The sequence below is a fragment of the Enhydra lutris genome, unplaced genomic scaffold, assembly GCF_002288905.1.
Source record: "Enhydra lutris kenyoni isolate GAN:26980312 unplaced genomic scaffold, ASM228890v2 scaffoldscaffold2, whole genome shotgun sequence".
Classification (NCBI taxonomy): domain Eukaryota; kingdom Metazoa; phylum Chordata; class Mammalia; order Carnivora; family Mustelidae; genus Enhydra; species Enhydra lutris.
The window spans coordinates 34,127,863-34,272,041 of record NW_019154086.1 but is presented as its reverse complement, the minus strand read 5'-3'; the positions used below and the strand labels follow the sequence as shown (position 1 = coordinate 34,272,041).

General features: G+C 39.5%; 1 protein-coding gene across 1 annotated transcript; it reads left to right on the top strand.

Moving 5' to 3' along the window:
- Positions 1-38,906: 38,906 nt before the first annotated feature.
- Positions 38,907-139,872, top strand: LOC111148232 (membrane metalloendopeptidase). The gene is made up of 23 exons (XM_022504700.1): positions 38,907-38,973; positions 39,331-39,497; positions 40,232-40,267; positions 68,804-68,965; positions 69,900-69,980; positions 70,067-70,162; positions 70,280-70,398; positions 72,097-72,162; positions 83,971-84,105; positions 86,261-86,362; positions 88,202-88,338; positions 88,448-88,541; positions 89,685-89,813; positions 90,566-90,664; positions 92,989-93,069; positions 94,578-94,681; positions 112,071-112,129; positions 118,264-118,383; positions 126,210-126,343; positions 127,170-127,235; positions 130,219-130,314; positions 130,627-130,703; positions 138,494-139,872. Exons 2-23 carry the CDS (start codon positions 39,341-39,343, stop codon positions 138,591-138,593), a joined length of 2,250 nt encoding a protein of 749 aa, XP_022360408.1. The 5' UTR covers positions 38,907-38,973; positions 39,331-39,340; the 3' UTR covers positions 138,594-139,872.
- The last annotated feature ends 4,307 nt before the right edge of the window (positions 139,873-144,179 follow it).

Below are 144,179 nucleotides of genomic sequence, written 5' to 3'. Positions count from 1 at the left end.
AAGCATTTGCTGACTCAGATGAAGACATTCAGGCAACGATGGAGACAGATGATTGTTTCAGGGAATTATGATGGAGGAAAAATAAAACTTCCACAGCAAGAAGGGAGAAAACATAAAATATGTATGTGCGTATAACACCTCAAGAGTAAATCCATTCATTCATTCATTCAATATTTGTGTGCTTATTAATATTAATAATATAATAATTTATATAGTACATATAATATCAACATATTTAATGTTTAAGATATTATTGCAGTAAGCATAAATTACAAAAATAATGTATATTTTATGTTTTATATGACTAATAAATTAATAAGCATTTATTGAGTGCATCATTCCAGGTGTAGTGATAGAGGAAACAAATCAAATTTCCAACTCTCATATTCCACATGAGGAAAAGACCTAAAGAAAAACTCAGAAAGATGAGGAAGAACCAACAAAGGAGACTGAAAAGAAGCAATGAGAGAGAGAGGAAAACCACAAGAAAGGAGTAACAAACATATAAGCCAAGCAAGGAAAGTGTCTCAAGGAGGGAGTGATCAACTGTGTCAAATGCTGCAGTAGATCAAATGAGGTGAGCACTGGAAAATGATCATTGACTCTGGCAACGTAAGTCACTAATGATCTTGGTAAGAATGACTGTGGTGGAAATGTAGGGGAGAATTAGCCCAACTGGAGTGGGCTCAAATTCCCATGGGAGGAGAGGAAGTGGAGGCAGTGAGTGTATACAACTCTTTAGCAGTGTTTATTGTAAGGGGAATGGGTGGGAGCTGGGAATGATGGTGGTAGGGAGAGATGAAGGTTTGAGTGGTCAAGGGATGATCTAACGAAGACTATACTGATGACTCAAAAGTGGGAGAGAAAACCACAGAACCCAAAGGCTGGAGGAGACACTTGAGGATGGGGACCAGACCCAGTGCCAAGAGGAAGGGGGGAGGGCATGAGTTGGAGGAAAAATAACCCTTTCATAGTGGTTGGAAAATAAGGCAGAGGATGTGAGTACAAGATGGTTTGATAGGCTTTGTGGGGAGAACGTGTGAAAGTCCTCTTCTGGTGGCTGCTCTTTTCTCAGTGAAATAAAAAGCTAGATCATCAGCTGAGAGTAAAGAGAAGCAAGAAAATTGTAGCAATGCAACAAAAATGGAAATGAGAGAGTGAGAATTAAATAGATCAGGGAGATAGAATAGAATTGCCAAGCGGTAGTGCCAGGGGTCCTCTTGAGGGTAATAATCATAAATTTAAAATGAGATTCAGTCAGCTGATACTGAATAAGTACCTCTCATTTTTAAAATGCCCACTTGTCTTCCAATAACGTTGTTGGGAAAAGATACTAAGCTAGATTTTTAAATTTAAAAGTAATGGCCAGAGGAATATCTATAAACTTGATTGATTAAATTATAGTATTATATTAAAGATAATTTCCTTATTTTGATTTTACAGTGGTTGTGGAAAAGAATTGCTTGGTTTTTAGAAAATTCACAGTGACATATTTGGGGGGAAAGGGACATCATGTCTGTAACGTACTCTCAAGTGGTTCAAAAAAAGAATAATGTATAAGCATAATATTAAACATACATATAAATATGTGTATATATACATGATATATGTGTATATTTACATGATATATATCATGTATATATATGCATATAAACTTAGAAGACAGGGAGAGTAAGAGCAAGACAGAGAGAGACAGATTAGAGCAAATACAGCAAATGTTGATAATTTGGGGGAACCTGAATAAAAAATATCTAAGATTTCCTTAGAGTATTCTTACAACTTTCCTGTAAGTTCCAAATTATCTCAAAAGAAGAAAGACTGGCCAACCATTTTTCAGATCTGTATTGAAATGAAATACATTTGAAAAATTACGAAAATTTTTAATTTTATCTTGATTCCTCCATATAGTCTTCTAATGTCATGATTTAGAAATTTTGAATAACTGTTTAGAATTTGTATTTGAGGAAAACGTGAAGGCAAGGCTGATGCTAGTTTATTTTGCATCTGTGTCTCAAAGCCTTAGGGAAATCCGCCATTGAGTTGTAAATTTCCATTATAAAGAAAGCACATGGTTACACTAGGTGTGTAGACCTCTCTATATTTACATTTCCCCCTTCACTGTGCAACATATGAGCATCTTACTCAATACAAAAGTCCATGAAACATTGTTTCTTTCTCCTACTCCCTTTCCACATTAAGTCCACCAGAAAATACTGTTGCTTTGATCTCCCATATCCATCCCGAATTCCTTACCTCAGTCTTCCTCTCTGATTGTCACTCTGGTCTGTGTCCCCACCATCAGTCCCCTGCAGACCTGCTCTCACTATTGCTTCTCCCTGCAATTCATTTTTGACGCAGCAACCAAGGGCATGTATTTAAAGTCAGTCTTGTCTAAAGATAGCTCTGTATGTTAGCCACACGGGAACCGGAAAAGAAAAAAAAGATGTTCATGTCATTAAAAAAATAATAATATGAGGTCAGTCATGTCTAAATGTTTAAAATATTGCAATGTTCCTAGAATTTTCTGGACTTTGCATATGCCTCCAACATCTCTCTCTCTCTCTTCCCTGTCATTCCACAGGCTCCAACCACACTAAACTTTCCACAGCTCCGAAATAAGCCATATCTGTTCCTAGATCAGCAATCTTGGACTGCTCTTCTGGAGCTCTCTCATCTCAATATTTTTTCAGCAAAGATTTATGAAGCATCTCCTATGTGCCAAGCACTGTTGTAGGCCTTGGGAGTTACCACAATGAAAGCAGCAATGTGGCCTTTTCGCAGGCTTAGCTTCGAGTCATGACAGACTCAGGATTTGTAGAACCTTAAGTGAATATAATTTGGCAGACCCTCTCTAAGAAAAATAACCTACAAGTCATGGAAGCAAAATTAGCTACAGTAGTCAATACTTATTTGGAATAAGAGGAAAAATTTCAACCACTTTCTGGGCGTTGGAAATTCAGGCCCCTTTTTTCTAAGATATCTGTTAGCAGATTGCTACATATGCCTACATGCTAAGGCTTCCGGATGGCAGTGGCTTTCCCCTCTTCACCCTGAATACTCCATAGCTTCTAGAAACTTCCTGCATTTACAAGGGCTCCAGGCAAGACAGGGGCTCTGAAGCTCAACCTTCATTGACATCATGGGAAATTCGCCTCTAATCTATGAACAAGACAGATAACATACAATTATACCAAAAAATATTCCCAGACAGTCTAAGTAATAAAACAATTTAAAAGCAGGCAATGTGATACAAAACGAATGGGCAGGCAGTATTGAATATAGCGGCAGTGAAGTCCTTAAAGTTGATTCCAGAGTAAAGATCATACAAAGCCAAACACCTGTCAAACACCTGACAAAGGTCAGTTTCTTTGGTTTCTTGACTACTTCTCTTGCAGAGAATTTCCAGAAGGGATTATATGGAAGGGTAGCAGAAGGCTATGTTGCACTTATAATACAAAACTGTTTTATATCTTAAAAAAGAGCCATTAATTTAGTTTTCAGAGAAAAGAAGGATTTTGCCATGAGAGAAATAAAACTAATAAGGGAAAGTAATCAAGACCAGCAACAGTGACTTTTCCTTTGAAATGGTGGCGCAGATCATCTTGTAGAGTATGTAAGGCATATGAACCTACCCCAAGCCCTTTTGGAAGTTGTCTTCAAAGTCCAGGGTCTCTATTTAAATAGAAGTGTCTAGTGTGGTATCTTAGAGAAATGAATGAAAACAATGAAGAGGGAGTTCAATTTTAACAGAAGACAAAGAGCTAAAGAAAATGAAAAAAATTAAATTCTCAAGTACCACATCTTAAATGCCAAAGACCCATAGGCCATGTATCAAGTTACTAAAAGGTACGGTCATTCAGAATCAGAGAGAAAAAAAGATGGTCAGTAGCATCGTACTGTCTCAATCTGGGATAAGGAAAGAGGTAAACACTCTAAATGTTTCTAAACTTTTATTGAACCACTTCTTTTAATCTTCTTGAAATTGAATTTTGTCATTTTACAAGAACTCTACTTAGCTCAAAAAGATTATTTTAACAAAAGAGTATTTCAATTCAGGAGTTTAGAGAAATTAGTCAGATGGAGTTGGCTGTCTTAATGACCAGGCTGGCTTTCATCTTCACTGAGATAATGTGCACAGACTCTCAGGAACAGAGAGCTTTTCCCCACTGCTCTTTCAAATGCTTCTGTTAGAGAAACTCAGAGAAAAGGACGCAGTCTGGCTGCTGAGAATTTCTGTAATGGAATTCCTTCCATCAGACCAGTCATCTTTTGTGAGGGTGTGAAGGGTAGGGGCCTGGTTAATTTCCTTTTATTTTAAGATATAGACAAACTGAGGGTTGCTAGAGGGGCGGTGGGGAGGGAGGGATTACTGGGCGAAGGACATCAAGGAGGGCAATGATATGATGAGCACTGGGTGTCATATGCAACTGATGAATCACTGAAGTCCACCTCTGAGACTAATAATATACTATGTGTTAATTAAGTTGAATTTAAATTAAAAAAAGTTTTTAAGATTTTGTTTATTCATTTGACAGACAGAGATCACAAGTGGGCAGAGAAGCAGGCGGGGTGGGGGTGGGGAAGCAGGCTCCCTGCTGAGCAGAGAACCTGATGCGGGGCTCACCCCAGGACCCTGAGATCATGACCTGAGCCAAAGGCAGAGGCTTAACCTACTGAGCCACCCAGGTGCCCAATAAAAAATTTTTTAAAAGATATAGAGCTATGGTCTAAAAAGAAAAAGAAAAATCTGTAAACAAATCTGTGTATGATATAAAGAGTATGTCTCTCTTCCCATTTCATGCACAGTCCTTCTCTCCAAAGGTAACTGATGAGAACAGTTTCTTACAGATCCTTCAGGGAGAAGGGGAAAGATACACACGCACACAAATTTATACACATATATGTGTTTAATGTTTTACACAAATTATATTATATACCAAAAAGAGTTTGAAACTTCACATTTTTTAACTGTTGCCAAATTACCTTTCAAAGAAGTCGTATATTTTGTTTTCCCACCAGTAGTGTATGAGTGTGTCTATTTCTTCGTACCCTCCCCAACATTGGATAGCAACCTTTTTAATTTTGTCAATCTGAAAGGTGAAAAAGATCACCATTTTTGGCTTTTGTTGACTTTAATTAGGAATGAAAGTGAGTATGTTTTCATGTTTTTGGCTATTTACATTTCTTTTTCCATTAAGTATTTATCACCTTCGTGTGTTTTTCTACATATATTTGTATGTTTTTCTGCATTCATTTCCTTTCATGTGGTCATTTGCATAAACCATTTGGAAATTTAGAAAAATCACCATTTGTAAATTTATCTGTTACAAATACTTTCCCAAATTAGTCTTTTTAAATTTATTTTTTTTTTATAAAATTATGCTTAGAATCTTCCTGCAAGTATAATTTTTTTTAACTTTTATGGCTTTGGTGTTTGGTGTCCTGCTGGAAAGCTTCCCCGTAACAAGATGGTATATAAATTTATTCAACTTTTCTTTTAGTAATTTTATTATGTTTTTAAATCTTTGATGTACTTAGAAACAATTTTGTATTATTTATTCCAAATTTATTCATATTATTTTTTCCAAACTGTTAGCAAAATTTTCCAGTGTTATTTATGAATCTTTCCCCCTTCCACTGATATGATATGGCACCTTCATAATATGTTAATTTCCCATAAATTGTTGCACCAATCACTGGATCCTTTATTATGTTTCCTAGGTGTATTTCTTTGCTGGTACTAAACTCTTTTAGGGTTTTTTTTTTAAGATTTTATTTATTTATTTGACAGACAGAGATCACAAGTAGGCAGAGAGGCAGGCAGAGAGAGAGAGAGAGAAGCAGGCTCCCTGCTGAGCAGAGAACCTGATGCGGGGCTCGATCCCAGGACCCTGAGATCATGACCTGAGCCGAATGCAGAGGCTTTGAGCCACCCAGGTGTCCCACTCTTTAGGTATTTTAACTTAATTACACATTTTATTATCTGGTAGTCCAGTTTTCTTTTATTACTTTCCTTTTCCAGGATTGTCCTTTTTCTATTTATATGTTTACTTTCACAAATTTACTCTGTAACATTTTGTCTAATCCCGCCACCAACCTTTCCGTGTTTTAATGAGACTGAATGGCTTAATTATTAACAATAAATTAACATTAATTGATCAGTTTTCTTATCTACCCATAAATGAGGTATCATTTCCTTTATCAATGTCAATAGTTTCAAAAATGTACTCATAAAAGTCTTACAAATTCTATACATTTCTCATTCTGTATTGGTCTTTCTGTAACCATTGTGATGGGATCTTTTCTTTCTTTTTATCTAACATGTTACTGTTTCTGTTAGAAAATGTCCTGACTTTTGTACATTAATTTGAAATCAAACATCTTGCTAAAATTTATTAATTCTAAGAAGGTTATTTTTATGTGGTTCTTTTTTTTTAAGATTTTTTATTTATTCATTTGAGAGAGAGAGAGAGACAGAGGGAGCACAAGCAGGGGCAGAGGCAGAGGCAGAGGGAGAGGCAGAGGCAGAGGGAGAAGCAGACTCCCCACTGAACTGGGAACCCGATGTGGGACTCCGTTCCAGGACCTGGAGATCATGACCTGAGCTGAAAGCAGATGCTTAAACATCTGAGCCACCCAGGCGCCCCTTGTGTGTGGTTCTTTAAAATTTGCAAGGTAGACAATCATCTCACCTACAAATGATAGGTTTTTTCCCCTGTTTTCTCTTTTCTTTTTTCCTTCCAGTGTTTATGCTTCTTATTTGTTTCTCTTGTTTAATTTGTATTCACTATTACTTCCTGAAAAATATTAATAATATTGTTAATCCTGGGAATCCTTGGGCTTCATCCTGATTTTATTTTGAATGTTTATAGGGTTTCTCCATTAAGTACTTTCGTTATGCTGGGTGTTTGTCAAGTATCTTTGTTTGAATAGGATAAAATTGATAATCAGTTCTCCTCTTTTTAGGCCAATGAGTAATTATATTAATTAATTTTCTAATGTGTAAGCATCTTTGCATTCTTGGGATGAACCTCACCAGGTCAAGAAGTAAGCATTCCTTAATTGACTACTTAATGATATTTGCAAAATGTTAGAAGATATTTGTATCTTGTATTTTAGGGCAGCGTGTGCATTTTGATATCATTTTTCTTCTGAACTCATCATGAAAGTTTTTTCTTTCTTTCACTATTCACTGAAATATATATTTTTTTTATTTTACTTAAGTAAGCTCCACACCCAATGCACGGTTTGAACTCACAACCCTGAGATCAAGAGTTACATGCTCTAACAACTGAACCAGCCAAGTACCTGCCACTGAAATACTTTTAAATCAGGTTGCAATTATCTATGAAACTATTTGAACTGATTTTTCAGAGTGTACTGTTGTTATGTTTTGCATAAATTTAGTGTGACATTTTATTTACCAGAAGATCTCAGTAAAAGTGTAAATTTTCAGGAAGTTGTAGTTTGAGATTTTTTAAAAAATCATCATTTTAATATCTGTGGGCTCTGTGTTAATCTCTTTGTCATTCTTTTTTTTTTTTTAAGAGTTTATTTATTTGAGAGAGAGAGAGTGAGAAAGAGAGAGCATGAGCTGGGTGAGGGGCAGAAGGAGAAGCAGACTCCCCACTGAGCAGAATTCAGGCAGCCTGACATGGGGCTTGATCCTAGGACCCTGAGATCATGACCTGAGCCGAAGGCAGATGTTTAACCAACTAAGCCACCGAAGTGCCCCTCTTTTTCATTCCCGATCATGACAATTTAACTTCTTTTTCCTTTTTCTTGGTTACTTTACCTAAGAATGTGTTCATTTTTTTGGTCTTTTCCATGAACCAACTTTTGATTTTGTTAATTTTCTTTATTTCCTCTCTTCTATGGGATCTATTTTGCTTTTCCTTTAGGTTCTTAATGCGGAATATTAGGCATTGATTCCAGATTTCTTCTTTTCAAATATCAAGCATTTAAAAGTGTAAGTTTCCTTCTTAGCACAGCTTTATCTCATAAATTCTGCTTTGTTGTCTTTTAAATATAATTCATTCTATTGTTCCAATTTTTGTATATGTGCTGCTGAAGTGAGCACAATATAATTCATTCTAAAGTATTTTCTTATTTCCCTTATTTTCCCTAGTATTCTTTGAGTTTATCCTGTTTGGGATTTGCTGATCTTGAATCTATAAATTTATGACTTTCAACACATTGGAGAAGTTTCAGCCATTTTTTCCTCAGCCACTTTTTTCATGCCTCTTTAACTCTTGTACTGACTCTCTGGGACTCTACTTAGGTGCTAGGTCTTTCGCTATTGTCTCACTCGTTCGTGAGAGCTGAAACGATTGGTTTGTTTTTTCTCCCCAATCTTTTTTCTCTCTATTCTTCAGGTTGGATAATTGCTATTGATTTACCTTCAAGTTTACAGAATTGCTCCTCTTTCTTCTCAACTCAACTTGTGAGTCTATCAGTAAGTTTCCTCTTTAATTAATTTATTATATTATCCTTTCAAATTTTCCTTTTATTTCCTTTTTATAGACTCTACTTATTTGATGAGACTTCCTCTCATTCCATTCTTTTTAGGAGTGTGTCTCTACATCACGTTGCATAGTTAGAATATATAATAGTTGCATGAAAGTCCCTGAGTGTTTCACTACCTAGGAACATCTTGAGGATGACAGTGGTTCATTCTCTTTTTCCCTGAGAGTTAGACACATATTCTTGGCTCTGTGTATATGGAATAATTTTCTATTGCATCCTGGTCATTGCGAAAGTTATGTTGTGTAGACTATAGGCCCTGTTGTAATTCTCCAGAGAAAGATATATGACTTAAACAGTAAGTTCGGTCTCATTTCTGTGAGTGGGGAATTCCAATCTCAGTTCAGTATTTTGAGATTCTGCTAATCATTTTAAGGTCTGGCCCATGCATTCATGGGTTGGTATGAGAATTTTTCGAGTGGTCCAGTTTTCAGATCAGATCTTTTAAAACCTTTGTTTGGGTCTTTCCTGTGTAGACATTGTTCCAGGGAGGCATTATTCCAGGGTGAAGGTGAGACTTGTGCATATGGCTCAAAGCTCAGCTCCATTCTTGAAGGCTTTGCTATGTGCAGGTTGATCAGCAGTGAGGCTGATACCTGTGTAGGATCGTGAACCCGGGCGGAAAAACTCTTCTCCTTGCCAGGACTTGCCTTCACACGACACCCTTCAGCTTGTGGCGGCCCCTTCCCCTGATTTCCGTGGGGCCTATTCTTAGAGCAGGGACACAAAGGAAAGGTAAGTTCATAAATAAATGAGAAACTCATGCCCTGTGGCACATTTCACTCAGTTTTTGCTCTTTGACCATGTATCTGCTTCTGTTTCTTTTGCTCTTCAGAGGTTTTTCATTGTGATGGGTGGGAGAGATGGGCTATCGTGAGATTATTTCTTGAGATTTTTGCATTTGTTCAAAGATAACCTTTGCCTCAGTGACTCCTGGTTGGCTCAGTCGGTAGAGCCTAGGATTCTTGATCTCAGGGTTGTGAGTTAAGCCCCACATTGAGTATAAAGCTTAGTTAAAAATAAAAAAAAATAGAAAGATACCTTTACCTTTGTGTTTATATAACAAGGCTTGCATAAAATTTTTTATTAACTCTTCCTTCAGAACTCAGTAAAGATCGTGTCACTGTAAAATCTGAGGAAATCTGAAATTTCCTGAATATAACCTTTAAAAAAAAAAGATTTTATTTATTTATTTGAGAGAGAGAGAGCACAAGCATAGGGAGCAGCAGGCAGAGGGAGAGGCAGGATCCCTGCTGAGCAAGGAGCCCGATGTGGGACTGGATCCCAGGACCCTGGGATCATGACCTGAGCCGAAGGCAGATGCCTAACTGACTGACTATATTCAGGTGCCCCTGAATATAGCCTTTTTATATTTATACTTTTTTGTCCTTTATAATTTTTTGTCCTTTAAAGTTCAGTAAGTTCTTCAGAATATCCCTTGCCAATGAACACCCTGTATCAGTTTTTCCAAGAATTTAAAGGTCCACCCTGTGGGTCTTTTAATTCATAGTTTCAGTTCTTTATTTTTCTCATAAAAATACTCATTATTCTACCTTGGAATACTTTTTTGTACTCTACAGTTTAGTTTATCTTATTTGCAGATACTGAAGATCTTCATATGGGATTGACTTTTGTTCTCCACATCGTGACCTGTCCTCTAACTGCTTTAATCTTTGTTGCTTTTATATAAAATCACTGTGACAATCTCAAACCTTTCCTCCATTTCAGAAACTCTATGTTTGACATGCCTATCCTAATCTTTACTCATTCTAATTTGTTCATTACTTCTGTATTAAGCACCTTGCTTGTTTCCTTAGCCCTGAAGTCTCCCATTTCATCTTTCTGTTATTTTGTTATTTTATTTTGTATCTCTCTCTCTCTCTCTTTTTTCCCCCAAAATCATGTTCTGCTTAATTCTTTTAGGTCAGATCTTTCCTGGTGTATGCATTGGGTTGAATTGTGTCCTGCCAAAATTCATGACAACCTGGAACCTCAGAATATGACCTTATTTGGAAATAGGGTGTTTGAAGATATAATTAAGCCAAGAATTGGGATAAAATAATGCTGGCTTAGAGAGGGTCTTGAATCCCATGAGACTGCCTTATTCAAGACAGAAAAAGATGGACACAGGGAAAAAGGAAGAAGGCCATGTAAAGATGATTGCAGAGGTTGGAGTAGTTGTTCTATGAGCTAAGGAATGCCAAGGATTGCTGGCAACCACCAGAAGCTAGGAGAAAGACATGGGAGAGTTTCTCCCTCAAATTCCAGAAAGAATCAACCCTGATGACACTTGATTTTGAACTCCTGGCCTCCTTCAGTATGAGAGAATAAATTTGTTTGTTTTTTTTTTTAAAGCCACCAGTTTATAGTAATTTGTTATAACAGTACTAGGAATTGGCATTTTTGGTGGTGGAGATAAGATGCTTCAGTAACAAAGTCTAAAAATGTGGAAGTGACCTTGGAATTGGGAAATGGGTAGAGTCTGGAAGAATTTTCATAGACAAATCTAGGTGCCCAGCAGTACCTGGGTGGCTCATGTGATTGAGCATCCGACTCTTGGTTTTAGCTCTGGTCATGATCTTGCAGTCATGAGATCGAACCCTATATTGGCTCCATGCTTAGCATGGAGTCCACTTCAGATTCCCTCTCCCTCTCCTTCCTGCTCTCTCTCACTCTCAAATAAATAAGTAAATAAATCAATAAATAAAATCTTTTTAAAAAAGAAAAACCTAGACCTTGAAGACATATAGAAGTATGAATGTTAAAGACGATCCAAGGAAGGCTCAGATGGAAGTAAAGAGCATGGTAGACAAAGCTTCTATCATCTTAGAGAATACATCTATCGCCATGAACAGAATATTGGGTAGAAACATGAACATCAAAGTTGCTTCTGGTGAGGTCCCAGGAGGAAATGAGGGCTATGTAATTGTCAAATGGGAGAAAGATCGTTCTTGTTATGGAACACCAGAAACTTTGGCTGAGTTATGTTCTATAGTTTGCTGAAAAGCAGAATTTATAAGTGATGAACTTGGATATTTAGCTGAGGATAATTCTAGGCAAAGTGTGTTAGGTTCACCCTAGTGTCTCCTTGCTCAAGCTGATAGTCAAATGTGAAAGGAAAGAGATAAATCGAGAAAGAAACCATTCAGCAAAAAAGAACCAGAATTTGAGGATTTGGAAAATTCTCAGGCTACCTAGAGATTATACTCTAAAGGCAGTACCAAGGATTCTGGAAAACCTTTTCTTGAATGGATTAGGTATGTAACTCATGGATCAAATCAACCATCCCAACCAAAACTTGGAAAGATCTGTGGAGGACTGTCTTGTATGACGGCATAGACTGCTGTGAATTATGTGGGAGACTAACAAGGCTTCTGAGAATGTTATACCTGCAGAAACTCTACCAACCTTGACTAAAAAGGGACAGAGATGGGGCAAAATGAAGGAAGGAAGGCTGTCATAACTGATAAGCAGCTTGGCTGCAAATATACGCTAACCTTCAAGAAAACAAACTGGTTCCAAGGGCAGAGCTACAGATACAAAGACAGAAGCCAGAGAGGCTAAGGCCACTGCTATAGGCCCAGAAGGCAAGCATCAAGCCATAGATGATTATTCCCAGGCCTTGAATCTAATGGAATTTGCTCTGCTGGGTTTCAGACTTGCTTGGAACTACTGGCCTGTTTTTTTTTTTTCCTTCCAATTTCTCCCTTGGGAATGGTAATGTCTATCCCATGCTTGACCTATCATTATATTTTGAAAGCAGGTAACTTGTCTGGTTTCATTGGTTCACAGATAGAGAAGATGGCCCAGGATTGCCAGCAATCACCAAAAGCTCATTCTCACTGTGAGAGAATAAATTTCTGTTGTTTCAAATCTCCTAGTTTCTGGTAATTTGTTATGGCAGCCCTAGAATAACCCTAATGCAGTGTGCAATTTACTGTTATCTCCTTGGCCTTGGTGGGTTTTTTTTAATGATGTATTTCATCCATTAGAATTTTTTTTATACTAATTCCTTTTTAAATGATTATTATTTTGTGGTCCTAAACAATTTTGGTATGTTCTTCTTGTCTTCCTTCCATGTTACTGAGACCAAATTTTTTATTCCATAGAGTTTCGGTACAAATACCCTCAATTCCCTCATTATGCACGAATGGGAAGAATTAAGTCCAGCTATGAACAATCTCAGATAGATGACCTTGCCTATGTGCTCTCTTATATCATTGTTAGAAATCCACTACACATGAAAATGGGCTAAAGGCTTCAGTGAGTATCTTTTGACTGATAAACAGATGGCTAAAATAAAAATGACTAAGTTGGCAAGGATCTAAAATAATCAGAAATCTCATAAATTGCTAATATAAACTAGTTCGACCATCTTGAGAAATTGTTTGGCAGTATCCACCCGCCAAACCTGAATCATGCATATATTCCATGACCCAGCAAGTCAACTTCTAGATATATACCCAACATGGGTATTATACTCATGTGCTCTCCAAATGTATTCAGGTGTTCATTAAAAGACATGTATAAAATATGCTCATAGTACTTCCACACTGGAAACTCTTCAAATACCTCAACTATAAATTGGGGGAAAATGTGATATGCTAGCATAATGAAATACAGTATAGTAAAAAGAATGAACAAACCGAAACTACAAACAATGTTGAGCAAAAAATAGATAATATGTTATGGACTAAATGTGTTCACCCAAAATTCATACATTGAAGTCCTAACTCCCATTGTGACTGAATTTTGGTCTTCTGAGTCAATTAACTTTAGAAGAGGTTATAAGCCTGGAACCACAACCTGACAGGATCAGTGTCCTTCTATGAGGACACACTAGAGAACTTGCTTTCTCTCTGCCATGTGAGAGCACAGCAAGAAGACAGCCATCTGCAAGCTCAGAAGAGAGCTTCCCCCAGAAACTGAGTTGGCTGGAACCCTGATCTAGGACTGCCAGACTCCAGCACTGTAAGAAAGTACATTTCTCATTTCTGTTGTTTAAGCCAGCAAGTCTACTGTACTTTTTTTTTTTTTCCTAGCGGCCCAAACAGATTAACAGAGAATCAACTGCTTGAATTCTCCATTTATATGAAGTTCAAAAACAGGCAAAACTAATCTATGGAATTTGAAGTTAGAATAATGATGCTTCTGGGATGAGTAGGACATGACTAGAAGGGGGGCCCTGGGAGACCTCAGAGGCACTAGCAACATTCCATTTCTTGACGCAATTGTGCAGATGTCTTAACTTTGCGAAAATTCATTGAGACGAACACTTACAACTTACAAATTTTTCTAAATGTGCGTTACATAAAAAATATTAGAAAAAATTGGTTTGCTTTTTTTTTTTCTTTTTTTTTTTTTTAAGACTTCAGGGCCTTAGTTCACTCCCAGTCAGGCCGCAGAGTTGGGGGGTTTGTTTCTTGTTGCTTTTTTTCTTTTTTAACATGGAACTACTCTTAGATACAGCTTCTTCTTCCCCACTCAGCAACTTCAAATAGAGATTCCGAGACCTTCAATTCCCTTACCCTATTTTACCAGCTGTAATTCGCAGTCTCCTCCCACTCAGGTTTTTTTGTTTGTTTGTTTGTGTTTAACTGTAAGACATTGGTTCATAGTAAAGAAAACTGATTGGTTTCACCTGCAGTTCTCCAAGGGTCTCTTCCCTCAGAGGATTTTATCTCATTTTTCTCATTCAGCATCCTTGATACTAGGTCCCTAAACACTTTCGAGAGACCAATTAGTTTGGATGATTATTATAAATTTTTCGGACTTTACCAAGCTCACCTCCCGGGGTGAGCCCTGGGGAACTTGCCTAACTCTGGCGTGCTGGGGCATAGCAGTTCAGATTTCGGACTCTCAAAGGATTTACGAGCTGCCATTTTTTTCGTTCATTTTTCTTCAAATTGTAATGACTATGTAGGAGTGGAGGAGGGAGGGAAGAGTTGAAGATCAGTGATATTTTTTAGGGTAGAATTCATGTTCTCTTCCCCTGCAGCTCATGGGATGGATGGAGGAAGGAATCTTCACAACGCCTGTTACATTCTACCTCTCTTTCTCTGGCTTGGTTATGTATCTATTTATTTGACTCCTGCTGCCATACTGAAATGTTCTTTCATTCATATTTGCAGTTGCTGTTTCAAACTTATTTTTAATTTTTTAATTAATTAAAAAATTAGATTCATTGTTTATGCACCACACCCAGTGCTCCATACAGTTCATGCCCTCCTTAATACCACAACCACTTTGTCAAAGTTGTCGAAATTTTTAATAAAAACTCCTGATCAGAATTGACCCCAAGTGTTAGGTAGTGGAATTCTACCAGTTCGGATCCAAGAGAGAGTAAGAGTGTCTCCCTTTCCTCAAAGCTCATTTAACCACTGCATTTTAAATTCTTGAAGACAATGCCCTTTTCATTTACTCTTCATTGCCCTATACCCACTGCCAGCACCCTGGACAATGTCTAGTTCTAAATAAACATTTGTGAATGAATAAAGTAATTAATTAATGATAATGGAATCATAACAAATAACATGTAAATATAGTATGCTCGTGTTAGACAAAGAGAAAGAGAAGAAACATCTCTCAACCATTTCTTCACACTTTGAAATTGTACCAAAGAGCAAACTAAAGCATTTAATGCAAGTTAGAAAAACCCAAGAAGAGAAAATAATTTTAAAGGATGACACCAGAGGGGTGCCTGCGTGGCTCAGTAGGTTAAGCCTCTGCCTTCGGCCCAGGTCATGATCTCAAAGTCCTGGGATGGAGCCCTGCATTGGGCTCTCTGCTCAGCAGGGAGCCTGCTTCCCCCTGCACCTCTGCCTACCTCTCTGCCTACTTGTGATCTCTCTCTCTCTCTGTCAAATAAATAAATAAAATCTTTAAAAAAAAAAAAAGGATGACACCAGAATTAAATGGAAAAGGACAAATAAAGAATAAGTTGATAAAAAAAAAACAACAACAACATAACCTGACTCTTTAAAAAGGCCACAAATGAAAAAACACATTTATGCCTCATTAGGAGAAGATTAAAAACAATAACCCTATATTAATACATTTTTTAAAATCTTAGTATTTTTCAAATATTAGGATACTTTTCCAGTAAATCACCCATGTCCAAAACTACTCCAGGAAGATAAAGAAAACGTGAACTTGTCACACTATCCCCACCCCCTGCCAAAGGATATAGATTTCAGGTGATTTCATAACTGAGTTATTTCAAGTCCTCAAGGAATAAATAATTGTTCTGCCTTTTAAGTGTTTCCAGATCATAGAACAAGAAGTATCATTTCCAAGTGTATTTTATGAGGTTAGCATATTGATACCAAAACTTGGCCAGAAAGACATTAAAATAGCTAATGCTTATAAAGAGCTTTTTGTATAATGAGCTCAATTGCAAATATTCTAAGAATATACATTCATTGGATTCTCACAAAATGCTTATGAAATAGATACTATTATTATTGCCTTTTACAGATAAGAAAATTTACACACAGAGAGGTTAAGTAACTTCCCTAAGATCCTGCAATTAGTAAATGGTGGAACTGCGATGGAACCCAAGTGAGTTGGTTCTAGAAGAAAAGTTATTGACTATATGCCTGCCTCTCACAGAGAACAGAAACTACAGGTCTTACCTCACTTATGAATGAAGATGCCACCATCTGAGATAAATTACTAGTATGTTAAATGATAAAATGTAGGATTTATTCAAAAAAATCAAAGCTAGGGTGCCTGGGTGACTTAGTCAGTTAAGCGTCTGCCTTTGGTTCAGGTCATGATCCCAGGGTTCTGGGATCGAGTCCTGCATCAGGCTCCCTGCTCAGCTGGGAGCCTTCTTCTCCCTCTCCCTCTGCCTGCTGCTCTGCCTACTTGTGATCTCTCTCTTTCTCTCTATCAAATAAATAAATAAAATATTTAAGAAAAAAATCAAAGCTAGATCAATAGTGTAAAAATTCTTCAATTCTTAAATTCTAGGTAAATGAAAATTTATAGGCAATAAATTCAATTAAAAAAGGACAAAAAAATCATGCATATACATATGTAGGAAAGAAGCAAAAATTCTCATTACTCATAGTATAGTACACACAAGAAAATAAAATGAAAAAAAAATAATGTAAGAATTTAGTAAAAAGGTCATTGAATAGATTTGGGTCCTGGGGACATGAGACCCAGGGTTTCAAAGCAGGAGTCCTTAATCTGTTGACTGCTCTCTTGAGTGATAAGGGTAAGGGCAGAATGTGGCCACAGATACTTTCTGTGCCACCTAAAATTACATTGGGCCATGAGATCATAGGTTACTGACTCCAAGAATAGACCTTTATACCTGCCCTTTGGGAGGCTGGGGACAAAAAATGATGTTCTGAGAAGTTGCAACAAAATTATATAATTTCATCTATGTGAGACAGCCTCTTTGATCTGCAAATGTCCCTTTGGCTGGCTGGAAGCTAAATCCCATTATTAAAGGTCCTTTCCTTTTGTTAGAAGCTTCTTGAAGGTGTTAGTGAAATACTTATGGTTATGACAGTTTACTAATTCTCAACAGGCATTTCTACCTTACTGCAAGTAATTTAGGGCAAGTATGTTGGCCTCTCTGGTCCTTAGTGTGCTTTTTTATAAAATGAGGAGGTCTGAATAAGAGAATCTAAGATTTTCTTCCAGCTCTAACATCTCATTCTAGACTCCTCAGATCCTTCCCATAGAGCCAGCACCAATGGCTGCCCTGGAGGGGAGGTCCTAAGGAGCAAAATGGTGGTGGGTTGGGGAGGAGACCTGACGCAAGGAGAGCTAAAGACAAACTACAAATCTTTCACAACTTTGTCTGAGATATGCCTTATAAAAGTATCTTTGCATATAATATATGAAACATATGTGCCAAGGTGGAAAACAGCTACATAAATAAAAAGTATGGGATGCCTGAGTGGCTCAGTCAGTTGGGCATCTGCCTTTGGCCAGGTCATGATCCCAGGATACTGGGATCAAGTCCCACACTGGGCTCCTTGCTCAGCAGGGAGTCTGCTTCTCCCAGTGCCTACTGCTCCCCCTACTTGTGTACTCGCTCTCTCTCTCTCTGACAGATAAATAATACCTCAAAAAAAAAAAAAAAGTATGCTAGAAGGCACTGATGGTCTTCAGTAAACCCTACTCCTTAAGGTATATCCTTTTGGCGTTCCAACCCAAAGCACTGAGGAATTTACTAGTTTCCTTCTTTTGGTAGGCTCTAGCCACTTCTATTTTTTTTTCTTGCTGTAGTAATTGTAGAAACACTGCCCATCTCAGGCTCTCAGACCTCATCAAGAACTGATACGTGATCCTAGGGGAAAAGTGCCCCAAACTGAGGGCTCCCTTCCTAAGTTACCTTTCTCCTGGATCTTGGCCCCATGGTTCCTCACCATTTTATCACATTCTCTTCCTTTGTTTTTCTGTTGTCACGGTGGAAATTTTGTTCCAAATCGTACAGAATGCTCTTTTTGATGGCCACTTTTTAATTCAAACTCCTAAGGTCTCTCCATCATTTAAAAAAAAATTTTCTCAACAATGATATAGGTGGATAAAATCTGCTGAGTGATCACAGAAGTCCCTTATAAATTTTATCTTAAAAGAGGTAAAAGGATTTTAAAATTACATTTCTAGTTCTCCCAGGTATAAATCAGGCAGAAACGTTTATTTTTCGGTCAGGATAACATGATCCTGTGTTCATTATATGATTGATTTTGTTCTGCCAACTAAAATTGATCTCCATAAATTTTATACCACATCATTGTCTTATAAAGGATACAATAGTTATTGTCAGGCAAAGGCAACCAAAGCATAAAATAATCCTTAACAGAAAGTTATTTAGAATCCCATTTTATCATGTGATGACCTTCCTGTCAGTGAGATAGTTAGAATGCACTGTTAAAAGTAAACCCTTTAGCAACAAATACCTGTGTTTGAGTTTTAGCCCTTCCACTGTCTGAGGCAAATTAATCTCTCCCTTTTAGTTTCCTCATTGGTTAGATGAGAATTACTATGTACTTAATCAGGGATATTTCAAGGGTAAATAAAACACTGCTTAGGAATAATTATTTCTTAGCATAGTAGTAATCATATTCATTATTAGTCATTAGGCTTAATCACAATTTTCTAACCCTGGTTCTACTGACATTTTGGACTAGATAACTCTTTTTCAGAAGGGATGTCCTGTATATTGTAAGATGTTCAGATCTTGGCCTCTGTCCCCCAGATGCCACCTGTACCCTCTCAAATAAAATATCTTCAGACATTGTCAAATGTTGCCTGGAAAGCAAAATTTTCCCTGGAGAGGAACTCTGTGCTGGCAAATCACATATATATAGGACAGTCATAATACTCAAGTTGGAAAAATGATAAATTCGAAGTTAGAATATATGAATTCATATCCTGGTTTTCCTTTTATTAGTTCTATGACTTCAGAGAATTCCTTGATTTCTCCTTATCTCAGTTTCCCCACTCTAGGTATACAGACACACACACACACACACAAACACACACATATGCACACACACACACAGGTACATGTTATATGATATGAGTGAATATATGTAGCTATTTAATACATGTGACAGTTCTTTTTATACTTAAAAGTACCGTACATGAATAAACTGTTAAAAAAAAAAAAAAAGCTCTGTTAAGCTGTAATCAGAATTACACTGGCATGGTAAAAAAATAAAAATTGCTGGTCTGTTGATGACCTACACCCTCCCCTCCAACTCTGAGGCCTTTTTTTCTTTTTTTTAAATTCCATACATCATCCAGTGTTCATCACAGCAAGAGCCCTCCTTAATCCCCGTCACCTAATTCACCCATCCCCTCACCCACCTACCCTCTGCAGTTAAAAACCTGGTTTCTCTCTCCCTCTCTTTTTTCCTCTTTGCTCATTTGTTTTGTTTCTTAAATTCTACAATGAGTCAAATCATATGTTATTTGTCTTTCTCTGACTAATTCTTTTTCATTTAACATTATACTCTGCTCCATCCCTGTTTTTGCAAATGGCAAGATTTCATTAATTTTTATGGATGAATAATATCCTATTGTAGATATATACCACCTGTTCTTTATCCATTCATTACCGATGGATACCTTGGCTGCTTTCATAATTTGGCTATTATAAATAATGTTGCAATAAATATATATTAATTAACTATATATAATTATATTAATTAATAAGTATACAAATTAATAATAATTTGATTAATAAATTAAATACATTAAAATATATCCAGTGTTTTGTCCATATTGGAATAGATTCCTGTTTCTTTTTTTTTTTAAATATTTTATTTATTTATTTGACAGACAGAGATCACAAGTAGGCAGAGAAGCAGACAGAGAGAGAGGAGGAAGCAGGCATCCCGCTGAGCAGAGATCCCAGGACCCTGAGATCATGACCTGAGCTGAAGGCAGAGGCTTTAACCCACTGAGCCACCCAGGTGCCCCTAGATTCCTGTTTCTTTAGTTGAGAACCAGATAAGGTGTTCAGTTCGTGTATAGAGGCTATGTTGTTTTTTGTTGGTTTTTTTTTTTTTGAAAGTACGCTTCATAACTGTATTAACCCTCCAGTTGGCAAAACACTCAATGAGGAGAGGCACAGGAGACAGGCTCAGGAAAAGTAAGAAAGAGGCTAAGCTTTGTGTTTCATTTCTTTTGTTCATTCTCAGGCACATACTCATTGTGTGGAACAATAAGGAACAGCACACACTGTTTATTTGTGTATTTATTATTCATTGACCTACACAGATCCTGTAAGCAACTCAATTGCTTTGATAGGATGCCTCTGGGTACTTCTCCACTTCCCTATGTTTTTGAACACACTGTTACTTATATCTGGATAATTTTTTCCCCCAATGTACTTAATGAGCTCCTAGATATCAGTATTAGTTTCCTAGGACTGCTTTAACAAAATACCACCTCTGGTCCCTTAAAACAACAGAAATTTCTTGTCCCACAGCTCCAGGCCTGAAGTCCAAAAGCAAGGTGTCAGAAAGGCCATGCTTCTTCTTAAACTTGTAGGGGAGAATTCTTCCTTGTTTCATCTAGTGATCAACCAGGGACAATAGTAAACAATGAATTGATACAACGAAAAGATGAAATTGTGGGGGTTTTTTGGTAAGGATAATAGTTAAAATATTGATATAATAATCCTGGAAAAATAAGAGAAAAGAATTCATGCTGGCTAATGTTGGCTTTGGGAATGGAATGTAGGGAAAGAATGCAAGAGATCCTGTACAGAAAAAAACGTTAGGACGTGAGAACTTACTATATGGACAGTAATAAAGAAGTCATTAAAGACCATTTGGATGTGGCAAGCCTAGATGAACTTGGGCAATGCTGATTCCATAAAATTTGTTGGGTCCCAGTAGCATGAGGATGTGAAGTGTCCCACAAATGGAGGGAAAAGTGGGTCTGCCACTGAAGAAACACACTGGACTAATTGATGAAGATTTGTTAGTTGTGTGCCATGAGACTAGAAGCCTCATGAAATTATAAAGAAGGATGGGTAAGCACAATCAAGGAAGAAATGGTAGGGAGATGAAAAGAGGAGAAAAGATGCTTTGTTCGGTAGATACACGGAGGAGAAAAAAGGATGGGAGAGACCAGTATTAGCACAGTGCTGTGGAACTGAGAAGTGAAAGTTCAGGAAATACACGTATTAGAAATTTTTTAAAAATCACAGGGCTAGAAATAATGGCTAAAATTCAAGAGGGTTTTCCGTAACAAGGGAAGAGGATTAGAGTGGGACAGCTCAGAGGTGAGAGGCTTGTCCACGTCCAGGATAAGGCTGAACCAGCAAGTGAGTGATTTGGATGGCCTATGAGCATCCTTGTCATTGAGGAGTACTAACCTGACCCTTTTTCTTTGAGACTTTAGCGTAATATTAATCACTCCCTGCTAGATGTGAAATTGTGCCTTAGCAATTTATCCGAGCTATTAAAGGGGGAGAAAAATTGTACTTTATGGAGAAACCTATTTTAATTTTATTAACACCTACTTCAAAGAGTTACTGGAGAAATTAATCTGACCCTGAATTCCTTAGCAGAAAGAAATTCATTGAGTTTCAAATGAGTAAAAAGCTATACTGTCCGTTTAACAGACTAGGGATAGGTTCCATTACCTTTAGCTATTTTAATACCCTGATAGTGGCTCAGTTTACACAAAATGTGACTAAACCTATCCCTTATCTTTGTGATGTCAGACAGTCCCAGCAGAAATACCTTATTGGGACCAGCCTCCCTCCCTAGCTCCAGAAGCAGCAGGAAATGGGCATAACCAGAGGGAACAGGAAGAGATAAGTTTCCCCCGGGAATGTAATTGCTGCCTCCACCAATAACCATAGATATCACAGGTGGGCTAGGGGAACGGACAATAACTCTCCTGTAATAATACAACTAGTTTGATAGGAGCACAAACAAGACAGAGCACAATGTTCAATATTTTTGGAGCTTTCAATGACATAAATTTTGCCCTAGTCAAATGGATCCTATTAACACTTTCATTTCTTTCATTTTTCTGGCCTAATTTCGAAAGTTATAATGTATCAATGCACACTGAACAAACTTGTGAAACAGTATTCCCAAATCACTGTACTGGAAAAGATTTTATAACAATTACTGACAGCAGTGAGTTTTGCTTAGGCTTTCACATTCAGTAATTTTAAACATTATACTAAAAATGGACACTAAAAGCCACTCTGTGCATACATCTGCCTGTACAGATCAGGGTGAATTTTAAAACCTTTTCATTTGGACTTAAAGAATGTAGGTAAATGCGATAATGTGGACTGGTAAGAATGTCTGCTGGAAAGGATTAAGAATGACGGCGGTTAAAGATAAGCTTTATCTTTGCAAATGAATTGCTAGGGGGCATAAAGTAGAAACCGTCACAGTCTAAAATCAAGATACTTCTATTTCATTTGGCTCTTTTCCTGGAAACTACAGATCCAAGAGCAGTTGGGAATTGATTATGTTTACCATGTAATTATATCAAGGTAAGATGCAAACCTTTCCACTCAGAGGTTGCTTGGAAGCCACATCTCTTTTCATCTTGTTTGTCCTAGTTTCGACTATTTGTAATCAGCACCCGCCCCACACAGACACCCGTTCAAGGTCAGAGTCAGAAAGAACCAGAAATTTAAAGGTAGACTGTGCCAAGGATGAACAGCTGTCCCCAATCTGGGTTCTTCCTGTCGCCGCTGTTGTGTAGTACTCAACTCCTCGCTCTTGCCACAGATGTCCACAGGAAATGCATCAGAGAGGTCTAATGGGAGGGAATCAGATGCACATGTTCCTTAGTATGTGGTGATGGGCATCCTCAAAGTGCCCGCCACAGACAACCCTCCCTCCCAGCTAGAACTGGTTCCGGGCTTGAGAATGCGGAGCCTGTCCACACAAGCCGTGCTGCGGAATCCCCACTCTTCCCCTTTCTCTATACGTTGTCAATAAAGGAATTCCAGAGCTGCTTAGGAATGTGGGGGGATGAACGCAGCTCTGTAATTGAGCTTAGTCACGTCCTCATGTGAGGGGAAAGTGCAACGTGTCCCTGGAGGGACTTTCCTGCCCTGCAGAATCAGAGCACATGGAACAGTTTAGGCAGGGAATAGGCTCAATTCCATGTTTTGAAATTTAATTTTCAGTCCATCAGTTATGATCAATCCGAAAACTGTTTGGTGACTGAGACTTGAAGTTACAGTGTTTCTGGGTCCCATCGTCACAGTTAATTATTGCACTCGGCCCATAACAAATATATAGACATTTTGCTGACCTGCCAGAAGCAATAAACATCCCATTGTTATATCCTAGCACATGATAGAAGTGCTACGATTTCAACAAGATGTCTAACATCCTGTCATTGCTCACTACTCATTGTCCCTATCTCAGGACATGGCAGGTTCACCTCACTGCCCCAAACTGCAGGAGTCAATCCAGATTCCTGCTTCTTTACCTTCAATATTAAAAAAACACGAATCCTGTGGATTCCACCTCCTTGAATATCTTTCATCGCCTTAGATCATTCAGTTATCTCAAAATCATTTCTTTTTTTTTTTTTTAAGGTTTTATTTATTTATCTGAGAAAGACAGAGATCATGAGGGGGAGTGGTAGGGGTAGAGAGAGGAGAGGCAGACTCCCCACAGAGCAGGGAGGGGGGTCCCCTCTCCCCCCAAATGGGATACTCCATCCCAGGACCCTGGGATCATGACCCTAGCCAAAGGCAGACACTTGACCATCTGAGCCACCCAGGTGCCCTCAAAAACATTTTATATAAGAATCATTGCACTAGCTTTTTAATAGATGTCTCTGCCTACATTTTTGCTTCCTATGTCCATGTTTTCCATGCCCAGCAATGCAGCCTGGGCATTCTCATGTACAATTTTGACCTTCCTGATCCCTTGCTCAAATTCCACTATGGTTTTCTATCATCTACAACAAAGTGTACACAGTTTGCTGCACGTACAAACTTCTTCATTATCTGGTCCCTACCTCTTCAGCCTTCTGTCTAGATACACCCCCGCCCCCAATCTGTTCTCCCTCCCCATGCCTTTTGTGATGATCTGAAATCATCAAAATACTACAATGTATCTCATATAATATTCAAGACAGAAAGAATGTTCTCTATGTTCCCTCTGTCTTGAATGTGTTTATCCTCTCTTCTATCTAGCAAATTCCTCAAATCAAATAAAAAATGTGTTAAGTGATGAAGTATTCTGATATGCCCAGTGGTAAAAGGTTGCCTATCACATATCAGATGAACTTTGTATGTAACTCAATTATGAAAATTTCCATGTTCTGTTGTAAACGCTTGTTTGCATTTCTCTTACCCACTAATCCGGCTTCCCTGATGACAAAATCATCATATCTTTTGTTTTCTTTGTATCTATACAATCCTGCACAGGATTCGCTTGCTTTTTCACTCAACATTGTTTTTCTGAACCATCCGTACTGATTTGTTTGGCTGCAGTTGCTCATTTCGCATTCTGTATAATATTCTAGTATTCCATTTTATGAATGTATTACAATATTTTACCCACTCTCCCATCAATGGGCTTTTGTGTTGTTTCTAGGGGTTATTATTATTATTATTATTATAAATGATGCTGTGATGAAGTCTTGTTCATATCTCCAGGTACACATGTGCAGGCTTTTTTCTGGAATATGTATCTGCAGGTAGAATTGCTGGATTGTAAATCATGTGCTTTTTCGACTTTCCAGATAATGCGAATGTTTTCCAAAATTCTTTGCTAAAGTGTGTGTTGTTGTTTTTTTTTTCCCAGATCTATATTGACCTGTCAAACTTGTATTGGCCTAAGCCAATAAAATGTAATGTTTGGGGTTATCTTTTCAATGGAAATCATTAGTGTCTTTGCCAGAAAATATTTATTGGCATTGTTTTAAACAAGAATCACTTCCATTGCTATTATTTTCCTACAAATTCCTAAACAAATGCATTTGTGTTACTATTGGTTTCCACTAAAGGCCACCTTTTTACAGTTGCAAAATAGCAAGGTCAGTAGAAAGCCACCCAAGGTATACACCCCAATAAATCAGATTTATCCTGGGGGATCTGTTAGCCGGGGATCCCCAAAGTGCAGTTGCCTGGCCAGATCCAATAGTGGTCAGTAGCCTGTTTTTATGGAGTCCACAAACTATGATACATTTTTTTTTACATTTTTAAGAAGTTCTAAAGGGGGAAAAAAAGGATATGCTACAGAAATGTATGTGGACAAAGTCTAAAACATTAACTATCTGGCCCTTTACAGAGTAAGTTTTCCTATTTCTGTGCTAGGCAATGCCCAAAATCCCATTGAAAAGACAGCCAATAATATCATTTGCTCTTTATAAGAACAACTTTTTTTCTTTAAGATTTTATGTATTTATTTGAGAGAGAGAGAGAGAATGAGTAGGAAGGTTAGAGGGAAAGGGAGAGAGAGAATCTTTAGCAGACTCCACACTCAGTGTGGAAGCCCAATGTGGGGCAGGATCCCAGGATCCTGACATCACAGCCTGAGCTGAAACCAAGAGTCAGATTCTTAACCAACTGTGCCCCCCAGGTGCCTCAAGGACAAGTTTTCATTTTTTTTTTCCTTCTGGCAGATTGTACAAAGTAATACTCTTCCCAGTGATGTGTAAGAAGTCAGGTTGAATAAAACTTGGGTTTATTTTGGAGTTTTAATTGATATTTGCCTATTAATGAGATTGTGTACCTTCTTATAGGCTATGGTCATTTTTACTTAGCTTTTGTTTTCATGTCTGTGTTTTATCCATTTGGGGGGATTGTCTGGCTTTAATATTCCAATAATTTTCCACTTTAATATGTTGTAGATCTTTCCTTAGTGCACTGTTTTTTTTTATTTTCTTTACAAAGTTTTTTGGCAAACAGAATTTAATTTGTAATTAAACATATCCAACTCTTAATGTTTTGAGCCTTTGGGGTTTGAAATCATTCCTTATTGCAAGGTCATAAAGACATTCTCTTATATATACTGCTAAAAAAAAGAAGAAGAAGAAGAAATAGGTCCCCAAATCGAGTCACTTGTGCTAAGCCCCACTTCAGCAAACCAAGACTTAATACTTAATGTAATTACAATTTCAACCTCCCCCAGGTATGTAATCTTAAACCAGTCAATCTGGTTTAAGCAGTCGTGAAGTAATCCACCTGATAGATCCTTCCAGTCCCCAAAGGAAGATGTCATAACCCACTCTTCCATTGTCCCTGCCCCCTTTGCCTATAAAGATCTCCCATTTTGTACTGCTCTTTGAAGCTCCTCTCCCTTTGCTAGCTGGGATGCTGCCTGATTCATGACTCGTCTAAGAAAGCCAGTTAGATCTTCAACTTTCCACAGCTGACTTTTTAAAAACAGATTTGGCGGCAGCAGTGGCAAACATCAGAACCAAACTCCCGATAGCTTCAGAGACAACAAGAAAAACAGGAGTGGTAACCTGAGAGCCCTTTGAGTTCAGTTTTTCTCACCATTTCTGTGGTTTCTGAGGCCTGTGGGTAAGTTCCTCTCAGTTCTGGGCTCCACTGTCTTTATGTGAAACTCCCTATCTGATTAACTTTCCAGTTAGTTCCCTATTTGACTAGAAACCCCAGCCCTTGGTTCTGTCCCCAGATTCTACATTGGGAACTGCTGGTGGCTTAGTTGGCGGTTCTACATTTGTTTGGAATCCTGCCCCAGATGCCATATTGGGAACTGCTAGTGGCAGCTAGATTTCCCCATTTGTTTGCAATCGGTCTGCAATCCCCATTCTTTGGTGTCCATTGGTTCAGTCCCCTCCCCAACCCCTAGATCCACATTGGGAAATCCTGGTAGTTGGACTGCGTTCAACTTAAACACTGGACTGTGTCCAAGATCAGACTGGTCCAACTTAAGAACTGGACTGGATCTGTGATCAGATTGGGTCCACTAAGTAAAGGCTAGTAGTGTTCATGGGACTCTTGGAAGATAAAAAGCCACAAATTTGATGGGTATGGGTTGAGCACTTAAAAGCTCTTAGAGTGGTTGCCCCTTAACACTAAAGACTCCCAGGTTAGGATAAGTCGGTCCCAGGACAGGTTAGAGTGACCCTAGGTCATCTGCCAACCTTAAGAAAATCTTTGAGCAATGGGGCTCACTCTGAAACACCACCCAATCTCCATCCCAGTGGCACATCCTCATTAACATTAGTTTGGCTCCAAGAGACCCAAAGGCTTAGCCGAAGAAGAATGGGAGCCTTATACTCTAAGGAGGTTAAGTGTGCCACCTTCCAGCACACCTGCTTATTTGATGTTTAATTGCTGTGGTCCTGGAGCTTAGAAATATCTACAATAATGACAGAATCTTGCCAAAAAACCTTTTGTCTCCTGAGAACATAGTAACTTGTCAGGTTGGGATTTCCAAAATATGGCTGGACAAAAGTGGGGGTTGAATTCCATTTGTGGTCAGGGTCCTACAAACTTGCGGCCAGCCCTCAGGGAGGGAAATTACAATGGCCATTATGAGAAATGTTCCAATTAGATAAGATCATTTAAGAAGCACACTTAAAAATAGTGTTCCCAAATTAAACAAACAGAATGAGATACCTATTTTAATTGGTATGCAGAAGGCTCCAAAAGGCTTCGAGATTCCAAAATAGCTGCGTTGAAAAAAAAAAAAAATCACCCACACAAAAATGACACAAGAAGTACCTAAAACGAAAGATGGACTTCACTCCTTCTGCTCCCCTCCCTCCTCCTTTATAGCACTTTTTCTATTATTTATCCTCTAAGTCGTCCTTCCACTCTAAAGATGCTCTAAGACTGTAAACGGAAGTTCACCAAGCCAGAGGTCTCACAGATGCCCCTGCGCGTACTGTCAAAGGAGGAGCTCCGTATGGACCCCTCCCAGAGTTGATGACACTCTTTCGAATTATCCAGTAAACTGCTATGTTATCCCCTTAAACAGCTCAGGGAAACTAAAATTAAAATTAATGAAAACCTTGCCAAATTCTGGTAGATACCAGAGCTACACCCTCTGCTTTAAAACCCCACATGTAGCCTGCAGATGAAATCCTAGGAAAACTGGCAGAAGCCCGCTAAGGGTGAGGATTCTCACCAGAGTTAGCTCTCCCCCATCGCTAGCAGTAGTACCTGAAAAAGAGAGAAAAATAAAATAGCTTTTGCACTCAATTTGTGGATGTTTCTGAAGCCTAAGGTGCTGTTTAGTACTGCCAGAAATACTTACTATTTCCCAGCTGAAACTGAAAGATATTTAAAACAATTTTTTTGATGGGACACCTGGGTGGCTCAGTCCGTTAAGCCAATGCCTTCCACTCAGGTCATGATCCCAGGGTCCTGGGAAGGAGTCCCACATCAGGCTCCTTGCTCAGCAGGGAGTCTGCTTCTCTCTCCGCCTCTGCCTGCTTGTGTGCACTTCTCTCTCTCTGACAAATAAGAAAAAAAACAAAACAAAACAAAAAAAAAAGCGATTTTTTTTGAATTGTTGGTCAAACTAGAAGTTGATATTCAGAACCTGATAGGATTTTTTGGGGGGTGGGGCTTCTCCCCTAAGCTAAACTAACTCTAACCTTCTTATCTAGGCCATCTTCCTTGAAATGCAAACTTCAGGGAGGTAATTCTCAACAGGAAAAAAAAGGCAAAGAGGCCTTAAGATACAAACTGCTGTAGAAACTCCCTTGCCCAAAATCTAGCCCACAGCTTCCATAAGATTACTTATCAAGGACAAGTGGGTATTCTCCACAATTCTTGGGTGAAATGATCAAAGCATTTCTATTAGACACGTTGTTAGTATTGTTATTCAGATCTTCTATGTCCTTTCTGATTTGTGCACGTGATTTATCAAATATTGAGAAAAGTATATTAAAATCATCCTTATCATGGTGAATAATTAGTTTTCATTTGTAGTTCTGTAATTTTTGTTTTTTTAAAAAAATGCATGCTCCCCGATGTAATCAAGTTTAGAGTTGTACTACCCTGCTGAACTGATTATTCTTTTTTGGGAGGGGTCAAATTTAAGTCTATTTTGTCTGATTACAATATTTCTACACTAGTTCTCATTTGGTTAATATTTGTTGTATCTTTATCCATCATTTTGCTTTTAACCATTCTATAGTCTTATGTTTTAGGTTTCTTTTCTTTTTTTTTTTTTTTTTTTAAGATTTCATTTATTTATTTGAGAGAGAAAGAGAGCATGAGAGGAGAGAGGTCAGTGGGAGAACCAGAATCCTTGCTGAGCCGGGAACCCGATGTGAGACTCCATCCCAGGACTCCAGGATCACGACCTGAGCTGAAGGCAGACGCTTAACCAACTGAGCCACCCAGGCACCCCTTTAGGTATCTCTTTCTTTTTTATGGCTGAGTAATTTTCCACTGTATACATCTATCACATCTTCTTTATCCATTCATCAATCGATGGACATTTGGGTTCTTTTCATATTGGGACAATGCTGCTATAAACATTGGGGTGCATAAATCCCTTTGAATTAGTATTTTTGTAATCTTTGGGTAAATACCTAGTAGTGCAATGGCTGAATTAGAGGGTAGTTCTATTTTTAACTTTTTAAGGAAAAACTCCATACTTTTTCCCAGAGTATGGCTCTGCATCAGTTTTCATTTCCCCAACAGCGCACTATTGTTCCTTTTTCTCCACATCCTCGCCAACACCTGTAGTTTCTTGTGTTGTTGATTTTAGCCATTCTGACAGGACTGAGGTGATATCTCACCGTAGGGTTTTTTTTTTTTTTCCATTTTTTAAAAATTTAAATTCAATTAATTAACATATAATGTATTATTTGTTTCAGGGGTACAGGTCTGTGATTCATCAGTCTTATATAATACTCAGTGCTCATTACAACACATACCCTGCCCACTATCCATCACCCAGTTACCCCTGTCTCCCTCTCTGGTTTCATCTTGTTTCGATTTCTCTTTCTTCCCCTATGATCCTATGCTTTGTTTCTCAAATTCCACATATCAGTGAGGCCATATGATAATTGTCTTTCTCCGATTAACTTATTTCACATAGCATAACACCCTCTAGTTCCATCCATGTCATTGCAATTGCCAAGATTTCATTTTTGATGGCTGCATAGTATTCCAGTGTGTGTGTGTTTGTGTGTGTGTGTGTGTGTGTGTACACTATACCTTCTTTATCCATTCATCTGTCAATGGACATCTGGGCTCTTTCCATAGTGTGGCTATTTTGGACGTTGCTGCTACAAACACTGGGGTGCAGGTGCCCCTTCAGATCACTACCTTTGTAGCTTTAGGAGTAAATACCCCAAAAGGGAGCTCTCCTACACTGTTGGTGGGAATGCAAGCGGGTGCAGCCACTCTGGAAAACAGTTATGGAGGTTCCTCAAAAAGTTGAAAATAGAGTTCTCTTTCACCCAGCAATTGCACTAGTGGGTATTTTTCTCATTGTAGTTTTGATTTGTGTTTCCCTGATGAGTGAGGCTGAGCATCTTCTCATGTGTCTGTTGGCCACCTGTATGCCCAAATATTTTGTTAGTCAAATGTTTGCTTAGATTTACCTATGTTGCTACTATATTCTTTGCTTACCACTCCTTCTTTAATATCTGATCTATCTAGTATTAACTCAGGCAGGCGGAGTTGACAAACCCAGGGGAGGGTCCCACAGGACCTATCAAGAAGATTCTCGGCTTCACACAGAATAGAAATCAAATGTGCACCCAAGAAAGTGAAAACAGTTTACTGAATAGGGTGACTGCCAGAGAATAGCAGATGGAACACCCGGGAGACTCAGAAAGGAAAGGAGAATGAGTCTCATCGCTGCTTGGGACTAGGGGTTTATATTGGAAAAGGGTCTAGGGTATGTGTTTCTTCAGGAATCCGTGGTTGGCTCCCATCAAAGGTGAGTGTCAGGTGAACAGTAGGTGTCATTCCATAAATTACTGAAGATAGGGGTATTGATGCCAGCGTGAGCTGAGATTTGTTTGGAAAATGTTTGGGATCTGGCTCCTCTTAGGTGTTATCAGGTGTTTGGGGCCTAGGACAAAATTCAGAGAATGGTTCACATTCTTGCTTCCCCCTTGAAGTGGGAATATAGCTTCTTTGCCTGATTCAGAGGCAAAATATGGAACATGAGTAAATGGGGACTAGCAGACCAACAGCAGAGACGGATGGGGCCGTTCTAAAATGGAGACCCTTCAGCTTCCCTACGTCAGTATAATTTTGTTTTATAAACTCATTCTCAGTAGGTTCCTTTAGTGAAGTTAAGTAATAATAATTCTCTCAGTTTTTGCTTGGCATAGTCTCGCTGGAACGACTTTATTATAGATGTTTAACTTGGAAATTTTCATGCCACATAATTAGTTTAAATCCTAGCCCTACTGTCCGTCTGAAGTCTGGTTATGAATTTTCACCAGAAGTTTTTGGCCTAAATACACCTACCTAAGTCAAGCTGAAAAAAGCAAACATTTATGTTTGGCGTGGGGAGGCAAGGGAGGAAGTGGGAATGGAGTTCGAGTCCTGTTTTTTCTGTTTTCTAGTTCACCTTTGCACTACAGATGTTTCTCTTCAGTGGGCTCAGCTTTATGTAGGAGTCTCTGACCTGACTTTTCACCTGCTCCCTACGAAGTCCCTGGCACTTCTAAGTCCTGTTAAAACTGTAGCTCTAGGTTTGGTGAGGCCTACAGAGATAGGTTGATGCCCCTGGGCAGCACCATTTTTAGTGCTTACAAGCCTTGCTGAATTCCTGGCTGAATTCTATGATTTTGGCTTTTCCTTCACTTTCTTGCTGGCTCAGTGGTGCATTTAGAGGGCCTTTAAAAGAAAAACTTTTATCAAGCATTTATAAGTGTTGCATATAAAATCAGCTTTTAAGGATCTATTCTGCAACTTACCTGAACCAAAGCATTCCACGCTTAATAACTTAGGCGTGGTAGCCGGGCAGACTTCTTTCTCCTCCATTTTTATAACTTCCCAAATTGCATGACCTTGGACAACCTCTGTAAATCTCAGTTTTTTGAGTTTCATCAAACCTGGGGGCTTTTCATTAGATCCCTTAGAAGAGAAATCTTCTCAGACTTGCATAACCTCCTTCTGGGAAGGGATTTAGCATATTTGATAAAACCCTTAAATTTCTGGTAAACTTTAATGAGATTAGATTTCTTGTGAGAAACACACTTGACTATCAGCTGAAAGACTGTCTAAAGATAACTAACCATGCCATTTTTCCTTTGCTGTGTACTCTGTATCCACTCTTTTTTTCTTATAAAATATCCTTACCAAGAGTGGATCTTTGAATTGGCTTCCTGTAGGGTTTTTCTTCGAGCCACAAGACAGGACTAAAACTATGATATATGCTATAACAGAACAGTCTGAAAAGTTCTCATTAACAAATCTTTAATTTTTAAAAGAATTTAAATGAATCACCTTTATTTTCAACTTTCAGCTATAAGTTTAGAGGCACTATACACAAATCAGACTGCCTTATTTTCTACTGGTAATAAGATATTCATGAACTACAAGGATATTCTATTACCTTACAAAAGAACTTTTTCTGTTTAAAATTTTTGTGCAAATTGGAAAACAATATGTAGCCTGAAAAGTTTAAATAGAAATCTTAAGATCGGGCATGAGTTTGACTTGCATTTCCTGTTGATATGCAAATTTAGGGATTATTCTGGCCATGGCACCCCCCCAACATTCATTATTATGTTAATCAGAAGAAATGTATTACATTTTTAATACATGGGGATCCCTATGAAGGAACTGAGGACTGGCTACCTGGGAAAAAAAAAAGAGAGGACTTTTTGAACTCCTTTTAGTTCACTGTTGATTATGTAAGGTTGAAATAACATTTTGGTAATTATACTGAACAGTAATAAAAATTAAGCACTGGAGTGTTAGAAGATCTAGGTTTTCACACAGTGAATTTTAGTAGCTCACCTATCTATGCTTCAGGACTTTCTGTATAATGAGGATACCAAGAACTCAGCATTTGAATCAAAATAAACAAGGTTTAGGGGTATGTGGCTGGCTCAGTGGGTAGAGCACGGGACTCTTGATCTTGGGATTTGTAAATTCAAGCCCCACGTTGGGTATAGAGATTACTTAAAAATAAAATCTTAAAAAAAAAAAAAAAAAAGAATGAACTGAGTTCACATTTCCAGTTGAAACAGTTCTGGGTGGTTTTTACTTAGCCAAGCTCCTTATGCTCATTTGTAGGGCGATTATATCTGTATTTTAGGATTGCGTGTGGATTAAGTGGCATCTAACACATGCACCAAGAAAGAGTAAAGCATAGAGATATGGAGAGAGTACTCTTGAAGCCTATATATTAGATTAACCTAGATTAATCCAATTATTTAATGATTGCTTTAACTTTTTGAAAAAAATGTCTCTCCATTGTATTCCATTTACTATTAGCAAGTACCGCTTTTTCTCCCTGCCTTTCAGCTCTACCATATAAAAAATGTAAAATCTGTCAGTCACTTGATGTTAAAAACATATAATTGCAAGTTCACGAAAAGTCACCTGTATTTCAGTAGGACTTTCCCAGGGGTGTGTGTGTGTGTGTGTGTGTGTGTGTGTGTGTGTATGTGTTTCTCTGTGTTTGCAATTAGACATGATTCAAAAAAGGAAAGGGATCACTGTTAAAGCTACTCATATGTGCTTGGCATTGAATGACTAAACTAAAAAGCATGTAAGCAAAACAACAACAAAACCAATAGGGGAGGTCTAGTTCTTCTGAGCTCCTTGACACTTAAAACTGCTAAAGGCAGCTTTTATAAAGGAATCGCCTCTGTGCAAAAAGTATTTTCTTTTTCTTAAAACTTCCTTGAGAAGGAATTGCATGTCTTACATGAAAATGGTGTGCTGCTTGGCTCCACTAAAATGACAAGGGTCCAGGCACATAACTAATTTTAGTAGGTAGAGCAGACACACTGTAGCCTATTTTTCCTGTGACTTTCCCACTCCCCATCCCCAAGCCTTCAGGTATACACATCACTGGATTCCCAAGAGTCAGGAGGTGGGAGTGGGGAGTTTCAGTACATAATATAGCTCTTGACATCATTTTGGGCTGACCGAAAAAAAAAAAGAAAAGAAAAGAAAAGAAAGAAAGAAAGAGAGAGAGAGAGAGAGAAGGAAAAGGAGAGAAAGCAAAGAGACGAGGAGAAAGAAAAACGACAAGGGAGAGCGGGGGTAACGAAAGAAAGGGAAGAAAGAAAGAAAACAAAAAAGAGGAAGGGAGAGAACCTAAAAAATGAGAAAGGAAGGAAGCTTGGATAGAGGCAGGAGAAGGAGCGAGAAAGAGAGCGAAAGAAGACTGCGAGAAGAGAATCATTTTTGTCTCAGGTTGACCAGGGAGAGCAACAGAATCTTCATCAGCACTACACAATCTCGTAGAGGCTATGTATTGTTTTCTTGAAAGCCCCGAAGCTGAGCAATTCCAAGAATATTTGGCAAAGCCCTTTTGGGAAGGGTGAGGTGTGTGTGGGGGGTGCTTTCTCGCACACTCGCACGCCCGGCCCCCACACAAGATGTGAGAGGGTTCGGGAGACCTAGCGGAAACCTTCAGGTCACCCAGGGAACTGCTCCTCTCGCTCGTCCTGCGGCGGTGAGGCGGAGGGGGGGTGAGAGCGCCGAGACGCGCGGGGCGCGGAGATGTGCAAGTGGCGAAGCTGGACCGAGCGCAGGCGGGAGCAGCCGCCCAACTCCCGGCGCGGGATCTGCTGAGAGGCCACGGTGAGTCTCTCTGGGCGCGGGTCCGAGGGATGCCCGGTTCCCCCTCGCTCCCCCGAGTCCGGGCCGCCGCGGGGCCCGGAACCTCCCCGGAGTCCGGCTTTGGCTCGGCGCCGCCGCCGCCCGCAGCCCGAAGCCCGCGCCGCTCGGGGCGCGCTGGGGCGGACGCACGGACCGACCGGCGCTCGGCGGGGCTCCCCACGCCCGGCCCCGCGCGCTCATTGGTCGGGATGTGTCTTGCTCAGCCGCCTCCAACTTCTCCCGAATCCCACTGGTGAGTCCCGGGAGAGCGAGCCAGCACCGGGGAGCTGGGGAGAAGGGTCCGAAGGGCGCGAGAGTGCGCGGGCGGTGGGAGCCTGCAGGACGGGCGCGGGGCGGGCACAGCCGACCCAGGGGAGCGGCTGCCCGGGAGGCGCGTGGAGCAGGGTCGGCGGCTCCGGTCGGGTGCCACCGAGCGCCTGGGACCCTGCGGCCGTGGGCGAGGGAGGCGTGCCCTGGGAAGGAGCCGCAACTAGGACCTGAAGAGTGAGGCAAAGGGGCAGAGAGGGTGACCTGGGAGGAGGGCTCTGCGAGTGATGTCGGGGCGACTCCTCAGGTTCGTTGCGGTAGCTCCCTGCAGCCTCTGCCTCGGGGAGTTCCGTTCGCTTGTCGAGATCAGCGCTGCCGAATTGCAGGGGGACGGATTTGGGGGCTGGGAATTTGCCATTCGGCTGCACAGACACTGATTTCTTTTTCTTTTTCTTTTCTTCTTCTTCTTTTTTTTTTTTTTACTTTAAGGGAAGGTTTGTTTTCATTTTGGTTTCTATGGGATTCTCTTCTCATTTGTAACTCACTTTTCTATTTTTACTTTTCCTAACCTGAAGATCCTTTCGTTATCCTACCTCTTCATCTTGCCTTAACCTTAGTTTGCTCTTATATAATTTATGCTGATAGCGTGCTTGTGTCAGCGAGGGTTGGTTGGCGGGAGCAGAGGGGAGTTCTTTTGTAGATGAAAGTTTCCGCACCTGATCGGTCTCATGCTATTTGTATTTGAAAACGAGGGTAATTGCAACCAAACATTCCTCTTTAGCCACTTGATCGAGCCTGTTCCTCCCCCATAGGTGATGCAAATGGTAATTTTATTAAACTGAAAAGTAGTTAACCTGACTTGCGGTGTCAGCGTTTAGAACCTGCTAATCGGCAGATCGGCTTGGAAAGCTTGCAGCGTCTTCACTCTCTTGCGTTCTTTCTGGGTTCCAGCGCAGACAGAAATTTGTCCGAGACTTTCTTGAACTCCAAGCGGTGACTTCTGTTGAATAGCTACACTGCATATGGGAGTGATGTGCTTGGTACTTGGTGTCCGGAACTCCGTACCCCAGGCCCTGGGAACACCTACAAATTAATGTCCTGGCAAAAAAAGGAAATGATTTCTCTTGAGCCTGCTCAGCTTCTGCAGCCACAGCCTAAATATGGAACCTGTTTCTCCTGCTTCCTGTGCCTCAGTTTCCATTATACAAACTGTTTCAGTAGTGTACCCTCAGGGGCTTGCAGAAAGGCTAGCGTGGTAAAGTGCTGTGAAGAGGAAAATCACTGGTTTATAGGCTTCCCTTTAACAAAACTATTATCCTGTAGGGTCTTTGATTGGACTCTGTCATGAAGTGTTGCCTGTTCTCAATTGATAAAGGAATTGCTGTGTTATATCGCTTTGAAATGCAGTTTCTACTTAAGCAAAATAATCATTTATTCTTTGGGGGATGTGATTAAGCTGAAGTTCACAGATTTCTTTTTGGGTTAGATCTCCTAGATCTCTATCCTTTCCTGGGGATGTGTCTACTTTTTGGTTTAAGTTTTTCTGACCATATCACTACATTGAGATGCAGTGTTTTAAACGTGTTAGGTATTTTTTGGCATATCCTACTTTATATGGAACTGTAAGTGTCAACTTTATAATTTTTTTTTTTTTTTATTCTTTTGTGCAATTGCCCCCAACCCTCCCTCCCCTAAAATGCGGTTGGGTCTGGTTGAGGTGGCTCTTCCGTGACTGGGAGTTGGTGATATCTTCCATCCTGATATTTGAGATTCTGACCCCTGTTTTCTTACAAGAAAATAATGAATCCACCGCAGATATCTGAACATGAGTGACAAGGTTAACTAGGCAGTTACACTGGCCTCATTTCTGTTTTTGCTCAGTGCTGTTCAGAAGTGTTACTTAGGAGCAAAAAACACTTCGCAGAGCGTTTACAAGAGGGGCAGATGGAGAGTTTGCAGGTAATTCAAAGATGATACCTTTTTGATGCCAGCAAAAGGACTAGCAGTTTTGGTCACTGCCTCTATTTCCCTATAACAGTTTCTGTGGGCTTAGGTGCACAATCATTGGGAGCCCAGCTGCCTCTTACCCCAATCTCCATGGTAAGGAGGAGATGTGAAGAAAAAGTCACACAGCAGGGAGAAAGACAGACATGCCTGCCTACTAGTTTTCTTGCTAGTTGGAAGCCTGGTGGTGCCAAAGAGCAGCTTTAATTTAACCCTGTGGCTGCCCTTGTTCTTAGCCCTAGAGAAACTGATTATTGTTTCTAAGAATCAAAAGGAGAAGTGGATCGTATTATTTGAGAAATACTCTTCCGTAGATTGTCTCTGAAATATTAGAACAGGAAGACACATGCTCCAGAAAGGGAAATGTGATTAATACTCAGATGCTCTTTGGGTTGCTCTTGAATTCTTCTGGGGAAACTGGGAAAATTGTTCTTTTTATTATGAATCTCTCTGTATGGTGTCCAAGTACTAAATTTGGTCCCATCTTTTCTTTCCCAGTCACCATCCCTATTAAAACTCCAAGGACCACGATCAATGCAATTCCATATCATAACCCCAGGCGCTGTGAGACTAAGCCAACATGAGTTACATAACCATTAAGCAAGACATTTTAACATTCAGGTACATTACATTCCACTTTTATTGAGCAGACACAGTTTTCATGATCTAATAAAATATTTTTATTTGATAGTCTGTCCTTGGTTATAGCCTCATGTAATCAAGAGAACAGCATGCTTAAGACTTTGTATCCAGAACTCTAAAGTCCATTTGTTGTTCACTTATTAATAACTCACTGGGGAGATTAAATTCCTAGTTATCAGCGGGATCTTCCAGGCCACACTTCAAATATAGACTCCATTTCAACTATATCCTGTGCCTCAGTTTCCACAAAACACACTCACAGGAGATTGTGGGTATTCAACAAAGCTCTTTAATTCTAGGGGTATTTCTGAGCAGTCACTTCATCTAGGAACTCAATTATATGCTTAATTTGTATCAAACTATAAACAGCTAGTCTGTTAGTTTATGAATCTCTTTTCTACAGTCATGCAGAAAAATTGAAGTCTGGGCTTTGGTGGATGGTCAGTAAAAAATCACACGGCCTCTAAGAGAAACATAATGAAATTTAGTATTTCGGCTTACATGCCTTTGATTTCCCTTCCCCTCCCCCCCAAAACTTCTGCACTAAGATCTAAAATAGCTTTTATTGTGTGATGATATATTTCTATTTCAAGCAGTGACCAAATGTGTTGTATGTAAAGGACATTTACTAGTTGTGTAGTTGGGCCAATTACCTGAATTTTCTGTGCTTCAGTTTCCTAAGTACAAAACTGGAATATTAGTGGCCACCTTACGAAGATGAAATCAGTGAGTACGTATAAAGCACTAAGAACTAGTGACTGACACATGGGATGTACTCGATAAATGTCAGCTCTTAGTAGAAGTATTCATATGAATTTAAATACAAATTAAATAAGTATTTTAACAACAGTTACCCTGGCCTCCAGGGTAGAATTTTTAAAAGTTATATATATATTTTTTCTTCTTCCGTCGCACAAAGAAACATTGATTAAGGGTAACATCTTTCATCCCTGGGTGTAAACCACTGACTTTGGGCTTAACGAGTGACCATTTTCAGAATGTTGCCTCACCAGTTAATAGAGACCCACATCAGCAGTAGCTATAATTTTGAACTGTAAAAATAAAAGTTGTTTTTAAGACTAAAAATTAACTATCACAAGGGTTTGTTCCTTTTTTGTTTTTATCTGTATTCATGTTTCAAATTATTGCTTAGTCAAAACCTCAAAGTATTAGTCATTGATTTCCATGCTTATAAAGAAGCCACTGGCACAAGATACAAAATTCACCTTTGATGTTGTCCAAAGTTCAGAAGGGTGAGTTTAAAACTTTGCTTTATGATGGTGCAGCAGTTATTTGCTTATGAACTGCCAAAGGAGTCGTATGTGAGTATTTAGCCGAGACTTCTTGTCTAATTTTGCTTGGATCATCAGTGATACATATACATATATATATATATATATATATATGTATTTAAAAAAAAGAAAAAGAAAGAGAGAAAGATGGATTGATTATGACCTGTCATGTCAGATTCATTGGCTCTGTACTCTTTGTTTTCAGAATCAAAATTCTGACTTTCTACAACAACAACAACAATTTATTTCTATTTAAAATGAATTAACCCTTTATTTTTATTTAGCCGCATTAAGCCTATGGAAAATTGTACATACATTTCCTCTTCTTTTTCTCTATTTATTAATTTGTTATTAGTGGTATTCAAAGGCTTTTTTTTTTATTTACAGATTTTAGGTGATGGGCAGATCAGAAAGTCAGATGGATATAACAGATATCAGTACACCAAGGCCAAAGAAACAACGATGGACCTCCCTGGAGATCACTCTTGTGGTCCTTGTCCTGCTCCTTACTGTCATTGCTGCAACGATGATCGCACTCTATGCAACCTATGATGGTGAGTTTTTACCACACTCGTGTGCACGTACCTGCACACAAGAGTGGGATCTTCATCTGATGCTTTTTTCATCTGCCAAATGAATGTGTTAAGGAGAGGGACACTGAAGGATGGTGGTATAAAGATTCCTTTATAAAATGTCACATCGATATGTCTAAACAATTAACTCGGACTAAAGTACAATGTCTGTCATGTTTGAGCTAAGTTATTAATTGCCAAGTATATTTAGTGTACTCATGCTTATGTTAGAAGGATTCTAATGTATAATTTTATTTAATTAAGGTGTGCACAATTTTATGGCCAACTTCAATTAGTGAAATTTGTTGTGTCATTGAAAGTGTAAAGGAGCTCACAGGAATCTAAGAGGTCTAATTTGAGTCTTAGAAGTTTTTCACAATAAGGGTTAGAAAAGATTGGTTCCTTAATAGGAAGAAAAAAAAAGATTACCAGACTAAAAGGGCTGATTATTTCAATCTGATAGACCTAGGTCTTAGTGGGTGGAGATGATATGAATGCACTGTTTTCATCATTATCAAAATTTTAAATTTAGGATTTGCCTATTTTATTTCTGTATATTTATTTGTAGCTATTGACAATGATGTAAATACTCGGGTTTCTTAGCTCTTGCTTGATGGAATTGATTTTTTAGTTGGCAATTTTTAAAAGAACAAAAGGTAGTGAGAAATTAGAAAACCGTATTGGAAATATTTATGCATGTTTCCTTCTTTTTCTAGATGGTATTTGTAAGTCATCAGACTGCATAAAATCAGGTAAGAAGATGGCTTTAAAAGTTTTGCAAGTAATGTTTGGCATTTAAAAATCAAATGCTAATAGGCAAGCATCCCTACACTTTCTTTGTTTATACTTTTATTCCTTATACCTCATTTATTTATAGTCAAGGAGAATCTAAATATAAGTAGTAGATTAATTAGCTAGTTTATTCCAAAAAAGAATTTACTCTTTTCATACCTGGAGTGTTTGGTAGGGTGATAGAGAACTGTATCTCTAGCTTAATGGAGCTTGCCCCGTGGTTGGAGAAAGAAAATCAACACATTGAACTGGTGAGCGTGGTCATATCGTTAATGTTGATTTCTCGATGCAGGTCGTGAGTGGGTGAGAACCAAGAAGGGAGTGAAATGTAGTCTGTAAAGCTAGGTGGAGAAGTGGAGATTTGGGAGGGCCTTTGAAACAGGGCTGGGTTTGGAAGTGGAGGTACGGAAGAGGGATTGCCATACAGGGAGAACGAACAACAGAAATAAATCATGTTGTTGAGAAGCAGTGCATGTGTAGGCTTGATAAATAGGGACACGTGATGGAGAGCTTTGAAAATCCACATGTTAGCCTTGATGCTGTAATGAAGGAGAAATGACTATTTTACAGGACCGATGGTTCAGTAAGGCAGAAGCTGAAAGATGATTCCAGGAATGCCAGGTTGGGTGTGTTGAGTGAGAAGCCATGTGCCAGAGAGGGTGGGCATGTGGGGGCTGCTGCTCTCATGCTGCTCTGCGTGGAAGAGCCAGCCTGTGCTGGGATGAGAGCTATGTGACAACGTGAAGGGAGATTGGGATGGCTCAGAGGAATGGACTTGCTCAATGAAGGACGTGAAGGACTTGAAAATGAGGCCAAGTTTTAAAACCGAAGGACTCGAGATAATGGTGGCAGTGGGCACAGAGACAGAGACATTAGGAGGTTAAGTGTGTCTTAGGGAGAGATGTGATTAATATGGATTTGGACATGTGGGGGCTGACTCAGGGGTTACACCCAAGAGGAGAGAGACAGCAGAGAGGCAGGGATGGAGTGGAAGATCTCTCAGGTGGTGCATTTAGGATCTGTCCAGGGGGTGATGGGTGAAGCCCTGGGAATACTTGAGTTCCCAAAATGGAGATGAGCTATAAGGGCCAGACATCAAGAACTAGAGGGGAGGGAAAAGAAGAGTCAGAGAAGGGAACAGAGAAAGCATGTGGAGTTATGAGATATCACATCAGTTAGACTGTGGTGCAAAAAAGAAAAACATTTTGACAAGGAGAAGAAAGGTCGCAGCTGAGCACCACACCCTGGGATATGAACACGGCATTTACCTCTTGTCTCCTTTGGCAGGAGAGTCTAAACCTCCTTTCTAATGTTTACATTTCCTCCAAGAAATAACCTGTCCCAAATGATTTTGAACCATTTGCTGTTAGATGGTTTTATCTGGGTTTTTGATCTTCATTGTCCTTTGCAAAATAATGATGAGAAACTGTCTCAGGATTTTAGGTGATAGTTTCATGTTCTGAATATTTGCCCTTTGCTTTTCTGTATTGTTTTTTGAGATTTTCATTGCTGTAGTCGTTCTGGAACTCATGTGCGCTGGCAGGACACCTAAGATGTGGTTGCATGACTGGAGGGAGGCCTGATTGGGACATTAGCCACTGGCTGCTCAACATACTAATAGGGACTTGCCCATCCAAGGGCTTTCCCGGAAACCAAAGAAGTTTCTTTATTCCCCAGGAAATGGCTGCACAGATACCCTGGCTGGGAGATGTCCAGGGTTACTGTTCCAGAGTTGGTGTGTGCTCAACTTGTCAATGTTACCATTTGCTCCTCCTCCAAACCCTGCCCCACTTTTCTCTTTACCTGCTGCTTTTACTGTAAGCTCATTACCTTCCTGTTTCGAGAACCTCCTGCTTACCTGTCACTCTCTGTCTCCTGTGAACCTCTGTCTCCAAGTTTCTCTGTCCTTAATACACTTGACATGTCTTTTAAGTCTCTTAAGCTATAGATTCTCTCACACTTTCTCTCTTTCTTACTCTATTTTTCTCTTTCTTTTTTGTTTTTGAAGAAATGGAGTCCTTTCACTAGGGAGGCATAGAGATCTGGGCAGATTCCCCTCGGGGTACCTACCCCAATTAGCAATGTGGTATCTGGAATCTGGACTCTTAGATGTGACTTACTGCTTAGGGGTGGGGCTTCGGCTTTTTAAAATAGTGTTTCGCAAACTTCCATTCATTAAGACATATTTGACATGTATCCTTTAATGGGAGGTTAGAAATCATACCAGATGTAAAACAGCTCCAAAACTGTTTCTTGGCAGAGAAACATATACAGTAGACATAGCGTCAGTTGCTGAATAACTCTGTTTTTATTCAGCTCTGTTTGTTTATAAACTGTTAGAATACTTCCAGGTTTATAGTTACTATTATTCCTGAGAGAAGAAATGAAGATAAAACACACTTTCATGGATACAATATTCACACTCATGCCTGCTCACACGCCCACAGTCCCCTGCTAGTTAGTAAACCTTTTCTGCCACAGAAGATACAACTACTGTTTTTAGAAGTTGCTGCAAATTAACAAAATTCTACGGGAATTCTTGGGCAGAAGAAAGTATTAAAGGGAATGAGCAGAGTCCAGTGGATGGAAAGGAAGAGAAAGATGGGGGAAAAAAGATGTTGAAAAGAATATAAAGGCTCCTCTTGACAGTTCTAGATGACTTTAAAAGACTGGGAGAATTCAAACGCAAGCATGGCATTCTAGAGAATTGGAAAAATAGGTATTGCTAGGCAAGGTGCTCACTTTCAGTGAAAGTTTGTTCTAGCTTAAATCTTTCTCCAGGTGGATGAGGGTGTCAGGGCAAGTGATCAGTGTGCTGCACGGGCTCCCAGAGCCCCCGCTGCCCTCAAAGAGCTGATGCGGCCCTAATTGGAAACATTGGTTATGAGGCCCAGGCTTTGACTGAAATGTCGCATTTGAGAGAAACATGCATAGACTCAGATATGACCAGACATCTTTAAAGGAGCTAAGGTTGACTTTACGAAGCCAATAAAGCTCTTGGAAGACAGCTGATACTTTGCCTATAAGATTCCTCACAGGCTAACCAGCTCTATAAACTGAATAGGAATGACCTGATGGGACATCACCACAACAGCTCACATGTAGACAGACAGTGGCTGTGCCTGTTGCTCTCTGGGTCACTCAGAAGGATCACTGGACACTTTTAAATTACAAACCAGAGGATGCCTGGCTGCTCAGTTGGTACGGTGTGCGACTCTTGATCTCAGGGTTGTTTGAGCTCCACACTGGGCATAGAGTTGACTTAAAAAAAAAAATTAATAAATAAATGACAAGCCAGGGGGAAAACAAAACAAAACAAAACAAAAAACCAAACTCTTTGATCCTTTGAAGTCAATACACAGAAATCAAGTCATACTAAGGCAAAAATGAAATATTGCAGGCCATGGATAACTTGAAATGTATTTGGTGTTAGGTATGTTAAATCTGAACATCTGCAAATTTAAATATCTATAATAGACACAAATGATGTTTATAACACATACCTAAAGATAATTTGTGTGTGTATGAAATGTATCAGTATGAAAGATTGCACCAAACCCAAAATAAAACAAACACTACTTAACAAATAACAAGTTAAGGCAGTGTTCAAAACCCTACTATTAAAGCATGAGTAATATTATTCATCTCTTATTTACCATCTAAGATGGTCAAAAACATGGAGTTATGAGTTTACTTGTGATCTCTCAAACTTCTCCATGTGATTCTAAGTCCTGAAACTGGCTTGCTTTGAGCTGAAGCCTTACTGACTCAGAAGATTTCAAGGAATCACATGCTTTAAATTAAGGCTTCTCAGCTTCATCACTGTTGACATTTTGGCCTGGATAATTCTTGTTGTTGGGGGAGGGGGCTGTCCCGTGCATTATAGGATGTTTAGCAGCACCCCTGGCCTTTTATCCGCTAGATGTCTCATACCATTCCCCTCTCAGCCAAAAATTTGAGACAGCCAAAAAATGTCTCCAGACATTGCCATGGTCCCCTTGGGACGGTAGAGTCACCTCTGAGTAGGTCCCATTGGCTCGAATGGTCTCCAGAGATATCCAGTGCTTTTCCCTTTGTGGTAGGTGGAGTAATGCCTCCCTAAAGATAGCCACTTCCTGTCCCCAGATCATGTGAATATGTTACCTTATTTGGAAAAAAGGGACTTTGCAGATTGGATTCAGGATCTCAAAGTAGGGAGATTAACCTGAGTTATTTGGGTGGCCTTGTGTAATCACAAGCATTCTTTTAAGGGGAAGGGAGCAGGAGGAGCATTAGAAACAAAGAAGGAGATAGAAGCCCAGAAGTGCAGGAAGCAGAGGTTGGAGTGAAGCAGCCACAAGCCAAAGGATGTGTGCCACCTTGAGAAGCCGGAAAGGGAAAGGAATGGTTCTCCCTTACAGCATCCAGAAGGAATGCTGCATTTTTACCCCTTTTTAGAACTGCAGGATAGTAAATTTGTGCTGTTTTAAGCCATTAGGTTTGTGGTAATTTGTTATAGCGGTCAGAGGGAACCAAGACATCCTCCATAGCTACTTACTTTAAGGCTGTCTCTGAATAATTCAGACACGTGCCCACCTACACACATGGATGTTTCCCACCAAGCTGCCTCTTCATTACTAAATTGAGGAATATAGAGGCGCCCGGGTGGCTCAATGGGTTAAGCCTCTGCCTTCGGCTCAGGTCATGGTCTCAGGGTCCTGGGATCGACCCCCGCATCAGGCTCTCTGCTAAGCAGGGAGCCTGCTTCCCCCTCTCCCTCTGCCTGCCTCTCTGCCTACTTGTGATCTCCATCTGTCAAATAAATAAATAAAATCTTTAAAAAATAAAAAAAAATAAATTGAGAAATGTAATACAGAGATGTAGGGAAGGAATGTTATGTTACATGGATTTGTAGAGGAATATAATAATAGAATACAGATGAATAATACTAGAATATAATATAATAAAATAATAATAGCTACCACTGATTATTTATGTGTCTAGCACTACTGTAAGCGGTTTTTATGTATTAACACCTTTGATTCTCATAATGACCCTGTGAGGTAGGTACCATTACATCTTATTTTTACAGATGATCGAACCTGGGCTAGGATTCCAACCCAGGCACCTGGTTCCAGAACTCATACTCATGACCATTTCTCCATGTTGTCTCTAAGGAGACTTTGGAGTCTCTCCAACATTTAATACCCTATGTCTGTACATATGAAAGCAGATTGCCTCCCCTCCTGCTAGAACCTAATGCTCAGAGGCATAAGAAGACTCTCTGAGCATTGAAATAATTAAATCCACACTGAGAAGGAGGAGAATAAATAAATCTCTCTTCAATCCAGAAACCAACTATTTTACTGAGAACATTGAGCATCTTCATCAGTGATTTTTAGCACATCGAATACAATCTGGAATTGAGGGGTCTAAAGAAGCAAATAAGACAAAAAGTTGTCTTAGACTCTCCAGCGGATAGAGAAGCCAAGTTAAGATACATGAGCAATATGATGCACAAGAGAGAGAAAAAGACTGTCCATACAGTTGTGCAGGTTATATACTGCATAATTATGGTAGACCCGAGAGATTGGTTCACAGAGCATGGAGACCTGGATGAAACCTCTCAGAATTGTTCATTTCCTTTCCTCTTTAATTCTCTACTCACCAGGCAAACTTTTTTTTTTCCTACCAAACTTTTGATGAATGTTTAATTATTAATAGAAAGAAAAGAGGCATTCTGTTCACTTGAAAGATAGATTCAGCATGGTGAGATAATGGGTTCATATTCTGAATATGAACCTTCAAATTCCTGATAATTTTTACAAGGATCAGATTCTGGTAATGCCCTAGGTGAGGTATCTTGGCACCAGCTGGCCTTTTCCTGGAAGCAACAGGGACTCCCTGGCTCACCATTGGCCATGGTCTCTCTCTCCTTTCTTGCCTGTTAACAGCCCGGAAGTCTCCATGAAGAAACATGGCACAACTAGATCAGTCCAGGAAAGACCTCAGACGGACTCTGGAGGGCTACCTGGTGCGTGGCAGCCTTTCAGAGTAGGAGATGAGGCTATTTCATTATGTAATTAAGGTGGAAAAAAATCCTCTGGGCAGTAAGAACACAGCAGGTATCCACAGCAGGTATCTTAGTGGAAAGCCAGCTGAAGCTGCATTGTTAATTTAAATGTGGCATGTGACAGTTTGCTTTGGGCAGCTTTCCTGACACCATTCTCCTGACAATTGTGTAGCAATACTCGCTTTAAAAATTCTCTGGTTATAATTAGCATCTGTCAATCAAATCCTTTCCATGAAGGGAATCAATTATGTGATAAATACGAACATACGTAACATATTTTTCTTACCTGCTGGGTAGAATTTAAGCAGGAGTGCACTGCCATTTTTTCCCCCCTTAATGCATGGCCAAGGCATGGAAAACATAGGTAAGTTGAATGAAATGGCTAAAAGGAAAGAAAATTAGCAATGCCTGGTAAGCTTATTTGGAATCCTAAGGTTTGTTTTACAGCTGTGAAAATTACCTATATGGGAAGGAGAGTGGCTGTAAACGGTAGCTTAGGCTGGGATGAGGACCCTAGCTTTACACTTAACACTGTAGAGTGAGAGGTGTGGGAAGACCCCTCTGTGGCTCGAGGGTCTTCCTTTGTTCTGTTCATTACCACATCCATAGGCTAGCAAGGTGCTTTCCAGTAACCCTTTGATATAATAGGAAGATCAAATTGGTAATATTCATAGATTATTCAAGGGAAATTTAAAAATAGAGAATTAAAAAATCATGAGGGGAAAATTTCCCAAACCTTTGAATCCTGAAAGATTTCATTTCCTCTGATCATTTAGGAAAGGAGATACAGTGTAGTGGTGGAGTGGAGGAGACTGCTCTTGAGCCTATTTCTGACTGACTGAAAACTGGAATATAGTTTCTCAATTCAATGCAACCTCACCTCATACCCACTAGAAAGGCTTAATAAAAACAAAAACAACAACAAAAAAAAAACAGTATGAAGTGTTAGTGAGGATGTAGAGAGAGACTGGAGCTATCATACATGTTGGTGTGGAATGGAAAATACCTCAGGACATCACAGCTAAATATGTAAAAATCATTTTTGGGAAACATTTGGTGATTTTCAAAAAAACTTAAACACACTCTTTGTATACGACCTAGCAATAACACACCTAGGTGTTTACCTAAGAGAAATGAAAACACATGTCCTCACAAGAACTTTTATGTGATTGTTCATTATGGTGTTATTCATAATAGCCCAAACTGGAAACGACCCAAATGTCTATCAACAGGTGAATAAACAAAATATGGTACAGCCATAAATGGGAATACCACACAACAATAAAAAGTTGACACATACAACAGTACGTGTGAACCTCAGAGTCATTATGTTAAGTGAAATAAGTCAGACACAGAAGCTGGCATATTATACATTTCCTTTTATTTTTATTTTTTTTTAAAGATTTTATTTATTTATTTGTCAGAGAGAGAGAGAGAGAGAGAGAGAGTGAGCACAGGCAGATAGAGTGGCAGGCAGAGGCAGAGGGAGAAGCAGGCTCCCTGCCGAGCAAGGAGCCTGATGTGGGACTCCATCCCAGGACTCTGGGATCATGACCTGAGCCGAAGGCAGCCGCTTAACCAACTGAGCCACCCAGGCGTCCCATACATTTCCTTTTATATGAAATTTCCAGAGAAGGCAAAATTACAAAAGGCACAAGGCAAGGATAGCTATTACTTGGGGCTGGGAGTGGGGCAGGGATTGCTGCAAATGAGTCAAGGGAGCCTTTTGGGAGGTGGAAGTGTTCTAAAGTTGGATTGTGGTGATGGTTTTGTACAACTGTATAAATTTATTTAAAAGTCTTGGTTGAATTTTATGGTATGCAAGTTGTAACTTAATACAATCATTAAGAAACAAAACCAAGGGTGCCTGGGTGGCTCAGTGGGTTAAGCCTCTGCCTTCAGCTCAGGTCATGATCTCAGGGTCCTGGAATCGAGCCCCACATCAGGCTTCCTGCTGACGGGGAGCCTGCTTCCTTCTCTCTCTCTCTCTCTCTCTCTCTGCCTGCTGCTCTGCCTACTTGTCATCTCTCTCTCTGTCAAATAAATAAATAAAATCTTAAAAAAAAAAAAAAGAAACAAAACCAAACTACCCTCATCCCTTTTTGTCATCTCCCCAGTGTCCATCTATAGGTAATTTTATTTTGATCTCCTGATTGCTATTAAATGTTTAGTCCCATTTCTGCAATTCAGAATGATTATGGGTCATTTTCAGGGGCTACCAAATTTTTCTAAATAACCTAACTCAAGCTTCTCTGTTTGAGCGAGTGTCTATTCTTGGATTTTATGAGGGTAATGTTGATGAAAGTCTTGGGAAACAGAAAATCAAGTAGGAAATTAAAATTACTTCAGCATTGGACTTTGGAAGCGTTGTTTGCATGAGCCGGGGTTTCGCTTTCAGAGGGAGTCAGGGATGCATGTGGGATTAGAGGGCTTGGTGGACCAGCCATTTCTGAATCAAGGTCAGAATACGGGGTCTGCTGTGGAGCAGTAGTCCTGCTTTCAAATGTATTGGTTTCACATACGGGGTTCTATGAAATGTTTCCATTTTCCCCTCCACTGCTACTAAGAGTCAAATTTGTTTTTACCCTGTAATTATAGGACTTCTTTGTATGCCATCTGATACATTAGCATTATTCTTATCCTCCTTTTTCTTTTTCATCCGTTGTATAGGAATTAATTTATGTGGCCTTCTAAGGCCACTTTGTATTCATTTCAATATGTTAATAATTAGATGAATAGAAAATAGACAAATTCCAGCCATAGATATGTATAGAAGAAAGGCTGTTAAATAGTAAGCTTTATTTCAAAGAGATGCAAGTGTTATGAATAATTAAGGCACAATCTCTTGAAATATTACTGCCTCTTTTTCCATTAAAGCCAACGTAGCGTGGGGGAACTAGGATGCAAGTTTTGGCCACATCCTGTGTTGTTAGCATGTGATCTTAATTAAATAAGTTTAGCTTTCTGCGTTTTATTTTCCTTATCTACAAAATTGGAATTATAGTGTCTCATTTCACAGAGAAACAGCAAAGACTAATGACACCCCATCTCACATTACACATCCTTTGGGGAGGTGCCCCTTAGGTATAAGGCACAGATATATTCCATTTAATGTGTTTTTTTCATGCAAGTTACAGATACACTGTTTAAAGCTACTTATTGAGAGTCAAAAAGCAGTCAGTATTTTTTTTTTTTAAAGATTTTATTTATTTATTTGACAGAGATCACAAGTAGGCCGGGAGACAGGCGGGGGGTAGGGTGGGAAGCAGCAGACTCCCCACTCAGCAGAGAGCCCTACGCGGGGCTTGATCCCAGGACCCTGAGATCATGACCCGAGCCGAAGGCAGAGACTTAACCCACTGAGCCACCCATGTGCCCCTGCAGTCAATATATTTTAAAGATGAAAGTGTGGTCAAGAGAGAGGGAAGGAGAGGGAGTTAGAGAACAGAGTAGTACATTGTATATATTCTCAGGTAAAATTTGTCATCCCTTATTAACACTTTCCTTGACTTCTGTGCTCTGTCTTAGCTCAGTGGTTGACAGGTCAGCCTGTAAAGAAGTTAAAACGAGCGCCGTCAGAAATGGGAGCTTAGATCCAAGTTTCCTATAAAGCAAGACCTACCTGCAGGTACACTGATTTGAATACATAGTTACTCTATGCTTGCCTTGGCACACTCTCACCATTAGCCCTTCCCTTGCCATGGATCGACCCCCTAAAAGTAAATAAGCCAGAGACATGCTGCAGCAGGAGAATAACCAGATCCTTGCTCTTCAAAGTCTGGTCCATAGACCATCAATATCGTCATCAGCCGGGAAACTTGCAAAAGGGCACATTCTCAAGTTCCCACCTCATACCTACTGAGTCTGCAGCTTCAATTTTAATATATGTGGCAAAGTTAGGGTTGGATATGAGGATTCAGGAACCATCAGGAACCAGCAGAAAAGTGTGTGCAGTAAAGTCCGAGACATGCTGAAAAATATCGATTCTCAACTCGGGGTGCTTATTAGGATAATTTGGGAAACTTTTAAAATAATACCCAGGCCAAACCATCTGTGACATACAAAGTTCCTGTTCCTTCAATGGAGTGGTCTCTGTTAGGTGTCAGGAAGAAAAACACTTTAACATTTTAAATCAGTTGACATTAAGGTACATAAGAATTACACAAATGTTCGTGTTTTTAAAAGGAGGGGTATGTTAACCAACGAAATCCTTTAACAGGTGCATTTCAATCTGCACAACCCTGTGAAAACCAAATTAGAGTGGCTGAGGCACTGGGCCTGTTCACTAGTAATGTTGAAGTTGAACCAGCACATCCTTCCGTGTGTCCTGGGAATGATGTGGGTGGGAATGTTTTCACAGAGACATCAGAACCACATCTTTCCTCATCTGCTCATTCATTTACTCATTCATCAGTCATTCATTTGTTGATTTTTTTTCCCCAAAACATTAAGCGAACACCTTCTAAATGTTGCACCCTTTTCTAGACACCCAGAAACATTAACTCAGATACACCCTGTCCTTAGGAAAGTGGTAGTCCACTCAGTATGACAGACCAAGAAACAAAATGACCATATGGTTTGGATAAGCGCTATGGCAGAGGCAAGCAGAGAGGGGAGCACCTGAACCAGATTAGTCATGGGAGTGGGCAGCTAGAGTGATTGTAATGGGCCAGGAAAGCGTTCTCAGGAAGAAATGTCACCCACAAAGTACTGAAGGTTAGTCAGAGATTGGCAGACCCGTGGAGCATGAACACAGGCTAGATGCAGCACACCAGGGAAGGCTTGGTGAGTTTAGGTCCTGAATGTGGTTCATGATGGCTGGAAGGATGCACTAGGCTAGCAAGTCATGGTACTAGAAAAGTAAATGGGGGCTTGATCATGTACCACATGGGTTATGATTCCTCCTAAAGTCTATGGAAAATAAAGAAATATCTCACGGAGAATCTGGAGGATTTTAAGCGGAGGTGTAGCATTCTCAAGCTTGCCTGCTGGCTAGCTCACACCTGCAAAAGTGGAGGCGAAGACTTGCCCATATGAGGGAATATCATTTCTGTGTCCCAAGTGTGAGGGGGAGACTGGCAAGATGGAGGAACCGAAGGGATAGCTGTAGGGCTATGTCATAGAGGATGTGTATGGGGATGGGAAAGTGGGGATGGGAAGGGGGAGTGTTGAGTGTTGGCATGGAGATGAGCAGGTGTAGGATCTCGTAGTGCATGTTAAAGTTTTTGGATCTTCTACTAATAGCTCCAAGAAGTTACAGAAGGAAGGGTTTTTTTTTTGTTTTTTGTTTTTGTTTTTTTTTTTAAAGATTTTATTTATTTATTTGACAGAGATCACAAGTAGGCGGAGAGGCAGGCAGAGAGAGAGGAGGAAGCAGGCTCCCCGCTGAGCAGAGAGCCCGATGCGGGGCTCGATCCCAGGACCCTGGGATCATGACCTGAGCCGAAGGCAGAGGCTTTAACCCACTGAGCCACCCAGGCGCCCCAGAAGGAAGGGTTTTAAATGAAGCATGTCTTGATCAGAACTGTTGGGAAGGATCACTGACTATAACTTAGGAACGTCTGTGGGCAGGAAATTATTCCACTGCCCACTTTTTGGGGTGAGAGCTAACGGTTTCCTGGGTTTGAATGGTAACAGGGTGGAGAAAATGGACAGATTTTAACATTCAGTAAAAAGTCCCCTTTGAGACAGTGTAGACTTGAGATACTAGTCTTCCATGTGGCAAAGTTAGGGCTGGATATGAGGATTCAGGAACCATCAGCATATACATAATGTGGTTGAGATTTACCAGGAAGGAAATGAAGATTTCCAAAAAGGATGGAGGAGGAGGAGTCAGGGAGGTAGGAGGAAAAGCAGTGGAGCGTAAAATCACCAAGGCAAAAGGAAGAGAGTATGTTAAAAATCAGATCGCTGGAGTTAAGTGCAGCTGCAAGGTTGATAAGATGAGAAATGAAAGCAGAGAGGAAGAAGTTGGAGTTTCAGGTGGAAGGTGGGAAACTTGGTATGTCTTGTTCCTGGGAACATAAGAGAGGACATATCCAGGGGAAAGATGGCAGGACTCCTCTTAGACAAAGGAGGGCCCCCTCTTCCTCTCTTGCCAGGGGGAAAGGGGCAGTCGTGGTCTGAATGCAAATAGATCTGGAAGCTGGGAAGGATAGGAAGGCATGTCACCCACCATCCCGTTACTTCACTTTCCTCTGTGAAGTAAGAAGCAAAAGCTGGCGGAGAAAGCGGGAATATTGAAAGCTGGAAAGGGGCAGTGTATAGAGGGGAAGGGAAGGCTAACCAGGGCCAAGTATGTAGCAAGGCTGTGCACAGGACTGATAACCCTATTGAAGCTGAAGGCCATTATTTGAAATGGCATGAAACCAGGCAGTTATGGGATTTTCCCAGCATCACTGATAATATCTCCAACAGATATTTATTGAGCACTGCTCTAGTTGCTGAGGATGTAGAAGTGAATAACACAAAATCCCTGCTCACAAGGAGACAGTCAATCCATCAATATATAAAATACATTATTAAATATCTCAGCCTAGAGTTGGAGGGGTAAGGAGGGCAGCTGGATGGATTCCGGGTTGGCTTCCCTGCAGAGGGCAGGGGATTGAAATACTTTGATGAGATGATGGTTTAAATGATGGCACTACAGGATGTGGGCTGGATAGAAGATGAAGGCAAAGGGAAAATAGAGTGGGATGCGAGTTCTCAGTGAAGTTCAAGGGCAGGTATAGAGGGAATAAAGAAAGGGAAGCAGTTCTACAGATCAGAAGGTCAGAGCATAGGTTACTCAAGTTGAAGATCTCGAAGGCAGAACTATTCTGGGTGATGGCAGCATCAGAATGGTACCATAAAAAATGCATGTACTGATGTGGAGTGGAGGGGAAGGTCGTGGCAATTCAGAAGGTTAAGAAGTTCTCTAGCTGAAGAGGAGTGGAGGTGGTCTCCATAGGCCTGATGTTACCTGGGAAGATGGCCGAAGTTTCATGGAGGGAAAGACGGAGTGAGGTGTCCGTCTTTCTAATGTTTAGAAAGTTAAAGAAATACAGTAGCTGAGGCTGGAATGGTCCAACTGGCAGGAGCCTAAATAAAGCCCGTGAAGAGTGATAATTTGGATGCCACTCGGAGTGACAGTAGAAGGCTCGTTGTGCCTTTCCAGGTCTTAAAATGCTGGGGGGCCTGGGAGCTTCAGGAGGAGGGGTTTTGGTTAAAGCAGAGAGTTGGTGGCAGCACTCAGTGAGTGGGCTTGGAGCTGAATACTTAAATACTTCATTTAATACTTATTTATTACTTAAACACTTAAAATTCTCCCTTAATCCCATTTCCTCTCACATCCCAGACCTGTATCTTTCCTATTCCAGAGAAGAGTTTGCAGGAGGTTTCCTTTTGAATGGAGGTAAATGTTTGCTGACAAGAGGAAGATTCTAGAGTCTTAGGACGTGCCAGGTGATCTAGAAGTTAGTTCGCACAGGTTAGGGCTTTGGGCTCACGTGTTGTCATATGTAATTACGTAATTCAAGTGGCTAAGTAGCAACCAGCAAGAGGAAATGCTGGAGGCCACCTGTCTGGCCTGATGCTGTTGAGCTCCACTTGACAGAATTATTAATGAATTCACGTTTACTTATCTTTTCACTCCAAGTGAATCTGTGAGTTCTTATCTTAAGACAGAATGTTTGTTTAAACTTTCTCACAGGCACGGCCTTCTTTCCAAATTAAAAAAAAAAAAGAAAACAACCCAAAACAGATTTGTCACATTTTAGAAATCAATATATCTTTTTAAAATCTTATTTATTTTATTTAGTTTTAAAGATTTAATTTACTTATTTATTTGAAAGAGAGCACAAGCAGAGGGAGTGGCAGAGGGAAGTCTGACATGGGGCTCAATTTCAAGACCCTGGAATCCTAGGATCATGACCTGAGCCCAATGCAGATGCTTAACTGACTGAACCACCTAGATACCCCTTATCTACTTACTTAAAAATTTTATATTTAAGTAATCTCTACACCCAGTGTGGGGCTCAAGCTTGCAACCTTGAGTTCAAGAGTCACATTCTCTACTAAATGAGCCAACCAGGCACCCCAAAAATATCTTTTTAAAAAAAACTTTAGTCCTGGGATGCCTGGGTGGTTCAATTGGTTAAGCACCTGCCTTTGGCTCAGGTCATGATCCCAGGGTCCTGGGATGGATTCCCACATCAGGCTCCCTGCTCAGCAGGAAGCTGCTGCTCCCCCTGCTTGTTCTCTCTCTCTCTCTCTCTCTCTGACAAATAAATGAATAAAACAAAAACAAAAACAAAAACGAAGACCCTACTTTAGTCCAGAGGAGTCTAACAGTAGTAGGACCTTAGCTGTGAAGCTAAAAAAAGTGGGGAGGAGGTTTAGTCCACAGGACAGAGTAGATCATTGTTCAGTCAAATTGAAATCAATAAACAGGCAACCGATGGCCAGCCCTGCATCTGTTTCTCTGTGCTTGATTCTTAAAGCAGAAACAAGCAAGTCAACTATAAAATGATGGATATGGCCCAAGCCATATCTTTAAATGGTTTCTTGGGTTAATCAAGGCTTTCCTGAACTTCAAAGAAATTCTTATTTAAAGAACTCCCGAATCGTTATAGACTTATAATAAGATGTGCTTGAGGATCCAGTAGTTACTTAAAAATACTTCCAGAAAAGAAAGCTTTTGTTAAATCCATGGACTTAATTTTCTGGTATAATGAAATTACCTGACTGAAATTAGGATGTTTTGATACCTCTGCTAGTCTGAAACCAGATGAATTCATTATCCCCAAACATATGTATATAGCAATTAATGGTCTCATTAACTTGGAAGCCAAGGAGCAAAATATTAATAGTTGCATTTGTTCAGAGAAATAATATTTAATTATATTTGAATGGATCAAGTAAAGGAAGCCATATATAAAAAGTCATTAAATGAACAGAAAATTTCTCAGAGCACTATCTATATTATTCTGTAGCAAGGATATAACAATATGTTGAGAAGAAATGGCACACGTGATACCTTGAAAGCCCCCATAAACTCATATCCATGCAAATATGAATCTTTTAAAAGGGACTATAAGATAGTAGAAATGGACACGATGAAACTTGACACGATATATTTTAACTGTGGTAGTAAAATTAAAACCAGGAAAAGAAGTGAGAACATTTGCAAGGTTTACCAACTGGTTGTGTTCCACGCAGGGCCCATGTGGCAGTGTCAGACCTATTTCAGGCCCAGGCACTCACTAAGGTCACAGTCAGTGGCTCTGACTCCAAATTTGCTCTGTCTCATGCCTCCTAAGCTGCCTCTGACCCCAGCTCCAGTTACATGGGTTTTTAACTTTGTCCCTTGGGACCTCACTTCTGGTTCATTCCCCACCTCTGGACGCAGAGTTTCTGCTTTTCCTTCCCTGTCTTCTGTGACTGAAACATAGTTTAGCTCTTAACCTCATTACCTTTTGCCAGAACTTGCCGGACTTTCTTGGATCACACTGCTGGTTATGGCTCCTTTGTCACAACTGGCTGTGGGTTTCCATCCCTCTGTTGCACTTTGCTGGGAATTCCCTCTGTGGCTGACCCTTGTAGTCTACCTAAAATAAGACTCAGTCTCAGTGGACTGGCCCAGACTTCTCTACCTGAGCCCACATTATGTACATGACTAACAGTTAGAAGAAACTAAATGTTTCTTCATTTACCGAGGGAGGAACAGCTCACTAATCTTGGATGTCAGCACAGAAATCCAAGGATCCTCCTTTTCCCTCAACCATCAACTACCACACCTATTAATTTTAAAACCTTGACGGAATCAGGTTTTTATCTTGTTTTATTTAATAGAAGAAAAACTAATTTATGTGTGAAAAGTTAAAAAATTTTTTCAGATATTGCCTGACTTTAAATGAACAATAAAAGTCATTTTTACTTCCAGCTTAGTAACAGAAAAAAGAAGCCATATCAAAATGTTTTAAGATGCTGATAGAGTACATGTGTGCTTTTCAAAGCTTTTAAATAACAGACGGATAATTTACTACGAGAAGACTTACTTAACTGAGAAGGAAGGATTCTTTTGGAATGTCCATTATCTACTCATCATGCAAAATATTGGGATTAGATCCCTTGCTTTGGGTGGGGAGTGTACCTACAATTATTATTGCTTTTATATTCTGTGAAATAGACTTTGAGTTATCTTGTCATCACTGATGATCTGAGGCTCCCTCTCTCACCTCACCATGTGTCGTACCAATGATGTCGTGATGTATGAAACACAGAGGAGGCCAGCCAGCAGCCTAATGTCTATGGTCCACAAGATCTCTGGATTCATGGAGAAGATCCATCCAAGCGAGGGCTCAGAGAAGCATGAGCTGATTTGGCAGGGCATGTGTCCAAGAGATGCTTTAGAACTTTGTGACCAGCCATGGAGATTAAAAATAAAAGGAAAGCTCTCTCCATGACATGCCCATGATGAGGACTTACAGGGCAAGGCTGGCTATTTCCTGCAGGCTCCACACAAGTCAATGCTTTCTCGCAATCACATCCCTCTCCCTCTCAGGACAAGATGACAAAGGCCAAGCTCCTGCTTATTAGTTCCCACCCATCTGCTTCCACTAGTCAAAGATAGGCAGGGCTCCTCGGGGTGCTGAAGTTCTTCGTCTTTATCCATCCTACACCCTTTTTTCAGAAGTTGATCTACCTTTCCACACCCATAGCCTCTACACTCCAGCCCTCATGTCAAGGCCATCACCCACCTTTTCAACCTGGAAAACAGCTTGGTACCTGACTCAGGTATTTGTTGAATGACCAATGAATGAATGGATGAAATGCCTTTCTCTCCTCCTTTGCCCAGCTAATCCTTCCTTCACTCCCAGCACTCCCTATACACCCGTAATTCACATCTCACTGGTAGTTAGTTGACCAATGTCTAGTTTTGCCCACTGCAATAAAAGCTTTGACTCCAACTTACTTATCATTCTGTTTACAGCACCTAGCATGGTGCGGGGCACATAGTAAGTTATCCATACATATTGGTTGAATAAATAAATAAATAAATAATTATTATCCACACATATTGGTTGAATAAATAAATAAATAATTTATTTATTTTCTTATACTTATTCTCGGGTTCCTTATCTTTAAGTCACAAAACCTCTGTTCTCCACACAAAGTGATTTGTCAGGGAACCCGATACACAAATACGGCGGCAAAGATGTGTCCTTATTCAGGCTTTGTCCTGCTGACAGAAGTCTGATTTCTTGGCTCTGTGTTTTCTCTGCCAAGGGTCCTGAGTTCAGCCCTTCTCCGCTCATCTGTCTCCTCTGCTGGCAGCAAAGACAGTCACTCTCTTCCCATTTGTTTCATTTACCTTGCTAAATCTATGCTCCTAAGCTAGAATCAGGTCAGCACAGATACAGTTTCTGGAGGTATTTCCCTTTCCCACTATTTTCCTGTTTCAGGGAGAATTTCCAACTCGATTCCTACTAAGGGAAGCATTTCCAGCTCTCTAGGACCCACATTACCACTGGCCCGTCTCTCCTTGTCCGCCTCTAGTCTGGCATGGCTAGATACAGTTCCACTAGAGGAGTTCATGTACATTATGAAAGAAACAGTGTTGTTTCAGAAGAAAATCTGCAAGCTCTGAGGGCGGGGATTACACCTGCTTATTCACCGTGGTGTATTTAGTTCCAAATAGTGTTCGATATATAGGGGGACTCAAAAATATTTGTGAAGATGAAATGAAGAGTTTCTGAATCTTTTCGTGCTCCACAAGGAGAATTTTTTTTTTTTTGAGAAGGCAAATGATTGAGCCTTATCCTCTGTGTCTTCTATAATATAAAAGGGTTATTTATTCATTAAAAAACAGATGTGGAGTCAAACACAACCTAACGTCACCTGAGCGCTGTTTGTTACATATACTGAATTGAATAGTGCTTACTAGAGAAGAGCCTTCGTAACTGATTTTGACTTCAGTATTTTTTCCTTTCTTTTTCTTTTTTTTTTTAATTTTATCTGTTTGGCAGAGAAAGACACAGCCAGAGAAGGAACACAAGCAGGGGGAGTGGGAGAGGGAGAAACAGGCTTCCCACTGAGCAGGGAGACTGATGCGGGACTCGATCCCAGGATCATGACCTAAGCTGAAGGCAGATGCTTACTTAATAACTGAGCCAGTCAGGCATCCCCTGACTTCATTATTCTAAAAGCACTGATGACCCAGCTTATCCTGCTGCTGCGATTTTTTGCACCACTGTCTAATCAAATTTGGTGGCAAAAGCAGAATGTTTTGAGTTGTTCTTAGTAATTACCTATTAGTGAAGTTGCTCTGATCATTCTTGTTCAATAACATGACCTGAAATAACAAAATGCTTACATAGGAGAAACCCGGGTATGTAAACTCCCTGCTTCCTCTTCGGACAAACCTGCCAACGTCCAGGGAGCTATCTGCCTGACGGGAGTTACTGAGGGAACAGCTTAGCCTTTCTCATCACCTTCAATATGTTTCTTCAAAAAGGAGCATTTTTATTCATTATCATTATAATCAACATGCAGCCCTGATAACTTATTTTAAGTGATATATTGTATTTAAATTGCAGTAGAATCGCTAATAGCTTTTTGCTAGCAAAGAATCTTTTAGGATTCAAAATGCAAATTGGACCTGGAAGAGAAAAATTATTTTTAGACATATGGCACTTTAACTTAACTGTAACACAGTTTCAGGGCTTTCTGTTATTAACAGAATATGCTTTGGGTTGTGAATTTTGAAGGAATCTCTATTGGCAAATTATTGACTGTCATCTCTTGGCTGTGAGCCATTCATTGAAATGGGCTATAAGATAAGGCTGAAGAATTTCACTAATTTGAGGAGAGCCAAAAAAGGATTATTATTGTGGGTCCATTAGACTTGAGATTTCTGTGATTATCTCAACAAATTCTAAAATTCAGGGCCAAATGAGGTAAAAAGAATTCATGTAGCTATACTCATGTTATAGAGCAATTAAAGCCTTAATTGGTCATCAGACCCCACCCCCTAAAACTGGTTGCCATATAATTTAATTTGGCTTCTCTTCAGCTCTCTGTGTAGCTTCTGAAATTTCTTTAATGTTATTTGGGCATGGAAGAATGATACTGTATTAAAAACGTCAGCTTAAGTTTAGACCTATGCTCTATTTAAAGTCGTATTGGTGATCTTGAACACGTAACCGCTCTGTGCCTAGATTTCCTTGAAATAGGGGTATTACATCTTACTGTGCAGAGCAATTAATAAGGAAAAACAATTTAAAGCCAGAGACATAATTTAACATCACAGAAGAACTCAGACTCTGTCCACCACTGCTTGAGGTCAAAACCTTGGTTTTGTTGCTCAACAACAGTCCTCAATTTCTACAGCTCTAAAATGGGAACAAAATTAGAGTTACCATATACAGTTTAAGGAAAACAAATTTTAAGGATTTTAGAAAAGTGCCTCCAGAGCAGTAAGTGCTTGGTGCCTAACACATGTCAAGCATTAACTATTATTAGTAATAGTAGTAGTAGTATTACCTGAGCATCTTTGGCTGAACCCAAAAGAAGATCCTATATTTTACACTCTATATATGAATCCGATAGTGAGGTTGTCCCTGTAAATCTGATACAGACGGATTCCAGGTTAACCGTTTAGAAGTGTACACATGCACACCTGTGTGTTTTTGTCTATATATTTAAGGTAAATCAGTCACATGCATACATAAAATAGTTATATACTAATTATTCCTCAAGCTAAAACACAAAATAATAGGTCTCCTTTCTTTTCTTTCTTTTTTTTTTTTTTAAAGTAATCTCTCCACCCAACATGGGGCTTGAACTCACAACCCCGAGATCAAGAGTTGAATGCTCTATCAACTGAACCAACCATGTGCTCCAGTTGGTCTCCTTTCTTGAGAGTTGCAGCTCAGCTCTCAGTAAATTCACTGTGATTCCCTCTACCTGTATAAATCCACAGACAGTTTCTGAACAAATGTATAGTGAGGGCTTTTCTTGGTGCTGACCGTTTAGACTGGTGGAAGACTTGACCTTGGCTTAGCTGGAACTCAGCTAGTGGTTGATAGGGAGTGGTTGATGCAGTCTAGATTACATTCAGCCTGAGGTACTCACCCACCCCACCCCCAACCTTTCTTTAACCAAGGTATCACAAAAGCAATTTGGGGACAAGGATTTCATTTAAAAGTGAGGAGTGGACCGTGGAAGAATCTAGAATGTTTGTAATGAAAACCATTTGGTTTTTATTAGTGTTACTCTGTGTGCTTGCTAATTTTCAGTCATTTTCCCTTCAGGAATGGTCCCCTAGATTCTAGTTTCCACATTACTGCCTTTTGAATGGAGTCCTTTGTGACCCGTTGTGATTACATTGCATTTTCCTTGTGTTCTTTCAAAACGTTCTGACTTTGCCTTAGTTTTGGCTGGGGGATAGTGGGAGGAGGATAGCAAGCAGGGGAATGAGGTCAGCAATACTTTCAGCATGTTGTCAAAAGAGATTTTTAACTTGTCAAATTTGCCTAGTAAGTAATATCAGGCATAGTGTCTATTAATAAAGCAAACATTTAGGACAGAAGGTTGGGTCAGAAATGGGTGTCCTAAGGTCTTTATAAGAGCATTTGTTCCTGGGTACCCCAACATTTCTCTGACCTCTTCTGGACACTTCCAGGACAGTTATAAGCCAGGCTGATTATAGTCATTTTAAGGTAATGAAATGAAAACGTTAATGTGGTTGGAGTCAACAAGCCAAGAGTTTGGGCTGATTTGGAGAGAACAAGCTGAAAACAGTTTTGTTCATGTACCATTTCCTAAACCTTAGCCCCACGCAGAGTAAGAGGGCCATGAAAGAAATCTTTTCGTAGAATCAGATGTGTGTCACTTACGTTGTAAATAGATGCCTAACCTATTTAAAATGTTTGACCCTAAAATATAACTTTAATAATTGAGGATGAAGTTCATTGAATCCATTCCCACTTAATATTGTTGCCTGTTTTGTACATTTCCTGGATAGTTCAAAAGCCTCAAAGAAAAAAAAGAAGTATAGTTGGTCCTAATTTTTTGCAAATTCCCTGTTTGCTAACTCACCTACTGGCTAAAATTTATTTGTAACCCAGAATCAATACTTGTGGTGTTTTTGAGGTCGTTTGCAGACCTGAGCAGGTTGGTGAAAGATGTGAGTCATCCTCCACGTGTGTCCCCAACAAGGACTGTAAGCAAGGGTCCTTCTCTCAGTCTATGTAGTGCCGTATTTTTCGTATTTGTTGTGCTTTTTGTTGGTAATTTCCTGGTTTAAAATGGCTCCCAGACATAGTGGTGAAGGACTGTTAGTGTTTCCAAGTACCAGAAAGATGTGTTATGCCTTACAAGGAAAAAACCTGTGTTAGATAAGCTTTGTTCCATCATGAGTTATAGCGTTATTGGCTGTGAGTTCAGTATTAATGAGCCAATGATATATATTAAATAACATGTCTTTCAATTAAATAAAAACACACATAAAATAAGATTATGTATTGATCAGTTGATGAAAATGCTGTATAATCCAAGGCTCTTAAGAACCTAACCCTGTATTTCCCCAAGGGTCAATGACTCTGTACTTGCTTATTCAGTGTTGGTTGTGACTTTACAACAAACTGCATTAAATAAAAAGAATTGACCATATTCATAATTCCCATGAATTCATTCTCATGGGAAAGCATCTGTGATCTATTAAGTAGGAACCAACATTAAATAAGGTTAAGTCCATAATAAAGTTTCATAGCACAAAGCTATGTTATCCAGTTTATTTATTTGCTACTTGTGACAATTGTACTTATTTTAGATTTTTCCTTTATTTTACTGATGGTTTCCCCAGGAGCACCTGACACATGCAGAAATTTCTTTAAAACACACACACGTTAAAAAGGAAAATAAAATAAAATAAAACACACACACAGGACCAGAAAACTAGCCTCTAGGGTATGTATGTGTATAAACATTGAAATATTTCTTGTGCATAGTGCCAAAAATCCTGTTTTCAGTTAGCAAACTATTGATGTTATTGGAAAGCAGGTTCTTGGGCACTGGGCAGCTCAGTCAGTTAAACGTCTGCCTTCTGCTCAGGTCATGTTCCCAGGGCCTGCTACTCCATTTCCTTCTGCCCCTTCCTGCCCACCCCCCAATGTGTGCATGGGCATGTTCTCTCTCTCTCTCTCTCTCTCTCTCTCTCTCTCTTAAATAAATAAATAAATAAATAATAAAATCTTTAAATAAAAAAAAGCAGGGTATATAGGTAGGGAAGGGGGACCGTATGGCATGGAAGCCACTGGCATCCAAAGGCAGACCAAGGATCTCCTCTTCTTGAGGTAACAGGTAGAGATCCAGTGTAACTGGCGTTTCATCATTTCTAATCATGTCTGGCCACTGGTGGAGTGGTTGTGTCCAGGTCTGTCACCTGAGAGGCCCAAGAGCGTCCTGAGATAAGTGAGAACTCATCGTAGAGGAATAAAGTCAAACTCAGCAAAAAGGTCCCTTGAACAAAGCCTTGTCCATCAGCGAAGAGAAATAGTTCTGAATGGAGTGCAGGCTTTGCTAGTATAGTCTCCTCTAAGCCAGGCCTATCGGTCCTTGTGGTTCTTGGGAGAGGGCGGCATGGAGGTAAAATGTAAGTCAGCTATTTACCTGGAGGCACCAGGAGTCTCTTTGGGACTCCTCCAGGACAATGACAGATGGAGGGCAGTTTCACAGAGCCCCTACACCCCGAGCTCGGTCATGGATGGGGTCTGGGGTGAAAGGTTGTGCAGGCCAAAGGCAATAGGATAGAGTGGAGGCCTGGAGGGTAGGAGCAGTGGGCTTGTACACAGGAGACTCATGTGTGGCTTCCTGCACTACTGGGCCAGGGATTTATAAGGGACTGAAGTGTACTTAGAATAGGTTGTCATGATGGGAGCCCGTTCACACAGACTGGAAAAGCAAGAAGAGATATGCCTGGTTCATCCAAGTATGAGACCATCTTTACTTTCAGATGTTGCATTGGATACTGGATTGGATATTGAATCCAGTATTGGATATTGGATTCTCTTGTCCTCATTTTCCATGTGTCTCTGTTCTCTAATCTGATGATTTTCCCCTGGCTGCTTATTAGAACCACTCGGAAGCCTTTAAAAAAATGCCTAGACCACCCAGAAGGTTCTGAGTTAATTGATCGGGGTGAATCCTAGGCATTTGGAAGTTGGTGATTCACATGATTAGCCAGGGTTGAAAAGAACTGCTCTGAAACTTACATCCCTGAGAATTTTTACTCTCCAGAGCCTGGTGGATTATATCCATAGATAAGTAAGGCAGGAATCCTGCAACATGCCCACTTCAAGATGTACAGATGGGCTCCACACCACTCGCCTGTCTGCTTGCCCTGCTGTGAAGAATTCATCTGTTGTTGTTATTACTGTTGTTGTTGTTTTTTTTAACCTCTTCCTTCTTCCTGGGTACTACAGACCCTCCCAGTCCTGATGCTTTCTCCTACCTTAGACCCAGGGCTAGGTGCTGGTGATAAGGCTGACTTTAGGGAAAGAGGGAAGCCATGCTTACTGAGTGTCAGGGAGGGGAGGAACTAGGGGGCAAGAGGGAAATAAAGGGCAACTGAGAAAGAGTGGAAAAGAAGAAAGGGAGAGAAGGCAAATCACTGCTTCTCACACAGCCCCATCTGGTCTACCCAAAATATGGAGGGAAGTAGGTGGGGCACTCAGAGCCATGGGAGCCTAAGTGCAAGGCCTGGGGCTCCATCATTTACTGGTTTCTTGACCTTGGGGAAATTACTTAATCTTGTATAACTGAAAACTGGTGAAGCTCGGGGAGCCAGAACAGGTCTGCCTGATTTAAGGACCCCAAACATTTTCCCAGCTTGTACAGCATCTTCTAATCCATACCCACACAATGGACTCTTGGTAATGAATACAGTAATTAATAACTTCCCAGATGGTAGTTGAGCTGGTTTTAAAAATTCTATAGTCAAGGAAGTTGGGAGAATGTAACAAGAAGATTACTTAGGAAAAAAAAATGGTGTGTCATATATTATCAGCCTAGAACATTTGGAATTGTCATTCATAAGAAATAAGCTCATTATTAATAGAAGATTACTTCTCTTGTCTTTATGTGACTATTTTCTTAAATTAAAAATGCTTTTCTTTTTCTTATTGCAAAAGCAATGCGTGTTCATCTAATACAAATTGGAAAATAAAGATAAGCAACTAAGACAAAATTAAACACACACATAATCCGCCAACCCAGATATAACTGCTGCAAATGTCTTTTAGACTTTTCTGTGCTTTTATACAGACATCTGGTCAGCACCATTCCGTGTCCATACACTTGCCTTTACTACATCATTTTCTATGTCTGATGAGGAAGGTGAATAATTTTATTTGTTTTTAAACCCCATTTGTTTACTCAGAAGTCAGAAACACACAGATAAGGAAACATCTGAAGAGCCCAGGTGTGGCTCTGGGGAGAGGCTGAGTAATTCAAAACAAAGTGCAAAATCTAGAAACAATTACAACCAGTTTGACAGTTGTGTGTCTGTTTCCTACAGCCCTTCTACCCACAGGTCTGTCACTGACTTCAAAGAAAAGTCAGCCCAGAGGAGGTCCGGAGGATACGGTGCAAACTGAGAATCAAACCCATGATAAGAGATTAAAGGAAGCTTGATCAAAGCCCCGGCATAAAAGTGCTAGCCCATGACTTGCCTTGGCCCACAGCCCCCAAATATTCGCCAGAACAGAGAGCGCTCTTTGAAGTGATTGGAAGCGCCCATGCCCAGATGAGCTCTCTGGTCAAAGGGAGATTTAAAAAGTGCCACAGGAAGGAGTTGGCATAGTTGCCCCTTCCTACCTCTGGCCTGCACCAGCCCTCACAAATTGTCAGAACACTGCTTCTTTGGTTTGTTTTCCAGATATGAGTTGTTTCACTGAGTGTCAAGTACGAATTCCCCCTAAGCGGGGAAGGAGCACTTGTTTCCCTTGTGGGAGACAGGAGACGTGTAGAGACTTTTCACAGGGCAGCGGGTCAGGCTCAGGAGCCCAGGGCAGCCCCACGGCTCCTCCTATTAAACACCTTCAAGGTGTTTAAAAGAGCGTGAGGTATTTCCAAACAGGCAGGAAGACTTGCTCGTTACTGTACGTGTTCATTCTGCTCGCTCATTACCCGTTCACGGCTCTCCTGCCCTCCCAGTTCGTTGCTCCTGGTGGTGTTAGGACATAAACCAGCCATTTCTCCGGCCAGGAAGAGATGGAAGTGCTCGCAAAATGGCAGTTGCCTCTCCAACATTCAGTTTAAATATTTAAAAGTATTTTAAAAGATAAAATTGCTAAAAATGTATGCTTAGAACACCCCTGGTTAACACTTCTTTCAGGCTCCAGTTTTCTGGTTTTTTCACTTTTTAACAGGATAATTCGCCCAGTGTTTAGGGCCTTTATTTTCACTTCACCTGTTGTCATCTCTTCATTTCCTTCAACGTTTAAGGGAATTACTTTTTCTACCTTTTTAACATCAATTTTCTAATCTCTACCTGACGTTTCAGGTTAGATTTTTTTTTTTTTACTGACAGATCTTGACTGAATGGGACCTGAGGCTCTGTGAGAGACCTGGAAAGTGCTTTCCCTTCTTTCCCAGAACACACAGTCTAGGGGAGGGGATCGTGGTTTTTCTGACAACAAAAATGAATACTATGGCAGCTGATACGGATTTTGTAAGGACAGTCCTTGGTGAAGAAGGATAGTTTGAACCGAGCCTTGAAAACGCCTCAAATCTCTAAACATGAAAAAATTTAAAAGGATGTTTTAATAGGGGTGGAAGCACCACAGTCAAAGTTGCAAAAGCAGAAAACTGTGAGGTGTTCACAGCAGAAACCAAACAGGGTCATTTAATTGGGGCAGGTGGCGCATGTGAGGAAGTGGAGAGAGAGAAGCCTCACTGGATGGGTCAGAGTGATAATATGCTGTGGGATCTGGATTTTTTTCTTTTTTAAAATTTCTCTGAGTCATTTATTCCATCTGTGATTTTACTTGTTTTCTTTTTATTCATGTGTAATTAACATACAGCGTTACATTAGTTTCAGGTGTGGATTTTATTATATATTTGTATATATTTGTATGTTTCTCTGGATTTTATTATAAATGCAGACAGGACATATTGAAAACCTCAGAGTGGAAATGGCATGCGAAAATCTTATGGCAATAATCGGACTGGCACACGGGATGGATTGGAGTGGGGAGAGGCCTGAGGCCGTAACTTGGTTGAAAGGGCCTCGGTAGAGCCTAGGAGAAGGAGGGCCTGAAACAGAGCAGAAACAGTGGACATTGCAAGGATAGGGTGGACTGGAGGCCATGAGATGAGAACTGGTCTGACCCGCAGGGGCAGGGGGGGAGGTGTGTAGGAGGAGGGAGTGGGGCTCACAATGACTCAGTAGGGTGGTCACACACAACCATTTGTGCACGTCTTTTATGAGGTTCCAGGTGATGGGAATACAAAGAGGCTAAGTTCATCAACTTGGTCAGGAAGACGGAGTCGGTGTCCACAGTGAGAAACCTCATGTGAGCATTCAGGACTGAGTGAGGCCATGAGCTTTCAGGAGTCCTGAGAGAGAAATAATCCCTCAAGTGTGGAGTCATGGGAACTCCAGGGAAAAGATGAGACATACGCTGAACCCTGAATAGTGGGTAGCGTTTGGGAAGAAAGGGAAGAGAAGTCAGAGGGGGCCAGTGCGGGAGAAACAATAGCACCAGGTGGAGAAACACAGGAGTGTTTTTGGCACACGGAGCAAGCCTGTCTGGCTAGAGCAGAGAGTTTGTGTGAAAACACAGAGAGGGGGAGGAAAAGAGAGAAGGCAGAGAGAGAATTTTGATGAGTCTCCGTAAGATTTAGAGGTCAACTTAAAGAGTTTCGTGATTTAACCTGGACAGTGTCAAACCACTGACATTTTCCAGTGAGAGAGTGACTAGCGAAAGTGTATTTGGGGAAGTTTCATCTGTGAAGGACATGGGGAATATATCCAAGGAGGGACAGGGTACTAGCACCATGAGTAGTTGGGGGACTTCGAGTGAAAATAGAAACTGATCATGGCAAGAGTACAGAAAAGAGACAAAGGGGTTACCAAGAAGCCTAAAGGGCTGGGGGAAATAACAGAGTTTTACCCAAGGCTCCAGCCTGGGAGGCCGCGATGGGGGTCGTGTCGTATAGCAGAGCGCAGGAGTCCAGGAGAGGACTGGTCTGAAGATGACCCAGGGCTTGGCGTCAGAGACATGGAGCCCAAGGGGGCCGCCAAGCAAACACACCCAGAAGGTGGAGAGAACGGGAGGGGGGTGGGCTTGACGTTCAGCTGGAAGATAAACTGAACCATTCCCAGTTGGAAAGAATCCGCACACCTCAGCGATTGTTGGAGGTTTTTAATTAATTAATTAATTTCTTCAGAAAGCACAGTATTTTCAAAAGCTCTGTGGAGAACTTAACACTCTCTCGATACCACTGTGTTCTCAATTGCTCTTTTGTTTTCACCGCAGAACAGTTCAACTTGTAGGAGAAGGAACGTGGGGAGGACCGTGGGAAGGTTTTCTCACTATTCAGGTGTTAGACACTGTGGGCGTTGTACATAATACCCTCCTCAAGCCGTAATTTGTATTTTATACATCCTTCTAACTGGGGCACCGAGCACAGTCAGTGTTTTGTACACTGTTGATACTCGCTGTTGGCTCATTTGCATTTTCATCGAGGTTCTCCAAGATGAAAGAGTGGACATAAGAAAAGCTAACAAGCTTAGTTAAAAACCAATTTTATAATGACAGACTGTACATAAACAAATGCAAATCAGATGTCAAATTTGAATTGCAAAAATTTTGTAAGCAAGGTCCAAGAAGTAATAACAGCAGATTTACATCCTCACTGAAATGATGAAATCCATGAGCAGTCCCACATGGGCACCTGACTCCTGCTGTTGGAGTTGTGCATTCGAGCCCCACGTGGGGTGTTGGTATTACTTAAAAACAAAAAACAATCCCACATCCCTTGGAGTCTCAGAGACATAGCAACCTGAGGAGTAGAGGCAAGAGCTTCAGTTATTAGAGTGAAGAACCACCTTGTGTCAGCCCCAGGCTTGGGTTGGCTAAGGCAGACTGGTATTCTTTTTTTCATCTGAGATAGGAACTAGCAAGAACCTCAATTATTTGGAGGTGGGGGTGAGATGTAGGATGGGAGGACTGAGACCTCTCAGAAAGAAACCCAAGCAACTATATTAAAGGAAAAGAGGACTCTACATAGATAGTCACCATTCCTCTTCAAGTGACAGTTACGTTAAGTAAGATAAAGGATCATCAGTCCAGTTGACTTGACGATGAAGGAGAAACAACAGGGCTCTTATTCCCCCTTCCAAAACACTTAAGAAATACACCCTTCATTTTATCTCGTTCTTTCTCTGGTCTTCCAGCCGCTCGACTGATCCAGAACATGGATGCCACTGCTGAGCCTTGTACAGACTTTTTTAAATATGCCTGTGGAGGCTGGTTGAAACGCAACGTCATTCCTGAGACCAGCTCCCGTTACAGTAACTTTGACATTTTAAGAGATGAACTAGAAGTCGTTTTGAAAGGTTAGTGGAGTTTGTGTCTATGCATCAAAGATTTCTCTCTTAATATATCCATATTTTAAAGCTACGGCTCTTAGCCATTACGGAGAATGTCACAGAAGATTAAAGTCGATAATCCCTCCAAGTTCTGTGGCTCACCACTAAGTCGCTCTGAGGGTGGTAATGTTGGCAGCTCCACATTCCTGCTTTCATGTGTGGGTACGCGTACACGTACGATGTAGCTCTGTCATCCCTAGAGATGGTATCTTACGCCACTTCACATTTTAAGAAGTAGATTGCCACTAAATGCCATCTCCATTGTTTTTCCATGCTGGCCCTGGCTGAAGTCAATATTGAGTCATTATTGTGTTTGCATCCCAGAGTAGGTATATTTATTCTAACCCAGCTAAGACCTTCTCCCCAGTAAGCTGAGGAAGTCTCGTCTGGTCTTCTGCTCTCCTCCTTCTCCTGTTCCCCTCTTCTAGAAGTTACTCCATAGAAACACAATTCTTGCTATTTCAAACATCCAAACAAGTAGAGTAATTCAGTCAGTTTATTTGGAGCATGAACAGTACAATCACACAAAGATAATTATTTCCAGCCATCAGGAAGACTATTGTATTAAATTCCACATTCCTCTGCATTATTATTTCTTTTTAATCTCAGTTTCAAAAAAAGTAACTTATGTATGGCAGAGCAGTACACATCACTGTTCACAAAAAAAGATAATCTCATCAAAAAGACTTTCATCTAACTTGGCTAATGAAATCAACTCCCAGTTCTGCACTAGGAATAATGATCTGGTAAGGGGTTTAGCTTTTCCTATAGGGTTTAGAATGGGGAAGGAGGGAACATACACAAAAGCAAGCTTCTTTCCTATACCTTTGCACTGCAAATGTTAATTACAGCTGCAAATGAACAATTATATTAATGTGGTTTATTAAATGCTCTATTTCAGATGTTCTTCAGGAACCCAAAACTGAAGATATAGTAGCAGTACAGAAAGCAAAAACATTGTACAGATCTTGTATAAATGAATGTAAGTGCTCTCCATTTTATCACCTTAACAGTGTGCCCCAAAATGCAAAGATTTCATAATGAATTTATTTTCATTGTTTTCAAAAGCTGCCATTGATAGTAGAGGCGGAAAACCTCTACTCAGTCTGTTACCAGATATATATGATTGGCCAGTAGCAACAGAAAACTGGGAGCAAACATATGGTAAGGCAATTTTCCTTCTTTTTAAAAAAAATAATTTCCATGTCAAATCTGTGTTATTATAGTATCATATTAATGCACTAAAGCTTCTAAAATATACTTCACCTTTCATTGCTTTAGGTACTTCTTGGACAGCTGAGAAAGCTATTGCACAACTAAATTCTAAATATGGGAAAAAAGTCATTCTTAATTTTTTTGTTGGCACTGATGATAAGAACTCTGTGAACCACATAATTCATGTAAGTTTGTGTGGCAGACAGCCAAAGTTATCTCTAAATTGTAACAAAACATCTACATACATTGTTACTGATATTTAGGAATAATGACTATTCTCATTTGATCTTCATGAACAAGATAGTAATAAATTTGTGCCCTGTCCCCAATACCTGGATTCCCAATTTTGAAAGTATTTTCTCAGTGCTGTGTTTCAGACATTCATCTCTCCCTTCTGCTACTCTAGGTCTAGACACTGCTTTCTTCATAAAATAAAGAAATGAAAGGGGTCCTATTTAGAAAAAACATCCGATTTCTTTGTGTGTTCACGAAAGGAGCGTAGTTTGGCTTACATAAGTAATGCAAGTCTAGAAACCAAAAATTTCTAATTGCTTCCAAAAAGAACATAGAAAAGGGTTTTTGAATACAATTTTAGTTGTTACTAAAGAGTATCTGAACTTTCTTTCAGTGAAGGTAAATAAAATATTCTTTTAAAATGGATTTATTAATTTTTTTTTCTCATGTAAGCCGTTCATTTACATTTACTTAAGGTACCACCCAAGATGAAATTAATGCTTAATGAGCATGTTTGGAATGGACTGAAACATTTACAGAACTTTTATTTGGTTTCCTTTAAAAGAAAGTACCCCAAAAGTTGCAAGTATGAAAAGATTCATATTTATGTCGCTATTGCATAAATCTTTATGACCATTTTTATCAAAATCATAAAAGGGATTGAACCCAACTCTCTTCTACAGTGGACCCCTTTCTCCTTCCAGAATTCACTCCTTTGACTCTTAAATGCCAACATCCCCCAAGATCACCATGAAGAGATTCCCTAGGGGGAGTTTGGAGTTTGGAAAAGGGGCTGAGCCCTCTGTGTGGAAAGAACCTGCTAGTTCTTTCCATACCAATCCTCTGGGTTCTGTTTCTTTCGTATTGTCCTGGACTCTTTCAGCTGCTGTCTTCCTCACTATAGTCCATCTATGCTCTCACTTGTCCCGCCGTCATCTAACCATGTAGTGCGTTGGAAGCAATCCCACAGAACTGCGAGTGTGTTCCAGTGGCTCTTACTGGAAGACAGTGGACCAGGCACACCAGAGCCGAGCCTTGTTTTCTCTTTCACACACAGAGCTGCCTGGATTTGAGCAGAGCAGGAGAGAACTGAGGACGAGTCTTCTCTATCCTCCTAGGGTGGGGAGTGTCAAAAAAAAGAAATCTCTGGCAAGATTTCCCCAGCCAAACCGTTCTAGGATTACTATAGAGGTTTCCACTTTTTGATTTTTTTCCATCCCCATTAAGGGTGAGAGTAGAAGAGAATGTCCCCCAGGAGAGCATATTAGGATCTCAGGAAGCCAAATGTCCTGTAAATCTGTAATTTGGAAATTGCAAGTCCTAAATTGTAACATTTTTTTGTCCACCTGCCCCATCCGTTTTGCATTAAAAAAAAATCCTTCCCGGTGTATTTTCATTCAAGTTTTCTTTGGTTTTCCTCAGATACCTGCAGCATAATCTTCCAGATGACCTAACTGCCCATCAGAGTAACACTTCCAGGTGGTGTGGAAACCATTGCCTAATTTGTAGTCACTCATTGTCTGATTATTACCCCTATAAAGAGCAAGAACACTAGGATCTTGTTCATACATAGATAGACATGCTTATGTTGTCCCAACTGTCCGACACCAACTAAATGGCTTATTTTCTTCCTTGTCTATTTTTTATAGATTGACCAGCCTCGACTTGGCCTCCCCTCCAGAGACTACTATGAGTGTACGGGGATATATGAAGAGGTAAACAAACAAACACAGAAAACTACAGAAACAGTTGGTGTAAACTTACAAATAATACAAAGACTTAAGGCCAGATGGGAGCTTCACCCTCTGTGTTCCTCACTCCGAACAGACAATATTACACAGAATAGCGAGCTTCCTTTGACCGAATGAATATTCTCAGCAGACTGAATGAACGTCTCTTGAGAAATAAGGAAACTTACAATTCCAGATTTGTGTCTCGATTCTTGCTATTGAAGTCAGATGACCCATTTTGAAAAGTGAATTTTAAGTGTTTCATTTCCTCTGTAAATTGAGTTGTTTGAGAACTGAGCAGATGAATCATGATCTAGGGTGGTACCAAGCCAGGATTGGGGAGTGGTCCGTGGTGAGACACGTTTTGCAACCGAGTACCCGTTCAGATCTCTTGGATGGGATTTTTAGGGAACTGCTTAGATCGGTCACTTTGGGTTCAGACAAACCTTCGCAGCTTTCTGACTCTAATGCTGGTCAGTGAGTCAAGGGGCTTCCTACGCCATAGAATCCTGCTGGACACCTGGGGTGTTTTGTATTGTCTCCAAGCCTTGCTGTGCTCCCACTACACCCGTGTGCCTATTCTTACTGGTGTAAAAAACAACACAAGATACACTCAGCTGTGTGATGCATTATCAGATACTTGTGAAAGATCTTAGTTCTCTAAATGTTTTCCTCGTGATTATTTTGTAACTCAGAAGTAAGGTAAGTCTGTATTTGATGATCCTGATAGGTTACAATGTATGGGTTATGTCTGAACTTACCCCTTAGCTAAAACGATTAGCTGAATATGTTTATGCCAAAATTTAGTTTGCCTTATTATTAAGTTCAAATGGCAGGGACTAAATTCACTGTAAAGTATCTTCTTGAGTGGCTAACCAACACTGAAATGAAGAAGAAGGTGTATTATAAAAGGCCACAATTAGTAGCACAGTCAAAGGGAGGTGGGGTGTTAGAGTTTATGATAATCTAGTTACTGTGTGGGTTGCAGCTATTATAGGCTTTTCAAGCTACTTCCTATTCCAGAGTTGAGGGTGATTGAGACATTTTTGACTCATTATATTACATTGTCATCATCATCAACTGGGATGTTTTTCATATTTAAGATTGTGCCCTAAAAACATTCAGATTTTTCCAGTCCTAAAATTATGTGTTTTTTGGTACTTTAACGTCTCTGATATCAGTGTGATAAAGTTTCCTACTTCCGCCCCCCCAAAGAAACAAGCTCTCTTGAGATGAGGGGTGTCTTTGTGCATTTTATTTATTTTAAGATTTTATTTATTTATTTGACAGAGAGAGAGTGAGCACAAGCGGAAGGAGCAGCAGAGAGAGAGGGAGAAGCAGACTCCCTGCTGAGCAGGGAGCCTGATGTGGGGCTCCATCCCAGGACTCTGGGATCATTACTTGAGTTGAAGGCAGAGGCTTAACTGACTGAGCCACCCAGGTGCTCCTCTCTTTATGCATTTTAAATTCAGTGCTATCTCATCATCTAGAACAGGTCACACACTGGCCATCAGAGGTTTGAGTCTATATAGAGGCATTTTTATTTAACCTGAAGTTTTGTTGCATTTTTTTTCTTTTTAAAGATTTTATTTATTTATTTATTTATTTTGTCAGAGAGAGAGTGCAAAAGCAGGGGGAGCAGCTGGCAGAGGGAGAAGCAGGGTCCCTGCTGAGCAGGGAGCCAGATGTGGGGCTTGATCCCAGGACGCTGGCATCATGATCTGAGCTGAAGGCAGATGCTTAACCGGCTGAGCCACCCAGGCGTCCCTCTTTGTGTTTTTAAATTTTGGATTAGTTGCCAATTTTTTTAACCTTGTAAGATTTTACTCGAGAATCCAGATTTCTTGATAAATTAGTAGGATTGGAAACCCTCGGCCTGCATTCCCATGTGGTAGCAGTTGGACAGGGCTGTTTGCTTCTTGCCACTGGGCATTTGTTCTCCAGATTTGAGGAGTCTTTATTTAGATGACCACTAACTTGTATTGCCTTCCTGGTCCCTGTATGCCCTTGAGTTTGTAAGTTAGTTGGGTTCTGGGCAATCTACGGTAACAGAGACCTAAAAACAGTGAAGCTGCAACCAGAGAGAAGCTTATTTCTGTCTCCTATAGCATAGTAGGAGGCAGGCAGTCAGGTGAGGAAGGAAGCTCTGCTCCATGAGATGGCTGGGCCACAGCTTCCTTGACCATCTTATTGCTCGAACATCGATCTCTTCTCGTGTTTGATAGTAGTCTACTTGTGCAGAGTTGGTTCACCTATGCTGTGCTCACATTTCATGCCACAGGAAAGAGAAGAGATTTCTCTTTGTGTAAGTGATGCAGAAGTTGCATCATTCCATTGCTTAGCACACTGTCGTGTGGCTACAACTAAGTGTCAAGGAGGCTGGGAAAGGTAGTCTTCAGCTGGGAGGCCCTGTATGTGCCTCTTTAAAATTTGGTCAAAGAGGAGCCAAGTTCTGTTACTAAAAGGAAGAAGGAGATCTTGGGCACCAAAGGCATTTAGCAGTCCTGCCACTGTTTGAATCTGCTGGGCCGGGAGATAACTATAACTATAGTCAAACAACACATTGGTGATCAAACCTGGAATGAGTCATATATTTATAAAGTTCATGGGAGAGAAATCTGAGGCTCCGAGGTTTGCCCTAGAACACTCAGAAAAACAGTAGTAGAACCAGAGCTAGAACTTTGGTCCCTGTCTATCGCTCCTTCCATTACGTCATTCCAACTTTGTAAATAGTAATTTATGCTGGTAGGGTTCTTTAAATGAGCAAGTGATAGAGAAAACCCAGCAGCACTGGCATTTACAGCCTGGAAGTCATCGGTTCAAATTAGGTGCCCTTTGATGATCTGGATTAGGCTCATAAACACATAGCATGCTTGCTGCCTTGTCCTGCTTCCATAAATAGGGCTATTGGTCACTGTGCCTGTTTCTGCTAACCTCAGTCCCCAGAATACTTCTGAACTCGGTGCTCTAGCTCAAGCAACCAGTTGAGGGAAGTGGGCATATTAGGAAAAACTCTGTCATCCTGGAAATGAGTAATTACTAGAATATTTTTGGACCTCCCCTTTCTTTAAAATCTGATATTTTTAAATATCAGCCTGGGTAGTTCAGTGGGTTCAGTCTCTGCCTTTGGCTCAGGTCATGATCTCAGGGTCCTGGGATTGAGCGCCCTGTCAGTGGGGGTGGGGGGGGGGTGTCTCTGATCAGCAGGGAGCCTGTCCCCCCCACACCTGCCTCTCTGCCTACTTGTGATCTCTCTCTCTCTCTCTCTCTGTCAAATAAATAAATAAAATCTTTTTTTTTTTTTTAATCTGATATTTGGGGAAGAGGGTTGCAGGGAGAGGAGGGAGAGTATGTGTGGCCATGGGAGAAATTCCACTTTTTTCCTTACTGCCCCCATGATATTTGCTCCTGTCTCCCAGTCACTTCCACCTGTCATCCCTCACTTAGTTTCTGTTCTGCATCCCTAGCCAGCTATCAGGTAAAAGTTAATTCTAGTTCTCCCACTACCTTGCTATCTTTGGAAAAAAGTCAACCCCTTTAAAGACTTTTTCCTCAGGGCTGTATTGCTTCATGAAAAAAAAAATGGTGAAAAGGATAGGCTAACCAAATAACTTCTAGTGGAAAAGTCATAAAGCTGGAAGAAGTCTTAATATCATTGTATCAGTGTATCACTGGTCTGCATTGATTTTCTCCCTTACAGACTTTTATGTATGCTGTTTCCCTTTGCCTGGAATATTCCATACACACCTACCGCTTGCTCAGCCTCCTTCCTTTCTCCTCACCTTTTAAATTGACATTTAAACTGTACTTACTCATGAAGGCCTTCCCTGAAACTTCTAAGTAGATGAAGATACCTTGATGTTCCTGTACTACATGGGTTTCTGGATACTTCTTTATTTAAAGTCATTTTTCCCCCTGGGAAACTGTAAAAGTAATGAACAGTGGCATGTCTTGATGATTCTTTACTCTATTTCCAGTATCCAGGTCAGATTCTGACCCTTAAGAATTATCGAGTGACTACTAAATGAATCGGGATGAATCAGGGGATGAACAGTTGAAGGGGAAGATGGCAGGGAAGAGAGGAAAGAAAAGGAAGGCAGAAGCACCCAATCCTTCAGGGTCCTGCCTAGTTCTTCACCTTGATTTGGGAGCAGGTGTGAGCTCTAGAACATCAGTAGCTGAGGGACTGTATTTTCTAAGCATCTTACACACATCTCACAAACCGTGCATCCCTTTTCCTCAAGTTCTCCAGTTTTTACTCTCCAGTTCTTTCTCTGCTACATTCAGCTTGCCCGAGATGTGTTCACACACTCTGTGGGTCCCGTATTTTTGCATACCACGTCATTTTAGTGGCATAACTTTATTGGCAATAATTTATTTTGGCAATTTATTTTATTGGCAATAATAATTTGAGGATTAACATGAGGTGACCAAACTTTTACCAAGAAAGGTGTTGCATTTTTGACTAGAGAAGCCTGGCTTCTTTGCCTGTGCCTCTAGCCAATGATTTTCACACTCTACTGTGGCGTCTGGCTCTGCAGATACGCTTCAGGCGCTGGGGATGAGGGAGGGTCACACCTCCTCTGATCAAAAGGACCCTAGTCATAGATTTTGATCAAATCATTACCTAAGCCCATTTCCTTAGGTCCTCCTTGACCCCTCCTCTTTCAGGGATATCCAGATCCTTCAGGGCGTCTGCCTCCATATGAAGCCAAACTTATTATGAACAATGGAAACAGTACAATTACTAAGAAAGCCCACCCATTCTGTCTCATAGAAGCATGGGTTTTTTTGATTTTTGTTTTTTGTTTTTTTCATGTTTTTGGTGTTTTTTGTTTGGTTGGTTTTGTCTTTTGTTTTTTTGTTAGTTGTTTTTGGTTTTGTTTTGTTTTTCTTACTTTTGATACTCTCCAAATAGAATTTTTGTGTTGTGATAATCATGTGGCATTGAAAACAGTAAAATGCCTTGTCTTTTTATACAACTGAGTAATGAAAATAGATGATACATTTTTATTTTCAAGAACTATTTCTTACCTTCTTCCTCAAAGACAAAACCTATTTTTCTCTTGTTAAAAGACCTTCCTGGGGACGCCTGGGTGGCTCAGTTGGTTAAGCAGCTGCCTTCGGCTCAGGTCATGATCCCAGCGTCCTGGGATCGAGTCCCACATCGGGCTCCTTGCTCATCGGGGAGCCTGCTTCTCCCTCTGCCTCTGCCTGCCATTCTGTCTGCCTGTGCTTGCTCTCTCTCCCTCTCTCTCTCTGACAAATAAATAAATAAATAAATAAATAAATCTAAAAAAAAAAAAGACCTTCCTGCCTTTCAAACTTACTGTGTGCTTTTATTCTGACAGTTTTAAGTGTTATATTTTGAAAAATGCATATTGTATTTCTCTTGTTGTTTTAAACTTTTAAAACTCTGTTCCTTTTCATTTTCTGTACTTTCCCTCTTACTTAAAGAGGTAATGTGCTCTCAGGCAATAGAAACCAGAGATATATATTCTTTTATTTTTTACATGACAGGATCATATGTTTTCTTTCTTTCTTTCTTTCTTTTTTTTTTAGATTTATTTATTTATTTGAGAGAGAAAGAGCAAGCAGAGGGGAGGAACAAAAGGAAAGAGAAACTCGAGCAGAGTCAGCACTGAGCACAGAGCCTGACACTGGGCTCAGTCTCATGACCTTGAGATCATGACCTGAGCCAAAACCAAGAGTCAGATGCTTAACTGACTGCACTACTCAGGGACCCCAGGATCCTGTATTTTCTTAATAATTAAGGTTACTCATGCACAGACTTGAAGAGCTAAATGGGACATTAGAGGATTTGGTCCAAACCCTTATCTTAGAAATGAGGAAACAGAGACCCAAAGAAGTAAAATGACTTGCTTAAACTCACAGATTAAAAGATCCATGCATCAGTTAAGAACATTAATTGTAAGCAGTAGAAACCTACTGTGATTAATTTGAATGACACACTACTATGTCAAAGGATAGAAGTAGCAAGATTTGAAACAGTTTGATCCCTTCCAAGGGTATAAATTTCATGCAAGGAAAACAATATGAAAGATACACACTACCTATAAAAAATAATTATGCCCTCCACGGAATTTTTCAATGAAATCAGCCTTATATGAGAAAGCTCTTTTGTACACTGATTGATTCACTGAAAGGAATGATGGCCTGAATTTTCTTAAGTAATCACTCACCTTCAGAAGAGTCTCTGAACTCTGTATTTGGGGATAAATTGGAATTGTTTTCAAAGCTTGCCTTTCGTTCCCTCTTTAGATTATCAAGGCTAATTGTTTCCTTGTCTTCTTTTGTAAAGAAATCTGTAGGTTAGCAACCCTAAATATCGGAGTGTAACTGGGCTATAGATATGTTTATGCTCTGTGTTTGTCTGAGAAAGTAGAATCAGCCAGAGTAGCGGTTTCCTAACCTCTTTATGTGTGTCCATGGCAGGGCTCTGTGGGGCCACACCTTCATGTCTACATACTTCAAGATTATCCACCACAATTTATGTTACTTGCTTGTACATCAATAAGGTATTTATTTGAACAGAGCATTTCAGGGCTAAAAGAAAAGTGAGGGAACCCCTGGTCTAGTGGATGGGAGCCAGAGAAGGTGGAGCAGGAAGATAGTGAGTGCTATGAGGTATGGCGGAGAAGAAGTTGTTCAGAGGCATGAAGAAATTGAACATTCTTAGAAAAACTGAGGGTTTATAAAGAATGGAGGTGTTTGAAGGTCAAGGATAGAGGACTTGGAACATGGCCAGGATGGCTAGAAGCCAAAAAGAGATGATCCAGGGTCTGTGTGTCTGATAAGAGAAAATGCAGAGCAGGAAAGAAAGAAGGAGCACAGGTTGAGGTTTGCAGACCTTTAGATGAGCGGGTGCAAGCCAGAGAGGAGTTTGTTTGCCTGCTCATCCAAAACACACTGAGAGAAACTGTTCCAGCCTTGGGCCGAGAATCTGATGAGGGAAGTGAGGGAAGCTTACTTAATATACTTAAAATTTAACTTCATTTTTTAAATCAGTAGGTATTTATTGAGCTTCTACTATGTGACAGATAGTTTTCTAGGCAGGAGAGATGCTGAGGAAACAAGGCAGAAAAGGTCCTTGTTCACCTGGAACTCACCTTCTGATGAGAGGAGATAGAAAACAAAGAAGTAAATAATTTAAGGAAATAAGATGAATGCAGATAGTAGTGTGATAAAGGAAAGAGAACAAGTGATATGATATAAGGTCAATGACTAGGGATGGGGTGGGTTGATAATTTAGATGTACTTTGATTTGATTTTTAAAAAGATCACCGGCTGCTGCTTGGCTGACTTGATAACGCAGATCCTACAAGGGAAACTGCTGACCTCATTTTGTCCCTTCTGGGCACCAGGTGACTAACAGTCAGGAGGTTTTACCTAGCCCAGGTGTCTGTATTTAACAAAACATAAAGGAGCTTTTCTTTTTATTTTATTTTATTTCATTTCATTTCAAAGATTTTATTTATTGATTTGACAGAGAGAGATACAGCAAGAGAGGGAACACAAACAGGGGGAGTGGGAGAGGGGGAAGCAGGCTTCCTAGCAATCAGGGAGCCCAATGGGGGACTTGATCCCACGACCCCAGAATCATGACCTGAGCTGAAGGCAGACACTTAATGACTGAGCCACACAGGCACCCCTATTTTTTATTTTAATATAATTTATTAAATTATAAGTTTATACTCAGTAATTTTTCATAATGATTGTGTTTAGAAGAAAGCATTTTTGTTCTAAGTCACTGAGTTTTGGAGTGATTTCATTTTTCTGCAATAGCAAACTGGAACAGCAGTAGAAATGAGATGTTAAGCGAGTGCATGGAAAGGATTTCTAGCCCAGATCTGAGTGAGGGAAGATAAAAACTCCTGATTCCCACCAGCTCTGAGTCAGGGCACCCATCCTCTGAGAATGCCCACTACTTCATCATTTGCACAGGAAGCTGAGACTTTTAAACCTGAGCTTTTAAACTCGAGATTTGGTGAATATGACGAGACTCATTTTGGCTATGTGGCATTGACAAGAGAATTTTTTGAGATGGATTAAATCTGTATTATGAAAGGAACTACATACCTCTTCCCAAGAATGTGCAATAAACCTCAGAAGTTACACAATAAGGTTCTCCTCATGAATAATCTGATGAAAGCTCCAAGGAGTCCCCGGGCTGGTCCGTCACAGATCTTCTTGATCCTGTGTTTCGCCTGCTCAGATCAGGGGTTCTTTATGCATTCTGGTCCCCAGAAATGGCTGTGTGATTCTGGATCTCTGCCGTCCCTCTTTGGGGAGCAAGTCTCCACGTGCTGGCCGATGCGTGCTCCCTGAAAATGATGTTTAAACGGGGAAAAAAAAAAAAAACAATAGACCTTTTTGGTAGGAAACCTATCTTTCCTGCTTGATGTCCCCTGTGTGTTCCTTTAGGAAACTTTCTGTGTAACATTGTTAAAAATCCCCGGGCATCAGTGCTAAGAAGAGCACAGTTCTGTGACTTTTTCAGGCACCTTACGCTCCATATGTCTTCCCTAGAAAGGGGAAGGCAGAAAATCGGGAAGAGCAGGGTGTCCTGGAACAGGATCTTTAGAAGTGAAGCTCCTGGTCCTTAGGTGGTTATCATACCAAAGTACCCAAATATCAGCCAGTCGAACTGGAAAGCTTTCTGTTCATCCCTGGATCTTGCTGTTATTCATAAACAAAGATATTGAAGTTTAAAGGACAGGAGTCAAATATCATTGCTGTCTTTCTCTTTGGCAACCAACAAATACACCTTTTTTCCAAGCAGGAGAAGCCCAATTTCTGAACAGAGCCAATTTATAAATATCAGTGCTTGGTCCTGCAAAGCGAAGATAGTTCTACTTAGAGTGACAGTCGATGGTCTTGGGTATTAGTAAATATCATCTCATTGATAGCATGTAATTTAAAAAGTCACAAAACTGATATTATGGATTTTCCCATAAAACCGTGTAAAACCAATGGTCATCTTTGAACATGCTATTATAGGAATTGGGATTTACAATGTCTTAATTTTTGAAAGGGCCACGTAGGTATTTTGGTGGATTCTTTTTCACCCCAAGGATTCTCCATATGAAGGCTTCAACAAAAACTATCTTATGACTGTCAAGGTGGTTGACTTGGACCTTGTCCTAGTAACTAATTGCTCTCTCGGTGATAAAATAGAAAAATTGAATTTCAATTTTAAAAATATCCTAGCCAACCTACTATTCAGGTGTTAAAATGTATGTTGATTACTCTCTCCCCAAATCATGACAATTACTATCATTTGGCATATCTACAAAGTATCTCAAGGAAGAAAATAAGAACCTTAGGGTAGAGAATCATACCTTGTAAAAAGGATTTAACAGCAGGAGTAAGCCTGGGTTCTGACAGCTACGAGATAAATTTGGAAGCCAGGAAAGATAATCAAGATACTAAGACACATGTTTAAATCAGTTACATTGAAATAGTTGCCAGGTGATGGATCTCATGAAAGAAAGTGGTGTGTTCCATGTAACTGTGTTAAAGAGTCAGGTATCCAAGAAGCTGCTGACACAGCCTGTGCTTCCAGTTTCCTGAGAAACTGGACCTGCTTGGCAGACGAGAAGCACCATCCGAAGTTCTTGTGCTTGCCTTTGCCAAGTTCCATGGTCTTGAAGTGTATCTGTAAAGATAAGATACTGGAGTAGAACCAGTTCACAGGGGCAATGGCATGCAGGAGAGCATTCTTATTACTGCTTTCTTACCTCGTTAACAAAAATGCAGCCCACAGAAGAGAAAAACAAAATCTCAGCAGACTGATATCGGAAAATTCAAATTACCGTTTCCTTCATGGTAGTAATTCCCTGCTGAATGCAGATGAATTCATATAATTTGAAATATAGTTAATTCCAAACACCGCATGCTTATAGTTTGGAATAGTTGGTCCCGGGAGAGAAGAACTCAGACGGATTTGTTTACTTCCAAGTGAAACAAGAATTCTGATTACCTTTTAATAGGAAAAGAATGGACGTGGTGCGAATATGCATAAAAACATCCTTTTATCCCTGTGATCTTAGTAATTGGGTTTTAATACAGGCCCACAGCTGAAAACAGTCAGTTCAGTTGAGCAGCAGGTGGATGTATAGAGATGCTGGCTGGATGTCCCAGCTTTACAGGGTGTCTGAGAATAAGGAAATCCTCTCCCTGGGGAACTGTTTACTTAGCATTTACTGAAGGTCACTGAAGGTCATGGAATGCCAGTATCTAAACCTTACCTTAAGCTGTCTTCTTGGTTTTCAAATTGATAATATCTGTATGTATTGCTTGATAAAATATTTATTTCCCTATAAGTTTTATGTTTGATCCTCTTGGTAGTTGCTTTAAATTCAGATGGGCCTTTCATACTCACAGTGAATATAAGTGTGCCCCTTTCACTTATAATCAGTGAGTAGGGGGTATAAACCCTCTTGAAACGATAAGGTGTTAAGGACTGTATAACCTTCCTTCGTATTGACCCCGGGAATGAGTATTAGAAGCATAGACGTGCCCGTTGATCCCACGTTTGTGTGGCATGACTTCCCCAGTTGTGGTTGTCTGTCTTGTCATTAAGCTGGTGCTGGAAACTTGAATTTTGAGTAAATTTTCACAAGGTGAGATCATAATTTATTTTAATTGCTGATGGATAATAATGGCTGAACAGCAACGATTGAGATTACGGAAGTGGTCTTCAATTTCCTGGTGTTGATGCCACTCTTAGTTTGAGTTAGTCACTTATACATTCTGTAAGAGGTTGATAATGTAACTAGTTTATAGCTCACCTCACAAAGTTAAAATGCATGTGAAGATTAAATGGAAAGAATTTAGGTCCTTAGGAAAGAGCCGATATCCAAATCTAGAAATTTTACATTAACATATTAAGGTGAGCCAGCTCTAGTCTTAACTAAAACCCCCAGGTTTGTGGACCTCATGAGAACACAGTCTTATTTACAAATACACACACACACACACACACACACAAACAACAACAACAACAACCCAAAACAACAACAACAACAACAACCCAAGACACAAAAAAAACAACTGCTTGGCCAGAAGAGATAAAAAGATGTCCTTCCTGTGTGTATGTGAGTTTGTGGCCTTCTCTTCGTGAACAGTTGAAAAAGCTATATAAGATATATATAAGCAGAGAAAACTTGGGAGATGGAATTCAGGAAAGGAATTTATTGTTATTTAAGAAAAACTACTAGGTTATTACTTATCAAGTGTTTTTGCAACTGTATTCTTAGTAAGGCAATTTTAAATAATGATTAAAAATTGAAAATGACAGAATTCCCCAACCAAATGGTTATGAATTACTTAGTACTTTCAAAGTGATATATTTTTTTTGTTCTGCTTTAATTCAGACACATGATGACTTTTTTTTAAACATTCTTTTTTTTAAATTTTATTTATTTATTTGACACAGAGAGAGAGATCACAAATATGCAGAGAGGCAGGCAGAGAGAGAAGGAAGCAGGCTCCCCGCTGAGCAGAGAGCCAGATGTGGGGCTCAATCCTAGGGCTCTGACATCATGACCTGAGCCAAAGGCAGAGGATTAACACACTGAGCCACCCAGGCGCCCCACATGTTGACTTTCTAAGAATTTGTGCAGGTCATTTATTTTAGGAGTTAGTAAAGGTCTTCTATTTTATTATGCTTTAAGTGTTACCAAAAATTATAAATAAATTTTAAGTTAAATTACCATGATAAATATTTAGAATGTTCTCCAGCAATTCACTGCTATGTATTTTTTGCAGGCTTGTACAGCGTATGTAGATTTTATGATTTCTGTGGCCAGACTGATTCGTAAGGAGAAAAGACTGCCCATCGATGAAAACCAGCTTTCTTCGGAAATGAAGAAAATTATGGAATTGGAAAAAGAAATTGCCAATGTAAAACACATTTTCTCTGATACATTGAATAATGTTACCACTCTTTTTTTTTTTTTTAAGATTTTATTTATTTATCTGAGAAAGAGAGAGTGGGTGAGAGGGAGTACACAAGCTGGCGGGTAGGGGGAAGGCAGAGGGAAAAGCAGGCTCCCCTCTGAGCCGGGAACCCAAGACGCGAGACACGTGGGGCTGGATCCCAGAACCCCCAGATCATGACCTGAGCCACTCAACTGACTGAACCACCCAGGCATCCTGTGTTACCACTCTTTTCTTTCTTTCTCCTCTCTAACATATTGGAAAGGTAAAAAGGTGCAACTTTTTCAACAACTGGTAAAAATGCATAGCTCAGAAATGAATCATTGACTTTAAGAGAACCTTTGAAACTGTAGAATTTTGTAGTAAACTGAGTTCCTGACATCCAGGAGACATAACTAAGTTCGACAAATATTAAACTAGATAGACTTAATTACCTAAGATAAGTGGATTATACCAAAAGCTTAACTATTTGCAGATAGTTGGTAGGATGTCCTCGAGACTAAGGGCACATGCAATGGCTAACTATTCTGCAAAGCTGTTTTAGTTTTGGTGTGTATAGTTCTGCTTTGTTTTATTTTAAAGTTTAAGGTGATCACATAAATTGACTCTTCCTCTGCTTAATATTAGTCCCTGAACACTGCTACATGACCACGCAGTGTGACCAAGTTCCAACTGTCAGGTTGGCTCAGAGGTTCTGACAGGAACAGCAAAGCCCAGAGCGTGTTTTCCTGAGTTTCCTCTGGTTCCGATGAACCCTTGAAGTCTGAATTGGCACTTTTTTGTCCGATGTTCCTCTTACAGAGTCTGCGGTCTCAAGGAGTGAACTCTGTCTAAGCAGCATTAAGGTTACTGATTAAACCCACGGTTGGTTTAGTCTAGAATCTTTAGGGCTCTCCCTGACATTGCAGACAAGTCTGTGCTCCTGAATCCTCCTGGTGCTTGCCACTGCTGTCAGAATCTTGAAGACTAAAGATCTTTGAGGGCAATTTTAGCTTTCCTGGAGCTACGTGAAACCCCAAATCTCCAATCAGAACCAGGCTTTGCTTGGAACCATGGTTGGATGAATGACGGTTGGGTGGGTTACATGTGTTTCTGTCCTGGAAGTGGAAGTGTTAGAGGAAAACAGTGTGTTGCCCTGGGTTTCTGCCACTTGCACCTTCCCAGACCATGTTCTCCTTTGATCAGCCTCAGCTCTCTGATAGGCATATCCTACCTCAAAATGATTTGCATCTATGTTTTTTTCTCCTCTCTTAGACTTAGGTTGTGGTGAGGTCTTAGTCCTCTTTAAATGACCTGTGTATCTCTGGCATTATCCAACTTTTTATTCCATTCAGATGTTCAATAAATAATTTTTAAAGTAGTGAATAAATAAATGACCTAAAGGGGACACTGGAGCCATTGTAACCCAGAAATAACTCCCATGTTAAGCTACCTTTGGTCTCTCTTGACTTTAAAATTGCTTTTTTTCTATTTCAGCTGCTAGTTGGGGAGTTGTTATTGCATTTTTTTTTATTCTGTGAAAAGTAAGTAAATAAAACTGTTGAGTCTTATGCTGTAGAGTGTAGAGTATACTGTCTAGGCAGGATAAGAGGACAGTCACAAAAGTAGGAGGTGCTAGCACTCTCCTCAGATAACCATGCTTTGTACTAGGAAATTTTTCTCTTACTTGGCTTGAAATTCTTGCAGAAATCATTATGGTTTTCTTTCTTTCTTTTTTTTTTTTCTTCTTATCTGGATATTAACTGGGATACTGAATGGTAGCAATGAGGAAGTGGGAGAGGATATTTGAGAGATGCATTGCAGGTGATTGTATTTGAGGAAGTTACCATATAAAACAATTACAGAAACAACTGAGCTGACCATGACCCTTAGAAGGAAGGAGGCCTGTGGACACTGTCTGTGTGGTTCAGCAGTTGTCAAAGTATGAAAAGATTTTTGAAGAATCTTATACTTGACACAGTAACCAAATCTTGATGATTGTTACTGAATAACCATAAAACAAGTATAGAAAATAGAACTTATATTGTACCTATTTCATATTTCTTTTCCCCTCATAGAGAGTTATGTTTTTCTGAAGTATTCTTAGTTCTAAAATAAGGATCAAAAATTAAATCCGTAGGCTACAACTAAACCTGAAGATCGAAATGACCCCATGCTTCTTTATAACAAAATGACATTAGCCCAGATCCAGAATAACTTCTCACTAGAGATTGATGGGAAGGTAAGTAGCAAGTTTCATGCTCTCTGTTATTGTGCCATTTCCAAAATTTTAACAGTGAGGTACAGTTTGTTAAAATTCAGTGATTACTTATTTATTGAAATAGATTGAACTTCAAAATGAATTTAGATGACACCAACCATTTGATTTCATGACAAGACTGGAAAAAGGAACACAGACCTATGTGAAGTCATTGTATTATATTGAGTTAGAGTGAATATCAAAGGTAAAATTCCTTTCAAGGCAGCTGTGCAATGAAACCGTTGTAGCAAAGGGTTTGGAAAACATCAAAATGGAAAATCCTTCTGAGAGACAATCATATAGCCATTGGACTTGGACAGTCAAATAATAAAATCACTAGATTTCTTTTTAAGTCCTAAAAAGGATAATTTATATATAGAACTTGCCATATTCTCATCAAGGCCATGAACCTAGATGTTTAGAGCAATGATGGAGACATAGAACACGAGAAATAAGGAGAAAAATCTGGCTCATAAATTCCATTATGAATAGTAGTAATTCATTAGCTAGGATATAGTAATCTTTTGGGGGGACTATGTATGTATCCTTGTGTATTAGTTGATGCACGTGATTGGGAACTGAAGCAAGATCCATGGGAAAATCTACAAACTATCACATTCAGTGATAGAATTCTCTCTGGCCCTAATTACAGTAAAAAAAGTGGGGGGGGAAGGTTTGTAAAGACATGACCTATTGTTAGGAATTTGTCACATAGACATGTTTAATATAATGAGGGCTTCATAAATCTGTTTTTGAAAGATTGGTCCAAACCACCAAAGAAAATTGAGAAAAGCAGTTATTAATACTTAATAAGTTATCAGTATTTTATATACTTACAAATATATGAACTTTTCAAACACTGAAATGTGGCATTTTTGCAAGATTTGCATAATCGCCATGTTTGTGTTATTTTTCTTATATCTACTGTTGGTTGAATAACCACGATTCCCATTTAGAGAATAAAAGATAAGATCTCATCTTTTAGCAGCTCCAAAGTATAAAAATTGCATGCCTATCGACCCAATACTGATAGTTTTAGATATGGTGTTTGGCTTCACTGGACCATTTGTGTTGTATCTCTAACATTACTATACCTCTCCTATGACAATAGTATGCTGTTGTTTATAGCTGGATCTCCACTGAGGTGTATTAACGGTGTTTGAATGGATTGTTATATCCACTATTAAAAGATAAACACTTTATACCCATTTAAATTTTTGTGTAAACCAAGGAAACTTTATTTTTATTTTATTTTATTTTTGTCTTTGAAGATTTTTATTTATTTATTTGACAGAGACAGCAAGAGAGGGAACACAAACAAGGGGAGTGGGAGAGAGAGAAGCAGACTTCCTGCTGAGTAGGGAGCCCAATGTGGGGCTCGATCCCAGGACCCTGGGACCATGACCTGAGCCGAAGGCAGACACTTAACGACTGAGCCACCCAGGCGCTACAGGAAGCTTTATTTTTAAAGCTAAATGTCCTTTCTGTGTGTGTGAGTTAGATCAAGATGGGCGACACTGAGCTAAATTTCTAGCTGTATATTCTCTATCCTTTGAGGCTTTCCTTTTGCTCTTAGATGGTTGGTTAGTTTAATGCTGCTATCTGAATAATCATGCTACAGAACTAATTTTTTTTAAATTCAGAAACTGATTGGAACAATGGAGGAAAAATTCCAAACAAATATCAGACTGACCATTGTGATAATTATATAATGAGGCGACTGACACCCTAACCATGTCTGACTCCATGACCATAATTGAGTCTTAGAACCAAGAAGACAAATCCACAATTACTGAATGTTTCATGCCTGCTTTTTTCCAGCCATTCAGCTGGTCAAATTTCACAAATGAAATCATGTCAACTGTGAATATTAGTATTGCAAATGAGGAAGATGTGGTGGTTTATGCTCCAGAATATTTAACCAAACTTAAGCTCATTCTTACCAAATATTCTGCCAGGTAGGTATGTCAGAGTGCCTATGTCCTCAAAATTTACATTTGCGATCACTCTTTAGAAGCTTTGCAGCCTCATCTTTTCTGTTGCTGGGTGGTGGGTTTTTTTATACAGAGATCTTCAAAATTTAATGTCCTGGCGGTTCATAATGGATCTTGTAAGCAGCCTCAGCCGAACCTACAAGGAGTCCAGAAATGCTTTCCGCAAGGTGAAGAAAAAAATCTCTTTTCTTAAGACTTAAAGCATAAAGAGATACATGGTTATGAAGGCTTGCCATGTACGCTGCTAGAATGTGGTGAACTTTGCCAGGAGTCAACATGCCAAGTGTTGGCTGCTTTGCCCATATTTTGGCTATGTTGCCTAGCAAAGCCAGCTTTCATGGGCTTTGTCCTGCTCTGGCACCATGATTCAATTTCTCTGGAAGGAGATGCATTTGGTTACTGGAGCAGTTTGTGGGAGAATACTGGCTTGGTTTTTCGTTGTGCTGAAAGTAATTGCAAGGGTATATATTTCAGTTAATTTGACTGTCAGGCGCTTGTATACAGCACACTAGACATGCAGACAGATGGACTACATTGATGTAGACAATCCACTGAGAGTACACCTACCTGGGGGCAACCGTAAGGCCTTTTATTAGGCTGTACCTTCACTATTTAAACAATCATCCCAGTAGTCCTGTGGTGAGGGGAGATGACAGGAGGGATAGAAGGAGACGTTTTGGCAAATGTACTGGTTGGTGTTATGGAAAGGAAATAACTGCTTGTTTAAAATTTTTAGCATTTACTCTTTGAAAGAAAATGTGGGCAAATTTTTAAAATTAAAGAATGTAAAAATGGCATCTCGCGCAATTTCCCTTACTTCAGTTAATCCCCTCGTTAGTACTTAAATTTATATACGTACAGTTCTTCTAAGTACTGGAAGTTCAGCTAAAACATTAAAAAATAAGAATGTGTTTTCTGGTATACCAGATTTCTCCCCTGTTACATAAATTGAACATTACTTCATGTTTATGTTTATGCAGTCGGAACTATTATTTTTTTTGTTTGGTTTTGAGAGGAGGGCATTTTGTTGTTTTCTAAAGCTGTCTAGAAGGATATTCACCTGTAATAGCCGAAAGTTCTACTGGGACATGCTACCGAAAATATACCTTATTTTTGAATTATTTATAAGTAAACAGTCCAATTGGATTATATTTTGTCATGGGTGAGGACAACATGCCTTGTGAGGAGAAGCAATGAACATTTGCAAGAACTTAGGGGATATAAAGAACAGAGTCCTGTGGAATGTGTGTTCACCTTTGCCGTGGCCATCTATTTGTGGTCAGATGTCATTTCCTTTCTCTTACCCATAGGCCCTTTATGGCACAACTTCAGAAACAGCAACATGGAGACGTTGTGCAAACTATGTCAATGGGAATATGGAAAACGCTGTGGGAAGGCTGTATGTGGAAGCAGCATTTGCTGGAGAGAGTAAACATGTGGTAATGTTTTCAGCATGATACTCCTATCAGTTAGTTGCTTGCATCAATGTGCAGTTATAATAGTTAATAATTTGGCTAAAGTTTTACTGATTGGCAGAAAAATCTCGGAATCATGATTTGTTGTTATTTTTCAGTGAATCTCCCCCTCCCTCTCCCAAGGGTCTGGTTATGTTTCTGATCTTAATATTGTCTGATCCAAAACCAATTGTCCATTTTCTGGAAGCAGTGTATACCCAGTGCCCACTCATGTTATGTTGATGGAGACATTTGTAAAGTCTCCTGTTAGCAAGATTGACCCAGAATTAGTGTTTTCTGAAAAATGTTGAAAGTAAGCCAGGGTTTATTTGAAATATTAAAAAAATATACTTCATTTTTCATTGTTACTGAAATGAAGAGGATAGAATTTAAAGTGAAAGAAACTTATTAAAATACTACTTCTTGCTTAATTGAACTACTAACAGTGATGACAGTTTTATGTGAATTCTTTTATGATCATGGAAACCATTACATTATAAAGATGATTTTTTAATTAACGTGTGTGTAAGACTCTGTTTAATCCTTAGTGTTGGTGGTAGAAGGTTCCTTGAAAAATATAATGATCCCCATATATTTGTGTGTTTATGTCATAGTTTGTCTATAAATACATGTTATTGAGTTCTGTAAAGACAGATTATAATCCTATTTTTTAAAATTTGTCTTACCAAAAAAAGTAATTCATGTCCTAAATTTGTCTTCTGTTTCTGTGGTTTAAGGTTGAGGATTTGATTACACAGATCCGTGAGGTTTTTATTCAGACTTTAGATGACCTCACTTGGATGGATGCTGAAACAAAAAAGAAAGCTGAGGAAAAGGTAAATTATTAATTAATTTTAAAAGGCAGCACTAACTATTAAACGATTGCTTTACATGAAAAGATGAACTTTTAAGGAAGTTCAGGAAAAAAAATTTAGGGATTGCATAAAATGAAAGCAATCTCCTTCAAGATGTCATTTCCAAGAATAGTTTTCATGGATAAAGATTTGTTTCTATGATTTTCACCTTTTATTATCTCGAAATAATAAAAACTCCTACTCCATATTCAATTCAAAATTTTGAAAGATCCCCAATTTTCCCTTTTTTTTTTAAAGGACTCTTTAGAAAATAAGAGGAAATTTTGTATGAACAATAAAGATCTGAAAAATACCATCAGTGATTCATATTATTTCTCTTTTTATACAACATACCCAAAAGGATTCTACCAAAGCCTAAAAATATCCTTTCAATTTTTAATCACAGATTTCCAGCTCAATTTTGAAAACATGCCTTATTTAGATTTTTTATGACCTAGGGAGAAAAATTCTAAATTTCTGTCAAGCAAAGGTAAGGTGATGTATTACTTGAGTATTACATGGTGATCTACAGGTAGAGAGATATTGAGGGAGACTTCGTATAACTATTCCTCTCTACCCCCATTGTGTACCTGTGATTGGGACTCCTAATATCTTGCATAAGAACAGAGGTGTCAGATGTTTAAGTCTTAGGTTTAAACTCACTATGATCATTTGTCTCGATAACTATAAAACTAAGAGGAACATGTCCAGTGGAAACTGTATATGCTTTGGGAGTCGTATTCACATACAGTCTGATAATTCTGCTCCAGTTGGGGTGGCAAGAACAGACCATTCTTCAAACTGATAAAGAAAGATTTTATGAACCTATTATAATATGAAAACCAAGCTGTAGTCTAGTTGTTTTCCAGTATTAAATCATGTGAAGGGACTGTCGCTCTTGGCTTTCCCAAAGCTGTGGCTGGGTTAGGTCTGAAATTTATGCACCACAGTATACCTATCTGTCCATCACTGACTGGGTCCTCAGACATTCAGGCTGGGTTTACTCCTTTCGTGTTCTGGCTCTCTGTGACACGGTTCTGTTTGATGTGGCCAGCTGGATTGAGCTTGATCATCATTTCCCAAGGTAGTATTATAAGCCATTGGACCCATAAGTAGTTCCATAAAAAAAGAGTCCCTGTCTCAAAGAATTTAGGAAGTTACTTCCTGTAGGAAGGGTTCCCTGCTCCCACCTTAGACTAGGTTAAACGCTCCTATAGTATGATTTTCAGGCACTGTATCTAATACTCATTACATGTTAGACTGCAGTAAAGAAGTCTGCTTAACGTTTTTGTCACAGTATTTACCCAAAGTATTTGACAATAAATCCGTTTTATGTAGACCTGTTTCTATAGAGTTTGTGCCTCTTAGAACACTCATTGGGGAAGTGTCTTCTAGAAAGTAAAAAACCTTCAAGAGGAGGCTGTTTGTAATGGGCAGTGGTGTGGAAATCTACAAGAAAACGGACTTGGCCAAACTGACTTATTGACACATATCCTGTCTGATCCGCTGCGGAAATCCTGTGCTTATGAAACAGATTTGTAACATAATTAAATTATTTAAAAACAATATAATATGATAGAATCAAAAGTCAAATATCTTTGAGAAAAATGAGAGAAATAAAATAATGGAAATAGAAATCATAATAGGAAACAAATAGCAATAATGAAATAACAAAAGTAAACAATTCTAAAATAATAAAAATAAAAATTAGAAATGTAGTAAGCAAGTGGTCAGTATGAGCTGGTATAACAAGGAAAATCCTGTTCTCTATTTGTTTAAATAATGCCATTCACTTAACTGTGGGAAGATAGGTACACTGGGTTTGAAGACCAAAAGAGAACATACAGACTCCAGGACTCAATATTCAGAAGGAATATTAGCACTAAAGCTGTAAACTCATATCTGTTTTCTGAGCTAAGTCAGTGAAGTGGAAAGATAATTATAAGTTGCTAGAATGGAAGCTCTAAATATTAGCCTCCTATAAAATTGAAGAAAAAAGCCTTTCAGAGAAAAAGTTCATAGAAGTACAATACATGTGGAATGATGCCTTGTCAGTTTTCATTTTGGTTTTCTTGGGAAAGCTGGAACCTATGAGAATAGGGTATTAGAAGCAAAATTTTGGAACTGTTTCTCGTTTATTTTGGACCCCAGGGAGTAACCATTTCAAAGATCTCTAAGTGTTGTCAAATACTATTTTTGTAAGCAATATGGATCAAGTTATTCGATCGCTAGTCATGGCAAATTATAATGTTTGCATTTGGAAGTTACACAATCACCCTTACATTCAGTGTTTTAATTTTTCCTAGGCTTTAGCCATTAAAGAAAGAATTGGCTATCCTGATGACATTATTACAAATGAAAATAAACTGAACAGTGAATACATTGAGGTAGGTTTCTACGAAGACTGTGCTGATGATACCTGGGGCGGGTGGGAATGTCATTTCTAGCTGTGGGGGTGCCAGAAATGATGTAGAATGGCCTAAACCTGAAGGTCTCGTTATATAAAGCCTTTTACGCTGAAGACAAAACTGTGTTTTAGTTTTAGCCTTTTGTTTCATCGGCCTGGTTCATATTTGGGTTTTGTTATTTTGGTTTCCATATATTCCACTGAAGAGTAGTGGGAAAATCTCGTGTCCTTTGAAATGCATCAAGGGCGGACATCAGAGTGTTGAGCAACAGGCAGCACTCGGGCTCCTTATCTCCTCTCATAAAAGCCCCAAAAGTCAAGTCTTCCATTTTCCTCCACTTTCCAATTATTCCTCCATGGGATAAAAACCAGGTCATACCTCTGTATTGAAAAAATAAAACAAAACAAAAACCTACTGTTTGAAAACAGAAGCAATTTTATTCCCCTCTGGTAATGTAACAGTGAAAAGAGAACAGAATTAATTCAAGTCACAATGCTGTTGATTTCAGACCCAGTTGAGGGTCCTGTTGCTAACCTTGTGGTCCTCGCAACTCCTTTGAAACCCTGGCGACATGGGATGCCTGGGTGGCTCAGTTGGTTAAGCGGCTGCCTTTGGCTCAGGTCATGATCCCAGCATCCTGGGATCGAGTCCCACATCGGGCGCCTTGCTCATCAGGGAGCCTGCTTCTCCCTCTGCCTCTGCCTGCCATTCTGTCTGCCTGTGCTTGCTCTCTCTCCCTCTCTCTCTCTCTGACAAATAAATAAATGAAACCCTGGCGACAGTAAGGTGATTCTTGCCCAGACCTGGGGATGACAGTGATCACTAATCCATTGATTACTGGCCTCACATGTGGGTTTACAAGCCACAGTATCCTCTCATCTCTTTCCATTTGTAGAAAAGCTTGACTGTTTCTTCTTGTAGATGGACAGGCTGCAGCATGTGAGGCCTGGTTTGGGAGGGGGAGGTGGGTCTTTGTCTCAGGAGTCAGGTGGCTAAGAGCAAAGACTCACAGATAACTACTTGGGTTCAAATCCCAGCTCCTCCACTCACTAACTTGGGCAAGAGACTTAATTGTCTGCCTTAGTTTCTTCAGCTTTAAAATGGTGCTAATAGCCCATCTTCATAAGATTATAAGGATTAAAAGCGTATAATATATAAAGTGCTAAGAACAGTGCCCAGTACATAGTAGGTGCTAAATAAAGAATGGACTCTTGTCTCACTTGTCATGTAGGAGCTAATGTCAATATAGGAAAGCTTGTCAGACACTTGGTTTCATTGATTAGTTCCAGAAGAATAGGCTAAAGTAGTCATTGAGTTAGAGCACCAGTGACCTGGGATAGAGAACTAGGCTAATGAGAATTCAATCCTTCTTTGGTAAGTTTTAATGCTGTCTGTTAACTTCATTAACTGATATAGTTTAAGAACATATCCCTATGCTTTTAGCAAAAATTTTGATTATTTTTCCCAAAATCTTTTATGTAATATAGTTGAACTACGGGGAAGATGAATACTTTGAGAACATAATTCAAAACTTGAAGTTCAGCCAAAATAAACAACTAAAGAAGCTCCGAGAAAAGGTGGACAAGGACGAGTATGTATATTCGTTTCTTATATGTTCATTCATAAAAGGGCCTTTGTCCCTCTCATTGTTGGGTTAAGAAAAAGAAGTCGACTTAAAATAATGTTTAAAAAGTGCAACGTCTGTCAATGGAGTGAGTACCTCCACATCTAAGTCTATCATACTAGACATGGGTCAAAGATTTAAGAAAATATAAAAATTTTTTTATGAAGTTGTCCTCAGGCTACCCTATTTCTTCGGCTTTCTCTCATTTACTGCCTATCTCCTCTACTCTGTCGACAAGTTTCTCAAGAATGCCTTAGCCTAGGTAACCCAGCGCTCTTACAAGCCTTCTGTGAGGCCACACTTGCGGTACTGAGAATGGTCTTGGCCCAGAGCCCACTTGTTTTCCTTGGGTCAGTCATCCACAGCCCCATCCCCTTCCTAGACTGCTCTGTGTAACACCCTCAGCCTTGTGGCAGCCAAATAGGAGATCATGGGAGTCGCCTCCAAATGCTCTTCATCTCTGCTTATTAGTGGCACTTGTGCTTCATATGAACATTAACATTAGTTCAGCCTTGAGTTTTCAACTAAGTGGGTGTGGCTAACATATTTACCCACATGTGTTTCTGCACTTAGATCCCTAGAGCTGCTCATGTTGACTTTTTCTTGCTATGCTCTTAGCTCTTGGAGAATAGGGGCTCTCATTACTTTTCCCTGTTCAGCACCGTGCTGAACGCATAGAAGGTTTTCAGTTAAAACTGAATGAATGAATGAATGGATGAGCAAATGAAAAATAAACATACTAACTTGATTTGTGTGGTAATGAACAAAAATAATGTGCCAGTGAGGTGCTTGGTTTATTCGTGTGTTCATTTATTTTTTCACTTATTCATTTATTAAATTAATATTTTAGAACACTCAGTCCAGGTATCATTGGGAACTGGGAGATCAAAGGTGAACTTTGATTATATTATATTACATTATCACAGCAGAGGGTAAGAAAGACATGATATAATAAGCTCTACCACCAGAAAGGAAATGTGCTGGGAAAGGTACAAAGTGATAGGGGACTGTCTGATGGTGGGCTGTTCTGTTCCCAGTTAAACCAAGTACAGGTTGGACAAAATTCCTAAACGACAAAGCCGATACATTTCAATCCCTACAGAGCATTTTGAATCTGTCAGGTACCCCATAAGAGAGTCTGATTTCTTTTGCTGACTTTGGGGTTTATAGTGCAGCAAATGTTGTATTGTCTGGTGCTAAAAATAGGGCTGCAGAGGCTGGAGAATGTCATGCCCTTGCTAGCAAAGAAGGAAGGAGAATGGGTGCATATGGTTTGTGTTAGAATCGGTTGTGAAATCCTATTTCTGGAAACCCACAAAAAGTCACCAAAAAGTATATTCAGTGGGTAAATTGATAATCTGAGAAGTTTCTTACAAGTCTAGAGATTTTCTTTTCTTTAAAAATACATATGCTTACAATTAATCATTGCCAGTACTGTATAAAATATCTACAGAGAAATATTGTCAGGTAGTGTTTCTGAAAATAGCTAATATAACCTGCACCCATATGACACCAGAAGAATGCTTCATAATTTTAAAAATGGTTGAATTATTACTTGATATTTTCCTTTGAAGTTAATAGAGTCCAAAGTTCTATAATTGTTTGGTAATACAGTTTGCATTTTTCACTCCCTTTCATCATATATGTTGGTTTTCTCCCGAGTCCTCTTCCCTTACAATAATCACAAGTGAAACCCCTGTACAATATATTTTTTTAAAGATTTTACTTTAAAATCTCAGTGACTTAGTGGGTTAAAGCCTTTGCTTTCATCTCAGGTCATGATCCCAGGGTCCTGGGATTGAGCCCCGCATCAGGTTCTCTGCTCAGCAGGGAGCCTGCTTCCTCCTCTCTCTCTGCCTGCCTCTCTGCCTACTTGTGATCTCTGTCAAGCAAATAAATAAAATCTTAAAAAAAAAAAAGATTTTACTTATTTATTTGGGGGAGAGAGAGCATGAGCAGGGGGAGCAGCAGAGGAAGAGGGAGAAGCAGACTCCTTGCTGAATGGGGAGCCCGATGCAGGTCTTGATCCAAGGACCCAGAGATCACGACCTGAGCTGAAGGCAGATGTTTAACTGACTGAGCCTCCCCGGTGCCCTTACAGTATTTCAATGAATGTTGCATCCACAGAATGCATAGCTCAGTAGAACCTTTTGGGTCCTTCCCTTGATTGTTTCTTTTTTGTGGTGTACATAATAATAAAGTTATAGTTCCATGTCTTTGGATGAATTTATACATGCAGGTTACTGCCATCCTAATTACAACATGAAACATCCCCACTCCAGTAAGTTTGTTTGGCACCTCTTTCCACTTGGTTCCACCGCGTGGGCCCTTTTGTGTCTTTTTTCTTTCACAGAGATGATTTTGAAATGCATCCATGTTATGTAGATCTTATGTCTGTCTCTTGTATGGGAACCATTGCAAATCATTACAATATGTGACGTTTTGTGTCTAGCTTCTCTCATGAAGTTCTTTTTGGAGGCAAAGAACCAAGAGAATTAGCAGTGAAGCTTCTGGAAAGAATTTGAGATTCCATAATGGGACAAAGGGAGTAGATGTTAGGATCTTGGCAGCAGCCAAAATGGACTATTTTGTTGCCAACAGAATGGTGTGGGAGAGCGTTAAAATTGGAGCATGTGCTGAGTTGGTAGGAAGGAATTGGTGATCTGTGTAAAGCAGGGAAGCAGGGTAGACACAACTGGGGGATACTGGAGGTGCATCCATGTTTCTCTCGGAAGAGCTGGTCTTGACTTCCGCCCCAGCTAATTGCTGTTGTTTGGCTTTCTTGAGTTTTGCTCTGTGGGTCTTGAACCAAACCTGCGATACCATGGAATCATTCTCCAGTATTGAGGCCATTTCTTCCTGAAGGCTGGGAGTGGGGTATGGGTACTTGCTGGACAAGAATTCCAGATCTGCCAACTGTTACTCAGTGAACATTATTCATTTCCTTTGGGAATGCTTCTGGAGCTTTCCTTTAGGAGGGTTCCCTGAGCCTGACATCCAGAGATCTGGATGTGTTCCCATGCTCTGGTCCTGTGTCAAGCCTAGAGAATTTTTTTAAAGACACAGATTGAGTCCTGTTATTTCCTGATGAAAACCTTTCAGTATATACCTGTTGCCTGTCTTACAAAACAGGTACAAGGCTCTGCATTCCTCTCACTAGTTCTCTAGAATTCCTTGAGGTTCACCCCCTACTCCCGCCCAGTGTTGCCCAAAGCTCCAGCCATAGGAATTACTTTCAGTCATTGCTGCATGTTTTCTTCCTCCTTGTCCCTTACCTGGGACCACCCTTTCAGCCCTTGTTCATCTAACAGAAACCTACACATTGTTGGACTCAACTGGAACATTCCTTCCTTACTCATAGTACCCCCTTGCATTTTTCTCTTCACCTCGTGCCTGTGCTAGCCCTTGTTGAAAGCAGAAACCATATATTTGTGTCTCTAGAGTTGGAACACTGATGAACGGAATATAGACTCTTCCTCAGTATTTGTGGGGTTCATAAATGATATGATAGCCAGTTTGTGTTCGTGCTGATGAAGTTGACTCAGCCGCTAAGATAAAGATTGTCACATCCCACCGTTTCATCATCATAGTTAGTGAAGTTAAGCAACAGCTTTCCGCTGTTACCACTGTTTAACAAATTCAAAAAAATTGAGAAAATCAGGAAGTGTGTCTGTGATGTACCTGATTTAATCATTTCGCTAAAATAGCCTTCTGCCCATTTGAGCAGCTGACAACTGCAAAGGGCATGGATTTAAATTTAAAAAAGCTTGGTTCATGAGGTTTCTGAGTGCCTAGTATTTCCAAAATTATCTGAAACATTATGTTCTCTGGGTTTTTGGTGCCAGTTTGTAAAGAATTTCAAATATGTCATATTATCAGATAGTAATAGTGCTAAATTGAGAATATAATATCTACTGGCAAAGTTAATTAGATATGATCTCTAATGATTTACTTCCAGTAACATGATTATTCAATTAGAGTCAATAGAACTAGCAAAACTCAAAAAAGAAACAAAATGCACAACAAAAAAGAACTCCCTTTCTTGTTTTTAGACTTGATGTTATTTTGTTCATTTCCTAGGACAGAACTTTCTGTGATATCATTGTTCTGTGGCAGTGTTTGTAAATCATGACCACTGAACCACGGAGTTACTTACCATAAACTACTAAGACTTATTTCATTGCTGTATCTTTCCCGCTGTTACGCATCAAAATAAAAATACAGAGACATTGATAGGAACCAGTTCAATAGGCATTTTATTTAGCAGCTGCCATGTGCAAAGCACTGTGCTAAGCACTGTAAAGGATACAGAGGAATAAAATGTGGACCTGCATCTCGGACCTCATCATCTAGGGAAAGAAGCAACTGAGTAACAGTTAAATCTGATAAAAGGCAGAGTTTTATTGGTGCTGTTGCAGAGAAACAAAGTGCTAGGAGAGTACTTTTTTTTTTTTTTAAGATTTTATTTATTTATTTGACAGAGAGAGGTCACAAGCAGGCAGAGAGGCAGGCAGAGAGAGAGGGGGAAGCAGGCTCCCTGCTGAGCAGAGAGCCTGATACAGGGCTTGATCCCAGGACCCTGGGCCAAAGGCAGAGCCAAAGGCAGAGGCTTAACCCACTGAGCCACCCAGGCGCCCCAGCACCTTTTTTAAAATGACAATTAAACCTTCAACTATTAATGAAACATTCTCTGGAAGGGACATGTCAGCACAAATAAAAAGATTTTACTTATTTATTTGAGAGAGAAAGCGAGAGACAGAGCAGGAGCAGAGGGAGAGGGAGATGGAGACTCACCACTGACCGGGGAGCTCCACGGGGAGCTTGATCCCAGGACCCTGAGATCATGACTTGAGTCAAAGGCAGATGCTTAACTGACTGAACCGCCCAGGCCCCCCAACATGTCAGCTTTTAAATTAATAAGGATGAGAACAGAGGAGTCACAAGAAGCAAAACAAAACGGTTGGTTCATTTGTCTTCATCTTTATTTCTTCAAGACTGCTGTTGTTTTCTAGTCTGTACTAGTTGGGTGGTGTCAGTCCCTAAAACAAGTGGTTGGTCCTCCTGAGGCTGGCAGCCCAACAGCTGTGTCTATCTATGGTTTTTCCTGAAAGGCCAACCCCACCAAAAATGGCAGGGAGGTTGGCACCCTGTGATGTGACACTGTAGTTTTGGCACTGCAGTGAGTCATGAACTCTCTCAGTGTCCTGGGGCTGCCGTTTACTACCTGTGGCCCTTTAAAAGGCATGTAGTTACCTTATTTATAAAACGAGCAGGTTGATTTAGACTGTATAACATTTCTAAGGTTCTTCCCAGCATTAAAATTCTATGGCCCTAACTGTGAAGGTTTGATAAGAGCCAAGAAGTTTTCCTCCTTGGCTTCTATACATCAAGACACTCAGGAGAAAAGGAACATAGTTTCCAGAGGTAGGGAAGTACCTCACTTCTTTCTAAAATAACCCTTCTGGGTGCGCGTGGGTAGCTCAATCGGTTAAGCATCTGCCTTTGGCTCAGGTCATGATCTCAGTGTCCTGGGATCGAGTCCAGCATTGGGCTCCCTGGTCAGCAGGAAGCCTGCTTCCCCCTCTGCCTGCCATTCCCTCTGTGTGTGCTCTCTCTTTTGCACAAATAAATAAATAAAATCTTTTAAAAAATACAAAATAAATAAATTAAAATATAAAAAAAAAAACTCTATTCTGATGTTTCCCCTTCACTAATTATTTCTAGAGTCAACTTCTTTTCATGAAGTCCTGTATCAGTGAGCTTGGTTATCCAAAGAAAAATAGCATGCAAGGCTATTATATTATGTATGTGGGCATTATATATATTATGTAAATTATATATGGGTAAATGAGGTGGTACAGAGGGAGTTGGTAAGAATTGTCTGGGGTGGGTGTGCAGAGTGCCAGAGACTTGAGACACAAATGAATCTCCATGAGTGTAGGTATGTGGGGAAGATTTACAAAAAGGATTATTTGGCTCATCAAGTATTATTGAGCCAGAAAGACAGAATAACAGCTAGACCAAACTTGAACAAATCATTCTAGTTCCCTACGGCAATATCTGCCTTGAGATGCTCATGTTCTACACCTGTTGTAATAGATTAAAATTTTAGATTTCCATCTTGTATGTTCCCATTAAACTGATGGGCTTTATGCTTTTCCAGTGTGCTTTAGGACCATAAGCAAAACACATTTTATCAGTAAAAACACTTCTGCTTTTTTAAAATTAAGTTTTTAAATTTTAATTCCAGTAGAGTTAACATACGGTGTTCTATTCATTTCAGGTTGTCTAGTGATTCAGCCATTCTGTACATTACTCGGTGCTCACTGTGATAGGGGTAAACGTTTCTGCTTTTTAATTAGCATCCAAGGAAAGTTTGGTTTGGTTTTGTTTTTAGAGGGGGAGGGGAAATAAGGGAATTCAATAATTTAAAGGCTGACATTTTAAACTAGGAGAATTTTGCAAAAGAATTCTGGAACTTTTATACTAGTTTGCCGTCTTGAGGTGATGATGTTCCATTGGTCATAATTCTTGGTGGTCATGGCTGTCTACAGTCTGCATAGCCCCAGTGCCTCACCTAGGCCTAGTGCTTTCCCCTGCCCCCAGCGTCTCAGGAAGAGAGGCTCTTCTCTCTTGGAGGACTCATTGAGTGCCTCTCATGTTCCCAACACTATTCTAAGCCCTAGAGATAGAGTTGCAAGCAAGTAAGACTATATTAAACTAAAAAGTTTCTGCATAGCAAAGGAAATAATCAACAGAATGAAAAAACAACCTATGAAGTGGGGGAAAATATGGAAAAATCATATCCCTACAAAGATGTTAATCTTGAAAGTACATAAGGAACTTCTAAAACTCAATAACAAAAGAACTAATAAGCCAATTTAACAATGGGCTAAGGGCTTGAATAGACATTTCTCTGAAGAAGACATACAAACAGCCAACAGACAAATGAAAAGATGCTCAACATCTCTGAGTAGGGATGGATCAGGGAAATGCGGATCAAAACCACAGTGAGCTCACACATCACTGCTGTCAGGATGATTATGATAAAACAGACAAAAAAGACAACAAGTATTGGTAAAGGGTGTGGAGAAATTGGCACCCTTGCACACCATTGGTAGGCATGCAAAATGGTGTAGCTGCTATGGAAAACCATATGGAGGTTCCTCAGAAAATTAGAAATAGAACTACTGTATGACCCAGCAAGCCCACTTCTAAATGTATATCCAAAAGACTTGAAATCAGGATCTCTAAAGGATATTTACCTTCCCGTTTTCATTGCAGCACCATTCACAACAGCTTAGGCATGGAAACAACCCATTTCTATTGACAGATAAATGAATAAAGAAAAGATGGTATATGCGAACAATGGAACACCAGTGAGAGAAGGAGATTCTGCGATATACAACATGGATAAGTGAATAAGCCAGACAGAGAAAAACAAATACTACATGATTCCACTTACATGAGGTTTCTAAAATAGGAAAATTCATAAAATCAAAGAATGGAATTGTGATTACCAGGGACTAGAGAAGAGGGCAGTTTCCAATCAGCAGGTATAAAGTTTAGGTTAAACATGATCAATAACCTCTAGAGAGCTTCTGTACAGTGTTGTATCTACAGTTTACAGTAATGTATTGTCGACTTCAATGAGGTAAAATGTGTTAAAAAGATAAATCTTCTGGTAAGTGTTCTTACTACAATTTAAAAAAAAAAAGAACATCACTGCTTTCATGGAGTTACTGTCTAATGAGCTAGACAGACAATAATGTCAAATTATAGCATTGCTAAGGGTTATATGGGAAGGAAGAAGTTTCAGTTCTTTCCTGAAAGATCCCAAGATTATTCTAAATTAGGAAAATCATCACCAAAAGAAAATTCTGACAGAAATGATCCACCCACCAATGTATTTCTCAATTTGGGAATTTCTCTGAATTTGGCATATCACATAAGTGGAGGTAGCACGCATCTGTACATATACACATATACAGTTATTGAAGACTAAAAAGACTGTGCCTTGTTGCCAAACTTAGAACCACATGCAATTGGTTGACTTCCTGGAAGAAAACCAGGTTAGTGATTTCTATGGCCTTGGGTTGAAAGAAGAGTGAAGAATTCTCCCAGTGTCATGTCAGCACAGGAGTCCTGGCTCTCACCTCTCAGATAATCAGATGAGTACTAAAGTTAACAACTCTTATGCAGCAACAGTGAATAGTTTAATGGGGTTCTTTGGTCCTACTGTGCTTTTACCTTTGGGTAAAAAATATTGCCCTTTATGAAACAGTGGAAAGAGCTTGTACTTTGCAGTCAGGTGAGGGAAGGGGGGCTGTGGGTTAAGATTCTTGCTCTGCCACTTACTGTGTAAATTTAGACAACCTGCATATTATCTCTGAGCATCAATGATTCCTTTATAAAACTGAGGAAAATAACGTCTATTTTTGCCTTATGGGGTTGTTGTATTATATATTATATAATGTGCCTGGCATATAAGTTAGATGCTCATTAAAAAGTAGCTGTTGTTATAGTGTGGTCATGATGGTCTTCTAGAATGACTTCATGTGGTGTGGAGGTTGCATCCTGAAGTGTGTTAGGGTAAGGGGGAAACCTAAACATGAAGCAGTTTTAAAAGGAGCACTTTCAAAGGGGCAGTCCAAGGTGGTGGCATAGGAAGATCCTGCTGAACTCCCCTCTTTCCATAGACACACTGAATCTACAGCTGCATGTGGAAGACCTGGAAACTAGCTGGACAGCTTCTTCATGACAAACAGTAAAAGGCCCAAACTGAGATGGATGGGAGAGGGAGATACATGATCTTGCCAAAAACCCATCCCGGGTACAGTGACCCCCAATCAGGAGGGATCTCATAAATCCAGAGCTTCTTCCTGAGGCATGAGGGGTTTGTTCCCCACATCAGGCAGCTCAGCCCGTGGGATCTGCAGTGGAAAGATATTGGCTGTGAAAACTAATGGGATTCAAATCCAAGAGGTGCAAAGGGCTGGAGGGAATGGAGATAGCACCCTTAAAGGGCTCACCTGCCGACTCAGTTCTCTCCAGGGATCAGCACTATAGTAGAAGATTGAAAAGGGCCTAGACTCTATGTGAAGGAAATTCATTTGCTAATCTTACCACATCTATCAGAGGGCATGGGCCTGTCGGGACTCTATGGGGACAGAGGCGTGGGTTGGTGCCAGTTTTGCTCTCTCTCTACCTTGATAGCATACACTAGGAGCCTCAGCTATGCCTTGTTAACCTACCTCAGAGTGCCATTTTACTGCTTTGCCGAAGCCAGACACAGTATATACAGAGGTGTTCCTTAATTAGCTGGCTCTGGTGGCCAAGGGGCTTGTGTTCCTGGATTCCACAGGACTGTAACAGTTTGAGAGATGGTTTTTGGTAGGCAACCACCCCAGGGCACTACATAGACCAAAGATTGAAACACACCTCCAGTATTCCTATGGAAAAAGACCCATTTTCTTATCCTGGAGCTTCAGTCTAAGGGGCAGACTTCAAGTTTGCCACAAATCTAGAGGCTGTGGAGGTGCTCACAGAGAATGTAGGCTGGGGGTCACCATCTTTTTGCTCTTCCTCGGCCTCTACTACATCTCCCCAGTACTTCCCCAAAAGGAGCTTAAACACTTTTCTGGAGTCCCAGTTTTTATAATTGTATCCCAAAGACACCTGCAGATCACTTGGTCTGGAGGCCAGCAGGATTTATGATTATTTGTCCCTCAAAACTGTATATACTTACACACTTTAGAAATTGCTGCCTGAGGGTCTTCCCATCAACCTGAAAGTGGGTACTAAATAAGATTCCTCCCTTTGGAGCACTGACAAGTCTTGGCACACCATCAACAACTGGGATCTATGAAGAATAAATCAAGTTGCTTTGATAATTACAAAGGTTGGAAGATAACAAAGACCTAGGGCAAAGTTGAAAGATAAGGTTCCTCTCCTACACTAGACCACTCCTTCAACAGTTTTTTGCCTAATACATAGAAACAAACAGCGTCGAACAAAATGAGAAATTGGAGAAATATGTTCCAAGTGAAAGAACAAGTTAAAACCTCAGGAAAAAAATCTCATTTGAAATGGAGTTAAGTAACTTATCTGATAAAGAGTTAAAAGTAGTGGTCATAAAGACATTCACCAAACTCAGGAGAGAAATGGAGGTGAAAGGCCTGTATACTGAAAAGACATGGATGTCAGAAATTGAAGATGACACAAATAAGTGGAAAGATATTCCATGCTCCTGGATTGGAAGAATTAATGGTGTTAAAATGTCCATATTACCAAAGCAATCGACAGGTTCAGTGCAATCCTTATCAAAAAGCCTAGGCAGTAGGCTCCATGACATTGGTCTTGGGAATGATTTTCTTGGCTCTGACTCCAAAAGCAAAGACAATCTCAAACTAAAACCTTCTGCAAAGGAAACCATTAAAACAACAAAAAGTCACCTACTGAATGGGAGAATATATTTGCAAATCATATATCCAATAAGAGGTTAATATCCAAAATACATACACAATTATTTATATGTGTGTGTGTATGTGTATGTATATACACACAATCCAATAAAAAAGTTGGCAGGGCATCTGAATAAACATTTTCCCAAACAAGACCTACAAGATGGCTAACAGGCACATGAAATGATGCTCAATGTTACTAGCCAGGGAAATGCAAATCAATCCTAATTAGATATTACCTCACACCTGTTAGAATGATGATTAAAACAATAAGTTGTTGATGTTGAAATGACGGAAATGAAATAAAAAAACAGCAAGTGCTGGCAGGGGAACTCTCATGCACTAGTAGTGGAATTAGTAGAAGTGTAAATTGGTATAGCAATTATGGAAGACAGTATGGAGCTTCCTAAAAATATAAATGGAACTCTATCATATGACACAGAAATTCCAATTTTGGTATTTATTCAAAGAAAATAATAATACTAGTGTAGACAGATATATGCACCCATGTATGTATGACAGCTTTATTTAGAAGAGCTAAGATGTGGAAGCAACCTAAATGTTCATTGATGGGTGAGTGGATACAGAAGATGTGGTACGGGGCACCTGGGTGGCTCAGTGGGTTAAGCTTCTGCCTTCAGCTTAGGTCATGATCTCAGGGTCCTGGGATCGAGTCCCACATTGGGCTCTCTGCTCCGCAGGGAGCCTGCTTCTTCCTCTCTCTCTCTCTCTGCTTGCCTGCCTGTCCACTTATGATCTCTTTCTGTCAAATAAATAAAATCTTAAAAAAAAAAGAAGATGTGGTACATATATGTGTATGAATGTGTATATTTATACATATACATCATCTACACACATGCACACACACACAGTGGAAAATTACTCAGCCATAAAAACAAGCGAAATCTTGCTATTTCTGGCAACATGGTTGGAATTTGATGGTATTACGCTAAGGGAAATGAGGTAGACAGAGAGAAGCAAATACTGTTTGATTTCTCTGATACGCAACATCTAAAAAACAAATGCACAAACAAAGCTTATGGATACATAGAACAGAATGGAGCTTGCCAGCACAGAGGAAGGCTGGAGATGGGTAATAGACAGAAAGGGATCAAGAGGTACAAATGTCGGGCGCCTGGGTGGCTCAGTGGGTTAAGCCGCTGCCTTCGGCTCAGGTCATGATCTCGGGGTCCTGGGATCGAGTCCCGCATCGGGCTCTCTGCTCGGCAGGGAGCCTGCTTCCCTTCCTCTCTCTCTGCCTGCCTCTCTGCCTACTTGTGATCTCTGTCTGTCAAATAGATGGATAAAATCTTTAAAAAAAAAAAAAAAGAGGTACAAATGTCTAGTTATAAGATAATTAGTCATGGGGAAAATGTACGGCATGCTGATTATAGTCAATAGTGTGTGGTGCATATTTGAAAGTTGCCAAGAGCGTAAAAATCACCACAAGAAAAAGGGGAAAAAAAGTTCATAACTTTGTATGGAGACTGGCAACTGGATTTATTGTAATGGTCATTTTGCAGTGTATACAAATATCAAAGCATTCTATTATATACCTGAAACTAATATAATGTTATATATTAATTTTTCCTCAATTAAAAAAAAATAAGGTTTCTGATCCATGAAAGCAGTATATCTTTTCCGCATTTTAAAGTCTTAATTTCTTTCCATGGTGTTTTGTAGTTTCCAGCATCCACTTCTTGCACGTCTTTTGTAAATTTTAATGCCAAAGTGTTTTAGTCTTCTTAGTAGTACTGTAGATGGGATTGTTTTCTTAATTCCTTTTTGGATTGTTCATTGCTAGTGTACATAAATAAAAGTGAGTTGTGCATATTGAAGATAAGTAAATGAAAAGTACTTACATTTTTAAAGACTTTGGCAATGGCATTCATCATGGTCCTGAAATTTTATATACCGCACGGATCAACAGCTCAGATGTAGGGGGTTGTAATGGAAGATGAGAAGCTCCCCTTTCCCTTTAGTTTACATCCTCCTTTCCGAGTAGAATCACTTCGCATGTAAGTGTATTAGGAAAAGGTCAGAAAAGCATGTTGTGCCTTAGTTTCTATACCTGAAAACTGAAATTGTCATCTGTCTTCTGTGACTGCTTTGAAAGATGAATGATGGTATCCGGGATGCTCTGAAGGCTTGGTCAGAGAAAATGAATAAATGTAAAGGGTTACAGTGGTTACTGCGGCTTCAAAATGAGAATTCTCCTTTCCAGGAGTACTTGAGGAAAATAGAGAAAACCATTGTTTTGTACTGCTGATTTTGAAGGAGTTGCTCTGGGATCACTAGATGCTGGGAAACCGAACACTTTCAGGGAAAGGGGCATTAACCGTTTTGTTGTTTTAAGTCTGAAAGTTAACACATGAGCGGGTGAAAGAGGAGTTTCACTCCAGGTGCTTTTGCAATCCGGTGGGTTTATTACATTCAAAAGGCTGGAGGATCAGGCTGTCCACGTCTGCCTTTCCTCCTTGCTATAAAAATGATGTCTTTATGCTTTCCTTTCCTCACCGCCTGGCTTCTTCAGGGTAATAAGAGTTAGAAGAGAAACACCTGGTCCCCCTCTCAAGGATATTTCGGTCGTGTTTCCTATCCACACTTTTCGGCTTTGAGAGCCATGCTGCTGCTTTGTTCTGTCGAATGCCCCCAAACAAGCATCAGGTCACCTGACAAAATTACGGCTCCAAAATTAAAAATTAAGTTTTCCTCTTTCTTGCTTTCCTACTCTGTACTGAATACCACACACACCCAAACCCCTATACACAGAGATTTGGAAGAAAAATCAAAGAACAGGGTACTACTTCGTCTTTCCGGTCCAGTTCCTGTTCCGGGAGGCTGCTAGTGTCTGGCTCTGGTCTGGACTTTGAAAGGTATTTTCAGGTGACCTGCAGTGTCCAGTATTTTCAGGCAAGAATCACCACCATTTTGTTTTCTCTTCTGTTGAGCATTTTCTCTTTTCTGTGTTGCTATTCCCCAATCAAATTTCTGTGTCCCTTAAATGAGCTTCTCCTGAAACTTTGAGGCTGATCCAAATCAGAGTAACTTGCAGTTTTTGTTACATCACCATTTAACTTGAAAAGTATTTTCTTTGCTCTGGTTTAGCTTTCACTTTAACATAGTGAGATATTTCACAACTGGCCAGATGTATTAGACATTGAACCTCTAGCTGTCATCATTTTATTTAAGATGTAGTGATCCAGGGGCACCTGGATGGATCAGTCCATTAAGCATCTGACTCTTGGTTTTGGCTCAGGTCATGAACTCAGGGTCCTGGGATTGAGCCCTGTGTCCTGGCTCCCCACTCAGCAGGGAGTCTGCTTAAGGATTCTCTCTCTCCCTCCCCTCGCTCACATGCATGCTCAGTCTCTCTCTCTCAAATAAATAAATAAATCTTAAAAAAAAAAAAAAAAGAAGAAGAAGATGTAATGGTCTGAACACAGTATTCAGGCTCCTATCATTCCCAGGAACAGTATGCCCTGTGCTTTTGAATCTGGGTAATCACTCGTGGGTGGTCTGACGGTGCATTGTGAAAGTTCTCAAGGAAGAAACAGCAAACACTACACACTAGTGCTCCATGAAACTAACCGTCGTAATTCTAATTTTATTTGAGAGCTCTGTGATCATAAATAGCTACGTATTTTCTTAAAATATAATTCACCATGGACATTTTAATATGTAAAACACTCCCTCCTGCAAAGTTATAAACATGAATCAAAATGCAATCTTAAACCCCTCACAGTAATGTAACAGAAGAGCAGAAAAGCACTAAAACAAAGGTATGACATTTATTTTTACAAAAGGAATAAACATGAGAAGAGTATATAAACATCATCACGCCCTGCTTTTGAGTTCTGCCGCTGTCTGAAACAATAGTTTCATATATCTAACTCCTTCCCTCTGCAGTCTACTTAGTTTGAGAAAACATTTTGGATTGGCACGTTTTGTCTTTCGTTTTTAGCATGTGCATGAGTTCAGAACAAAGCAGTTGGCATATTATTTGGGATTACCGCAAAAGTCCATGCGGAGTATATTGTTACTAAATCAGTTCATAATTGGGAAACTGAGTCTTAAAACAACTGAGACCTGGAAACACATTAAATCAATTTTATAACAATTAAAGTTAATAATTTTAAGCTATTTACTCATCAGATCTACTGCCATATTTGCTATCAGAATTTTTGAGGACAATCAGAAATACCTTTCTAAGGAGTCCCTGTAAGGAATGCTCTTTGTCCTCAGGGGTAGCCTGAGCCCATTGTCCATTTTGTTCCCCTGCCAGACAGTTTAGAACCATAGTTGAACCTGAATTGTGATACCTGTGTGAATATAGGTAAACGTAGTTCTGAAAAATCAATTTTCCTTAGCATGGTTTTACTTATATAAGTATTTCCTTTTGTAATGCTCTTTGGTCACACAAACAAAATCTACTTGTTCTGTTTAGTTACGGATCTCTTGATTTTAGTCTTAACACCCCTGGGTTTGCATGTTTTTATTGTGAGTCGTCCCAAATCATGTGGAAATCAAGTGGAGTTGAATTAAAATAAATACAATTATATGCTTGTAATCCTCAACCTGCAAGGAATTAAAATAGTGATGACTCAGCTGTGATGGAATTGGGACAAATGATACATCAGTCACACCATCCTTTTCGAAAACGTTTTTCTCTATTTAGAATGACAGTGACATCGAACTAAAGATACGGCATTGATCGACCATCTACCTCTGTCGTCAAACTTACTTTCTTTCAGAAGAAAAATTTACAGAAATGCTACCTGGATATTTTTTAATTCCCCAATTTTTAGAAAAAGATTTTATTTATTTATTTGACAGACAGAGATCACAAGTTGGCAGAGAGGCAGGCAGAGGGGGGCGGGGGGGAAGCAGGTTCCCTGCTGAGCAGAGAGCCCAATGCAAGATTTGATCCCAGGACCCTGGGATCTTGACCTGAGCCAAAGGCAGAGGCTTTAACCCACTGAGCCACCCAGGCGCCCCATTAATTCCCCAATTTTTTTATATGAACATCTTCATCATGTTATTGGAGATAAAGCCCATACTTAATTAGAATTTATCAGACAGTTGTTATATATGGCTCTCTCTTGGTTCTTTTTAAGAGATCAAAATAGGACTCAAATCTGACATCCTACAATAGTTACAGAAATTATAGCTGAAGTGCTGACTTGGGCAGCTGACTTTGTCTTGCTTACCTTGCAAAGCAGGGTCTGGAAACTGTTCTAATTTAATCTCATTGTACTGATTACTGTAAACTCCTTCCATAAATAGGATAATAATTGCCCATTAATTGTTGTCCTGAAAGTGATGTAAGTACAATGAAGCCATTAGCTAATAATATAGGATTGTTTTAAGTGTATGCAGGTGTGCTGACATTTAAGAGGTTATCTGAAGTCACGTATTATTCATTTTTCAATGACTGTATAGAGATATATGTAATGTTCTATTAAGATGGGGGTATTACTCCTGTTGCAAAAAAAAGGGCTTAACAATGATTTCATTTTTTATTTTATTGAAGTACAGTTGACATACAGTGTTACATTAGTTTCAGGTGTACAACATAGTGATTTCACAACTCCGTCTATGCACATCACAAGTGTGGTCATTATACAACCCTATTATAATAGCACTGACTAGATTCCCTATGCTCTACCTTTCATCCCGGTGACTTATTCATTCCGTAACTGGAAGTCTGTACCTCTCACTCTCCTTCACCCATTTTGCTCATGCCCCCACGCCCCTCCTCTCTGACAATCACCAGTTTGTTCTCTGTATTTATGAGTCTGTTTTGCTTTTTGATTGTTCATTTGTTTTGCTTTTTAGATTCCACGTGGAAGTGAAATCATGTGTTATTTGCTTTTCTCTACCCGACATCTTTCCCTTAGCATAATACTCTCTAGGTTCATCCATATTGCCACAAACAGCACGATCTAACTCTTTTTTAAGGCTGAGTAATATTCCAACAATGATTCTTGTTATACAGTCATCATAACATCTGAGCAGAAAGACATGGGAACATTGGCACCTACACAGACAGACAGGCAGACAAACCTACTTCAGAACCACCTGGATTTCGTTTTGCAGTCATCATACAAAAGCATGCCTTTGCTTAATTAGCTGGAATGCTGCATTAAAAGAAAATAACTTAAGATGGCAGTAGTCAGAGGCAGATAACCTGCAACTAAATACCTTATTTAGACACTATCTCAGTGTCTAAATAAACTAGGAAATTAAAAAAAAAATTAAACTTGAATCTGAAGTTTTAACAACTTGTAGTTCAATATCCTGTCAAATACTCCAGAATGGTTGGTATAGTTACCTAGTATTAGAAACATAAAGGTACGGATGCCTGGGTGGCTCAGTTGGTTGGACGACTGCCTTCGGCTCAGGTCATGATCCCAGAGTCCCGGGATTGAATCCCGCATCGGGCTCCCAGCTCCATGGGGAGTCTGCTTCTCCCTCTGACCTTCTCCTCACTCATGCTCTCTCTCACTGTCTCTCTCTCAAATAAATAAATAAAATCTTTTAAAAAAAAAAAAAAAGAAACAGAAAGGTAAACATATTTCAGTATGATGTCAGTCCATTTGCAATTTCCAAAAAGGTGCATCTGAATGGGTTTTGTACTATGAGATGCCTCCAGAAAAATTCATACAAGTGAGGTAACAGACTGCAGACGTGGATACATTCTGATTTTTCAAGAAGTAGAAATACTTTCGAACAAGATGGCTCACCTAGTGAGCTAATTTTAGTTTGTTGATCGTATTTCAATCAGAAAGTTCAGATTGGTCTTGGAATAGTAATAATGCTTTTGTGGTGGCGGGGCGATTGAATCGGATACTAATAGTATAATTTGTAACGAGTTCTTATGTTTTCCATAGGTGGATAAGCGGAGCAGCTGTAGTCAATGCATTTTATTCTTCAGGCAGAAATCAGATAGGTAAGGCCTATTCCTAAATAATTCTTTAATAATTCTCTGTTGTTACCAAGTTGTAGTGCGTTGATGGCATGACCAGTTTTTGGTGCTCCCCATAAAAGCACAGCTGAGGCTGAGTGATTGCTTTATTGAAGGTACTCCTTGAAAGTAAATGCATCCATGTACCTCTTTCCACTATAATAGCAAATTTTAAGTCAGTACAAATTACATAAGTGGTTTTCTTTCTTTTGTAATGTTCTCATTTGTGGCTAAGTGGTTTATCTGATGTCTAAGTGCTTTTATTTTATTTCTAAAAACTTTTTAAACATCTCTTATAGCTCCATAAAGTTATATTGACTGTAGGACCCTCTAAGCATCAGAATCTTAAAGGAGTTTAAGGTTCCAAGAACCAGCTTTGCAGAGATCTGGTTCTCCTGGCAATTTTGTACGCGGGCTCTGGTGGGGATGGTCCTGATCTGTATCACCTGTTTCTCTAGACAACTCCAAATTTCTCAGAAATTTGAAAAGTTGGTTATATTAGGTTGAACCATGTAAAATTACATTTACTTGATTACTTTTAATCAAAAAAGAAAAAAAATGTTCAGTAAGAGTAGTATTGTAGGAATCTGTGTAAAAACTAATAAATGAGTGAATGATATAATATAACTAAATGGCTTACTATAACAAAGGTATCTTGATTCTCTTCCTAGGAAGACCTTGAGATTTTTAAATTCTTTCTTAAATATTACATAGATGGACCCATTTTTTCCCCCAAGCATTTTAAATACTTAGAAGGGCACCAAACAGATTCACTACTACCAAAGTTGTACTAAACAGAAGTTGGTTAGTCAATTTCTCCAGTTACACGAAGTCCAGCCCTTCATTTCTAAGTGTGGTCAAGAATCAAAAGGGAAGATAATTTCAGCATTATTCTAAAATAAACATCTCAGAGTTTATTTTAGAGTCTGCCCTGAGCCTTATTTTTCTTGAGCTCTGTTACTAATTAGATTAGAAATGAAAAATCCTGAAAGATTTTTTTATCATTGGCTAAAAACAAATTTTATGAAATTATAACCCTTGTTTTATTTTAAAGATTGATTATAGCTTTCCCCATTGCTTTTAAACCTAGGAAGAGTTAAAGTAAGAAACTATCTACATTTTCTTCTAGTATTTTTATGGTCTTTATTTTTGGAGTAACTCTTTAATCCATCTGGAATTTATTTTGGTAGATAACATGAAAATGAATAATCAGAAAAGTTTCTTTATATAATGTATAAATACTAAAGAAGGCATGTGCACCTCTTAAAATCAATTAGCTCGAAGTCTAGGCTAATACATTTCCTAGTTAGTACAATGATAACCTAAACTCCGACCAGAGCCTGTTTAATGATCAACTCAGAACCATGCAGTCTATCCTTTGTGAGGTATTCCTAGAAACCATTCAGACCCTTTCTTAGAAGTGCCTTTCTCTCTGAAGAGGCTTCACTTTTTTTTGTTTTGTTTTTTGAGAAAGAGAGAGCATGCACGCATGTTCATGCACGTGTATGGGAGTGGTGAGGGGGACGGTAACAGAGAGAATCTTAAGCAGAATGACCTTTTGGTGAAATTCCAAGGCAAAGTGAGATGGCCTGGCCTTTGTTTGTATTAGGATAGACTAAGGGATACAGCTTCATTTTAATCCAGTTCAGGAAGGACCCTGGATCCTATCAGACCTGATGATGATTCATTCCAACAAGAAGGCCCATACAGACCCTCTGTAGGACCACCCTGACATGTTCATCCCTTCAGTCCCTCTCTAGAGCAGATCCACAAACTTCAGGTCAAGACAGTACCTTGTTTGGCTCTGAATGATCCCATATCCCTGGAGCCAGCTTAAAATTGGTTCACCTTAGAGATTCCCTGATCAGAGAAGACAGGGAATGTTCTCAATTTGAACTGAACAACCTCAAACCAAAGAAGCACACAGCAAAAGCAAAAAGAAGGTAAAAGTGGCCTAACATTTCACACAATAGATAGTTATCCTCTGAATAATCAAGAATTGGCTACAATAAGCATTCTTAATAAGAAAGACCTTTTAAAGACTCTCAAGATAAATCATCAGATAGAAATTTGAAATCTGAAAAACTGTTAATGTCTTTTCATATGCTTGTGTGCTAATAACAGCAGTTCAGAAGAAGGGAAAATGTCATGCAAGAGGAGAAATCTTTGACATGTGTACGTTTTCTCTTTGACAATTCATTTAAATCTTCAAAGTGGGGATTGTCTTAACTAAAAGATAATTAAAGATCCCGACTTCCATCTTTCTTCTTGATAGAAGTGAGTTTGTAGCTCTGTGTGTGTGTGTGTGTGTGCTTGCCTCTCTGTTTACATACATAGATACACAACTTTTAATCTTGATATTGTGCATTACAGAATTAGAACTGGTATAGACTAGCATATGTCTCAGGGCACCTGGGTGGGTCAGCTGGTTAAGCATCTGCGCTTGGCGCAGGTCACGATCCTGGAGTCAGGGGATCGAGCCCCACATCAGGCTCCCTGCTCTGGTGGGGAGTCTGCTTCTCCCTCTCCCCAGCTTGTGCTCTTTCTTTCCCTCTCTGTCTCAAATAAATAAACAAAATCTTTTTTAAAAAAATAGCATATGTCTCATAAATGACCCTTCCATCTGCACACAAATAATTCAAATTAGATCACATACAATTTCTCATGGGCTTGGCCTTTCTATGCTATGGTAAAAAAAAAAAAAAAGAATTTGTTTTATTGCCATATAGGGATTTATTCATATTAATAATTTCTTCTTTTTAATTCAGTTCCAATCACTTTTTGTTATAACTCACACAAGTAGACTATTTTCTAAGCTTTATGCACCCCTGCCACTTCATGTCAATTAAAAAAATCAGAGGCACCTGGGTGGCTCAGTCTGTTGAGTGGCTGCCTTTGGCTCAGGTCATGATACCAGGGTCCTGGGATCGAGCCCCACATGGGGCTCCCTGCTCAACGGGGAGTCTGCTTCCCCCTCCTTCTTTTGTCTTTCCTGGCTCATGTGCACGCTCGCTGTCTCTCTCTCTCAAATAAATAAATAAAATCTTTAAAAAAAAATTTTGTCTTAAAAACAAAAAACAAACAAACAAAAACCTTCCCAGATGGAAAGGCATACTGAAAGTGATGAATTCACTGTCTTTCATTCCCCACACATTTGCCCCATCGACTCCAGAAACTTTCTGTGGATCATTTAGTGTATTCAGCCTGCTGGTGTTTGACTACCTTGAAATAACAACTTTTTCTAAAGATACCTTCCTCGTTCTTAGGAGTCATATTTTCAGACTTTAAAATCAAGAGCGAATGTTTCAAAACATACTGCTTATTCCATTTAACGTAAAAATTAATATTTAACTTTCTCCACCCAATATTGATCTTACCTAATGTCTTCCACCTTTATATCAAAGATTCTGAAATTGAATTGCTTGCAGCCTTAACAAACCAAACCAGGGAAGCGAGGGCATTGGAGGGAGGGAGGAACAGAAATTTTTGTGGCATGGACTAATGACTTATTCAATTAACTAACTTGTTGACAATCATGAACATAAAAAATGTACAACTAAGCAGCTGGTTGTTATCAACAGTTGTGAAGTCTACTAGTAACAGCAGTAGGCTATGGGGAAGTCCTCATCACTGAGATTTAGCTGACAGTGTAAAAGGGGAAATCATAATTGGCAAAGCTGAACTTGAAGACTAGTAATTAATATGAGCCATAAAAATCTTATCACTTGCCTGAAGAATGACATATCAGAATATAATTTAAGCAGTAGGATCTTTACAGTTAATGTTTAGTCTTGATAGCACGTTTCATAAGAACATTTTATATAAAGGGTGGATTTTAATCAAAGTACATAGTGTGGGAGATTGTATTCACTTTAAGTTAATAAAGTACTGCACATAATTTTAATACTTTAAGCTAAAAATAATTTCTTGGCACTGTTGATAACTCAAGCAGCTACATATGAGGTATAACTTTCATCAAAATTCTCCAAGGACAGCAGTATTTATTTTCTAACTATTTTGTCATTTTGGATGTTGTGGCAACTTTCCAGATTCTTTTTTTAAGTTTCTGGAAAGCACTTAAATTGTCCAGCATGTTTTTAAAGTCTCTTCTATAAACATCTAATATTTATCTTTGAAATCCATTTGAGGTGCTGCCATATTCTCCCCACTGGAAAGACAAAGAAACAATATTTGCTACTATTTGAACTAGATCTTAGATTTCTTAAGGTCAGGGACTTCTCTTGTGTTCTTGGAATCCCAAATAGTGATCGCTTAGGGCTTTACATGGATGGGTGTTGATACTGAAGATTTTTTTTTTGCTAAGAACATAATTCAGTAGATACTAGGATTTTGAAACATGAAAGATGAAATTGCTAAGTATGAGCATTATGAGGGGAGGAGGGGGCATGAGGGAGATGAAGTAGGAGAAGACCATGGAGTCAAGGGCCAGAAAGAAGATGCTGTATTTAATTAGAAAGCACCAAACCGATCCTTTGGAAGGCTTTTATTTATTTATTTATTTATTAAATCAGGGGAGTGATAATGACCAGAGTTACACTTTAATCTGGATGCAGGATGGATTAGATTTAAGATAGGTTATAGTTGGGTGAGACAGGAAATGGAAAGATCATGTAGGAAATCAAGTAATTCTTTTTTTTTTTTTAAGATTTTATTTATTTATTTATTTGACAGAGAGATCACAAGTAGGCAGAGAGGCAGGCAGAGAGAGAGGAGGAAGCAGGCTCCCTGCTGAGCAGAGAGCCCAATGTGGGGCTCAATCCCAGGACCCTGAGATCATGACCTGAGCCGAAGGCAGAGGCCCAACCCTCTGAGCTACTCAGGCGCCCCTCAAGTAATTCTTAAGATGAGGAATGATAATATGAAGTGGGATGATGGCAATAAGGCTGATAGGAGGAAATAAACAGAAGAGATGCTCCTGGAAGGAAGATGCATGACCTGGTCTTTTCCTAAGTAGACTGTGTTAAGACTTGGTAAAAATAGATAAATAAATAAATAAATAAATAAATATTTTAAAAATTAAAAAAAAAAAATAGGTGTCTAAGATAAGTAGAAAATGTCGTGCCAGGTGTTTGAGACCCTTCAAATGCCACTAGCAGACATAAAGTCAAGAGAGTGATGGCTTAGAAGAGAACGAGTTTAATGTTTGACACATGAAATTTAAAGTTTGTGAGACGTCTAAGTGTAGAAGTCTAGCCAAGTTAAGGCAGATGTCAAGGTGGACATGAAAAAAAAAGTGTGATTTATTTATTTAGTCGTCTCTGGGACACCACGGTAAATTCATTGGCTCTCTCATTTATCACTGATAATTCACCTATTCAACATATTTCCTAAGCGCCTGTTTTGTTCCAGGCACCGTTCTAGTTTTAGGTGTTGGAGATAATGAGTGAAAAAACAACAACAACAAACAAACAAACAAAAAAACAAATGGACTCAGCAGGTAAAGAAGTGTACTTACAGGTGCACAAGTGTCTGTTCTCAAAGGACTGGTATTTGAGGTGCTGGAGCAGGTGAGGATGATAAGAAAAAGAAAGACAACAGCGGAGAAGAAGGAAATGAATAGCCATAGATGCCTTGTGGGAAATAACGTAGGGCAATGTGGTTGGGAGATGCCTTCGATCGAGTAGTTCTGTTTATTTAACAAGCTATTATAGATGGATAAAATGTTAGAGATGACATTAAAAGTAATATTTGTGTTATTATTTTTTTTAAAAAGCAGTATTTGTGTTATTAAATAACTGTTCCTTCCAAATATGTGCAGTGGGGAAAAGTTCTTCTGAATGAAGATGGTAATTTCCCCTAGCTCTAAACTCCTTAGAGCAAACAACAATCTTAGCAGAGTTCATATTGTGATTATACGGTATCACTTATACAAGTGAATCATGATTACAAATCATAGATCATGGTGCTGCTTTGGGATGAACTCTTTGTTGTCATCAATCATAAAAGACCTACTCTTGTTTCATCACAAGAAGACTTTTGTATACAATTAAGTGAAACTGATGAACTGGAAAGTAGCTTAGCAGGCAGAAAGCCCAGCCCAGCGCTGCCATTGGAGAAGAATGCCACAAATCATCTTTAACCATCTTCTTTCCTTATAGTCTTCCCAGCAGGCATTCTGCAGCCCCCCTTCTTCAGTGCCCATCAGTCTAACTCATTGAACTATGGGGGTATCGGCATGGTCATAGGACATGAAATCACCCATGGCTTCGATGACAATGGTAAAGTACCATGGACCCTTTCCTTTGGCTGGGACACACCCTGATAAACTTGAACAGCATTATTGTACTTGATCAGTTTGAGAACACATTTAATCAAAAGGGTACTATTGACTAATAATCATACTCTCAGTGTCCCTTCTAAATTGTTGCTTAGGAAGATCAGAAATGTCTAGTAGTGAGATAAGCAGTGTGCGCTTTGCACTCTGACAAAGTAACACAAATATTCACATTTAGAAGATAACTGTGTTAACACCAACGATAATGTTCACTCTTATTCCATGATTACATATTATCTATCTGGACTCTAGAGGACAGGGTCCATGTCTTAAAACCAGATGTAAAATCAAAAAGTAAGGTGCCTGTAGGACTTAAACTGCTCACGGATGGGAAGAACCTTTTTTTTTTTTTTTTGCATTCTTTACCTAGTTCAGGACTTTGCAAATCATGGGTGCTTAAATGTTTAAATGCTGCCTCAAATGGCAAAAATAGATTTAGAGTTTCGTTGAAATTTGAGAGGCATAGAAGTAAAAAACCACGAGATAAATAGAGAAGTGATAGTTGAAGCTATGGCAAAAATTGGTTTGCGAGTGGAGAGACAATAGGAAGAAAATAATAGAAAATCATTAAGCCTTAACTAGAATTAACTTTAGAGCCATAAAAAGAAAAGGTGACAGGAACAGTAGAATTTTGGAAAGGATTTACTACATGTCTGTTAATTCAAGCATATAATAATTTTCATGGGTAGGTACTAATACCACTTCTATTTTTTTTTTTATTTTATTTTTTATAAACATATATTTTTATCCCCAGGGGTACAGGTCTGTGAATCTCCAGGTTTACACACTTCACAGCACTCACCATAGCACATACCCTCCCCAATGTCCATAACCCACACCCCCCAACCCCCCTCCCCATCAACCCTCAGTTTGTTTTGTGAGATTAAGAGTCACTTATAGTTTGTCTCCCTCCCAATCCCATCTTGTTTCATTTACTCTTCTCCTACCCCCTTAACCCCCCATGTTGCATCTCCTCTCCCTCATATCAGGGAGATCATATGATAGTTGTCTTTCTCCAATTGACTTATTTCGCTAAGCATGATACCCTCTAGTTCCATCCATGTCGTCGCAAATGACAAGATTTCATTTCTTTTGATGGCTGCATAGTATTCCATTGTGTATATATACCACATCTTCTTTATCCATTCGTCTGTTGATGGACATCTAGGTTCTTTCCATAGTTTGGCTATTGTAGACATTGCTGCTATAAACATTTGGGTGCACGTGCCCCTTCGGATCACTACGTTTGTATCTTTAGGGTAAATACCCAGCAGTGCAATTGCTGGGTCATAGGGTAGTTCTATTTTCAACATTTTGAGGAACCTCCATGCTGTTTTCCAGAGTGGTTGCAACAGCTTGCATTCCCACCAACAGTGTAGGAGGGTTCCCCTTTCTCCCCATCCTCTCCAGCATCTGTCATTTCCTGACTTGTTAATTTTAGCCATTCTGGCTGGTGTGAGGTGATACCTCATTGTGGTTTTGAATTGTATTTCCCTGATGCTGAGTGATATGGAGCACTTTTTCATGTGTCTGTTGGCCATCTGGATGTCTTCTTTGCAGAAATGTCTGTTCATGTCTTCTGCCCATTTCTTGATTGGATTCTTTGTTCTTTGGGTGTTGAGTTTGCTAAGTTCTTTATAGATTTTGGACACTAGCCCTTTATCTGATATGTCATTTGCAAATATTTTCTCCCATTCTGTCAGTTGTCTTTTGCTTATGTTAACTGTTTCCTTTGCTGTGCAAAAGCTTTTGATCTTGATGAAATCCCAATAGTTCATTTTTGCCCTTGCTTCCCTTGCCTTTGGCGATGTTCCTAGGAAGATGTTGCTGCGGCTGAGGTCGAAGAGGTTGCTGCCTGTGTTCTCCTCAAGGATTTTGATGAATTCCTTTCTCACATTGAGATCCTTCATCCATTTTGAGTCTATTTTCGTGTGTGGTGTAAGGAAATGATCCAATTTCATTTTTCTGCATGTGGCTGTCCAATTTTCCCAACACCATTTATTGAAGAGGCTGTCTTTTTTCCATTGGACATTCTTTCCTGCTTTGTCGAAGATTAGTTGACCATAGAGTTGAGGGTCTATTTCTGGGCTCTCTATTCTGTTCCATTGATCTATGTGTCTGTTTTTGTGCCAGTACCATGCTGTCTTGATGATGACAGCTTTGTAATAGAGCTGGAAGTCCGGAATTGTGATGCCACCAACTTTGGCTTTCTTTTTCAATATTGCTTTGGCTATTCGAGGTCTTTTCTGGTTCCATATAAATTTTAGGATTATTTGTTCCATTTCTTTGAAAAAAATGGATGGTACTTTGATAGGAATTGCATTAAATGTGTAGATTGCTTTAGGTAGCATAGACATTTTCACAATATTTATTCTTCCAATCCAGGAGCATGGAACATTTTTCCATTTCTTTGTGTCTTCCTCAATTTCTTTCATGAGTACTTTATAGTTTTCTGTATATAGATTCTTAGTCTCTTTGGTTAGGTTTATTCCTTGGTATCTTATAGTTTTGGGTGCAATTGTAAATGGGATGGACTCCTTAATGTCTCTTTCTTCTGTCTTGTTGTTGGTGTAGAGAAATGCAACTGATTTCTGGGCATTGATTTTATATCCTGACACTTTACTGAATTCCTGTACAAGTTCTAGCAGTTTTGGAGTGGAGTCTTTTGGGTTTTCCACATAGGGTATCATATCATCTGCGAAGAGTGATAGTTTGACTTCTTCTTTGCCGATTTGGATGCCTTTAATTTCCTTTTGTTGTCTGATTGCTGAGGCTAGGACTTCTAGTACTATGTTGAATAGCAGTGGTGATAACGGACATCCCTGCCGTGTTCCTGACCTTAGCGGAAAAGCTTTCAGTTTTTCTCCATTGAGAATGATATTTGCGGTGGGTTTTTGATAGATGGCTTTGATAATATTGAGGTATGTGCCCTCTATCCCTACACTTTGAAGAGTTTTGATCAGGAAGGATGCTGTACTTTGTCAAATGCTTTTTCAGCATCTATGGAGAGTATCATATGGTTCTTGTTCTTTCTTTTATTAATGTGTTGTATCACATTGATTGATTTGCGGATGTGGAAACAACCTTGCAGCCCTGGAATAAATCCTACTTGGTCGTGGTGAATAATCCTTTTAATGTACTGTTGAATCCTATTGGCTAGTATTTTGGTGAGAATTTTTGCATCTGTGTTCATCAAGGATATTGGTCTGTAGTTCTCTTTTTTGATGGGATCCTTGTCTGGTTTTGGGATCAAGGTGATGCTGGCCTCATAAAATGAGTTTGGAAGTTTTCCTTCCATTTCTATTTTTTGGAACAGTTTCAGGAGAATAGGAATTAGTTCTTCCTTAAATGTTTGGTAGAATTCCCCCGGGAAGCCGTCTGGCCCTGGGCTTTTGTTTGTTTGGAGATTTTGGATGACTGTTTCAATCTCCTTACTGGTTATGGGTCTGTTCAGGCTTTCTATTTCTTCCTGGTTCAGTTGTGGTAGTTTATATGTCTCTAGGAATGCATCCATTGCTTCCAGATTGTCAAATTTGTTGGCGTACAGTTGCTCATAGTATGTTCTTATAATTGTATTTCTTTGGTGTTAGTTGTGATCGCTCCTCTTTCGTTCATGATTTTATTTATTTGGGTCCTTTCTCTTTTCTTTTTGATAAGTCTGGCCAGGGGTTTATCAATCTTATTAATTCTTTCAAAGAACCAGCTCCTAGTTTCGTTGATTTGTTCTATTGTTTTTTTGGTTTCTATTTCATTGCTTTCTGCTCTGATCTTTATGATTTCTCTTCTCCTGCTGGGTTTAGGGTTTCTTTCTTGTTCTTTCTCCAGCTCCTTTAGGTGTAGGGTTAGGTTGTGTACCTGAGACCTTTCTTGTTTCTTGAGAAAGGCTTGTACCGCTATATATTTTCCTCTCAGGACTGCCTTTGTTGTGTCCCACAGATTTTGAACCGTTGTGTTTTCATTATCATTTGTTTCCATGAATTTTTTCAATTCTTCTTTAATTTCCTGGTTGACCCATTCATTCTTTAGAAGGATGCTGTTTAGTCTCCATGTATTTGGGTTCTTTCCAAATTTCCTCTTGTGATTGAGTTCTAGCTTCAGAGCATTGTGGTCTGAAAATATGCAGGGAATGATCCCAATCTTTTGATACCGGTTGAGATCTGATTTAGGACCGAGGATGTGATCTATTCTGGAGAATGTTCCATGTGCACTAGAGAAGAATGTGTATTCTGTTGCTTTGGGATGAAATGTTCTGAATATATCTGTGATGTCCATCTGGTCCAGTGTGTCATTTAAGGCCTTGATTTCCTTGTTGATCTTTGGATGATCTGTCCATTTCAGTGAGGGGAGTGTTAAAGTCCCCTACGATTATTGTATTATTGTCGATGTGTTTCTTTGATTTTGTTATTAATTGGTTTATATAGTTGGCTGCTCCCACGTTAGGGGCATAGATATTTAAAATTGTTAGATCTTCTTGTTGGACAGTTCCTTTGAGTATGATATAGTGTCCTTCCTCATCTCTTATTATAGTCTTTGGCTTAAAATCTAATTGATCTGATATAAGGATTGCCACTCCTGCTTTCTTCTGATGTCCATTACCATGGTAAATTCTTTTCCACCCCCTCACTTTAAATCTGGAGGTGTCTTTGGGTTTAAGATGAGTTTCTTGTAGGCAACATATAGATGGGTTTTGTTTTTTTATCCATTCTGATACCCTGTGTCTTTTGATTGGGGCATTTAGCCCATTAACATTCAGGGTAAGTATTGAGAGATATGAATTTAGTGCCATTGTATTGCCTGTAAGGTGACTGTTATTGTATATTGTCTCTGTTTCTTTCTGATCTACTACTTTTAGGGTCTCTCTTTGCTTAGAGGACCCCTTTCAATATTTCCTGTAGAGCTGGTTTGGTATTTGCAAATTCTTTCAGTTTTTGTTTGTCCTGGAAGCTTTTAATCTCTCCTTCTATTTTCAATGATAGCCTAGCTGGATATAGTATTCTTGGCTGCATGTTTTTCTCATTTAGTACTCTGAATATATCATGCCAGCTCTTTCTGGCCTGCCAGGTCTCTGTGGATAAGTCTGCTGCCAATCTAGTATTTTTACTATTGTATGTTACAGACTTCTTTTCCCGGGCTGCTTTCAGGATCTTCTCTTTGTCACTAAGACTTGTAAATTTTACTATTAGGTGACAGGGTGTGGACCTATTTTTATTGATTTTGAGGGGGGTTCTCTGAACCTCCTGGATTTTGGTGCTTGTTCCCTTTGCCATATTGGGGAAATTCTCTCCAATAATTCTCTCCAATATACCTTCTACTCCCCTCTCTGTTTCCTCTTCTTCTGGAATCCCAATTATTCTAATGTTGTTTCGTCTTATGGTGTCACTTATCTCTGGAATTCTCCCCTCATGGTCCAGTAGCTGTTTGTCCCTCTTTTGCTCAGCTTCTTTATTCTCTGTCATTTGGTCTTCTATATCGCTAATTCTTTCTTCTGCCTCATTTATCCTAGCAGTGAGAGCCTCCATTTTTGATTGCACCTCATTAATAGCTTTTTTGATTTCAACTTGGTTAGATTTTAGTTCTTTTATTTCTCCAGAAAGGGCTTTTATATCCCCCGAGAGGGTTTCTCTAATATCTTCCATGCCTTTTTCGAGCCCGGCTAGAACCTTGAGAATCGTCGTTCTGAACTCTATATCTGACATATTACCAATGTCTGTATTGATTAGGTCCCTAGCCTTTGGTACTGCCTCTTGTTCTTTTTTTTTTGTGGTGAATTTCTCCGATTTGTCATTTTGTCCAGATAAGAGTAGATGAAGGAGCAAGTAAAATACTAAAAGGGTGGCAACAACCCCAGGAAAATATGCTTTAGCCAAATCAGAAGAGATCCCAAATCGTGAGGGGGGAGAAAGGGGATAAAAAGGTTCAGAAAGAGAAAAAAAAAAGAAACAATTAAAAAAAGAAAACCAATAAAGAAAAAATATAAAAAGGAACAAAATATATAGATATATTAGATAAACTAGTTAAAAAACGTTAAAAAAAGAAAAGGGTAAATTTTTAAAAATTTAGCAGAAGAAGAGAAAAAAAAATTGAAAAAGAAAAAAAAATTAACTGCAAGGCTAAAGAATCATGGGGAGTTCCGTGCTTTGCTTTCTCCTCCTCTGGAATTCCGCTGCTCTCCTTGGTATTGAAACTGCACTCCTTGGTAGGTGAACTTGGTCCTGGCTGGGTTTCTTGTTGATCTTCTGGGGGAGGGGCCTGTTGTAGTGATTCTCAAGTTTCTTTGCCCCAGGCGGAGTTGCACCGCCCTTACCAGGGGCCGGGCTGAGTAATCCGCTCGGGTTTGCTTTCGGGAGCTTTTGTTCCCTGAGCCCTTTCCGTAGAGTTCCGGAGGACGGGAATGAAGATGGCGGCTTCCCAGTCTCCGGCCGGGAGGAGCCGAGAGCCCGGGGCCCCACTCCTCAGTGCGCCCTCAGAGAACAGCGCCCAATTACTCCCGTCACCCTACCTCTGGCCGCGCTCCGAGCTGACCGAGCCTGCGACCAGTTCAAGGTAACCCCAAGCTTAGAGCTCACTCCTTGGCTCTGTCTCTGTAGCCGGCTTCCCCATTCTAATACCTGTAAGCTCTGCGACACTCAGACAGCCCCGATCCTTCTGTGACCCTGCGGGACCTGAGGCCACGCTGACCCCGCGTGGGCTTCACCCCGGTTAAGCCTCTGGAGCGATGTCCCTCAGCGGAACAGACTTTTAAAAGTCCTGATTTTGTGCTCCGTTGCTCCGCCGCTTGCCGGGAGCCGGCCCCTCCCCCCGCGGTCTATCTTCCCGTCGCTTTGGATGCACTTCTCTGCCAGTCCTACCTTTCAGAAAGTGGTTGATTTTCTGTTTCTAGAATTGCTGTTCTTCTTCTCTTCGATCTCCCATTGGATCTGTAGGTGTCTGCAATCTTTAGATAGATAAGCTATCTAGCTGATCTCCCACTACCTGAAGTAGTCTCAGCCTGCTACTTCTCCGCCATCTTGACTCCTCCCCACTTCCATTTTTTTTTTAATGGAAAAAAGTAGAGGCACATGAAAGACTTGCTTGAAGTTACAAACCTAGGAATTAGTGGAATCAGGATGTAAGGCCAAGTAGTTTGCCTTTGTAGCCTTCTTCTCGTTCACTATATCGTAAGTATTTAAAAGGATGATAAAATGAAGTGTTAAAACGTGGCAGATAATGGCACTGTAGTTCAAAAAAAGGAAAGGTCAAGGAGGGTTAGCAGGAAAGCTCCAGGAGGAAAAGTGACTCTTTCTTTGTGCTTGAAGTAGATGGAAAACTCTGAGTCCACAGTGTCTCATGAGGGGTTTGAGACATGAAATGAATGCAGAATAAAAATAGTATTTTTCAATCTCAAAATATCAAATTAAACAGACTTGGTCCATATGAAAACCATCCAAGAGAAACAAGGCACGATTTCAGGAGTGGCTTAACTGGTGGCCTCAGCTGAGGTATCAGGAACCACGTGGGTACAAAGCCTGGATCAATACTAAGGCCCACAAGCAAAGCCAGCCCTCACAGTCCACGTTTCATCAACACGGGATGATAAAGGGGAACAGTTCTTCTCATTACCTGTCCACTTGAGTGTTCTCTCACACAGTGGGATCATATGGGATTTCTGTTTTTAACTTTTTAAAGAATGGATATATCCAATCTTAAGTCTGTGCCTTTTGAATTAAAGATATCTTAACCATAATTCTTGATGTAATGAGTTCCCCTTTTACTTAAATCATTTTATTACAGGCAGGAATTTTAACAAGGATGGAGACCTCGTTGATTGGTGGACTCAACAGTCAGCAAATAATTTTAAAGCCCAATCCCAGTGCATGGTGTACCAGTATGGAAACTTCTCCTGGGACCTAGCAGGTGGACAGCACGTACGTTAGAATTCTCTTGAAAAGTTTCGGATATATTCAGTCTTTGTTATTACTTTTGCTTTCTTTTCTGGAGTATAAATGACATATAATGTTACATTAGTTTCAGGTGTACAATTTAATGATTTGACAAGTTTATACATTGTGCTATGTTCACAAGAGTAGCTCCCATCTGTCCCAATACTTCGTTATTACTGTATCGTTGACTACATTCCTTATGCTCTGCTTTTATTCCAGTGACCTACACATTCCATAACCGGAAGCCTGTATCTCCCTCTGCTCTTCACCCATTTTGCCCCTCCCCCTAGTCCCTTCCCCTCCGGCAGCCATCAGTTTGTTCTCTGTATTTATAGTTCTGATTCTGCTTTTTGTTTGCTTATTCATTTTTTTTAAGATTACATTTATGGGTGGAGCTATATGGTATTGGTCTTTCTCAGTCTAACTTATTTCACTTAGCATAATACCCTCTAGGTCCATCCACGTTGTCTCAAATGGCATGATCTCATCCTTTTTATGGCTGAGTAACATTCCATTGTGCATATGTGTGCACGTGTTTCACTTCCTCCTTATCCATTTGTCTATCCATAGACACTTAGGTTGCTTCCATAACTTGGCTAATGTAAAGCTGCAGTAAATAAATATATCTTCTCAAGTCAGTAGGTTCATTTCCCCTGGGTAAATACCTAGTAGTGAAATTATTGGATCAAATGGGATTTTTGTTTTTAACTTTTTAAAGAATGGACAAATCCAATCTTAAGTGCATTATTGATGCCTTCTTAACAATCCGAATACAGGTAAGGTTTTTTAAGCATCTTTTGTTTTTTAACAGCTCAATGGAATTAATACGCTGGGAGAAAATATTGCTGATAATGGAGGTATTGGCCAAGCATACAGAGTGAGTAATAACACTTTCTCCCATTCTAGTGATTGGAGTGATAATATCCTATTTAATCATTCATTGAAAGCCTTTTGCAAAAGGCACATATAATGTAGGCAGTAAACAATGAATAGAAAGTAGAAAATACACGTGGGAAAAGGGGATTGTAAGTGTGCTAGGCAGAAAGAGCAGTATGGTTATGATTGAGCTGAACAGTCTAGGCTTCTGAGAAGCTGAGAAGAGGAAACGTGGAACGTTATATCAGCAGAAATGAGGAGGCATGCAAGTTCCACAGAGGAAGCAACATTTTTCTAAAAAAATGAGCTCTAAAATAATTTTTTTTTTTATAAAAGGGGCCTCCTTGTAAGGATTTTTTCAGTCGTTGACCAGTGTATTAAATAGGACCTCAGTTTCACAGCAGGTGATGCAATCTTTGGGAACGATAACCACAGTCCAGTTACAATGACCTGGTGAGAGACTGAAGTGATACAGCTCCAACACACGGCCCTGTGGTCATCCAAACTGTTATACCCAAAGGAGTGTATCGATGGAACATCCCTTAGAAGCTCATTTAGCCTTTCATTCATTCTTGCATTCAACAAATACTTGTTGAGGACTTTACTGTGTGTTTGGCACTATTCTCAGTGTTGGAGACACAGCTGTGATCCCTCCATAAAATATGTCATTATTTGATAATTGGAGCAGGGATTAAAAGATGGTCTAGTTGATGCCATGTGCACAAAAAAAGTAGGGAATTTCACAAATGAGTAGAGGAATAATGGTGTTGGAAGCAACAAGAAGGAGTGAGGGTAGTTTTGAGTGTTTCTTCCAACGCTGAGGTAGACATTTGGAATAATGAACACCATCTGCTTGAGAAGGTACAGGGGACAAAGTGCCCCAGTTAAAACCAGGCTTCTCTAAGACAAAGATGGATGGAGTATTCTGTGCAGTGGATGAGGATATAAGATTACTTGTCCACCATAGAAGTGTATGGATTAGAGAGGAGGAGGCAGTGGTTGGACCAGGAAAGGGTAAGCTTCAGAGCATTGTGGGAGAGATGACAGGTAGAGCCCATAACTTGGCAGTGACCATGGATGATCAGAGTGTGAGTTTTGGGAGATTCAACGGCCTGCAAAGTTGACAAAAGAGTGAGTCCCAGCAGAATCCGGGGGTGGGGGGTGGTAGACGGTTGCTCCTTTGAATGGTTGGTAATACTTTGACTAAATACCAGGCAATGTGCATTTTACCTTGATGGGTGCTAGGTACTTTGGTTTTCCTACAAATATTCTTGAGCTTTATACTTGGACACGATTAAATTCCTCAGAAATGGTTTGATCCTTCTGGACCTTGCTTTTACAACTTGTTAAAGGGGCTAGGGCAGGGCTCAGTCTAGGGAAAATTATTCTCCACTGCTGAGGCAAGACCTACTGGGTGAATCTTGAGGTTCCCATCTGATCTCTAGAGATCCTCTCCTGTACAGCTTTCTCCTCTTTAGGACCGTGTCCTTGGTGTCTTGAACTCTCAGCTCCTTCTCAACTCAGGCAGTCCCTTGGGCTCCAGTTGAGTTTCCCTTCTCTGTGTTGTAGCCTGGAAATGCTTAAGGCAATAAGCTGGGACATTTATAGGGCTTACCTTATTTGTTTACCATATCAGAGCAATCACTCTCTTTTATGCCTGATGTCCAGTGTCATGCACATATATTTTGCCCATCATTTGTTGTTGCAGCAAAAAGGTGAATCCAGTCTCTCTTACTACATCTTGCCTGGAAGTGGAAGGCATGGGCACTGTTCATTCTCCTGTAGTTATTTCTAATATTCAGACAGATTAAAAATCATTGCTGTAAAAATGCAACCACAATCTAGGTTGATGGTACTTCCATGAAGATCTTCACCTAAAACAAGTACAGACTTACTATAATGAAGCAAATTATAATTTTTATTTTATTTTATTTTTTTAAGATTTTATTTATTTATTTGACAGAGACACAGTAAGAGAGGGAACACAAGCAGGGGGAGTGGGAGAGGGTGAAGCAGGCTCCCCACTGAGCAGGGAATCTTATGTGGGGCTCCATCCCAGGACCCTGGGATCATGACCTGAGCCGAAGGCAGATGCTTAACATCTAAGCAACCCAGGTGCCCTGCAAATTATAATTTCTTATACATGAAATCATAGTATCTAATACCCTGTCCACTTTGCTAGATTGTGAGCTCCCCAGGAGGGAGCAGGCTCAAGTCTTCCCCATATTCCTAGTATCTTTACATAATAGAGACTCAATAAATCTGTGTTAATGGCAAGGAGGAGGACATGAAATATATCTTCTGCTTATCTAATTGATCACTTTCCTTTGTATTAAATTGGAAGCAACACGTCTCTGAAAGTTTGTTGTAAATTCCTTAAATATGTTTAGTAGAAGAAAACTGCATTTTTTAATAGTATTCATAGAGCCTTAAGAATTAAGGACACTTTCTGATATCCAAGTAACCTAAATTCCTTCTTCCTAATGTAACTGAGGTTTAGTCCATTTTGTCCTGTCTTCTGAGGTGCCACCACAATTACTCATCTTCATGCTTAGAATCATAGGATACTAATTTTTAAGAGATCTTAAGGAATCCCTTGATTTTTGGCATGAATCATTCAAAGTCGGGAGTAAATCTTTCTTGCTAAGAGTAGTAAGTGAGCTAAATATGGCAATTACAGAATGACTCCCTTGGCAATTCATTCTTCCACCTGGCAAGACTTATCCATCTGTCTACAGAATGACGTTTACATAAGTTTTTTATCATTTATATAAATCATCCATTCATTCAACTGACACTTACGGATCATTGACATTTTCAGAGCATTTGTAAATAAATTCTGGTTTTCTTTCTAATCCATGAACCAGTTGTAGGTTGTCGTATGTAAATAGATTATTATAGTGGGTTGGATGGTCTTTTGCACAGATTTATACATGAATTTAGAAAATTATAAACAGCATGTTTCCATTTCATTAACTGCCTAGGCCTATCAGAATTATGTTAAAAAGAATGGTGAAGAAAAATTACTTCCTGGACTTGACCTAAACCACAAACAACTATTCTTCTTGAACTTTGCCCAGGTATTGTATCTTTCTTGATTGATAGATACAAAAATCATTTTGAGTTACAATTTCATAGTTAGTTAGATATTGCATGCTGAGTTTTCTTGTTTTAATCAGTTGTGGCAGAGCATTTGACGTGACTGACTTTCCCTGTTTATAAAACACTATCAGCTCATATTAATGGTAATTATGTTCCTGGTTGCCTATCACTGAACATTATTTGAAGAGTAAATGGTTGAGAAATGCAGAATTCCAATTTAATTCTTGCACACAAATACTCTTCGATGGAACCCAAGCACACTACTTTACTTTTTCTGTTCCTATCCCTAGGTGTGGTGTGGCACCTACAGGCCAGAGTATGCTGTCAACTCCATTAAAACAGATGTTCACAGTCCAGGGAATTTCAGGTGCGTGGATTTGAGCAGCAGTCCAGCTGCTCCAACATTGACTCCATTACTTCCACATTCCGAAATTGGTTTTTTGTAACTCTGACTGTAAAATTTGGAAATCCAGGGTTTGTTTTGTTTTTTTTTTTTTCCTTTTGAGGGTCACAGATAGGATCAACAGAACACAGCAGGATAAATGTCATGTTTACATAAGCAGAGCCTTGACTGCTCTTAGCCTCAGAATGTACGTGACCTATGCTTTGTGCTTGATGGATTCCAACAAAGACATTGCCTGAAAATAGTGGTCCTATTTAAAGCTAGCACAAAGACATTTTTAAGAGCCTATGAAAAGTTTAGGCCTAGCACCAATGAGTAGACATTCCAAAGAAAGATTTCCGTTCAACGTATAAAGAGAAATGTGGTTTTTTTTTTTTTTTTTAAAGATTATTTATTTATTTATTTGACAGACAAAGATCACAAGTAGGCAGAGAGGCAGGCAGAGAGAGGGGGAAACAGGCTCCCCACTAAGCAGAGAGCCCAGTGCGGGGCTCAATCCCAGGACCCTAGGATCATGACCCAGGCCGAAGGCAGAGGCTTTAACCCACTGAGCCACCAGGTGTCCCAAGAGAAATGTGGTTTAATTAGAGGTTGTCCAACATAACATAGTTATCCCCAGAACACCAGAAGAGAGTACCTTGAAGCAGAGGTCAGAGGACAGCCCATCAAGGATGCTGGAGAGAAATGCTCTGTAGAGTGAAAGGTTGAGTTAGAAGAGATCTGAAGTCCTTTGGAGATGAGAAATTCTAAGAGAGCATTGTATTGAAAGAGAATCACTCTAACCACTGTTCCAGTGTTAAATCCTGGATCCCCATGTATCCAATTAAGGACTGAATTATTCATGCTCCCCTTTCCCACATAATATTAACATTTCGTCACTGATTTACTGATCAACAATACTTCTCAGGCAGGAACTCTAAAAAAACAAACTTAAAATTTTGTAGAGTGGTTTGGAAAACAGTTTGAGAATAAAAGAGAAATTAATGGGCTGAGTTTTAAAAGCCCTTCCTAAAATGAATGTACACATACTGCCTGGATCATTCACTCCTGGGGAAAAACCACATTCAGTTATGAAACAATAAAAGACACATTTACAAATTAAAGAGTTTACTCAGCTTGTTCTAGTATCACCATCGTAATCACCATCATTTAGTATTTGCCTTAACTGTTCTTTCAAATTTCATTCACTCAACAACTGTTTATTGTGCGCCCATTAAGTATGTGATCCAAGGTAAATTCAGTCTTGCTAGAAAAGTCAGATTAACTTCTTTTTAGATAATGAGCAGCAAAAGTCACTGGATCAATTCCCATTGCAGTTTGTCTAAGTAACTTTTTGTTTTCATTTTTAGAAGTTGTCTTTTTCCTTACTGAAGTCTTCAGATAAGAAAATAGGGGAATCTAATACTGAAGCGCAGAGGGCAATTATTATAAGCTCACATAAACCATGATCACAGTCTAATTGGTCAGAGCTCTTCCCTTTATACCCTCATGAACTAAAGCATATATATGCGCAAAATCCTAATGAATTTAAGTAATATTATTATAATACCTGGTACACCTGGCATATCCTGAGAGAATGGGGCTTGCAAATTGAAAGTTTTTGATAACTAAAATTTGTCCCTTGAGTATTAACATTTTTATCTTAACCGCTGGATTAAAATTTCTGTTTAAAATACATTTTCTGCCTTATTGCCTTATTAACACTGTATCCTGAACAAAACCTAGCATTTTTTTCTTAAATGACACAGACTATTGCTATGACTATTAGTTGGCATTTTAGTATTTATTAGCTTAGAGAAATCCTCAAAAGCTAGACTATGGAGAGCTATTTATTCCTACACTATAGAGCCACCAGTGGGGATATGGTGATGCTTTTTTGACTTTTCATTTTGGCTTTTTATTAGGGTTTTCCTGTTTGTTTGTTTCTTTCCTCGTTCTCTTTTCTGTTACTACATAGCCTGCCTTTTGCCATCCCGTTCCTTCATTCTGATTAGCTCAGGAGGCAGATCCTTATAATTGAATGGTGGAAGAAAAATGAACGCAAGCTTTGAAGTAAGAAACACTTGAGTTCCACCCATGGCTCTGCCATTTATAAGTTGTTGCTTAAACTCTGTGTCTCAGTTTCTAGATATTTTACATTAGGATTAAATTATCCTGCGAGTTAAGAGGGTTAGTGTTAATATAGAAAAAATATTTATTATATATATATTTGAAAATTAGAGCTAGGATTGTTTTTAGATAAGAAAGGTCTGAACAGGGGCACGTGGGTAGCTCAGTGGCTTAAAGTCTCTGCCTTCGGCTCAGGTCATGATCTCAGGGTCCTGGGATCGAGTCCCGCATCAGGCTCTCTGCTCAGCGGGGAGCCTGCTTCCTCCTCTCTCTCTGCCTGCCTCTGTGTACTTGTGATCTCTGTCTGTCAGATAAATAAATAAAATCTTTAAAAAAAAAAAAAAAAGGTCTGAACAGAATAAGAATCCCTAGGAGGAAACATATGGAGTTTGCAACAGTTTTTATTACCTGAGAGTCAGGGGCTTTTTGTGCCCATTTCTTACGTCTGGATAGTTCAGAATGTCAGTAACTGATCACTGATTAAATGATATATAGGTAAATATGTAACTGTTTTCTACCCTCAGTTTTAAACTGAAAACAACTGTATTATAAATATGTAAAATTTGCTCTCTGTAAAAATACATCTTATTTTATTATAAAATATGTAAAATTATTCACGGCTTTATTTGTAACATTCTTTGTTCTGGTGCAAAAGATGCCTCTATTTTTTGTTTATTGTAAGAAAAGTATGTGTTGTTTTTTAAAAAGGGTAAATGGAATGCCAACCTTTTGTCAAGGAAATTATTATTTTCTCTGGAGGTAAAGGGATTTCCTTGGCAAAAGGTTGAGGTTACATTTAGTTTTGGAAACAGGCTGCTTCCTGGCTGTACAAAGTAAAACATATTTTTTAAAGAGCCTTAAAATCTAATAGACGCTGAATTGCTATTGAGAAATTGTGCGTAGTGGTTTGTGTAGAAACATTTCTGAAGTAGAGGGAGATTTTGTAACGTTATGCCTGAATACCACAGTATGAAAACAGAGGGCAAATTATACTCGATATAAAGCTGAATCTCTAAAACCACTTGTTAGGTCTGAGCTGTAGTTGTTCTATTTCTCCTAACTAAAGTCTTATGTACTTCAGATAAACTTCTAAAACTTTAGTGCTTAAAATAAAAACGTTTCTCCTTGATGTGCTAGAAATTGAACTCATAATTTAAATGACTTCTTTTTGGAAATTCAGTTTCTGTTCGCCGTCCCCACTTGGAATGGTTGTCATGCTCATATGGGCCATCTAATCTACAGATGTGTCTCTAAAGTTCTCCAGATGTAATACTTCTCAACAGTACATAAGGGTCTGATACATTTTTTAAAGCATGTCCAAAGGGACAAAGTGATACCAATGTATACTAAATAGTAAAGTAGTGCTCGTTTAGATGCTTAAGTTGCTCAATATTATCTTCCAGTCAGAATAAAAGGGGACTTTATAGAACTAACACCACTAATAAAGCAAGATATTTTTTCCACAGCTTAAGTTCTAGTACTTGTAAGATATTCTTTCTGGTGTTTTATGTAGACACTTTCTGGTAATATGGTGATTCTGTTCCCTATTATTCCATGAGTTAGTATGTGTATGCTAAATCTACTCTTTGAAATACTGTTTCCTCTATTTGCCTTAAATATTAACATTGTCTCTGATATTTTGTAAATGTCAGTTTTTATTTTGGTAAACTTTGGAGCACTTGTTAATCTTCAGATCACATCTGGGAATGTATTCAGGCATTTGTTTCTTTGTGAATTTATAGTGGAGCATGTGCTGATCAATGGGACCTTCCTTTAACAAAATCATGAACAACAGGGATAAAGATTGGATAGTTCATTTATGAATGCAGCTAGTTAACCTTGTAACCAAGTCATTCATTTAAAAGAAGTAACAAAGGATTGTCAGAAGACCAATTAATTGCAAAAAACTCCTTCAGTAATTTAAAAATCCAGTTAAGTACAATCAGGAGTAGTCTTCTTGATCAGCTGAAGTTCAGCTCCATATCCCTTAGATGTTTTTAAAACAACTGATTATTTGCCAAGGGAATAAACAACAACAGTACAATAAAACATTTTTTATAATAAAGTCAAAATTTCAAGTAAATCACTTTAAGAAATAACCAATAAAAGCCATTTATCTTTTGTTATCATAAACACAAACACTGCACAGTTTTCATATAGCATGAAATTCATGGAAGTCTTTTATGTAATATTAATGAAATATTAATGAAATCTCTTAAGAGAAGGGATTCATTTGATTAATAATGTATCCACTTTCTGAAATAGATTATTTATGTCATCCACCCAAAGAATTAATGTAAACAATAAGACATTAATCAGAATCCTAGGAAGGTCAGTGAAGTCCTGGTACATGGTTGACCTAATTATTCAGCACCAAGTGATCTTAGGTGAAGCCTTTGGATGGAAAGAGAAGAGCTGGAACGGAAATGGAGAGGTCAGCATGCATTAGGTTGAGTGTTGCTACATGGCTAACTGCCATGGGTGCTTTGTGAAGACTTCCCTTCTTAGAGGTGTGTGGGTTGTTTTGTTTTTCCATTCCCCTCATGTTTTTTTAACAAATGCAGAATTAAATCATAGGTTTGGACATTTTACTGAAGTACTTGTCCCCATATGATTATATCTAAGATACGATCCTTTAAAAAAAAAGTTTAATAAAATGAAAACAGAAAAGAGCATTTCTTCCAGTATGTAGATCCCAGATGCTTTCCCTGTCCATCAGGGAGCTTATTGCTCCAATTGAGGATCAAGTCAGGCCTCCATGATGACTGTCACTCAGCCAGCACATAGGGCTTCCTGAAGTGGGAAGGGGATTGAATTAAAAGAAACAAAGTGGGGCTCCTGGGTGGCTCAGTGGGTTAAAGCCTCTGCCTTCGGCTCAGGTCATGATCCCAGGGTCCTGGGATCGAGCCCCGCATCGGGCTTTCTGCTCGGTGGGGAGCCTGCTTCCTCCTCTCTCTCTCTGCCTGCCTCTCTGCCTACTTGTGATCTCTGTCAAATAAATAAATAAAATCTTTAAAAAAAAAATAAAATAAATAAAATAAAAGAAACAAAGTTTCTCTCTGTCTCAGAGTCCATGAGCCTAGAAACTTAAAAGACTAAAGACCAATACAAATTCCTGATATCTAAAATCTTTTTATTCCTTGGGGTGCGTGGCTGGCTCAGTTGGTAGCACGTGGGACTCTTGATCTTGGGGTTGTGAGTTCAAGCCCCATGTTGGGTTTAGAGATTACTAAAAATAAAAAAGTCTTTTTGTTCCTACATATATGACCACTTTTGACCAAGCATCAAGTGAATTTGTTCTTGGACTTTCAGATATAAGAAATGACACATCACCATCATCATCATCATCATCATGATTATTATTATAGCAAATTAATTCAATCTCCAAGCTCCCACCCTAAGCTTGGAGGTAAGAAGTTTCAGTAGTTTTCAGTGTGTTCCTTTTTAGGGTTGTACGGGAATCCGAAGACCCAGAAACTAGGGAATTAGCCTCCAGTTATCTCCAGCCTGCCATGGTCCCACTGATATCTCTGCAGTTCAAGGGCTTCATCTGAAGTCGGGTGGCTTCATTTCCTTCTGGCGGTCATGGGCAAGGGCCTCAGGAACCACTGCCGCATATTACATGCCATCCTCTCAGAGGTCTTCTCAGGGCCCTGCTCACAGTGGGAGGCATGTCTTTGTCATTCATACAACCCACCATTCTGGGCCCCTCCTCACCTTTGGAGAGGTCTGTCTTCTCCATCTCAAGGGGATTAAGAGATCTGGCCCCCACCTCACCTCAACACTCCCATACCAGGAAGATTCCTGTTAATCTTTAAGACTCCTTTAGGAGTACTAAAAAAAAAAAAAAAAAAAAAAAAACAAACCCATGCAATCAAAAAGTTTACATTCTCCCTGAAGGATAGGGGAGTTGTGATGTTATGGATGGAGAGATAGTTGATGTGGTAATGGTTGACACATTAAGAAGTCTGACTTTTAGAAATTAGATACAGATCTGTCTTTCCTGGAATGGGGTAAAGAAAAGAAATGTTTGCTTTTTCTCATGGTTGGTCCATAGTAGCAAATAAACACAAAAATGCTAAGCAGTGTTTTTCTTCGTAATGTCCTATTCCTCCTATATATGTAATCACCATGACCAGCTGACAGGCTTTTTTCTTCAGGAAGTATGTGTTGAGTCCTACAATATACAAAGCAATGTGTGAGGCTTTGTGGGGAGGGCAGCAGGGAGCCAGAGATGCACAGGATTTTGCTCTCCGATTACAGTGTAAGCTGATGTCACAAAGTCAAGAAGGAGAATGAATCACTGTGAACTGATAGGGCTACTACTGGTGAGAGGAACTAATTAGGACATTCTTTGAAGAAAGCCTTTGCAGAGAGGTATTTAAGTAGAGGCATGAAAGCTGAGGAGGAGTAGATCATGGAGTCATTGGGCAGTAACTTTCCAGGGTATTGGTCCATAGGAGCAGAAGGCCCTGAAGAAGGAAAGAAATGTCTGGTTTGATGACTGGAAAGTAGGTCTGTGTAGTTTGAGCCTGATGAGAAACAGGAAGAGAAACATACTATGAGGAGGCTGGGAAGGTAGGCTGGAGCCATCAGAACATTGGAGACCATGGAGAGGAGTTGAATTTCATTCAAGCCCCTAGAAGGTTTTAAGTAAGGGAATTAGGGAATCTGACCTAAACTTTAAAGATCATTCTGCTGTGTGGAGAATGGGTCAGAGGAGATAAGACTGCAAAGATTTATACTTAGCACACCTGCCATGTATGGAGAGCTCAGTAATTAGAACATACTCTCCTGTCCCTTGCCCAAGGTCTTCCCACCACTCACGTCTATTTGCCTCCCTGCCCTTCCTCCCAACCCAAGGTGGGTGTGGTGGGATGGTCCTGGCAGGAAGAGAAGGAAGGGAGCTGGTTGGGGTTTATGGGAAAACATGACTTCTGCATCATTGTACTGACCTATCTCTCCTCTCAAATGCTGTTTGGTGCCGACAGTGGGTCAGTCAGTGTTGTTTTGGCCCATTGAGGTCAGAGATAAGAAGACGTTGACTTTTTGCCAGCCCTTTCCAGTTAACTCAGGCTGAATCCAGTTTCTGGTACCTATGAAGTTCTTTTGGAAAAAAAAAAAGAAAAGAAAAGAATGATCTTCCTTATTAGATCAGATCAACAAATATCTATTTAAAGTCTATTATATTTAAGTTATCATGTGAGCCCTTCCAAGACATACTGAAAAATCATCATTTTATTTTTGACCAAACTCTTCTTCTAATAACTGCTATTCTGAATATCAACTATTCATTTATTTTACAACATGCATAGGGTGTTTATAAATTAACTCCCCCATGACAACCTTAAGATGCAGGTTACTATTATATGTATCCTACAGGAAAGGAAACTGAAGCACAGAGGCACTAAATAAATACAACTTATAACCAGGCTTCAAGCCACAAAGTCTTCAAAATCTGTGCTCCTGTACGTTGTTGCCTGTCCATTTAAAAATTCTGTTAATGAATAGAACTTTTTTTTTTTCCTCTCAGGCTCTAAATTCCAAATTCCCTTGATAGGCCTACATGAAGAAATTCTGTAGAGCTCCTACATGGCATAGGCCTAAGTATCAAATGCTGACAATGACTTTTGTTTGTTTCACAGGATTATTGGGACTTTGCAGAACTCCCCTGAGTTTTCAGAGGCCTTCCACTGCCGCAAGAATTCATACATGAATCCAGAAAAGAAATGCCGAGTTTGGTGATCTTCAGAAAAAGTGGTGTGGCCCTTCGCTAGACTTGCCAACACCACAGAAATGGGGAACTCTGTCCACAGAGGTCACTGTAATTACATGGGGTTAGTTCACAGAGATGACAGAGCATCATATTAGAAATGAGGTTAGGTTATTCTGGAAAAGGTGTGGAGAGAGGAGGGGGGGTCCGGTGTCTATCAAATCAGTCACTTTTCACTGTGTAAATAATGCTTGATCTCTGAAGATATTACCATTCATTTCTGTTTCTCATATGATCTGCCAGTTTGAAAACAGTGTTAAACACTCGATGTAGACTGGGATTTCTACTCAAAGGGAGATTAAAGAGATTGAAGCATACAGTTGGCTCCAACAGCACAGCTGCGGCATGAGGGTTAAAAACACATTGCCTAACTACTTATCTTTACTTTTATTTGCAACATTTCGCTCCTACAGAACTCTTCCAAAGAATTCTTATACATCTTGGGGCCTTGGGACTTAAAATAATTTTAAACCAATTTTGCCAATCATCAGTTATTCATTCTGAGATCATTTTATTTTAAGCTTCTCTTAGGGCTAAAATGAATGTCTGAAACTGGTTTTCATTGTACGTGCTTTCACCAATACTGAGATTCTTGGGGCTCCCTGCAATTTTCTAAGCGATTTCTTGTTTTCTCTCTCTCTCTCTCAAAACTTGATCTTTTTAAGAGATTTGTAGTAATGTATAAATAATAATTTTTATATTTAATTATTAACTACATTTATGACTAAGTAATTATTATTATAAGTAATCATGGAATATTGACGCTTCAGACAGATGAATAGTTACAGACCAAGATCTGTAAAGTGATGTACAAAGGAAGATTTGAGACTTTTTAAACTTATCAATCATATTGATAAAAAGCTTTAAGCACAAACTCTGGGTTAAAAATTGTCATTGGACAGTTGTCTAAAGCGGGATTTTCAAAATAAACTCTGTTCCTGAGGGCTATGATAAAAGGACAACACTACGTCTGTGTAGCTCTGCATCTCCTTATCTTTTCAGGTGTGTCATCTGATGGAAATATTTTGATAATAAATTGAAATTATAAGCCCATTACTCACCAAGCCTGTTGTGCCGGCTGTCTAGCTTTGGAAAGTGCATTTCTGAATATAGATGAGAGGCTTCCCCACCTCACACAGATTGCTTCTGAAACCCTAACTCACACAGAGTTTGGGGAGGACACTGTCTAGTCCCTGACAGGAATTTATCTCTTGAGGCTTTTATCTCCTTCTCTTTCCCCGTCCTTTTGGCTAGTTTGGTTAATTTCATTACTTGGTTAATAGTTTACAAAAGAGGTGTTTTCCCTTTTTTTCCTAAAAAAATGAAAATGAGGGAATTACTCTTCAAAATATGTGTTAGTTTTCTTGCTTCTTGAAAAATGCCCATTTACCTTTTTTAAAAAGTTATGAAAATATAATGTATCCACAGAAGTTTCATTAAACATGAGTTACAGCTCAGTGAACTTTCTCTGGCTGAACACAGCCCTGCAACCAGCACCTTTAAGCAACAAAACATTACTAGTGCCTTAGTACTTAGTATTTAGTAATTCCAACCACCACTTCCTTCCTCCAAGGACAACTACTGTCCTGACTCCTAATTTCATACATTAGTTTTAATCGATGAGCATGTGTTCTTTTGTATCTGGCTTCTTTCACCCAGTGTTACATTTTGAGATTCATCTGTATTGTTGCATTCGACTATGGATTTCTCATGGTCATTACTCAATACTATCCTATTGTGTGATTATAGGACAGTTCATCCATTCCATTGTTAAAAGGCATGTGAGAAGCTTCCGGTTTGGGGCTGTTACAAATGGTGCAATTATGAGTCTACATACTTGCACTTACCTATCTTTCTTAACTTGAGATTTTAATGAGCTCATTTCCACAAATTCATCAAGTTATTATAAATATTGAAAATACAGTTTTAAACTAGCCATGGATAGCCTTATCTTTTTCTTCTTATATCACTGCTACCATTATTATGGATAATTCAGATTCTACTTATGGATATATTTCCTTAAAGAAACTGAAAACACAAGTAAGATTGGTGGTTAGAGCAATAGGAGCATCCAGTTCTGAAGAAAACAACAGTCTTTGAATCATTTAATTTCTATCCTGTCAGAGCAGCTGAAGAACAACTAGTACAAATTACGAAAAGATACTAAATTCCCCCACTCTTTAAAACGTCAGTCTCCTATCCTTTATGGAAGGACTTGAGTGAAATTTTCTGGGGAAAAAAGAAAGAAAAAAACCTTTCTAATGCCTGGATCTCCTGTGTCTAGAAATGTCAGATTTCCTGGGACTAAGGGATACACCCAAGTGAAAAGACCAATACCTCCCCCTCCCACACATGAGGATATTACTAATTGTATATGGCATCGTTGTTGAGTTGTGTGGGTCTCTCAACCAGTTCCAATCACCTGGAGTTGTTCCATCAGGTAAGGCCTATTTGTAATCTCACACATAAATCCATTTCACTGTGGCTGAATTCTGGTCAAGAAGAGAGTTGAGAAGCTGAGACGCGAAGGGTTGGGAGCCCATATAACTCAGGAATGAAGAGAGAAAGGAGTTCTCATTGGTAAGGAATCTGCCTCCATGCTGCAGTGTCCATGTGGGTTCTGGGTGTGGGGTGGAAAGGATGCCATCCTGGGAGAAGAGTCTTCTAGTCTTATCTGCCATTAATGACAAAGTGACCTTGGGCATTTGATCCCTTCTCTTGGGCCTTTGCTTTTCCCACATGAAATAAAAGAAGATTCTATAAGTAGTTCTCAACAAGAGAATGTGTCCAGTACTTCCTTGCTCGTAACCTGTCCCCCAGTGACGACCCACTGCGTAAGATAATTTCAGAACTCTCTAAATTTCAGATAATTTTCAGAACTCTCATGTAAATGCCCGAGTCTAGTTAGACCACATTGTATCTCAAAGACAAGGACTAAAGTTTGATCTTATTTGGGTCCATGCTGTTCTTACTAGTTTTCTCTAAAGCCTTTATTATTCCTGTTGTCACAGAGGGAATTCTCAAAGTAGAAGATAACTGTTATTTGGAAATAAGACTCCCCCCACCGTCAAAGATGGAAAATCTGAAAGTTTTATCAGTTCCAGTCTCAAAAATACAAAATAAAAACAAACATTTTTCATAGTATTGCTCTTCTGCCTATTCCAGCCTCCCCTTGAAAAATGTTATGGCCAAAATGGAGCTTTCGTCCCTGCCATCTTACGCTCCCTGCAGGCTTCATTTAAAAATGAAGGATATAAACTATTTCACCAATGTTTTCTTGCATATACCACTGCATTCTTCCAAAGATACCATGCTTTTCTGGTCTGATTTCTTTGCAAAAGTTCAGTGAAAAGGTTGCCAAGTGTTACAGAGAGTCACAGGTATAACCAGATGATGGCTTAGGCAGAAACGCAAGTTGTCTTTGTGTACCATCCCTGGGCTGAAGGATTGGACTTGATTAATCAGGTGAAGAGAGGAGCCACCTGGGACTGTTGTCAAAGTGGCACGTGTATATTGCATTCTAATCTCTTCTTTAACAATGTCTTAATTTTAACTCCTTTGTATTTTGCATTTCCTCTAAAAGCTGAGAAATACTACTGTTATTTTCCACTTTGTTGCCAAACTACTGTGCTTCTATTTTGTTGTTCAACAAAGCAGATCCTCTAGGTTGTGCAGGAGAAGCCTGGCAGAAAAATGAGCATAGACTCTTGCCAGAAATAATGATGGGCTCTCGGCTTGAACGGTGCGGGAAGACTGGAAGTCTAGCAATTGTGTCTAAGTTTTATATTTCTGAATTTCCTTCCTCCCGAGAAACTAATGATACTTTTTTCAGGTGTCAGACGTGTTAACATCTCTTAACTCCTATAAATGCACTTGGTTGTCATCTCTGCTCTGATCATATCAAATTATAATGCATCTGAAAAGTTTTCTCTATATGCAGGAAGAAAAAATGGGACCAAGTACAGTATCTGGATAATCTGTTTACCTTGGTGTAAATCTTTCAAAAAACATGCTATCAATGCTCTGTGTCTCCTGAAATATAGCATCAAAGACGCGATGCTAAGATGTTTATGGCAGCTCTACCTTTAATATCAAAGCAATAGGAAGGAAAAAGTGAAATAGGAGAAAATGTTTAGATTTGTTCAAAGAAAATATGAAGAGGATGCAATGTTAGAAATACATTATGATTTCAATTATGTTAAAATATTGTTGCATAGAAAAGAGTTGGAAGAATATGTGCCAGAAATTAATAGGGAATATCTGAATGGTAGTATTATAGGTGATTCTTATTTCCTTTTTCCTCTGCATTTTACATATTTCTATAAGGTGAAAACATTACAGCTTAAAAGTCATCTAAAAAAAATGTTACTTGGAAGAAAGGAAGAAATAAGGGAGAGAAGATGGAAGGGAGAGGAAAAAAGAAACCAAATTCCTTTGAATTTAAGATGTGTTCATTTATTTAAGAAGCTATCCAGTTTGGTACTCAGGCAACTTAGACCCAAGGAATGCAGTGAAGTAGATTTTGGTCAGGAGCCTCCTTCCCCCACAACAGGCCATATCTGTTTCCCAAGGTGGCTTTGATACACACTGCTTGACACAGAGCAAGGGAATTTTCAGACCTTCCACTGACTGTGCTCAGAATGGCTCCCTGAGAACAAACCATGTGCTTCAGAGATCTTTTGGTCTTTACTCCCCCTGAGGATGCTAATGTTGGCATTCTCTCCCACCGGGTCTGCCGCCACACAACACCCTACCATCTACCAAATCATGGCCAAGGTTAAGGTTATAGCCTATGACTGAAACAGTATCCAGTAAATTATATAGGGATTGGACCCAAATGCTACCTGAGAGGCACCATGATTTACCTGGGGGTCAGATAAAATTTAAAGGTTGAACAGGGAGGAGACAGCAGGATACAATGAATCCGAGGTAACTCCCTGCTTCCATGTGTTTCTTTTTGACTTTGGCCATAGATGAAGATCACACTCATGCTAGTTTAGCCAAACCTAGAGATTTTCTTGATCCACAGTACCAAATTGGGGGAATGTCTGAGTAATCGGGCCTTCTTTCATGTGCCTACCTTATTGTTGCCAGCTGCCTTTCTCCAAAAGAAAGCCGTGATGGTCAACCATGCCCAGGTTCAAAAATTGTCTGCTTCCTTCACAGGGGAAGCACAGGATCTAATTATAGTCCACATTTAATATCCTAGAGAAAACGCAATGAAAATCCTAGAGAAAAAGCCCATTTTGAAAACATGTCTACCTCACTAGAGAGGGCATGGGGAAGTGGTGATGTTGTAGAAATTATGATCATTGATCCCCTTACCCTATCTTCAGAGAAGGGTAGCTTTCCAAAAGAAAAGAAATCACCATTCCTAAGAAAGCTAAAGAAGCAAATGTCCAAAACACTGGTAACACTAGATGCTTCTTAAATGCTTTGTAAGACATCTCAGTTTGGATCAGATTGTGCATATTAAATTTTGAATAAGTGCCAACTTTAACTTTGTGTGATCAAAATGAAGACATGCATTTTAGTTAGATTTACTATTTAAGCAGACT

Excerpts from the sequence above, each read along its gene's own strand:
- LOC111148232 (XM_022504700.1), top strand. The coding sequence starts at position 39,341 with ATGGGCAGATCAGAAAGTCAGATGGATATAACAGATATCAGTACACCA. Across the intron at positions 88,542-89,684 it reads CCAGAAATGCTTTCCGCAAG|GCCCTTTATGGCACAACTTC; the intron begins GTGAAGAAAAAA and ends TCTTACCCATAG. Across the intron at positions 90,665-92,988 it reads AAAAGAAAGCTGAGGAAAAG|GCTTTAGCCATTAAAGAAAG; the intron begins GTAAATTATTAA and ends AATTTTTCCTAG.